At 30.5% G+C, this 119925-nt stretch overlaps 10 protein-coding genes and 2 pseudogenes across 13 annotated transcripts; 5 read left to right on the top strand and 7 right to left on the bottom strand.

Moving 5' to 3' along the window:
* The first annotated feature begins 9349 nt into the window (after positions 1-9349).
* On the top strand, positions 9350-11174 carry LOC111309818 (3-ketoacyl-CoA synthase 19 pseudogene; annotated as a pseudogene). Its single transcript, XR_016330505.1, has one exon. The product of XR_016330505.1 is annotated as a 3-ketoacyl-CoA synthase 19 pseudogene (transcript).
* Positions 11175-14194: 3020 nt separating this feature from the next.
* On the top strand, positions 14195-16350 carry LOC111309817 (large ribosomal subunit protein uL23y). Its single transcript, XM_089748341.1, has 4 exons — positions 14195-14251; positions 14356-14395; positions 15177-15536; positions 16019-16350. Exons 3-4 carry the CDS (start codon positions 15409-15411, stop codon positions 16101-16103), a joined length of 213 nt encoding a protein of 70 aa, XP_089604467.1. The 5' UTR covers positions 14195-14251; positions 14356-14395; positions 15177-15408; the 3' UTR covers positions 16104-16350.
* Positions 16351-22833: 6483 nt separating this feature from the next.
* LOC111309515 (ankyrin repeat-containing protein BDA1-like) lies at positions 22834-23835 on the bottom strand. The gene has a single exon (XM_089748340.1). The coding sequence runs from the start codon at positions 23712-23714 to the stop codon at positions 22944-22946; it is 771 nt and encodes a 256-aa protein (XP_089604466.1). The 5' UTR covers positions 23715-23835; the 3' UTR covers positions 22834-22943.
* Positions 23836-25716: 1881 nt separating this feature from the next.
* On the bottom strand, positions 25717-27526 carry LOC149513323 (ankyrin repeat-containing protein BDA1-like). Its single transcript, XM_089748637.1, has 2 exons — positions 26924-27526; positions 25717-26430 (listed from the first exon to the last, which is right to left on the bottom strand). The coding sequence occupies exons 1-2, from the start codon at positions 27524-27526 to the stop codon at positions 25717-25719; spliced, it is 1317 nt and encodes a 438-aa protein (XP_089604763.1).
* Positions 27527-42047: 14521 nt separating this feature from the next.
* Positions 42048-49308, bottom strand: LOC111309514 (uncharacterized). Its single transcript, XM_022908550.2, has 5 exons — positions 48600-49308; positions 47487-48108; positions 45344-45419; positions 42992-43601; positions 42048-42907 (listed from the first exon to the last, which is right to left on the bottom strand). The coding sequence occupies exons 1-5, from the start codon at positions 49200-49202 to the stop codon at positions 42170-42172; spliced, it is 2649 nt and encodes an 882-aa protein (XP_022764285.2). The 5' UTR covers positions 49203-49308; the 3' UTR covers positions 42048-42169.
* A 9899-nt stretch (positions 49309-59207) lies between these two features.
* On the bottom strand, positions 59208-60918 carry LOC111309513 (ankyrin repeat-containing protein BDA1-like). The gene is made up of 2 exons (XM_022908549.2): positions 60322-60918; positions 59208-60237 (listed from the first exon to the last, which is right to left on the bottom strand). The coding sequence occupies exons 1-2, from the start codon at positions 60916-60918 to the stop codon at positions 59398-59400; spliced, it is 1437 nt and encodes a 478-aa protein (XP_022764284.1). The 3' UTR covers positions 59208-59397.
* A 13980-nt stretch (positions 60919-74898) lies between these two features.
* On the bottom strand, positions 74899-78795 carry LOC111309815 (psbP-like protein 1, chloroplastic). Its single transcript, XM_022908816.2, has 8 exons — positions 78555-78795; positions 78318-78438; positions 77639-77719; positions 77241-77323; positions 76985-77107; positions 76832-76903; positions 76010-76106; positions 74899-75277 (listed from the first exon to the last, which is right to left on the bottom strand). The coding sequence occupies exons 1-8, from the start codon at positions 78618-78620 to the stop codon at positions 75174-75176; spliced, it is 747 nt and encodes a 248-aa protein (XP_022764551.1). The 5' UTR covers positions 78621-78795; the 3' UTR covers positions 74899-75173.
* Positions 78796-83481: 4686 nt separating this feature from the next.
* LOC111310238 (ABC transporter B family member 6) lies at positions 83482-94623 on the top strand. Of its 2 annotated transcripts, none has more exons than XM_022909486.2 (11): positions 83482-84235; positions 85283-85337; positions 85438-85613; positions 85737-85937; positions 89801-90060; positions 90138-90448; positions 90572-90792; positions 90904-91244; positions 91401-92188; positions 92279-92520; positions 92747-94623. In XM_022909486.2, the coding sequence occupies exons 1-11, from the start codon at positions 83831-83833 to the stop codon at positions 93974-93976; spliced, it is 4230 nt and encodes a 1409-aa protein (XP_022765221.1). In that variant the 5' UTR covers positions 83482-83830; the 3' UTR covers positions 93977-94623. The 2 variants fall into 2 exon arrangements, with proteins under 2 accessions (XP_022765221.1, XP_089604465.1); XM_089748339.1 differs by having other exon boundaries at positions 89785-90060.
* Positions 94624-94753: 130 nt separating this feature from the next.
* On the bottom strand, positions 94754-97164 carry LOC111310239 (photosynthetic NDH subunit of lumenal location 1, chloroplastic-like). The gene is made up of 8 exons (XM_022909487.2): positions 97007-97164; positions 96785-96887; positions 96563-96646; positions 96389-96462; positions 96179-96301; positions 96020-96091; positions 95637-95733; positions 94754-95095 (listed from the first exon to the last, which is right to left on the bottom strand). The coding sequence occupies exons 1-8, from the start codon at positions 97082-97084 to the stop codon at positions 94992-94994; spliced, it is 735 nt and encodes a 244-aa protein (XP_022765222.1). The 5' UTR covers positions 97085-97164; the 3' UTR covers positions 94754-94991.
* A 1277-nt stretch (positions 97165-98441) lies between these two features.
* On the top strand, positions 98442-101512 carry LOC111309814 (receptor-like protein kinase THESEUS 1 pseudogene; annotated as a pseudogene). The gene has a single exon (XR_016330319.1). The product of XR_016330319.1 is annotated as a receptor-like protein kinase THESEUS 1 pseudogene (transcript).
* A 3515-nt stretch (positions 101513-105027) lies between these two features.
* On the top strand, positions 105028-106802 carry LOC111309812 (aquaporin TIP1-2). Its single transcript, XM_022908814.2, has 3 exons — positions 105028-105307; positions 105743-105993; positions 106143-106802. The coding sequence occupies exons 1-3, from the start codon at positions 105175-105177 to the stop codon at positions 106515-106517; spliced, it is 759 nt and encodes a 252-aa protein (XP_022764549.1). The 5' UTR covers positions 105028-105174; the 3' UTR covers positions 106518-106802.
* Positions 106803-107939: 1137 nt separating this feature from the next.
* Positions 107940-110222, bottom strand: LOC111309811 (F-box protein At2g39490-like). Its single transcript, XM_022908813.2, has 3 exons — positions 109319-110222; positions 108939-109100; positions 107940-108478 (listed from the first exon to the last, which is right to left on the bottom strand). Exons 1-3 carry the CDS (start codon positions 110117-110119, stop codon positions 108110-108112), a joined length of 1332 nt encoding a protein of 443 aa, XP_022764548.2. The 5' UTR covers positions 110120-110222; the 3' UTR covers positions 107940-108109.
* Between the last annotated feature and the right edge of the window lie 9703 nt (positions 110223-119925).

Here is a 119925-nt window from a genome sequence, read left to right as displayed (position 1 = left end):
AATTTAGAGTTTCACATCTAAATTCAAATGTTTTCTTATAATGCAAATGCAAGAGTCTAGATTCTCACAATAATGCAGATGTCATATCTTAAACCATGATTCAAATATTTACTGCATGATGCAAATGTATGGTTTAATCAAAGTTTTAAATATTTATCAAATTATATACATGTATTGTTCAAACAATAATGCAAACGTAATGCATATAATGCAAATGTCATTAACATTAATGTCATGAAATTCTAATTAATTATGGTAATACGGTTTTCAAGACTCCACCATCTCATATTTTTTTTTTTAGCTTCTCAGCACAAATTTCGTCTATTGATCCACATTATTTTCATCATTTGATATAGGTTATGTCGATCAATCTATCACCATATTCATCTATTGGTCACCTTAGTGTTCTTTCAAATCATATTTTCATTTTTTTTATCCCTATCATCCTAGATTTCTTTTTAAAGGAATATAAGAATCTTTTATGAACATTATCATTCATTCATTATCATTTCAATTCTTAAAAAATATAATGCAATCATAAATTTGCTCAATTTATTCTAGGGATGCAAAAATAAGAGAGTACAAGGTGAATTGAGAGAAAGTTAATCAATATAAGAATGAGTTTGGCATGAAAACAAATAAGCAAATGAGTAACTTCAAATTATGTCATTGTGATAAGTATATGAATGGTACAACAATGTCTAAACAATGAATATTCATATAATTTTTAACATTAATCTAAAATTCTTTTTCAAAAATTCATCTCATTGACCCATTGAATTTTACCTTAGCTGTGAAAAATTTTCAGATGTCTTTGATCTTTTATATATTTAACTACCTATCCAACTCTTAACTTAAATGTTTTTCTACCCAAATTACCCTTTGGGGTTTTCAATTTAAGTCTTCATTTTCTCTCGTTTCACATTTTTCTCATTGTTTTCATTTTTTTTTCACATTTATCATTTTTTCATGTTTTCACTTCTTTCATTTTTTTTCTTTTTTTTTTATTTTTTCACTTTTTCAATTTTTTAATTTCATCCATTATTGATATCTCCCCCACATCAATCTTTAAAACATGAGAATATAGCACGATTCTATTACTCAATTACTCCATTACAAGCATGCCTTAGCTCAATATATGATCATTCAATTTGAGTATTCATATTTAATCAAAATGAACTTTTAAGGGTTGTAATGTAGGCTATGATGAAGGGTCATTAAAGAAAATAGATAAAATAAGCTCAAAACTTGTTTAAAGGGTTCAAATCAGAGGATCATTTCTCATTATGTAATGCAACTTGGCACTTTACCTCATTCCACATCATTTCACTACTTTTCTTTTTCTGTTTTCATTTATCTTTTTTCTCACAAAAAGATTCTCTATACTTTACCCCAAATCATTCGTGGCATTCATTTCTTTCTCTTTTTTTGTTTACTCTCTATCTTTGAGATCTTTTGTGATCTTTTACCTTTTTTTTTTCAAGTAGGTTCTTCCTAAAATATGAAGAGTGATCTTTGGTTGGGGTTTTTTTTTTTTTTTTTTAAATTATAACAGGCATAAAAATGATACTAATGGATTGTTTTATGAATGATAAAATAAAGATGATCATTTTTCATTTCAAATATGAATGCTTTCTTTGAAAACCATTTATTGAACAAAGATAAACTCATGGATCATTATAAAAGACTGCATATCTTTAAGACATTTATTTCATATCTGTTCATAAATTGTTTCTTTTGCTCAAATAGTTTTCACAGATCAATATGAATGAGTTTTCAAAATTAAATCATAAAATTATTGTTGTCATTATCTAAACACTCATCATTTAGAATTTGAGAATGAAAAATAAAAAAAGATATTAAAAAATAGAAAAACATGGAATAATGGTTTGGATGAAAAAAAAATGAAATGAAATGTATCAACTTGTCTTTTATTAAAATGATAAAAAAATGAAATCCTATAAAAAAATCATAACATTACTCTAAAAGAAATCTCAAAATGACAAATAACTTTTAGCCAACCTAAACATCTTTGTCTTTCCTAAAATTATACCTCTATGTGATTAGGCGAATGGTTTTTATTAACATCTGGGCACCTTGATTCATCGAAGCTCACCAAGCTTTTTCGAATCAAACTTTGCACCTTGTATTTGAAATTAGGGCAAGTTTTTATAGAATGATCTATGTTCTCATTATGGTAATCGTATGTGGCATTAGCATCATATTATTTTAGATAGGATGGTTTCAATAGTTCTAGAATAACTAGAGATACCAAGTTATTCTTAACTAGTTTTGAAAATAACTTAGAGTAAGTCATAGGAATAGGATCAATGCATGCATTTTTTTAGTTATTTCAAGATTTTCTTAAACCACTTGCTTGGTTGTTAGGTCTAAAAGCTGATATAGTGATATGACTAGACCCATATGTAAGTATTTGAAAGGCTAGTTAGTCGGTTGATGGGTAAGTTGATTGTGGATATGATTGGTTGAGGGCCTACACAATATCATTAACTGTGGGGTAATAAGCAGGATGAATAGGTGACAAATATAAAACATAGCTTTTAAATTGTTATCCATCGAAATTCATAGCTTAGGCTTTAATTTTTTTTTAGGCAACCCTCATTTCTTGGTGATTTTTTCTTCTTGAAGCTTGTCACTCTTGATAGCATTTTCAATAATTTCTCTCAATATCACCATATCGGTAAGGTTCTTTGGTGCATTCTCTATCATCTTTTCATAGTAAGGAATTTTAAAGGTACTGACAAATAGGACAGTGATTTTCTTCTTAGTAAGAGATGGTTGAACTTGGATAGCCATATCTCTCTACCTTTGGGAATATTTTTTGAAAGATTCAGTCATTTTCTTCTCCATACATTACAAAAAAAGGAGGTTTGGAGTTAAGTCTATGATGTGTCGATACTAAGTGATGAATGCCTTTATCAATTCTTTCTATGAAATAATGTGAGTTTATCTAATTGAACGTACCATCTAGTAGTAGAATCAATAAGATTATCTTAGAACATATGCATCAATAGTTTTTTATCACTTGTGTAAGTACTCATTTTCTGACAATACATGATAACATGAGTCATTGGATACTTTGTACCATTAAATTTCTTAAACTTTAAAACCTTGAATTTTGGAGGGATCACTACATCTAGATCTAAGAAAATGATGATTGCATCCATTGAGCCATAAAAATTCATCCCTTCAATTGCTTGTAATCTTTTCTCTAATAAGTTCATCTTTTGTTCAGCTTTCAAGCCCTCTAAAGTCTCAACTACCTTAGGCTTCACTTCTATTTCTTTTTCGAAACATTCAAATTAGGTATATGGATTGGCTCTACTACCTTTTCAGTAAAGATATGGTTTACAAAACTCTAAAAATGTCTTTATTTTGATGTATAAGGCATTTTTGAGTTAGTATATCCTATAGGGCATAAGAATTGCTATGGGCCATGCCTTGGGTAGACTAGACCTAATATGGGCCATAATTAAGAGCATAAAGAGGATCCACAACATTCTATGACAAATGGTTTTGTGGGCTTGCATCTTCTTCTATGGCATTTTTATGGCATTTTCTTTGTTTAATTTATTTAAGACTTCTAGAATTTTACTCAACTCTCTTTTAAGCTTCTCTTGGGCTTTCTCTATCTTCTCAAGATGATTAACATTATCGTATTCTATTTATCTAGCTTTGGCTCTGGTATTATACTGATGGTGAATGGGTTGAATTGGATTCTTAGTCGATGGGACTATCTTTGAACCTTGTATACTATGATTATTATGTTATTAATCTAACCTTTTCTAAGAATCTTATATGCATGAATGAATGAATGCATAAACAATGTATGAATGCAAGTATTGATGTTTGTCACATTATGATGCTTGAATGAATACATATGTTAGTGATGTTGGAATAAAAATACAACATACAACATACAACAACTTAATCAATAATGATCAAATAACCTTTGTCATGAAGGTGATATGAATGAAACTCAAAAGGTCCACTTATATGTCCTAACTAGGGTTACATTCTAATGATGGGTATATATGGCTCTAGCCTATGGTTGGCTTCTTCTATTTTATTACATGTGGTTTGGGTTAAATCTAAAGGTTCCTAAATTGTTCTCACATCATTGTCCATCACAAACTAGTAAGACACTTCAATTTTTACCAATCATAGGCTATAAATGGAAAGAATTCAATTTGAGTAAGAGTATTTCATTAGCCATTATAGAGATTATCATCTCACAAGAGCATTGGTACTTTACTCCCTCTTAAGGAAGACAGAGCTCGAGTATAGAGCTCATGTGATACATATGCATGTGATGTGTGTGTGAAAAAATATATATCTTTATTCGTAATTTTCACAAGCCAAGTCAAATAATAAAAGAATGAAAATAAATACAAACAGAAAAGATCAATAATTCAAGACCAAACCAAAAAATTAAGATAATTTAAAATGAATTAATGGCCTGACTCTCAGTGTCTCCAGTGAAGTCGTCAAACTATCATAATATATAGATTTGAAAATCTATAATTAGACACAACCTAAGAAATCATCACCAATATTTTATTAAGGTGTGATTAGTCACCTAGTGAATTTATCCTTTTAAAGAGCTCCTAAGTTTGACTAAGGGTTTATAAAGAATATGTTATGACCTTCTGAGCAAAACTAGGTTTGGGAGTTCGATTATGTGTGGAGAAGATTATAGCACTCTGATAACGCCCATCCTAATATGGTACCATTTAATTTTAAATTATCTTAACAATTATCTTGGTTTTAATTGTCTTTATTTTAATGTTTAATTATTGGAAATGACTTCTAAGATTTTTTCATCAATATGGTAGAATTTTTAAAAATACTTTATTACCTTAAGAGTATTCAAGAATCCCATTTATTTTCTTGAAGAGGCTTCGTCATCGAAAAAAAGATTTAGTCATTTTTTATTTTTGTTTTTATTGAAAATATATATAATTCTTCCACCATTTGGGCTAAAATTAGAATTATCTTCTCACCTAGAAATTTCTTAGATAATCATCAATATTTGACTACTAAGATTTCATCATCGAAATTTATTTTTTATTTTACAAGTTTTATTTCTAAATTTTTCACAATTTGGGCCACATTTAGAAAAAAAAAAAAAAGCCTAAAGATTTTTTAAAAAATTTATCATTTGAAATTTTTAAGAATCTTATCATTAGATAATTGTTAATTTAATTCCAAAATTTATTAATTTATATTTTTATTTTTTAAATTGAAAATAAATATTAACTATTGTTATTGAAACTTTATCTAAATTTTTCTTTCATTTGGGTCAAACTTAGAAAAAAAAAATCTCACTTAGAAATTTTTAGAAATTAACCATTTGTAATCTCCAAAAATTTCATTATTGGATAATTATTGCTTATTATCAAAATCTTATCAAATTTTTATTTTTAATTATTTCTTCTAACTTTTCCTAAAATCCAATCATGCAAGCTATTTCAAAAATAAAAGCAAATAAATAAATAAATTAATTAATTAAAATAATAATAAATAAATAAAAATGAAAAGAAAATAAAAAAAAAATCGACTTGGCTGGTATCACAACTTGATTATAGGCACAAGAATTGGTTGAAGTGGCTTAAGAGGCAACTTAGCTCAGTTGTTGGTCCAGCTCAAAACTGGCAACTTGGACAGGTCACAAGTTTGGGTCGCGTGCGGGTCGGGTCTACCAAATGGAAACACACAGATCTTTAAAACTTTTGCAAACTTAAAATGATGTTATTTTGAAAGACTATAAAAGTCCAAAATTTTTGTTATTCTCTTCAGATTTCCATTCGCTTTCTCTCTACATTTTTTTCTCTCCCTCTCTTTACTTTATGTGAACTCTAGGATATTTTCTGAAAATCCTTGCTGGCTTCTGAAAATCATTACAATTTCTAGAAATACGATCGAAAAGGTACCAAGAACTTCAAAGCCCACTGAAAAATTCAAAGTTTGGTCAAAAAATTCAAAATATTTTCCAAAAATTTGCATAAATTTTCAGAATCACTGATTTGTATTTTTGGAACTTCCTGAATCCTTTTACAACCCCAATTTCTCACAAATCACACGTTTTAAAGGACAAAATCCTTTCAAACCTCACTGCCAGAAAGAGTTTTTTTCTTTGTTATTCACAAACCTCCTTGATTTTGTTCTCTATCGTTGTATCCCCCTCCGTTGATTCATTGATTAATTTATAAGAACACTTAGAAGAGTTTTTAATTGATTATGATTTCATCTTTGATCAAATTTTTGTATTATCATGAAACTAGAATTTATCCTCTACAGATTAAATTAAACTCTAATTCTAATAATACCCATTTTTCTCACAATTAAATATTTTTTTATTAAACTGAAAAGATAAATAAACTATAAATAAAATAAAACTAAATTTTAAACCCTAGACAAAATATGATATTTATCATAGGTTGATGTTTTGTACTTAATTTGTTATATAAAAAAGTTAAAAAAATTATAAATTATTAAAATAAAAAATAGAAGTATTAATTTTTTAAAAAATTGAAATATTTTGGGAAATTAAGAAAAGAAAAAAAATTATATAATTTGGGGGTAACATAGCAAAAACAAGTAATATTTTTCCATATAAAAAGAAAAAGAGAAAATGACAAAAAAATCTTTAAACATAAAGAAAGAAAATGACTGTACGACATATTACATGTGGACTGACGTAATTGAAGTTGTTGAGTAGTCATTGTTATAACAGTTGACAAATTAATGATATTTTTATATTTAAAATTTTCTGGATTAAAATTTTAATTATTAACATTAAGAGTTAAACATTTTACTAATTCACGTGATTGTTGACAAATTAATGCTGCCTTCGACAAACAATAAAAGAAAGAAAGTGATTGCATGATATACAATGGGGGCTTAACATGATTTAGTTAAAAGTCATTAAAATAACTATAAAGAGAACCCTTTTTTTTTTTTTTGAAGTTCTCATTAGTTTTAGGTTGAAATTAAACTTTATTGGACCAAATTACATGGATGGGACTATTGACCATAATTATGCATGGGATAATGAACGAATAAGAAATTTTGACTTAGGATTGTCAAAGTAGATGAGTTAGCTGAGTTTCAAATCAAACGATGACAAAATTAGTTTTTATTAAATTGTGATTGGTATGAAAATGATACTTCTCCTTCCCATTTAATTTGTAAGTTCATGCATGTTTGAGTTTAGCATGGAAATTAAGAGAAAAAAGTATTAAAATTCTGAAAATTTTTATGATATTGATGTTCAATAATTTTTAATGTAAAAGTTAAAAAATATAAATAAATATATAAAGTAAATAAGAAAGAATATATATATATTTGTACTTTTGAAGAAATTAAGTAATGGAATAATCGTAATTTACCGATCAATCTCTTTGCAAACAATCAAAATTTGAGGGTTAGAAATATCTTTTTCTTGAAGAAGATGACAATTCAATGATGTAGAAAGGAGAGTTGAAGTGATCTTTGATACTATTAGCCACTTGGCAGAAGGGAGAATTGGGAGTATGGGAATTAAGCCAAAGCACTGATTGAGGAGATTTTTGGCCCAAGAAACTATGGAAAGATGACTTTGGTAAACTAAATTGAATTTAGACCATGGTAATTTTAAGAGTTCGTTTTTTACTTGTTACCAATAAATTTTTTTTAATTTTATAAACGAATTAAAATATTGACACATATTTTTTTAATTATTTTTTATTTAATTTAATATAATCTAAAGAGTGCGTGTCTCTCTCCTTAGTTTCTAATCTTATTTGTGGAGACTAAAAAGCTTCATTGGTTGTGAAAGAAAATTTCTTTTAATTTTAATGGATTAAATTCAAATAAGCTTTTTTTCTTTTTCAATAAATCATTTATGTACAAGCTGTCATAAAAAATTGTTTCTGATATCTACAATCACACAAGAGTTTAATGAAAGAGAAATTAATTAAGTAGTGGCTTGTATAAAAAGATAACTATCCCAAGAGTACATCAGCAAATAAAGCAATTTCTGCTCTAGTTTGACATTTTTCGATCCCCTTAGACGTTTTAAATTAGACTAATTGAAAAACCCTCGATGGATTTTTTCTTTTACAGTATATGATATAATTTTGAAGCTTACAATCAACCTAATTAACTATACAAAATGCATGGAAACCTGGCTAAATGTTTGTGTCTACATAATTATTCATTTCTACTATGCGCTGATTTTTTGACAAATTTTTCATAACGAAATCTAGACTTACAAGGAGGGATAATTACACCTGTTGAGATTAGCTTATCAATTAAGGTTTTTTTTCTTTGCGTATATTTTTCGTCATCCTTTGCGAAATGATGATTTAATTTAATTGATTTGTCTTTATTGTATCTCTTCAGTTGTAAAAGTAGTCTAAATTAATATCACTAATAAATTAACGAAAATGGATAGATATAGCTTCAGCCAACCCCTTCTATCTCTAGCCTTTGAAATTGAAGTTTTGAAAGCTTAACATCTAACTACATTTTTAAAATTGAAGACATAGTTATCCTATTATATATGAAGATGAACCATATATCTTTGACATTTCCTCCCTTATCTACTATATAATTGCACAAACGATCCTTTCAGGATGGCGGACTTTTGGCTAAAAATGGAGTGGACTAGGCTGAATTTTTTTAAATCCCGATGGTAACAGGAGTTGTTTTCTGAGGCGTTGGAGTCTGTGTTCGCTATTAGGGGCCTTGTAATTAGGGGTGTGATGTGTTAGCTGTGTATGGTGTCTTATCTGATATCTTTGACTCTTTATTAAATAAAAAATTCCTGATTTAGCAAAAAAAACAAACAAACGAACGAACGATCCTTTCAGCACACGAAACACCTTGACGTGAATAAAGTTGCATATAAAAAATCCAGATTTGAAACTAAAATTCAATACAATTGATTTATATATACAATTATCTTTAAAAAAAATGATATTTAATAATTTTATATTTAAATTTTAACACTTATAATTTTTTTTTATTTTCATATTACAGTTTTCTTCATACCAAATTATATTCTCAATTTCTGGTTTTCTTTATACAAAAAACTTATAATCCTTTTCTTTATTTTTAGGCAACGATTTCTTTTGCATAAAAAAAAGTCACGAACATTTAAAAAATGTCCCTTTCTTTCCCCCTGTAGGAATAACAATATTATGAGGTGCAATTTATGTATGAACATGTTGGGCTATCATTATTTTGAAGTTTGTAATATTTTTAACTTCTAACTGTAATCTAGGTATGAAGATGCAATATTGATTAAACCAAGGGGACTATAAATAAACATGTATTCAACCCATATAGAGCATGCCAACTAGTATTACTCTCAATTTCTCTAAAGAAAAGCAGAGAAAAACAGTTCCACAGATCTTCACTTTATAGTTAAACTCACCACCCCCAACACCACTCTCTAGTCTCTCAATGGAGTTTTTAATGAAAATATGTCTCCTATTTCTTTGTAGCCTCATTTCCTACTTCTGTAATATGGTTTTTCAGAAGAGAAACCAATATTGCTATATGTTGGGGTATGAGTGTTACAAGGCTGCTGATGACAGAAAGCTCGACACTGAAGCCTGTGTAAAAGTTGTGATGAGGAACAAGAGTCTTGGTCTAGAACAATACAGGTTTCTTTTAAAGACCATTGTCAGTTCAGGCCTTGGTGAAGAAACTTACGGTCCTAGAAATGTCATTGAAGGTAGAGAAGAGTTTCCTTCTGAAAAAGATGAATATTCGGAGATGGATGAGGTTATGTTTGATACTCTTGACACACTCTTTGCTAAAACAGGAGTGTCTCCGTCTGAAATCGACATACTCGTCGTTGATGTATCGTTGTTTTCTCCTGCACCATCGTTAACAGCTCGGATTATTAACAGATACAAGATGAGGGATAACATCAAGTCCTTCAACCTCTCTGGAATGGGATGTAGTGCGAGTATGGTAGCCATTGACCTTGTGCAGCGCTTGTTCAAGACTTACAAGAATCAATTTGCAATTGTTGTGAGCACAGAATCGATAAGTTCGCATTGGTATTGTGGAAAAGAAAAGTCCATGATGTTATCTAATTGCCTATTTCGCTCTGGAGGGTCTTCCATTCTCTTGACAAACAAAAGAGCTTTGAAAGAACGAGCCATCTTCAAGTTGAACTGTGCAGTACGAACCAATATTGGCTATGATGATGAAGCATATGGATGTTGCATACAACTTGAAGATGAACAAGGGTACCAGGGTTTTCTGCTTACTAAAAGCTTGACAAAAGCCGCTGCTAAAGCTTTTACCGGCAATCTCAAAATCCTATTGCCCAAAATACTACCAATGACAGAACTACTTCGATATGCAATATCAACTCTTGGAAGAAGAATGATCAAGAGAAAAACTCCTGATGCAGCCAGATCTTTGAGTTTCAGTTTCAATCTCAAGTCTGGGATTGCTCACTTCTGTCTCCATCCTGGTGGAAGGGCAGTCATTGATGGACTTGGTAAGAGTTTGGCGCTTAGTGAATATGATCTCGAGCCTACTAGAATGGCACTTTATCGATTCGGAAATACATCAGCTGGTGGCCTATGGTATGTTTTGAGTTACATGGAAGCTAAGAAGAGGCTCAAGAAAGGTGACAAGATTCTGATGATTAGCCTTGGAGCAGGTTTCATGTGCAACAATTGTGTGTGGGAGGTAATGAAGGATGATTTGAAGGATACAAGAGTGTGGGAAGATTGCATAGATCATTACCCCAGAAAAAACCTGGTCAATCCATTCGCAGAGAAGTATAGCTGGATCAATGATGAGTGTCTAAACTTTGTCAGGCTTGATAATTAAATGTATTTTCTATATCCCCATTTAGCCATATATAAGCTGCATGAAGCATTTCATCTTTTCTTTCAGGAATTAAGAAGAAGTTACTGTTAATTGTTGTTAGGACATTTCACCAGGAAAGTCATGAAAGATGTGCTGGTGCTAATAAATTCATGTTAGATTTTTTACCTTAGTACTATTCTATGGTAGATCTATTATTATACCAAATCCTACTAGAACATTTATACTTGTATTCCCCAAAAATGAAATGTTTGTACTCATGATAATTTTTAAATAAAAAATAATATTGAGATAGATAAAAAGAGTGAAAGTGAACACAGAAATTGTGTTCTTTGTCTTTTATCCCTAGCTAAGTTATGAGGAAGATGTATGGGAAACAATAGCAGAATGAGATATAAAAAAATCTTGATTCGTACTATAAAGTGGAGTGCATGAACCTAAAGCTTATCTCAATTAATTCATGCAATCGTTCTTAAAAGATAATATTTAAAAAATTCAGATTTTCATTTCTAGTATTTACAATCTCTTCTCCTATTTTCATATTATGATTTTTTTTTTATTAAAAAAAAAAGTGAAGAGCATTTATCATGACAGTAACACCTTGAATCCATAATAAATGTTCTCTAATTTAATTTCCTCTAGACAAAGCAACTCGAAACCAGCTTTCCAATATTGATTGTTCAACTTGAACCAAACTTAATTTAACTAGCTGTGTACCTAAGCTAAAGGTTATAAGTGGTTAAAGTTGTTATGTTGTATTTTATTAATTTGGTTGCCAATCTTGGACACTATGGCCTGTATTCATGCCATTTCAACTAGCTTTCTTTTTTTGTGAAGTTTCAAGAATTAAGGCTACTTTTTCATTTTATAACACCAAACATTTATATATATATATATATATATATATATATATGGTCTATTGATTTTTCATGATTTCTTTAATAAATTTTTACATGAAAAAGTCATTAAAAATCAAGATTAAAAGAAAGTTAAAATTGTAATCTAACAACAATGAAGTCAAATTTGAAAAAGTAAAAAAAAAGGAAAGAAGTTAGAATCATTCTTTTGCAAACACATTTTAAACATATTTAATAAGACTTGATATTCAACATCCTGTTAATGTATAGACTCTATACATTATCAGTAGATCAGATGATATCATTTTATTAATGAGTAAATATCAACTTTTAAAATAAATATACAATAATTAATATTTAAAAAATTACTTATTAATGAGATGTTTTCATTCAATTTATTAACAGTGTATAAAATTTATATACTGACAATGCATCAAATATAAATTCATTTAATAATCTATCCCACATAAATTGACTACATAAATCTCAAACACTCAATATTAGCCTCAACAAGAGAATTTAAAATTAAGTTCCCATCCTTTTCAGTTTTTTCTCATGAATTTCCTCATGAAAAAAAAAAAATTACATGAATTTCCTTAGTGAAAGAATTTTAAACTCTTAATTTCAATATTCCAATTCAATCTTTTACAATATCAATTGTTCAAAATGGGAAAAAAATTTCTAGCAAAGATGAGCATATTGTTTTTGAGTAATATTAAGTATATGCTAAAAGAACTCCTGCATATATTGCATATTTTGCACTTTGGGTAGATGAACTTATCAACGTGGAGAAACAAAATGTGACCCACTTAGCTAGGCATCCTGCCTTTCACTTCTCTCCTGTCTTGTCACCATCCTAGTATAACAAGAAACCGTTTTACTGTTTAAGCATTCAATAATTTATCAACCATGCCGTAATGCACAATCATAATGGTCAACATATTGAGCATCCTAATTGCTAAGTAGTTGAACTTGATCTTTCTATCCACCACCATTGATTACAAAAGAAATGGTATCAAACAGATATTTCAAGTCGATAAATATTTTAATTTCATTACTAAAGAAATGGTAAAGAGCAGTCAATTCGAATTTAGATTTTATAAGTTTAAATGATATTTTATTTAAAAAAATAGATTTTTGTAAAATTGGATTTCAATTACTATGACATTTTATAAAAAATAAAATTGTTTAGTTTTTTGTTTCAATTATTACTAGGAGTTAAAGTAGTGATGACACCGTATCGTACAAAACATGAAGTCAAAAAAGCCATGAAGTATTGTCGGCATGCAATCTCAACAACCAAGTTTGAAAAAGAAAATATAAAAGTTAGAAAACTTTACCTCAACTGATAAGTGAATGATACTTACGCTTAATTATTGACAATTCAACCTAGCTAGGTGATAAAATCTCACTGACAAAAAAAAAAAAAAATCTCACTGCCAATAAAAGAATTATCAACAAAGTGATCATGGATTATTAGTTTCCGTTGTCAGAATTTAAGTTTCAAATTAAAAAAAAAAAAAAAAGACAATTCAACCTATAATTAGCTAGCTATCTAGATTTTATGATTTTCCGCTTACTGTTTATTGAAAAAACGTGCTCAATTTAATTAGACCAACCTCAGTCATTTTCAAGGATACGATTATGACAAGCCGACTAGCCACCCGAGTAACATGATCATCATTGAAGAAAGAAAAATGAAAATTGAAGCAAACATAGTGGGTTTTTTTTTTTTTTATATAGTTTAACCATGATGACCAACCTAGGTAAACATGATTAAAGAAGTTACATATAACACTTGTTTATAAACATTTTTCTATAATTCTTACTACTATAATTAATATTATAATAAAGTAACATCTGAATTAATCTATTTATTATTGTCATGTAGGTCAAATTTTATGTTAATTTGATATCGATATCACATTAAAGATGGGGAACATTATTTTTTTAATTATAAATTTAATAATTTAAATTTTTATTAATATTAAAAATAGTAAGATATTTTTTAGTTGAATTAAAAGTTTATCATGAATGATTTATGTGTATATATAGTATGGAATTCAATAATTAGATTAATAAAATATGAAAATATATGAAATTTAAGTATTTTAACACGATATAAGTGTAAAAGAATCCCACCTCAGACCTATCACCTGACCTTATCCCTCCAAAACCCTACTTGCTTTCTCTAATATAAAATAAAACCAATATTGAAATGTTAATTTTAATGATTAGAATTCAATCTCTCACTTAACAGAAAATATATATATATATATATATATATCCTATGTCATTACTCATTAATGGGCCCAAATAATCCCAACATAGCCCAATATTTGCTTTAAACAGTCAGAGATTTATCACTTTTATGGGCTTACTAATCGGCCCATATCCAATCCTATTTTCTAAGCCCATAAAAAATCAATGTCAAATCGGTAATTTTCACTTAATCTACAAGACTACAAAACCACCCCATCTTCTTCTACTCCACTTGGGAAAGGTAACCCTCAACTCTGCAGCTGCTGAAAAGGGTATGTAATTTGTTTAAATTTAGAAAATTGATTGTCTTTTAATTCATTGATTTGGGTACCTAAAATTTTTCTGAAATCTTTTGCATTTTAAATTTTCTTCCCAGGTTATTGAAGTAAGAATTTTAGCAATGTCTCCAGCAAAAGGTAAGGGTTTTTTTTTTTGTGTTAAAGGATGGTGATTTTTGTTTATATGATGGCAAAGTTTGTTTCTTTGGCTGAAATTAAATATAGAAACGCAAAAAGCAATTTCCTTTAGACATTTTACTTTTTAATATAGATTTTTTGTGAGGAAATTAGGTAAGTTGGGTTGGCAATGCTGTGTATAAATGCTTTTGAAGGTGGTAAATAAAGAAAAAGGGTTGTTTTGAAATCTGTTGTGGATGCAAAACTTTCTTTCCTTTGTGTGTTTTTGGTTGGTAATTTGGGGTCAGTTGGGATATGGCATAGGATTGAGAATGTTGATTCAAGGTGATGTTTAGTATTGGGAGGTGGCTGTTTCCGTTGGATGAAAGTGCAATTCTTGTATTGAATTGAGTGTTCATGTTCTCTTTGCTGCTTGAAGTTATGAATCAGATGATGAAAGTCTGTAGCTTGTTCTTCTTCTTATCTCGTTCTGATTGTTTAATTTGCTAAAAAGTGTCAGCATAGTAGACGGGAACCTGCATTTGGAATTGTTAGCCTATTTTGTCTTCTTACATTCATTAGCTTGGGAAGAATATGTTAAGATTATTGTGGGTTAAACTGTATCCAATCTGTCTCATGTAATTAGATGGCCACTGATTTGTAGGCTAAGTTCTTGTAATATAACTTGTATATAAATGTCAATTGTAGTTAGAGAGTTTGATTGTTCAAACAATTGTTTTGGATTACACTGTCATTATTGTGGTACTTTCTAGATTTAAAAGTTTTTATTCACCTTTTGCAGTTGACAGCAAGAAAAAAGCTGATCCAAAGGTTCAAGCAGTGAAGGCTGCTAAGGCTGTGAAATCTGGAGCTAAATATAAGAAGGCTAAGAAGATCAGGACAAAAGTTACATTTCATCGGCCAAAAACTTTAAAGAAAGAACAGAACCCTAAATATCCTCGCATTAGTGCGCCACAAGAAATAAGTTGGATCAGTATCAAATCCTTAAGTATCCACTAACTACGGAGTCTGCAATGAAGAAAATTGATGACAACAACACTTTGGTTTTCATTGTTGACATCCGTGCTGACAAGAAGAAAATTAAGGATGCAGTGAAGAAGATGTATGACATTCAGACAAAGAAAGTGAATACATTGATCAGGTAAATTCCATTATGTTAGACATGTGAGTTTGCTGGTTTACCTATAAAATTATTAATTGGGATATAATTACAAAGAGAAGCGCATTCTTAATTGTTGTTCATATTGGGTGGTCACCTATAAAATTTTCAATTCTAAGTTCTAAATATATGGTTTGAGGAAGAGCACATTCTTAATTGTGTTTCAGATTAGAGTAGAAGTATAATATTCTTATAGTATTCATTAAATAGAAGAATTGAGGAGTATTGCAATCTCGTGACACATTTAAAACTTTTCAACTTAGAACCTGGATCGAAATCTGATGCATCAAGTTTAACATACACCTTGGATTTAGTCATTAAATGGTCCCTTCTAGCTTCTTAGCTTCGTGTGCATGGTTGTCATATCTACATGGTGGTTCAAACTCATATGTCCATTGTTCTGCAAAGCTGAACATTTACATAATTGTTAGGAATCCTGAATTAACTCATATATTCTTATGCAGGCCTGATGGAACTAAGAAGGCATATGTTAGGTTGACCCCAGATTATGATGCCTTGGATGTGGCAAACAAGATTGGAATTATCTAAGATATATAGTGTGTCAAACCATGTGTTTCATACTTTCAACAGTTTTGCTAGGAGTGATTCATTATGTTATGACTTTGTTCTCATTTTGGCATCATATGTATCAGGAATTATGTTTCCTAATTAAATTATGGTTGGTCGTACAAGCAGTATCGGCATGCTTAGGGATATATAAACTTGTAACCATATAATTCTATCCGTCTATTTTTCCTGATGGTTTCATCCATGAATCACAAATATTAAAATATTATCTTACCTTGCACAAGTACATTTTTTAGTCTATTGAGCCCATGTTTCTCTTCGCTGAAAGAGTTGGATTTAAATGCTCATCCTGAATGAGGTTGAGAGACTAAATTAAATCTAGACATCCATTTTACTTTTTTTTTTTGAAAAGAAATAAACAGATACAATATATTAAGAGAACAATGATGGAACCAACACCAATAGCAACAGTAGCACTAATAACGGACGGTGCTATGGTTACCATTGCAGCCCCATGGCAAAACTACATCAACAAATAGAGTGGGAACAGAAAGGACGTGATACTTTTAGCAACAACTCCAAAAAGGGCCATTGTTATGATCCAACCCATGAGAAAAGCTATCCCATTTGGAATATAGAACCAAAGAAAATTAAATGGGTTGATCAGTGATTTCCCCTCATGATCTTTATCCGAACCAACTGCATCATCACCCTGTGAAACACCGCCTGGAGGGCTGAGAATGGCTTGGTATGTCATTGTTAGGACCAGTGCAAATACCACTCGCAATGCGTTTGTCGTTTCAGGTGTCATCTCCCTAATATTATCTGTCAATTTTGTTTCCAAGGTTGAGAGCTTCGTAAACCTCGAAGGAGCATGGTTCAAAATCTTTTATATCAGTAGAAGAATATTTACTGTTGTATCAAAACTTTTAAGATTGTCATATTAGATAATATTTATTCAAAAAAATTGAAATTTCATCAAATTAATTATAATTTTACATCTAAAATAAAAATTACCATAAATTATAATTTAACTAAATTTAAAAATAATTTTATGGTATTCATTGACAAAATTCAATCGATAAATCTTTATATAATTATGTATTTAGTATTTTAATCATTTTGAATTTTAACTTTTTATAATTTTGAGTTTGATTTTAGATTTAAGATTAGAAACCAATTAAATTAAATCAAGTTTTATTATCTACTTCTATTCATAATGTATTCAATTACTTATTTATTCACTTGAGCGAATTTGATTTAATAATTTATGTATATTTCTCTTTGTTTAAAAAGCTACATTCTAATCGTCCAAAATTTCAATAAAAAAGAAGTATACTCAATTACTTATAATTGTAATTTCATTTTAAAAATACTTTTAAAATTCATTAACTAATTCAACTACAAAGATAATAAAAATAAAATTTAAAGATTAAGGGAAAAAGGTTTAAATAAAAAACTTTTAAATTATTAAGGAAGATAAATAACTAATATTGAAATTTAATTGGATTATTAGTTATATTCATTCATCTTGGGTTTTAAATAACTACTAGGTAGTTAACTTTTTAAAATCAATTGCAATCGAGTCAAATTAAATCATTTTATGATTATGTGTATTATATTATTTTTAATTAAATTAAAATTTAAAATAAGTAAAAAATTTATTTATGCTCAATTTGAGTTTTGAATTGTTTTAAATTTGAATTGATTAATCCATGTTATTTTAGCTATATTTTTATGACATTGATAATAAATTTCAAAATAGAATGAGAATACAACAAAATGAAATTTTAAGTGCAAAAGTGATGTAGATGCTAATAATAATTTTAAAAGAAAATCCTTATACCCAAGTTTTGCAAAAATTAAGAGATATTTCTTTTTTGAGTATTTTGAAATTCGTATTATATAAATGTTAATCTAAATTAATGAGTTTATAATCGTTCATTTATTAATTAAATTACTACTATATAGGTTGAGAGAAATAATTCAAATATTTTATTTGAAAGAGATTATATCATAATTCAAACATGTTCATGAAGATAATATAAAGTTAAACATTATTTGAATTGTTATGACCTTTCATAATACTTTTTACTTTTTACAAATGAAGAAGTTGATTGCCATCAAAATATAAAAAAAAAAAAAAATTAGTAATGGTAATAAGAATGAAGCAACAATTAAAAATATATTATCTTTTTGTTTAATTGAAGTTTTTTTTTATGGAGAAAGCGAATGTGATTATTGTGAATTTAATATTTTTTAGAATTGTTATTTGTTTAATTTTTTATAAATTTTATTTAGTAAATTTATTCTCATTACTTTTTATTATATTTATATTAAAAAATTTTAACCAAAATTGTATACTTAAAATTATAAATATAAAGCAAATTTTGTTTCTTCTATTAGTGACAAAACACTTCAAAATTTTCAATTGTATTACGCTAAGAGATATGAAAATATATACACTTATATTTCAATCAAATTATCAATAAAATTTATCTTAATATGTACTATTTTATCATGAACTTAAAAAATTGTAGCATATCTTTAAAATATTGACTTAATATATTGTATGTATTTATTGAATTTAGTTTTAGTATTTGCATTAGTATAAAAAGTTATGATTTTAACTTAATATTACATGTTAAACTATGGATAGTAAATAGAGCATTTGCTCGTGCATTTCAAGACATTTAAACTTGAATTTTTTTCTTATTTCTTTTTTCACCTTACAAATTACATCATCTAGCATACATTATGGTTTTTTTTTTTTTTTTTGGATATACATAAATCAATAACAATATATTAATAGATAATTGATAACTTAGTAATTAATCGTTGAAAATTTAAACGTAATTAGTACAATTTAATAGTAATTATAGATAACTTATTAGTAAATTAATAATAACTAAATAGTAAATGAATAATAATTTAGTAATAAATAATTGATAATCTTTTTATAAATCAATAATAAAATAATAATATATGCATAATACCTAAATGGTAAATCAATTATAATATAGTTGTTAATGCATAATGATATAATATTAAATCAGAAATAACTTAACCAAAAATAAGTAATAACTTAGTAGTTAATTATTGATAACGTAGTATATAAATTAATAATAACTTAATAATAAATTAGTAATAATTTAATAGTAAATCAGTTTCAGTTTAATAGTAATTAATTGATAGTTAGTAATTCATAAATAATTTAACAATAAATCAATGATAAATTGTAGTAAATAATTGATAATATAATAGTTAATCAGTGATAATTTGATAATAAATTATGCATAATTTAATATAAATATGTAATAACTTAAGTAAATAAAAAATAATCTAGTAGTAAATCGATGATAATTTTGTAGTAAATAATTAAAAATTAAGTAGTAAATTAATGATAGCACAATAGTAAATAAATAAAAAATATAATAGTAAATAATTAATAATTTAATAGTAAATTAATAACTTAACAGTAAATTACTAATAATATAATAGTAAATTACTAATAACTTAGTTATTAATTAGTATAATTTAGTAGTAAATTAGATAATGATTAATAAATATTTAATGAATCCTTAATAAATTAGTAGTAAATCAATTATAACTTTATAATGATTATCAGTAACTTAGTGATAAATCACCAATAATTTAATAGAAATTATTTATAACTTAATGATAAATCATTCATAACTTAATGGTAAATTATTTTTAAATTAAAAGTAAATAATTCATTATCTAATAGTAACTCATTAATAACTTCATAGTAAATAATTGTAACTTAATTATCAATTATTGATAACTTTTTATACTTGAAGTTTTCAAGGATTAAACTTTGAATACTAGTAGAAATGAAGTCAATACTTTCATTTTCAGGACTATGATAAACTTATAAGTTTACCATAGACCTATTTAATAAAAAAATTAGTGAAAAAATTCAAAATTTAAATAAAATAATAACGTTATAATATAAAAATAAAATTATGTCATATATTATTAATGAACTTTTTAAATTCCAAGTTTCATAGTTGTTAATGTATAACAATATATTAGTAAATCAATGATAGGTTAATAAAAAAATAAGCAATAACTTAGTAGTTAATAATTGATAACTTAATAATAAATCAATGATAACTTAATGATAAATTAGTTTCAGTTTAGTAGTAATTAGTTGATAAATTTAGTACTAATTTATAAATAATTTAGTAATAAATCAATAATAATTTAATAGTTAATTATTGAAAACTTAAAATTAAATCAATATAACTTAATAATAGTTAATCATCAATAACTTAATAGTTAAATAACTTAATAATAAATTATGGATAATTTAATATATATTAGTGATAACTTGATAATGAATTATGATTAATTTAGTATAAATCTATAATAATTTTGTAATAAATAATCGAAAACTTAGATGTATCAAATCAGTAATAATATAATAGTAAATGCATAATAATATAATATTAAATCATTGATGATTTAAATGTAAATTTTTATAGCTTAATTGTAAATTACTAATAATTTAGTTGTAAATTAGTGATAATTTAGTAGTAAATTAGTTAATCATTAATAATTTTATAGTAAATCATCGATAAATTTATAATAAATTAGTTATAATTTTATAACAAATCATCAGTAACTTAGTAGTAACTCATCAATAATTTAGTTATAAATAATTTATAACTTAGTAGTAAATCATTCATAAATTAGTAATAAATCAATACTAATTTAGTAGTAAATCGTTGATAATTTAGAAGTATATCATTGATAATTTAGTGGTAAATCGTTAATAACATAATAATAAATTAATGATAACTTAATTGTTAATGATAACTTAATTATCAATCATTGATATATTTTTTTTATACTTAAAGTTGTTAAGAATTGAACCTTGATTATTAGTAGAATCGAAACTAAAAATTTTATCCTGAGATATTAGGATAAATCTATCACAAATCTATTTAATAAAAAAATTTGGTGAAAAAATTCTAAATTTGAATGAAACTATAGTATTATTATATAAAAATAAAATTATCTTATACTAGAATTAAACTTCTTCTTTCTTATGGGAACTTATTGTTAAATAATGATGACACAAATTTTATCAATGATTACTAAAAGTATATTATAAGTTACCAGAAGGTTAATTATTAAAATTATATCAAAAGGTTAACAAAATTTTATCAATGATTTTCAAAATCATATCATAAATTACCAAACTAATATTAAAAGTTTTCAAAATTGTATAAAAAATTATCAAGATTAAAATTATATAAAGAGTTATCAAATCTTACTTATATTATAGCAAAATCAAAATTAAATTATTAGTATTTATTATTATTATCATAGTATAAAAATTTATTTATCAAAATAAATTTTTAGAGTTAAAGAATTACACTTGCATCACACACGTGTCAAATAAATAAATATATATAGCTTTATATGAAGTTGAGAGACTAAATTAAATCTAGACATATCCATTTTACATTAATTTTTTGAAAATAAATACACAATTAAAATATCAACAATGATGGAAGCAGCACCAATAGCAACAATACCAGTAGTAATGGACGATGCTATGATTACTATTGCGGCCCTCAGCAAAAACACATCAACAAGTAGAGTGGGGACAGAAAGGACATGATACTATTAGCAACAACTCCAAAAAGGATCATTGTTATGATCCAAGCCATAAGAAAAGCTATCCCATTTGGAATATAGAACCAAAGAAAATTAAATGGGTTGATCACTGATTTCCCCTCATGATCTTTATCCGAACCAGCTGCATCACCTAGCGAAACACCATCCGGAGGGCTGAGAATAGCTCGGTATGTCATTGTTAGAACCAGTACAAATACCACTAGCAACGCATTGGTCGTTTCAGGTGTCATCTCCCTAATATTATCTGTCAATTTTCTTTCCATGGTTGAGGGCTTTGAAAACCTCGAAGGAGCACAGTTCAGAATCTTCAGACTCTCCCTGTTGTCAACTAGAGTTTGTCCTTGTAATGAGGCTCCCAAAGCTGTCAAACCTCTCTGATTAATCTTGTTACTATTAACTTCCTTCCATTTTATCAACAGTTTGATCATCTGCTTAATATAAAAAATCCACAATTTATTGACAAAATATAATACAATGCTTCATTTAATGAAGGATGAGATAAATAACCTGAATGATTTATGTAGTTACCTTTAAAAATGTATTTGGTATGCGTGATCAGCGTAAAAAGTCACAATAATTTAAATTCAGCAACTACTATCATTTTGTTTAGTAGCAATTTAAAAATCTTATGTGACAATAATTTTAAATCATTGAAATAATATTGTATTATGAGTGATCAAGGATGGAAAAGCTTTATTATTGTGAAAAAGTAATTTTCAATATTATTTTTGATTAATTTATCCTAATGAAAAATTTAGTAACATTGTCATGAGAAACAAGTCATTAAAAATTTTCAAAAAATGACTTTTCTGATCACTTATTTAAAAAAAAAAAAAAGAGTTTTTTGGTATAATTGAATAAATGTTTATTGATTAAAAATATATAATGAATTTATTAAATAATTTTTTAGAAATTATTTTAATCAAAATTGATTTATATTTTTTAGTTTTCTATAAAATAATATTTAACTATCTTATAAATTGTTGAGTCAATAAATATTTAATTTTTGCTTTTTTTACAAGGTTATTTTGAATATTTTATGCTCTGATTTATTTTTTTTTCTATAATATCAAATACAATGATTTAAGAATAATAATGATTTATAATATTACACCAAAAATGGTAATATAAGATAATTGATAATCAAATTACCTTAATGATCTTATCATTGATTAGATCACCATGGTGATCTTAAAATTGATACCAAACACTACATAAGAGGAGGCTTCCAACAGGTTTAGAATTCGAGTTCCAGTACCTATAGCCTTTTCTTTTATCTGCATAATGTGGCCTCCTATGAAAAATAAAAAATAAAAAAAGTAAGAATGTGATAAATGGTGCCTGGGGTTGGTTGTCTGATGCAGCTATGTGCAGTATAGTGTTTCCATCCTTGTCCTGTAAGTTCAGGATTCTTCTTCTCTGAAACTGAATGTCTTCGTGGGTCCTCTGAATCCATTGCAGTATGGCTTCGAAGGCTTCTAATCTATTGTTTTTTGCAGCAATACGCAGAGCAGTCTCGTTTCGAATAGTCAAATCTATGATACAATAGGGGCAATGATCCAGAAATTGAGACAGAAGAGGAACATTTCCTTCCCTGGCTACATAATGAAGAGCAGTGTAACCCTCCTTCACTTCGACACGAACAAGATCTTTACCAATCGATTGGAGATCAACCACCATCTCAATTTGCTCATTTTGCAAGGCAAGGTGAATGGGGCTAAACCCCCTTCCATTCAACTTCCCAGCGAATGATGGCTTCAAGTTCATCATCTCCATTGCAAAATCAGTGTGACCTGCAGCGGCAGCTACATATAATGGAGTATCAACAAACTCCATCTGATCTATATGCTTCAAAACATCAGCGTTATCCTGAATTAATGTATACGAGGCATCAATATTTCCCGATTGAGCTACCATCCTCAACCCTTCATCCATAGTAAAGATCCAATAATATATAATCATATAGACAAATAATGGAAAGAGTTTAGTCTACTTATCTCAGTTATGGAGTAGACAGACAAAACGAAGTAAATATGGAGTTTGGTTTCATTTACACATAATTTCTGTGGTTGAGGGAGAACAATATTACATCCACTCAATCAGAGTTGCCTTATCTGTCGTGTATGCCCACAGTAAGCAGCCATTTTCAAAGTTGTTTTGCGCTTTGACTCATTCCATTTATTGGGTTTATTACACTACCAAAAATCATCCGTTTTTATGCTTCCGGAGCCTTGGAGAATGTCCTGATCTCATTTGATCCCGCAAGAAGTGAGGTCAGTCTGGTTTATTATTCGAGTCAAGACATAATTAAGGTTTTTTAAATTAATTTGTAACATCAAATCTTCTATCTTACAATTGAAAATTAACTACAGAAACTCTTGCGGCTGCAGCCTGATTGGCATACGAATGGACTAGGATTTAAAAATTTTAAGTGGATTTGAATCATGAAAAGCAACCAATAAAAGCAAAATATATTGAATTTTCCGATTAAGTAAAATTAATTTGGAGACAAAAGTTAGAGTTGAAAATGATGGATGCATTGAAATTTCCTCCACTTGCTTTGATTAAATCACTGAATGACTTGTATATAAAGAATTAAGGTAAAAGAGGAGGAAAATTCTTTTTTTTATTTATTTATTTATTATTAAGATTTGAACTTTGGTAATTGAAATTAAATGTTCAGTATTTTATCGAAAGGCAGACAGTCATTATGTCTTAAAAGGTCTTAACCTCCCAAAGTTTTGATAACCCTATATATATATATATATATATATATATATAAATTTGTCCCTTCTAAATTAAAGTTGAAAAATTATTAATTTTATTTATTTGTTGGTTTTATAATTTACTTTTATTCATTGTAATTTAAGAGGATTAATAAAATCATATTGCCATTTTTTAATTTATTATACACACCAATTATTACTTATAAATCTTTAAAATCAACATATTTGTTGCAAATTATAAATCACAAGTATGTGAATTTAAGAAAAATCAAATTACTTTTTTTATTTTCTTAACAAGACTTCAAATTTTCAATTATCAAATGCATTTTTTCTTTCTTTTTTTAATAATTTACTACAATATCTTAACTCCATATAATTTTTCATTCTTAATTTTACTCTAGATCTTTTTTCATGTTATACTCCAATATTTTTTCAAAAACAAAAAAGGTTTAAACCATTTTGTAGTAGATTTGATTAAACTCTGAATTTCAAAATTTTAACTTCGTTCTTTTAAAAATTCTATTTATTTTTTTATTTCTATAAAAAGATATTATTTAACGATTGATTTATTAATATTTTTTATTTTAATTTTTTATAAAAAAATAAGTGTGTATATATATATATATATACTTATATCACAAAACCAAATGCTTGCTATTTTTTTCATACTTTCTTAGGAAATTTTTTATATTTTTAAAGTTTTGCTGAAGGGAAATTCTACAAGTTCTCATTCCAGTTTACCTTAACTTTTCATTTTTTTCTTTCTTCAGATTTCCTATCTGTCAAAATTTTTCAAAAATGACTCAAAATTATGTCATTTTTTGAGCAATTAATATTTTATTATTTCTTTTATATTTGGTATTAATATTTTTTTTTTACTTTTTGATATTAAAAGTTAGGTGGAGAATAAATTCTTTAATACTAAAGTAACTAACCATAAGAGAGATTTATGTCATTAACTTTATAATAATACACATATGGTTATTTGAAAAAAAAAAAAAAAAACCTCCTCAATCGAAAACAAAAATAACAAAAAGAACAGCAAGAATTGGGTGGGGAATTTTTTTTTTTTTTCCTTTTTGAAAGCACCAAATAAACCCAAAGTTGCGCTCAAAAGAACCCACTCCTACAACATCCAAGCCCACAATTAAAATCCAAACAAAATCACAGAAAATAAAAACGAAAGGAGACAGAGGGATGGAGATCAACATTGTCCTGATTCATTTTTAACATTGCCTTCATTCTAGCACTGATTTGTTGATTTCTCCAGAACTTCTGTTAACTTTCCTTATTTTTAGCAGCCAATAGAGATGAGCCCCAAATAACCAACATCCAGAGGCAGCAGCAATCGCCAAAGTGAGCCAAATGAAATAAGTAAACTTGGGAGTTGGGGTAATGACGAGAGTCGACATGACATAGCAAATGACTATTGGCACCAGGGGAAAAAGAACCACTTCACCATTTGGACCAATTATAAGGAATAGAACCGTCAGGAAAAGTGTGGTGAGAAATGCTGCAGTGTTTGGAATATAAAACCAAAGAAAACTATTTGTATCCATGATTGATCTCCCTGCTTCACTCGGAACCTCAGTGGAACCTGCCTCAGCTTGTCGAACACCACCTGGCGGGTTGAAAATGGCTTGGTAGGTTGCTGTTATTACTAAACCGGCTAGGACCAGGAAAGCATTGCGTGTGTCACTTGGTATATTGAGTCTGGCCCGGGTTACAGTTATCATTAATCTTTCAGAAAATTCAACCTTTGATCTCAAGAGCTCAGCCAAGGGTCTAGATTTGGAAATTGAGTAAGCATTTAAACCTCCAGCCTGGGATAGAATGTCCTCGGCCTCCCTGTTACCAAAATGCCTTCGGCGTTGTAAAATATCCAAAGCCGTCAAGCCACTCAAATTGATTATGTTCTTTCGAACCCCACATTCCAACAATAGTCTTATCATCTACTCAACATATTCATATAGGAAACAGAAAAAAAAAAAAATTGCCTCCATTAATTGACAAATAAATTAAACCTAATGCAAGAAAATTCTATAATTAGTTGGTATACGTATAGCAGTAAATTTTATCATCAGAATGTGACTTGTCACATAGTTTTAAGTTCATTCACGACTTAAGAAATTGATTTCTTTCATCTAAAACATTTTGAATTTGTTTCAAGTTCATCCGTCAATTTACCATTAAGATTTGGACAAAATTTGTCATGTGTATGTCCGGTAGAGCGCCACATGGCAAATTTCGTTTATATTCTATTCAAATTCTGACATAACATTAATGGATGGAAAGATTGGAACAAATTCAAAAGGTTGAAAATGAAAATATTAAGTTTTTTAGATCATAGATGAAAATGAAACATTATGAACGATCAAGGACTATATATAATGATGCAATTTACTGGTTAATATAGTTAATTAGAGAAGATATTTGAGATCATGCCTCAACTTGATTTTCGGTGTTGGATGCAACTACGTGCAATACTGTGTTGCCTTCCTTGTCTTTCCAGTTCATGACTTCTAGTTCCCAGAAGCCACCATCTTTGTTATGAGTCCTTCGTAGCCAACGAGCCAAGAGTTCAAGAGCTTCAAGCTTGGTTTTTTCTGCTGCAATATGCAAAGCAGTCTGACCTCCAACAGTTACATCAATGATGCATTGAGGGCAAGCCGCAAGGAACTTAGCCAAAAGATCGGCGTCTCCTTGTTCAGCTGCGTAATGCAGAAGGGTTACACCTTTTTTCCCCTTGACTCGAATCAGCTCTTTGTTGATTTTCAGAAGCTCAAAAAGCAACTGATTTCGGTCATTCTGCAAAGCAAGGTGCATTGGAGTAAAACCATCAGGATTCAGCTTTGTGGCAAATGATGGCTTTAAGTTCATCATTTCCACTGCAAAATCAACTTGCCCTGCAGCTGCAGCTGTGTGCAGAGGAGTATCAAAGAAAGGAACCTCATCGATGCGCTCCAAAAGGTGTGGATCTTCCCGAAACAGCTCGTACAGATTGTCGATATTTCCTGATTGCGCAGCTTCCCTCAATTTCCCATCCATGGCAGGAAAAATCTGCTGGAGCAGCGTTTTCCATGCATTGATAAATAAACTACTAATAGTGTTTGTCTTCTTCACTTTTTTGGGCAACAAGCTTGGAATCTAGACATTCTCAGCCACGGTCTTTTAGCCCCACAAAATTGATATCAAGGATAAACTTTTGAATGATTGGTTCCTTTAAAATATTTCTTTTTAGCTTTTAGATTCATTTCCTGCTTTTTCTTTTTCATTTTAAAAAATCGAGAAAGGGTTAAAATTGCTGGAATTTTAATTTCAGACTTATTAATATCGCATCTAGCTGCATGAACCACTAATATATATAAGCTACAGATGCAAACATTTTCTTTTGATAAAAATAGAAAGATTTTGTATAATAATGAATATATACCACAAAATAAATTTTCATTAATGCAATTTTCACCATTATATTTTCAATTCAATGATATTTGGCCTATTCATGTTTCATTGATGCAGACCAAGATGCTAAGCGTATGTGCAAAGAAAAAACAGAGCATGTAGGGACATGTCTGTTTAACATTCTTTATTGGAGAGATTCTAAAGCATGGCTAAAGAAAAAGATTGTACAATCTGCATAAATTCTTTGTTTACCATAACTTTTGCACTTTTATTTTATTGTGTTTTGTACTTCATTCCATTGAACCAGATAGATCTTATCAATACAAATCATAACTAAATATAGAAACCCAACATAAAGTAGTTTGAGTTCAACAAGAAAGTAGTTCATAAATATTCCTCGATACTGAACCCTGTTGATTAACAAATGCACGTATGCTAAATGAGAAAAAGTTCCGGTTCCGATTACTGCTGGCCCTTTATTGTGTAATGCTTGTTCAATTGATCTTTCTTCATTAGTGGCATTAATAGTTTTGGTTGGGTTCAAGCTAACATTTGAGGTAGAGGAACTAGTGTTATCCCCTTGCCAAACACCTCCAGGTGGACTCAATGAATCTTGGTAGATGCCTGTTATAATTAGTATGTAGATTTGTCGATTTTAAAAACGACACGGTAAATAACTTCAAAACGACACAAAAGTAAGACTATTTAAAATTTTAATAAAAATAAAAAATAAATATATTTTTTATTTAACGTAACGATACAAATTATGATATAATAATTTTTTATTTTATATATATTAAATATAAAATAAATAAATATAAATATATAAATTATCAGATCTAATGTTACGTTGTGGATTGGCATACTCTTCCTTATATCGAGCTAAATATATAGTTAATTTTATAAACAATGACTTCTTTGATCTATAATACTCGCGTTAGATGAAAAGCAAAAACATAATCTCTGTTGTTAATAAAAGAAAATTTATTTTGTCCAATAAAATTTTTAAACTTCATAAATGAGATTATAAGTAAAATATTACTATATAATTTAGTATTATGAAATTACACTAATAATATATTAAATATTAATTCTTAAAAAAATATCACTATGGTTAATAATTTACTTATATGTTAATAAAAAATTACTATATTTTATAAATTGCTGTGTTTAAATAATATTAAAATTATTAAATTTTGTAACTATTATTATATGTTATTTTGGAGCTTCAACAAAAGAATATTTAATTTTTATTAATAATATATATAATAATTTTTAATTTTAAAAAATAAATAATTATTAATTAAAAAAATAATTTTAAATTACGAATAATAGTATAACCACAATAATAATATGATCATCTTTATATTAAGTCAAAATACTCCGACATAATAATACTACTCAAAACCCATAAACAATGTTAGATGCTTCCTCTCGTGGGCTAAAATATACAAACAAACTAAAGCATTATTGGTGATAAAGATCACACATACAAAACAAATCAAGCCAAAAGTATACATAGTCAAAAGTCATCTAAAACATTGTCGGTGTGTTTGATATATACAATTATAATAAGATAAAATAAAATAATATTATAAATTAAATTAAATTAAAAAAACTAAATCATTTTACATCAAAAAATAATTAATTTATTTTATAATTATATTTTTTATATAAATTAAATATAATATAAAATAATTAATATTTTATTTTACTTATCATCTTATACACTACTCATGATCTATATATATTAGAGATGAACCAGCAATTTAAAGCTAGTGCTTCGTATTAATGTGGTTGTGCTTGCGAATGCGTACTCTGTCACCAAATTCTTTCATGCACTCCCTGTACACCTTCTTACTCCTAACTTTACTCTTGACAATGAAAATCCCAATAATTATTGTGATTACTACGAAGCAGCAAAATACACCAAATGAAAGCGACAACCCCATCGATGCCACGAAGAAGATAAACACAAGCAACAGTAAAACATTAAGCAGCTGACCGTATGGAACCCAAGGGAGGATAAACAGTGTCACTGAAAGTGTTACCAAGAAATTGACAGCATTGAAGATGGAGAAAGTGTTAGATAAAATAAATAAGAGAAGAAAAATAATAAAAAATTTTTTTGATTTTGAGGTATAAAATTCTTTTTTTAAAGATAATTATATTTTTAGAATATAATAAAATCTCAAAAATTTTAACCAATAGTAATGAAAATAATTATATTAAAAGATTTATTTATAATGAATAAATATATATATATATATATAAACTTTTAATTAGATGATGATGACTTTTTGTATAATAATAACTTTTATAAATAATAATCTATTTATATTCAAAGAGTTATTGTCATAACGTCTAGATTCGGGGATCTATCGCTAGACATTGATTTTAAGGAGTCGGTACCAATCTTTTTTATCTAGTTGCAATTGGCTACCTAAAAAATCTGTCCTTTCAGGGAACACTTAAGTTTAAGGGTCCCTAAAAGAATAGGTTCTGGTCTACTTACCAGAATAGGGTTCGGGAGTTCGGTTACGTGTGAGGAAGGTTATAGCACCCTCATAGTACCCATCAAAAGATGGTATCAGCATAATTTTGTGTTATCCAATAAGCCTTAAAATTTTACCAAGTAATTAACTATCGGGAATTATTCTCAATTGACTCTAATACTTTTAGCAGAAAATTGAGAAAGTTCCCTCACCTCAAGAGTATGCAAGAAAACTATTGTTTCACTTACAGAGACTCCGTCGTCGGATTATTTAAAGAAAAAATAAGAATGAAAATCAAAATAAAAAGAAAGAAAAGAATGATTGTTTTTGTGTAGGAAAAATTGATACTTTCAACTTTTCCTCAAAAATATCTTTTGAAAATTTATTTTTAAGGAAAATTGATATTTTCAACTTTTCCCAAAAAATATTTTTTTTGAAAACTTTGATTTTCAAGGAAAATTGATACTTTCAACTTTTCCTCAAAAATATTTTTTTTGAAATTTTATTTTTAAGAAAAATTGATACTTTCAACTTTTCCTCAAAAATCTTTTTTTTTTATTTTAGGGAAAATTGATACTTTCAACTTTTCCCCAAAAATATTTTTTTGAAAATTTATTTTTTTTAGATTTTTTTTAAAAGGAAATAAAATTATAAAGTAAAAGAAGAAAAAATAAAAAAAAGTAAAACCAAAAATAAAAATAAAATAAAGATAAAAGAACATTAAATAATACTAATTTAATAAATAAAAATAAATAAATAAATAAATAAATAAATAAAAAAAGCTGGGGCGGCTCGGGAAAGCGGCTCGGCTCGGCTATCGGCTCGGAGGGGGAAAACACGCGCGGGTCAGGAAGCGGGTCGACGCTCGGGTCAGGTCGGATCGGATCTCGACAAAACGCGCAGATCCTCTAGGTCACTTAAGGTAAAAACGGTATCATTTTGGAAGGGTATATAAGGCTCTTCCCTCTGTTTTTTGGCAGAAACCTTCTCCCTTCTCTCTCTTCCTTCTTTTTCTCTCGCTTCTCTCTAAAACGGCCGAAGAACTTCGGTTGAATTTTCATCGGATTCTGAAAAATTTCATCGAAATCTGGGTTTTTCGTCGGAAGTTCACCGGAAGTTGGTCGGTTTCTGGGATCCTTCATCGGAAACTGGACAGCTCGCCGGAAACTTCAAAGTTAGCCAGAATTTTCATCGAAAAATACAAATTTCGTCGAAAAATTCAACCGAAATCTGGAATTTTTCAGAAATTCCCAGAAAAAAATTCGCCAAAAAGCTTCAAAAATTTCTGCTAATTCCCAGAACACCTTTAAACCTTTTTTTAGCCTTCTATATGCCCATTTTCTCTCAATCAGTAGCTTTTGCTTCCTGTTTTTCTCTGTTCCTGTTCTGTTCCAGAGGATTCTTTTTATAGGGATTGATCAAGAGTTTCTGATCAATCTCAATTCCTCTTTGGACGGGGATTCAATCTTTGAATCCAATCTGGACTCTTCTTATTGAATCCCAATCCAATCTCCAGCCAAGTAAATAAAAAAAAAAAATAAAAAAAATACAAAAAATGCAAAAAATCAAAAGAAAATAAATAAGATAAATCAAAAAAATTAACAGATAATTAAAATTAAATAACAGATAATACATAATCTGATATACATAAATATTAACAAGAAAAAAAGAAAAAAATAATAATAAAGATATCTATATATTAATAAATACATAAATACCTAAAAAATATATATATAATAATAAAAATAAAATAAAATAAAAATAGAAATATAAATAAAATAAAAATGTAAAATACAATAAAAATAAAAATAAAAATAAGAATAAAATAAAAAAGAAAAGAAAAAAAAAGGATTTACCCATTTTGACCAGGCCCAATTGATCCGGGCCTGGACCAAATTGGGTGTCTACAGCTACCCCTCTTTGCACATTTTCTGTGAAACAGAAATTACGCAAAGACGTAAACACCCAATCAAGACTCAACTCAACCTTTTTATTTTTCATTTTTTTTTATTTTTTTGTTGTTGTTATTTTTTTTTTATCAAAGCTCCTTTAAACAGAGGCTCAACGACTTTGAAAAGTAAATGGCTCCTCTAATCAGAGGCTCAACGACTTTGAAAAAATAAATTGCTCCTTTAAATAGAGGCACCACGACTTTTGGAAAATAAATTGCTCCTCTAAACAGAGGCACCATGACTTTGAAAAATAAATTGCTCCTTTAAACAGAGGCACCCCGACTTTTGGAAAGTAAATTGCTCCTCTAAATAGAGGCACCACAACTTTTGGAAAGTAAATTGCTCCTCTAAACAGAGGCACCACGACTTTGAAAAATAAATTGCTCCTCTAAACAGAGGCACCCCGACTTTTGAAAAGTAAATTGCTCCTCTAAACAGAGGTACCACGACTTTGAAAAATAAATTGCTCCTCTAAACAGAGGCATCACGACTTTTGGAAAGTAAATTGCTCCTCTAAACAGAGGCACCACGACTTTGGAAAGTAAATTGCTCCTCTAAATAGAGGCATCACGACTTTTGAAAAGTAAATTGCTCCTCTAAACAGAGGCACCACGACTTTGGAAAGTAAATTGCTCCTTGACAATCATGTCCAAAGGAGTTGAAAATTGTGTTTGAAGAAATTTCAAGAGATTATGCCCAAAGGTCTTATAAATCAACCCTGATACCAAAAGAACATCCTATTTCAAGGATTAGGAACTTACCTGACAAGTTTCTTCTCAAATTTGCAAAATATCTTCATATCTGTCTTCTCTATGTGGGATGTTGGAACACCCTGCTTCTTGAATTTATACACTATACTTTCTTGAAAGTAGTGTATGCTATGCAAAATGCCTATGAATTTCAATGCATGCTATGCAAATGTTGGCCAATTAATTTCTGTTCAATATATGGTACTCAAGTTTCTCAAGCTTTTTCTTGGACATCAAGCCTTTTGATTCTTTAGAGATCCAATTACACTGCTCTTCTAAGATCAAACCAGTATAGCTCTTAATTGTCTCTTCCACTCACATTCTTCCTATAAAAAAAATCTCTTCCTAGATTCAATGTCCTAATCAGGAGCTGAACATCTCGATTCTGCCTTTTTCACTTTTGACTTATTCAATGTAATGTAAAAATCTTTCATGTTGTTATTCATTCATCTATCATTATTTCAAACTCAAAAAGTAAGAATGCATTTGCACATTTCTTCAATGTGGGGTATTAAGAAGAAAAGAATCTGAATGTTGAAAAACAGTCATAAGAAAAAGACACAAAGAATGCAATAGAATGTCTCTTATTAGCAAAATGTTGGCAAACTTTGGCCAAGAAAGAATTACAAGGATAGGTATGGGGATAAAACCCAAAATGAACAATCAAATAATCATGATAACACATCTCAAAGTTTTTCTGAAAACTCAACCCTCTGATGTATTTAACAACTTGAAACTCTTTCGAATTTGCTAGCCTCCATATCAGCAGACTTTCAAATTCAATGTTGAATTCTCCTTATCTAAGCTGCTTTTTCAGGTTTTCAACTTAGACAAACCCCCTATGACTCAAACCGCCCTTTTAGAGTTTTCCCCTTGAGTCCTCCTTTTTCACTTTTTCATTTTTTCATTTTTTTCATTTTTTTCATTTTTTTCATTTTTTTAAGCATAGTATTTCTTCACAGCATCAGAATTTATAGGATGGGGTAAATCATTTCTATCCATCTCAGTCAGTATCTGTGCTCTATCCGAAAAAACCTGTTTCACCACATACGGTCATTTTCAATTCTGAGTCCATTTTCCTCTACTATCATGTTGGATTGGAAGAATTCTTTTCAAGACCAACTCTCTTTTTCGAAAGCAACGGGGCTAAATTTTCTTATCATGAGCCCTCATCATTCTTCTTTGATACAGCTGACCATGACACAGTGCAGTCAATCTCTTTTTTTCTATGAAATTTAACTGCTCATAACGTTCTCGAATCCATTCGACTTCTTCTAACTCAATTTCTTTTAAAACTCTCAAAGAGGGGATCTCTACTTCTATTGGTAGTACAGCTTCCATATCATAAACCAAAAAAAATGGGTTGCCCTAGTAGAGGTACGAACTGACGTTCGATATGCATGTAATGCAAATGGCAACTTCTCATGCCAATCTTTATAAGTCTCAGTCATTTTCTCTAAAATCCTCTTTATGTTCTTATTAGCTGTCTCAACTACTCCATTCATCTTCGGACGGTATGGTGCCGAGTTATGATGCTTGATATTGTATTGAGCACATATTTTTTCCATCATCTTACTATTTAGATTCTTGGCATTGTCTGAAATAATTCTCTCCGGAAGTCTATATCTATAGATGATCTCTTTTTTTATGAACTTACAAACCACAGAACGTGTCACACTTGCATATGATGCTGCCTCTACCCATTTTGTGAAGTAATCTATCATCACAAAAATGAATCTGTGCCCGTTAGAAGCTTTCGGGGTGATTGGACCAATGACATCCATACCCCACATTGAGAATGGTCATGGTGGTGCCATAACATGTAAAGCAGATGGCGGAGCATGGATTTTATCAACATATATCTGGCATTTATGGCATTTACGAGCATAATCAATGCAATCACTCTCCATCGTCAACCAGTAATATCTCGCTCACATGATCTATCTTACCATCATATGTCTACTAGTATGTGCCCCACATATTCCATCATGTATCTCTTTAATGATTTTTTTCGCTTCAGTTTCATTTACGCACCTCAATAATACTTGATCCTTGCTTCTTTTGTACAGAACATCTCCATCCAGAAAAAAACTCATAGCCAATCTTCAGATGACCCTTTTATCATTTTCTGTTGCTTGAACTGTGTATTGTTGATCCTTAATATACTGTAGGATGTCATAATACTAGGGCTTTCCATCTTTTTCTCCCTCTATATTGGAGCAATAAGCTGGTATATCGTTAACATCTAACTTGATAGATTGAATGTCGGTATTATCATTAATTCGAATCATTACAGCCAGAGTAGCCAACGTGTCAGCAATCAAATTCTCTTCTCGGGGTAAGTGATCAAACTGGATATCTTCAAACTGTTTCATTAACTCTAGAATATACTTATGATACGAAATGAATTTTGAATCTCTCGTCTCCCATTCTCTTTTCAACTGATATATGACTAGAGCTGAGTCTCCAAACACTTTCAGTACTTTCACTCTTTTATCTATAGCAGCTTGCAAACCTATGACACATGCTTCATATTCAGTGATGTTATTTATGCAATTGAAATTTAACCTCGCTGTTACAGGACAGTATTGTTCTTCTGAAGAAATCAGAATTACCCTAATTTCATGCCTCAAGGCATTAACAGCTCCATCAAAGTACATTCTCTAACATTTTCCTACATGTTCCCCTTCTTTTGGTTGTGAAATAATCATTAAGTCTTCGTCAGAGAATTCCAGCTTCATCGGCTCATACTTTTCAATAGCACGATTTGTAAGGAATTCTGTTATAACGTTCCCTTTTATTACTTTTTATCTCACGTATATAATATCGTATTTCAAAAACATTACTTGCCATCTAGCGATTTTCCCAAACAAAGAAGGCTTTTCGAAGATATACTTAATGGGATCTAGTTTCGCTATGAGCCACGTAGTGTGATAGAGCATATACTATCTGAGTCTTTTGGCAGTCCATGCTAATGCACAACATATTTTCTCCAATGAAGAATACTTGGATTCATATTCAGTGAACTTTTTACTTAGATAGTAAATAGCTCTCTCCTTTCGGCTGGCCTCATCTTGCTGCCCCAGCACACATCCCATTGAATTTTCACATACAGTTAAGTATAAGATTAAAGATTTCCCTAGAACAGGTGGCACCAATACTGGAGGGTTCAATAAATATTGCTTAATTTTATCAAACGTCTCTTGACATTCTTCATTTCATTTTTCAAGATTATCTTTACGGAGAAGCTTAAATATGGGATCACATTTGTAAGTAAGCTGAGAGATAAATCGAGAAATATAGTTCAATCTCTCCAGAAAACCTCAAACTTCCTTTGGTGTGCTGGGAGGTGACAAATTTTGGATAGTCCGTATCTTATCTGGATCGACTTCGATTCCTCTTTCACTGACCACAAAACCTAGCAACTTTCCTGACTTTACCCCAAAGGTGCACTTGGCTGGGTTTAATTTGAGCTGAAATTTTCTCAACCTCTCAAATAACTTTCTGAAGCTAGTGACATGATCTTTATCCTCACAAGACTTTGCAATCATATCGTCTACATACACCTCAATCTCTTTGTGCATCATGTCATGGAAGAGCGTTACCATGGCCCTTTGATATGTTGCCCTAACATTCTTTAACCCAAAAGGCATGACTTTGTAACTGAAGGTTCCTCACATGGTCATAAAAGTAGTCTTTTTCATATCATTTACAGCCATTTTTATCTTATTATACCCCGAGAAACCATCCATAAAAGAAAAAATCGAATGTTTAGCCGTGTTGTCTACCAGCGTGTCAATATGAGGCAAAGAAAAGTTATCCTTTGGGCTAGCCTTATTCAAGTCCCGATAGTCTACACACATTCATACTTTTCCATCTTTTTTAGGAATTGAGACTATATTGGCTACCCATTCTGGATACTTAGCCACTTGTAGAAAACCTGTATCAAATTGTTTCTTCACCTCCTCTTTAATCTTTAGTAGCATTTTGGGCTTCATCCGTCTCAGTTTCTGTTGAATTGGCTTACATTGTAGCTTTAAAGGTAACCTATGCTCCACTATTTCTGTGCTCAGCTTTGACATATCCTGGTAAGACCAAACAAATATATCTACAAATTTTCGAAGTAGGTTTGCTAATCGTTGCCTATCTCCAAATGAAAGTGAAGTGCCCATTCTAACCTCTTTTCTTATTTTTTTCATCTCTTAGATTCACTAAGTCCACTACCTCCTGATGCGGCTCAATTGGCTTATTCTCTTGTTCAATCATCCTCATTAGGTCCGGAGGTATAACATATTCTTTAAAATTTTTTTCATTGTCAAGTTCATCAGTGTTAATTGAATTCTCAAAGCTAACCTCTTGATTGTTGTCATGATTATCTTCATGTTCATTTAAAGACCTGCAATTGAATGAAATGGGATATGTTGGCAAGAAGCACTTGGAAAAATGGAAATAATGAAGACACAAGAAGAAATGAATGAAAATGCATCCTTCTTAATTTTTATTAAAAATAATAAATGATGAATGGCCCAAACAAAAAGATCACCCCAATGCCTTGGGCAATAGCTATTGAGATGTTACAATTGCATTGCATCAAAATCAAAAGTCGAAGGCATCTCGATGGCACTCTAATTATTGAGCTCAAAATCTGGTGGACAAAGATGAACCCACTCCTCTTGATTAATCCCTACTTCATTTTCAACAACATTAATGGTTAACTGGGCAAAATCATCTTCCACACTTTTTCTTGTATATGGGTAAATGGATCCTCCAAGTCTAAAGGTTTCATACAAGTGTGGGATAAACATCAATCTTGCTGTCTTTCTTGATGGCCTTCTTTTGACTTTCCACTCTGTCATCTCATAGCCTAGGCTTACCCTGTCACTATTGTCTATTATTGTCGGAGGTTCTTTAATTCCTTGCAAATTTTTACCTAGCCCAAGTCCTGGATACCAGCCCTTATTGATGACTTAGCTCACCACTATCTTTGAAAAAGGTTGATTTTGAAATCTTTCTCCTACAGAATTGACCAATTCAAAATATCGATAAGAGCATTCTAATGCTTCTACGACAGCCTCTACATATGGAGTGTTCAATGGTTGGGTTACTAGCATATTTTTTTCCCCAACTACCACTACTAATTGACCTTTCATATTGAACTTGATCTTTTGATGTAAAGTAGAGGGCACAGCTCCTGCCATATGAATCCATGATCTTCTTAACAGACAGTTGTAGGATGAAGAGATATCCATCACATAAAATTTTATATTAAAGGTGCATGGCCCAATTTGTAAAGGCATCTCAATATCTCTTAGGACTTCTCTTTTAGTTCCATCAAAGGCTCTCACAATCATTTGACTGTCTTTCATATGAGAGTAATCAATGGGTAGCCTTGCCAAAGTTGACATAGGCATGACATTGATGGCAGAGCCATTATCGATAAGAACTTTGGCTATAATATGGCTCTTGTACTTGACTGTGATATGCAGAGCCTTGGTATTTCTTTTTCCTTCTGAAAGAATCTCATCATCGTTGAATGAAATGTGATTTGGTATGACTAGGTTTCCAGCCAGGTGGTTCACATATTCAACAGATACGTTATGTGCCACGTATGCCTGATTCAACACTTTCAATAAAACATTTCGATGTGGCTCTGAGTTCAGCAGCAATGATAATAATGAGATTCGAGCTGGCATTTTATTCAACTTTTCCACAACAGAATACTCACTATGTTTTACTAACTTAAAAAATTCACAAATCTCTCTTTCTGATACTGGCTTCAGCTGATCTTTTTCAGGTTCTATCTCAATATTATTTCATCTTTCTCTTTCTTTAGCTTTCTCCTTTCTAGCCTTCTCTAACATTTTTGGAGTGTAACATCTCTCACTTCGAGTAATGCCTCTTACACCAGTTATATTGGAAGCATCGACTTTGGGGACCTTTTCTTTCTGCCCCTGAACTACAGTGTCACAGCCATATCTCCAGGGTACAGTTTTATCATCTTTGTATGAAAAAAGAGTTAGGACTTTTAAAAGTTACCGACCTGGGGAAGAGTTTATCTATGACTGACTTTGGTTTGTTCCCACACTGAATTGTCACTGGTTTTAGAAACAACTTTACAAGTCTATCAGTCATGTACACTTCAACATTCTTCAAGTCTTCTCTTTCTTCATAAATCTTCATTTGATGTGAATCCAAGAGTTTTTGCACCTCTTGGTGAAACTGCTCACAGGTCTCAATGGAATGGCCCATTGCCCCACTATGATACTTACAACTGATGTCAGCAATATATGCTCCATGATAGCTGTGTGGACTTACCAATTGTATCATGTCTGCTCTTCATAAAATATCGAACAGTTGGTCGAGGGGTGTCTTAATATCTGCCACTTCTTTCTTCACATGATATTTTTATTCTTCACCTATAGCATTCACATTATGATTCGGTAAAGGATTGCCACTAACATTCAACGTAGTCATCCCTTAAGTATCAAAGTAAATCATCCTATCTTTGATCAACCGTTACACTTTATGTTTCAGGGTAGTGCAATTTTCGGTAGAGTGACCAGCAATCTCATAATGGTAGTCACAGTGGGCGGTGGGATCATACCACTTGGGGTAAGGTGGCTTGAGGGGTTCCAATTTACTTGGAGCAATCAAATGATTGTTATAGAGCTCCTTATATAATTTCGAATAGGTCATTAGAATTGGGTCAAAAACAAGTTTCTCACGAGTGGTTCGTTGCTCTCGTGAGCCACCAATAGGGTTAGTTGGGCGATTTTAAGGTCTTGGAGTAGGTTGAATGTTAGGACTATACATGGTATATGTTTGGGGTTTGATATGTTTGGGGATATGGTGGTTGTGTAAATAGTTGGTATGGGTGAAAGGATGTGTTATTTACAGTGGGGTGATATGGTAGATATTCTGGTGGTGGGTATAGTGAATAACCTCTAAGTTGTTGTCTATCAAAACTCACAGCCTGAGCTTTAGTTTCTTTTTTCTTCGGGACTCTTTTACTAGATGCTTCATTTCCTTCTAGCTTACCATTCTTGATGACACTCTCAATAATTTCTCCCGAGATTACCATATCAGCAGAATTTTTCGTTGCATTCCCTATCATCTTTTCATAACAATGAGGTTTTAAAGTGCTAACAAACAGCATTGTAGTTTCTTTCTCTGTTAGAGGAGGTTGTACTTGAGAAGCAACATCCCTCCACCTCTGGGCATACTCTTTAAAAGACTTGTTTAACTTTTTCTCCAGATTCTGTAAAGATAAATGATCAGGGGCCAAATCGATGATATGTCGATATTGACCGATAAAGTCATGTGCCATATCGCTCCAAGAGCGAATGTGAGTTCTGTCCAGCTGAACATACCATCTGACCGCAGAGCCAGTAAGACTGTCCTGAAATACATGCATCAAAAGTTTTTCATCATGTGCATGAGCTGCAATCTTCCTGTAATACATGGTGATGTGGGTTTTAGGGCACTTTGTACTGCCATATTTTTCAAATTTTGATACTTTAAACTTATGGGGAATAACCACATCAGGAACTAGGCAGAACCCAGCAGCATTGACTGACCCATAAAAGCTAAATCCTTCCACAGCCCATAGCCTTTGCTCTAGCATGCTAATCTTGGAGCTTTCATGAACTTCCACTCTTATCTTTTCTTTCTCCTTCTCTTTTAAATCATCTAAATCAGGAATTAGTTCTACTGCATTTTCAATGAAGACAGGATTTACATAGCTATTATACTGCCCTAGGTTAGAAGCTGATAGCATTCCAAGATATGTTGGATATGCGAAGTGTTGTGGCGGGACCTCTTGAGTAGACTGGGCTTGAGGTGGGCTAAAACCTGAAGGGTACAATGGGTCGGCCACTTCTTGTAATGGGGGAACTTGCTGGCTTGTATTTTCTTCAACTCATTTTCCTTTATTCATGTTATTAAGAGCCTCTAGAATCTTACTTAGTTCATTTTCAATCTTCTATTGTGCTTTTTCTATCTTTTCAAATCTATGGGATTTTTTCTGCTCCATTTGCCTTGCTCTGGATCTTGTGTTGTATCGATGGGCAGGATTTTCGCTAGATGGAGCTATCCTGAAACCTTGAGTACCATATCTTAGAATTAGTAAATTTGCATGATTATCACATGGTTACTTTGTTAAGTATAATGAATGAAAATACAATGAATGAAAAATGCATGTATGCAAAGAACATTTACCTTAAAACGGTATTCAACTAAAAATTTTCATTTATTCTAAAAAACTTTGATCTACATTGAGTTTATCATCCTAGAATTATAGCCATAAAATTGTTTGATCTGTTCATACTAGGCCTTGGCTTCTTTTATGAAGTTCAACAGACGTTGTCCATGTTCTCCTACTGGGGTCACCATTTGCTCACTGCCTCTGCCTCTTCCACCATCTCTCTTGCCTTACATACCCCTTTATGGATTTAGGTTGTTAAGTGCTCAATGTATTTTTGCCTTCCTAAGTTCTCTCTTTTACCATACCAGACTTGGTATGATAATTCTCTATGTTCTCTAACCAATGCAGCGATGTGGTCTCCTTGTTCATCCAACTTTTGACTTAGCCTGCTCAAATAACTGTTTAGCATGTTAATTTTTGCCTGTGCTTCGGTGCTTTCTTCTTTCAATTCGGCGTACTCTTACTTCAATATTGTATTTTCCTCAGTCAGCTCGACAATAGTTATCTCTTTGGCTCTTTCTCTCACACATAGCCTCTTATGCTCCTAGTGTAACTTTGCTAGATCTTCAGTAGCTGTATCACGTTCTCTAGCAATCTTGTGAACTTTAACTTCATAATTTTCGGCTCTACCTTTCCACTGGGCTTTTTCTTCTTGAAGTTCCTGAATTTCTTTCTTTAACTTGATCTTCTCAAACTCAAATTCTTTTGTTGCCAGCTCTAACTCTAATGGTGTCTCTTCAAGTTTTTCTTCTGTTGGTGGTTGAGAGATTTCATAAGTGAATACCATTTCTTATCTTCTCTTTGTTCTTCAAACCAAGTAACCTGGGGTGACTTTTTCAGTGAATGGTCCAGGACTCACTCTTTAGGGATTCTTCCATGCTTTAATCATCTCATTCATCCTTTGAAATGCTTTGAAAAACATAATGGGCAATCCGGTAGGCCACTAGGACAGAAATTAACGACGAGAAGCAGTAACTCAAAATGCGGAAAACATAGTACCAAATCTCCGACCGTTTAGTAGTTTCGCCAGCATGGAGCAGTTGGGAGAATACGGAAGCCGATAAAAGCGTATAGCAGGAGCCAAAAAGAGAAAGTGTCATGAGAAGAAGCAAACAGATTGTACGACTTGGGAGGAGATATGCTGTTAAACCAATGGCAGCCCAAAAGATTACAGTGTTGTACAGCCAAGCCATCAGATCAACAGTTCTTCCACTTAAAAGTTCATAAAAAACAACCGTCTTAATTGATAAGGATTCAGATCCATGTGAATTATCTTTCTTACTTGGAGGATTTAAAGAGGCATCGAAAGTGGCAGTTATAATTAGCACAGTAACTACTAAAAATGTGTTGCGCATTTCAATTGGGATATCCTTTTTTCCTCGAGAAGCAGCTGTTGCGAGTTTTTGTAAACATGACATCTTTGATTTGAACGAAGCAATTGAAGAGTTGGGATCTTCGGGAAGAAAGGAACCACGCAAACCTCCAGCATTACTTAGCATGTTAAAAATCTCTGAATCGGCTTGCCTTTGATCCCCTTCTAAGAACAAGATATCTACAGGAGTTAAGCCGTCCAAATTTTTGGCATTGATATAGTCATGATGAAAATTTTCCACCACTATTTTTGCCACCTGGTAAATACGTTAATTAGCCATGATATACATAAGTCAATTGGAATGGATATATGGGAATAATGGGATAGCTAGCATATATACCTGGGGTCTATTTCTGATAACTGCAATGTGCATAACAGTGTTGCCTTTAGTGTCCCCCCAACTCAGTAGTTCCTCTTCCCAACGTTGGGAAGCTGCATGGCGGCTCCTCAGAAGCCACCCCACCAAGACTTCAAAAGCTTCAAACATGTCGTTTTTAACCATAAGATGGAGAGCAGTTTCATCTCGAACAGTCACATCTTCAATAGCCTCGGGACAGACATCAAGAAACTTTATCAAAAGATCAAGGTTTCCAGTTCGAGCTAAATGATGCAAAGGAGTCAGTCCCTCCCTCCCTTTGACACGAACGAGGCCTTTATCAACCTTCAGGAGTTGAAGCACTACTTGTATTTTTTCATTTTGCAAAGCTAAGTGCATGGGGGTAAACCCACCTTTGTTAAGCTTTCTTGCAAATGATGGCTTTAAGTTCATCATCTCCATCACAAAATCAACTTGCCCAGCACAGGCTGCTACATGCAATGGGGTATCAACAAAAGGAACCTGATCAATATGCTCTAAAACGTATGGATCTTCCTGAATTAGTTCATACATAACGTTAATATTTCCTGTTTGTGCAGCCTCTATCATCCTTGAATCCATAACAATGGGGATAATAAATTATGCAGCAAATTTCAGGCTACCGAAAACTAAAAAAAATTTGCTAGAAAAGACCTCAGCAGTTGAAAGAATAATAAGGAAACGTAGGATAATATAAAAATGGAAATACGAAGCTACATATATAGAGATCTTGTCTCTTTTCTCCTTTTTTTTTTTTTTCTTTTTGAAGTTAGCAAACTACAGCAATCTACTCACAATTTTTGGCATTCATATAGTCATGATGAAAATTTTCAAGCAATATTTTTCCAAATAACACCTTGCTTTTTTCTTTGTTTGTCTTTTGCTTGTTCAACTAACAGTCTCACATTATATATTTCAGCATGCATGCTGGCAATAATTGAGAGATGGACTTTTGACATACAACTAACAGTCCTACAAATATTGTGCTTTGATAATTTAGTTTATTTTTGACATACGATAAACATCCAATTACTAAACGCTGAGACTTTTGTTTTTCTGAAGGTAGTAAAGGCTGAGACTTAATAAAAGCTACATGGTAAGTCAATGGTGGCATTTTGGTTAGATAGTTTTTGCTGTTTCACATTGTCTTCCTTCCATGTTAAAATTGGAATTCTAGATATCAAATATGGAAACTCAAATTCTAACCGCATAGACATTCATATTTTACTTGTTCTATTACTATTATTTCTTAATCTTTTTCTCATTGATAAAGTTATGTATGGCTTTTTTTTTTTAAGTTGAAAAAAAGAATTTGCAGGTTGCTTTTTTAGTAAGAAAATATGCATCAATTGAACCAAATACTCAGTCCATATAAAGCTAATGTTTTAGTTGGGATATGTCCCAAAAACCTCTAAATTATTACAAATTTTTTAATATAATACTTAAAATAAAAAATATGTAATCAAGTACTTAATTTTTTTTTTTTTTTTGTCTAGCTATTTAGCACACGATCCCGTTGAAAAACTTTTCCGTCCAACATTTTGTTCAATTAGTAACTCACAAATGTTCAAGAAATTTCACGTCATTGGTGACATGGATTGACGTGTGGCCGTTCACATGACTTTTATTACCCAAAATAAAAGTAAATAAATAAAAAGGCATGTGAACAGCCATATGTTAATCCATGCCACCAATGATGTGGAATTTTTTGAATATTTGTCGGCTTTAATTAGCCAAATGCTAGATGGACAATTTTTTTTAAAGGAATTGAGTCGTGGGCTTAATAGTTAGACCAAATTGAAGTTCATCATGCTTGATTAAAAAAATTACAATAGTTTAATTATTTTTTCTTTTACATTATCCCTAATTTAGTTACATGTAATTAAAGAAATCCTAATCTTTTCTTAACATGATGAAAAAATCTAAATCTTTGTCTTAATATGATCGTTCGCAATGGTGAATTTAGATGAAAATTTTAAAAATTTTAAAATAAATTTTAAATTAAGAAATTTTTAAAATGCGTCAATTTAAAATTAATAAAATTTACTAGAAAAGACCAGAGGATAATATAAAAAAGGAAATAAAAACCTATATATATATATATATATATAGAGAGAGAGAGAGAGAGAGAGAGATCTTTTCTCTATTTTTTTTCTTTATATCATAGGTAAACAATTTTATTAATTAGAAAACTACAGCACTCTATTCACTTGTCGTTGATTCAACTTCCTAGTGAATGATGGCTTGAAGTTCATCATCTCCACTGCAAAATCAGTGTGAACTGCAGCTGCAGCTACGTGTAATGGAGTATCAACAAACTCCATCTAATCTATATGCCTCAAAACATCAGCGTTATCCCGAATTAATGTATACAAGGCATCAATATTTCCCGATTGAGCTGCCATCCTCAACCCTTCATCCATAGTAAAGATCCAATAACTATCATATAGACAAATAATGGAAAGAGTTTAGTCTACTTATATCAGTTATGGAGTAGACAGACAAAACGAAGTAAATATGGAGTTTGGTTTCATTTTCACATAGTTTCTGTGGTTGAGGGAGAACAATGGTACATCCACTCAATCAGAGTGGCCTTATCTATCGTGCATGCCCACAGAAAGCAGCCATTTTCAAAGTTGTTTTGCACTTTGACTCATTCCATTTATTGGGTTTATTCCACTACCAAAAATCATCCGTCTTTATGCTTCCGGGGGCCTTGTAGAATGTCCTGTTCCCATTTGATCCCTTAAGAAGTGAGGTCAGTCTGGTTTATTGTTCGAGTCAAGACATAATTAAGGTTTTTTAGATTAATTTGCAACATCAAATCTTCTATCTTATAATTGAAAATTAACCAGGGATCTGAATCATGAAAAGCAACCAATAAAAGCAAAATATATTGAATTTTCCGAAGAAGTAAAATTAATTTGGAGACAAAAGTTAGAGTTGAAAATGATGGATGCATTGAAATTTCCTCCACTTGCTTTGATTAAATCACTCAATGACTTGTATATAAAGTATTAAGGTAAAAGAGGAGGAAATTGCCTTTTTTTTTTTTCTTTTATTTGTTATCAAGATTTGAACTTTGGTAATTGAAATTAAATGTTCAGTATTTTATCGAAAGGCAGACAGTCATTATGTCTTAAAAGGTCTTAACCTCCCAAAGTTTTGATAACCCTATACATATATATATATATATATAAATTAGTCCCTTCTAAATTAAAGTTATTAATTTTATTTATTTGTTGGTTTTATAATTTACTTTTATTCATTGTAATTTAAGAGGATTAATAAAATCATATTGCCATTTTTTAATTTATTATACACACCAATTATTACTTATAAATCTTTAAAATCAACATATTTGTTGTAAATTATCAATCACAATTATGTGAATTTAAGAAAAATCAAATTACCTTTTTTATTTTCTTAACAAGACTTCAAATTTTCAATTAAGTATCAAATGTATTTTTTCTTTTTTTTTTTAATAGTTTACTACAATATCTTAACTCCATATAATTTTTCACTTTTAATTTTTACTCTAGATCTTTTTTCATGTTATACTCCAATATTTTTTTCAAAAAAAAAAAAGGTTTAAACCATTTTGTAGTAGATTTGATTAAACTCTGAATTTCAAAATTTTAACTTCGTTCTTTTAAAAATTTTATTTATTTTTTTATTTCTATAAAAAGATATTATTTAACGATTGATTTATTAATATTTTTTATTTTAATTTTTGATAAAAAAATATGTGTGTGTATATATATATATATATATATATAATTATATCACAAAACCAAATGCTTGCTATTTTTTTCATTCTTTCTTAGGAAATTTTTTATATTTTTAAAGTTTTGCTGAAGGGAAATTCTACAATTTCTCATTCCTGTTTACCTTAACTTTTCATTTTTTTCTTTCTTTAGATTTCCTACTCTCTGTCAGTTTTTTTCAAAAATGACTCAAAATTTTGTCATTTTTTGAGCAATTAATATTTTATTATTTCTTTTATATTTGGTATTAATATTTTTTTTTTACTTTTTGATATTAAAAGTTAGGTGGAGAATAAATTCTTTAATACTAAAGTAACTAACCATAAGAGAGATTTATGTCATTAACTTTACAATACTACACATATGGTTATTTGGGGAAAAAAAAAACCTCCTCAATCGAAAACAAAAATAACAAAAAGAACAGCAAGAATTGGGTGGGGAATTTTATTTTTTTTTTCCTTTTTGAAAGCACCAAATAAACCCAAAGTTGCGCTCAAAAGAACCCACTCCTACAACATCCAAGCCCACAATTAAAATCCAAACAAAATCACAGAAAATAAAAACGAAAGGAGACAGAGGGATGGAGATCAACATTGTCCTGATTCATTTTTAACATTGCCTTCATTCTAGCACTGATTTGTTGATTTCTCCAGAACTTCTGTTAACTTTCTTTATTTTTAGCAGCCAATAGAGATGAGCCCCAAATAACCAACATCCAGAGGCAGCAGCAATCGCCAAAGTGAGCCAAATGAAATAAGTAAACTTGGGAGTTGGGGTAATGACGAGAGTCGACATGACATAGCAAATGACTATTGGCACCAGGGGAAAAAGAACCACTTCACCATTTGGACCAATTATAAGGAATAGAACCGTCAGGAAAAGTGTGGTGAGAAATGCTGCAGTGTTTGGAATATAAAACCAAAGAAAACTATTTGTATCCATGATTGATCTCCCTGCTCCACTCGGAACCTCAGTAGAACCTGCCTCAGCTTGTCGAACACCACCTGGCGGGTTGAAAATGGCTTGGTAGGTTGCTGTTATTACTAAACCGGCTAGGACCAGGAAAGCATTGCGTGTGTCACTTGGTATATTGAGTCTGGCCCGGGTTACAGTTATCATTAATCTTTCAGAAAATTCAACCTTTGATCTCAAGAGCTCAGCCAAGGGTCTAGATTTGGAAATTGAGTAAGCATTTAAACCTCCAGCCTGGGATAGAATGTCCTCGGCCTCCCTGTTGCCAACATGCCTTCGGCGTTGTAAAATATCCAAAGCCGTCGAGCCACTCAAATTGATTATGTTCTTTCGAACCCCACATTCCAACAATAGTCTTATCATCTACTCAACATATTCATATAGGAAACAGAAAAAAAAAAATTGCCTCCATTAATTGACAAATAAATTAAACCTAATGCAAGAAAATTCTATAATTAGTTGGTATACGTATAGCAGTAAATTTTATCATCAGAATGTGACTTGTCACATAGTTTTAAGTTCATTCACGACTTAAGAAATTGATTTCTTTCGTCCAAAACATTTTGAATTTGTTTCAAGTTCATCCGTCAATTTACCATTAAGATTTGGACAAAATTTGTCATGTGTATGTCCAGTAGAGCGCCACATGGCAAATTTCGTTTATATTCTATTTAAATTCTGACATAACATTAATGGATGGAACGATTGGAACAAATTCAAAAGGTTGAAAATGAAAATATTAAGTTTTTTAGATCATAGATGAAAATGAAACATTATGAACGATCAAGGACTATATATAATGATGCAATTTACCGGTTAATATAGTTAATTAGAGAAGATATTTGAGATCATGCCTCAACTTGATTTTCGGTGTTGGATGCAACTACGTGCAATACTGTGTTGCCTTCCTTGTCTTTCCAGTTCATGACTTCTAGTTCCCAGAAGCCACCATCTTTGTTATGAGTCCTTCGTAGCCAACGAGCCAAGAGTTCAAGAGCTTCAAGCTTGGTTTTTTCTGCTGCAATATGCAAAGCAGTCTGACCTCCAACAGTTACATCAATGATGCATTGAGGGCAAGCCGCAAGGAACTTAGCCAAAAGATCGGCGTCTCCTTGTTCAGCTGCGTAATGCAGAAGGGTTACACCTTTTTTCCCCTTGACTCGAATCAGCTCTTTGTTGATTTTCAGAAGCTCAAAAAGCAACTGATTTCGGTCATTCTGCAAAGCAAGGTGCATTGGAGTAAAACCATCAGGATTCAGCTTTGTGGCAAATGATGGCTTTAAGTTCATCATTTCCACTGCAAAATCAACTTGCCCTGCAGCTGCAGCTGTGTGCAGAGGAGTATCAAAGAAAGGAACCTCATCGATGCGCTCCAAAAGGTGTGGATCTTCCCGAAACAGCTCGTACAGATTGTCGATATTTCCTGATTGCGCAGCTTCCCTCAATTTCCCATCCATGGCAGGAAAAATCTGCTGGAGCAGCGTTTTCCATGCATTGATAAATAAACTACTAATAGTGTTTGTCTTCTTCACTTTTTTGGGCAACAAGCTTGGAATCTAGACATTCTCAGCCACGGTCTTTTAGCCCCACAAAATTGATATCAAGGATAAACTTTTGAATGATTGGTTCCTTTAAAATATTTCTTTTTAGCTTTTAGATTCATTTCCTGCTTTTTCTTTTTCATTTTAAAAAATCGAGAAAGGGTTAAAATTGCTGGAATTTTAATTTCAGACTTATTAATATCGCATCTAGCTGCATGAACCACTAATATATATAAGCTACAGATGCAAACATTTTCTTTTGATAAAAATAAAAAGATTATGTATAACAATGAATATATACCACAAAATAAATTTTCATTAATGCAATTTTCACCATTATATTTTCAATTCTATGATATTTGGCCTATTCATATTTCATTGATGCAGACCAAGATGCTAAGCGTATGTGCAAAGAAAAAACAGAGCATGTAGGGATATGTCTGTTTAACATTCTTTATTGGAGAGATTCTAAAGCATGGCTAAAGAAAAAGATTGTACAATCTGCATAAATTCTTTGTTTACCATAACTTTTGCACTTTTATTTTATTGTGTTTTGTACTTCATTCCATTGAACCAGATAGATCTTATCAATACAAATCATAACTAAATATAGAAACCCAACATAAAGTAGTTTGAGTTCAACAAGAAAGTAGTTCATAAATATTCCCCGATATTGAACCCTGTTGATTAACAAATGCACGTATGCTAAATGAGAAAAAGTTCCGGTTCCGATTACTGCTGGCCCTTTTATGTGTAATGCTTGTGAAATTGATCTTCCTTCATTAGTGGCATTAATAGTTTTGGTTGAGTTCAAGCTAACATTTGAGGTAGAGGAACTAGTGTTATCCCCTTGCCAAACACCTCCAGGTGGACTCAATGAATCTTGGTAGGTGCCTGTTATAATTAGTATGTAGATTTGTCAATTTTAAAACCGACATGGTAAATAATCTGAAAACGGCACGAAAATAAGATTGCTTAAAATTTAATAAAAATTTTATATGTAATTAATAAAAATAAAAATATATATTTTATATTTGATGTATTAACATAAATTATGATATAATAATTTGTTTCTTTTATATATATTAAATATAAAATAAATAAATATAGATATATAAATTATCAGATCTAATGTTGCGTCGTGGATTGACTTTCTTTTCCTTATATCAAGCTAAATATATAACTAATTTGTAAACAATGACTTCTTTGATCTATAGTGCTCGCTGTTAGATGAAAAGCAAAAACATAATCTCTGCTATTAATAAAAGAAAATTTATTTTGTCAAATAAAATTTTTAAACTTCATAAATGAGATTATAAGTAAAATATTACTATATAATTTAGTATTATGAAATTACACTAATAATATATTAAATATTAATTCTTAAAAAAAATCACTATGGTTAATAATTTACTTATATGTTAATAAAAAATTACTATATTTTATAAATTGCTGTGTTTAAACAATATTAAAATTATTAAATTTTGTAACTATTATTATATGTTATTTTGGAGCTTCAACAAAAGAATATTTAATTTTTATTAATAATATATATAATAATTTTTTATTTTAAAAAATAAATAATTATTAATTAAAAAAATAATTTTAAATTACGAATAATAGTATAACCATAATAATAATATGATCATATTTATATTAAGTCAAAATACTCAACATAATAATACTACTCAAAACCCATAAACAATGTTAGATGCATCCTCTCGTGGGCTAAAATATACAAACAAACTAAAGCATTATTGGTGATAAAGATCAGTGATAAAGATTACACATACAAAACAAATCAAGCCAAAAGTATACATAGTCAAAAGTCATCTAAAACATTATCGGTGTGTTTGATATATACAATTATAATAAGATAAAATAAAATAATATTATAAATTAAATTAAATTAAAAAAATTAAATTATTTTACATCAAAAAATAATTAATTTATTTTATAATTATATTTTTTATATAAATTAAATATGATATAAAATAATTAATATTTTATTTTACTTATCATCTTATACACTACTCATGACCTATATATATTAAAGATGAACCAGCAATTTAAAGCTAGTACTTCGTATTAATGTGGTCGTGCTTGCGAATGCGTACTCTGTCACCAAATTCTTCGCTGTACACCTTCTTACTCCTAACTTTACTCTTGACAATGAAAATCCCAATAATTATTGTGATTACAGCAAAATACACCAACCCCAATATTCGAAGTCGTCAATGAAAGCGACAATCCCATCGATGCCACAAAGAAGATAAACACAAGCAACAGTAAAACATTAAGCAGCTGACCGTATGGAACCCCAGGGAGGATAAACAGTGTCACTGAAAATGTTACCAAGAAATTGACAGCATTGAAGATGGAGAAAATATTAGATAAAATAAATAAGAGAAGAAAAATAATAAAAAAAAATTGATTTTGAGGTATAAAATTTTTTTTTAAAGATAATTATATCTTTAGAATATAATAAAATTTCAAAATTTTCAATCAGTAATAATGAAAATAATTATATTAAAAAATTTATTTATAATGAATAAATATATATAAACTTTTAGTTAGATGGTGATGACTTTATGTATAATAATAACTTTTATATATAATAATTTATTTATATTCAAATAATTATGACTGTTTGTTATATAATAATTATTTATATTCAAACATAATTATTTAGAATATAAATAAAATTAATACGAAAAGTTAACTTTACTCATTAATAACTAAATCTTTCTATCTAATGTAGGATGTACCACATTCTAAACTACCAACAATCCTCCACTAGTTTGAAATATTAATGCTTAATCTTTAACTTTTCATACAAATAAATATTATGAATACAGAAGATATCTCTCGATTTAAACTTTCAATTAGTGTATATATCTTAAAATTCTAACAAAGTTGATGGTATTCACAGAATAAACCTTAACTCCTAATATTAGAATTGAAGACATAACACACATAATACTTATTTATTCTTTGGTCAGAGGTTTATAATCATTTTTAGCACTATTATGGTCATGTGTTTATCATATTTATAAATATTTACAAGAGAAACTCCAATTTTTAATATTGAAGCAACATCACTTTTATGTTTATATAAGTAGAGTTTTCATTATGTCTCAATTGCTTTAGACATTTATAACTCCATTAAGAGTATAAAAACTTATCCTCATCATGCAATGAATTACACTAGTTTTTAAAATTTAAATGAATTTTATATTAGTACTTTATAGACATATAACAATAACTTGTTTTTACCCATTAAACTTTGTAATTAGAGGTTACTAATTCAAAGTTGGTTCCCGTTATTGGTATCTAATAGTAAGGGTTCAAATTCATTCTACTTGTAGTACTACTATCTAAATATCTTGGAATTCAGTTTTCTTTTATGGTAATTACTTCACTTGAAATTGAATCTCTAATATAATCACTTCAGACTAATATGTCCAAATTTTTAATTTTGTATATCATTTATATACTCTAGACATTATTGCTCTAGACATTGTTGCCTCATTCTTATCATTTTAAGAAATAGTTGATTTTGGTTGTGGTTACAACTTTATACTCATAAATTTCAACCATTCTATTTTCATACTTTTATACATCTTTAATAAAATTATACTTCTAGTACAATTGGATAAACTAAATGAATAAATCAAACCATTTTAGTCCCTTTAAGATTTTTAAAGACTTTTTATTATTTTAATTTAATAAGTGTCTAAACTTATTAGCTTGTATAATTTGGTTGTAAAATTATACTAAAATCTCACAATAATATGGTAGTAATTTTTTATTTCTTTTGATTTTTATCACCCCCACTATGTGCAAATATGCATTCTTTTATTAAAGAATGTCTCATTCAATTGTCAAGATATCATATATACTTAATCAAGTTGCCATTTCATTTATCTTTTCACTATTTACTTTTTTTTTTTTAAATATGAGGCCTCTAAATCCACCTTTAGTGAAAGATAACTAGCAAATATCTTAACATTTCTATAAAAGTTTCAAAACTTTTATATTTTAACTCAATATAAAAATTTACATTAATAAGTAGATTTCAAATATAATTATGCTTTTATAATCTCCTTTTAAGACTTTTTATGTCAATTCATAAATACTTATATGAATATATTTCATCATGGACACTATTAATAATTTTTATAACCATGAACATAACCATTTCTATCATACAAATAGATCAAATAGCTTTCTTTTTGCTATTATAAAAGTTTTCATATTCACAAAATCTTTGAATCACTCATGGCTTCCAAAATGAATATATTTTAAAAATTTCACTATATAAAACCATATATAATAAATCATTTGTACAATCCATGAATTAAACCATATACATAACAAAAAGTTACCACAACATGATCAAGATTATGGTATCAATTTTGGCTTATGGCTATAAGCCAACCATAATAATCCATATCATACCTACAAAATCATGTAAATTTAGCTATTGGATTTATCTCATTTATAGTGATAGCTTTTAGTGAAAATCAACAATCTCAAATTTCCAATGCATATATTAATTGCCCAATGACTAATTCTAAGTTCATGACTATTGAAACCTCTAAATTTAATTTTAAAATTTTATGATAATATTATTTTTCCATCATTGTGCAGCCTATATATCTTTGTTATTTATCACTTTTAATTGGTCATAACATTTTTGGATATATAATAAATTAAAGCTTTACTTATAGGACCAATGTACCTATGAACAATAAGAGTGTATGGTATATTTAAATCCAATTTCAAATACTTTCACAATCATTTTGTGATCAATATGTTCATATCTAGATCACCATATCAACTTAAGTCATGAAATATAAATCCAAAGAATCATTTTCATAAAATAGTGTAAACAATAATTATAATATGAGTTATACTCTTATTTTATGCAAAAACTCAATGATGAATTTGTATTGGTTAAATCATTAATTAGTTAACTCGAAGGCTTACGGGTTTCACAAACCAATATTATTATCTAAGCCAATATGTTAATATGGTGTATAATCAACTAAATCATTGCCATTGTCATGAAACTCTTGAAAACCTCGAAAACTTATTCACTTTTTATTTTAACAACCTACAAAAAGCCATTTTTCTAAGTATAAGAAGCAAAAATATCTTCATTGTTTTTAACCAATAATATATTAATTGGATGAGGGCATTCTATCTCCATAGTCCTATCTTTCTTATATGTATAAGAAAGAAAATTTTACCACATTCAGTTCATTGTCGTAATATATGGCAAACTGTAGCAATATTTTCCATGCCATCACAAAATGAAATTAAACACCTGCATCTATTAGTGCCTTCGAAACATTGAATTTGCATGGTCTTTTCTAATTAATAAACATGGCTAATTTAGGCATTAATGAGCATCTTTCAAAATGCTAGTAACCAACAAATGCTTCAATATTTTTTATTGACATGCCTTTTCTTTTAATCAATCATCTAATTAGTCTAAATCGTTGGCTAAATTTTAGTTAGTGATACTAACATAAAATTTGCAAAATATAGAGATGCCATAAATATACATACTTAATGTATTTTACATTACCACCAGCCACAATTCTTTATGAAATTATATATTCATTACATATAATAAACTTGCATTAACTTATAATATTATAAATTCAAACAATTTATAAATTCTATCATTAACGAGAATAATATTTTAAAACCCAGACTTTTATAAACCTTAGAGTTATAATAGTTTGATATTTTCTTTTTAAACAAGCATCTCTTTAATCTCCTACCTTTTGTAAGCCAATTTCATCAATCATTGTTATACAACAGGAACATTTATATTCCAAATTCTTAAGTTTATTTGTCTTGCTTTAACCATCAAACACAAATTGAATTATACCTTAAAAATCTTTTTTTTATGATTGTTCACAATAAAATTTTATTTTGTAAAATTACTTTTAATGTAATACACCTAGCAGATAAAATACATGTTACACTGCCCATGTTTCTGATAATAATAATTATTTGATCTATTATCCACCAATTAATCGATGCAGCACCATATTTTCGTGAAAATCAAACACTAAACAAAATTTGAACCAATAATAAATTTAAAACAATATATATCAACCTTTTGATTTATAAACAACCAACAAAATTAGAACTACACAAATAGGTTGACTCAACTTATTATCTCAATTTTGTGCCATGATTTAAAAATAAAACTAATATTGCAGTCAAATCTTATTTTCTGCATATATTCTCCACTTATATATAATTTTTCATGGTAAATTCCATTACCTATTTCTGATTGTTTTCATAGAAACCATGGGACAATTTGCCTATTCTCTATATGATCAAGACATGACAACTAAATATCGACCATTCCATTAGAACTTAATTTAATTGGTTATTTGATAATAAGTGATAATTCTTTTGGTTGTAAATCAATTCATGTCTTTCTTTTTTTTTTATGTTTTCAGGCTATTTCCCATCCTAGTTTTTATAGGCATTGATTTTCAAATATACATAATATAATTTATTAAACCCAATTGTGGAGCTAATTTCAGTATATGCATAAAGTTATGAAATATATTTAATATTTTGTATATTGTGTTTTAACTTTACACACTAATGAAATTATATGCATAAACTTATGTAATGTAATCAATATTTTGCATATTGTGTTTTGACTTACACACTAATAAAATTAATTATTAACCTCATTCAGTCAATTTTCTTACCAACAATTATGTAAAAAATAAAATACAAACTTCTAATGAAGATCTTCATGAAAATTAACTGTTTGGTCCATGAAAATATTAAGTCTTTAACACTTTAAGCCTCCTCTAATATTAATCTCCAAAGCATAACAATTTCTTTTCTTTTTATCTTCCTCGGGCGAAATATAAATTTTTCATAATTATCTTTAAATTGTTTATAAAAAGATAAATAAGATAAGAGAAATAATATAAAATATTTTGGCTTTGAGATGTGAAAAACAGTTTTTTAAAAGCAATTATGTCTTTAGGATATAACAAAGCCTCAAACTTTTCAATTAGAAATAGTAAAAATGATTATACTGAAAGATTTATTTATAATGAATGAACAAACATAAACTTCTGGTTAGATGGTTATAACTTTTTATATAATCATGACGTTTATAAATAATAATCTATTTATATTCAAATAATTATGATCATTTATCATATAATAATTATTTCTATTCAAACATAATTATTTAAAATATAAATAAAATTAATACAAAAAATTAACTTTACTCGTTAATAATTAAATCTTTTTATCAAATATGGAATTGATCATATTCTAAACTACCAACAAAAAGTCTTTTTCAAATCTTGACAAAGTTGGCAACATTTTCGGTTTAACTTAGAGTAAGTCTTTTTCTTCCAAAATTTGAGTAAGAAAATTTGTAACATATGGAGACTTTTTGTGCATAAGTAGCTGGCCTTTTCCTTTCTTTTTTTTTTTTTTTCAAGTGCATTTGCTTGGAAAAGCTTACTAATTACATCAAAGACTTTGGAACCCATATACACACTGCTAGCATTGGTTTTCTTAGTTGCAACCGGTATTGACTTTGAGCTGTTATGCTAGCTGTGTTTCCCTCTTTTTGCAGCTCATATGATGACATCTCAAGTAGACCTATGATAATTCTATAAAAAATAAAATTATCAAATATCAGTGGCAAATTGATGATGCTTGCTTAACTTTGTGAATGGTAATACTGACTAGTCTGATGCTTTTAGATTTCAAATATTAAGAGATCTAATACCAAATTAAAAAAGAGATATATCCGGCTTCATTCCTTTTTGAGAAATGAAAAATATCATACCATATTATTTATTTAGCTATTTACTTTTTGAGAAAATTTTGCTCTAAAAATTTCTTGATTGGTACAATATTCTTGTGCAGGTGATAGAGTATGTCCAATAATTACAAAAGAGGGTTTAAACGGGATGGAGTTCCTAGCCCACAAAATTAAAGCCATGGGTATGTTTTTATATAGACCTGGCAATCTAAAACACGACATGATGACACAACACGAATACAATACGAAAATAGAACACGAAGGTGACATGGCTTAAAATTGTAATAATAACTATATATGGATTGAACAAAACAAAAAAAAATTATATTTTATATTTTCTTGTCGACATGAATTATGACATGTAATTTTCATGTAAAACATAATACAAATACACAATTTTAGTATTTTACACGATACAAATACACGAGTCATCAGGTCTATTTTTATATTAAATGCTTTCTATCTTTGAAGTTTCGATAATATGTTTTTTTTTAGATTGAGCAATTAATTTACTGTTTAACAGGCATGCTTATAATGATTTGTGTATATCCTCTTCATTAAGCTATTAGATATTCTATGATTTTTTTTTTTCATATGGAAAATTCAGTTTCATTAGGCTTATTAAGTATAAAATTGTTTAAAATTTTTTATCGGCATAAAATGTTTGGAGGTAGAGAAAATTGCTCAAGCAATGTTTTTCCATACGTTTGTGGAATTTCTTGCACTAGTTTCCTGGCTATCGCTGTTCATTATTCAATCTATAAGAAAAAACGTGTGGATTAACAAACCATTTGCTATGATATTTACCTCAAAAGTTTTAGTTCCTATTGATTGACAATTACTTTTTACGTGTTTTGCTCACTCCTTAAAATTGTCTCTTATTGTAGAATGGCAAGCCAACCGACCATGAACTACGCAAAGATTTTGATAGTACAGATCCAAGGACAACTTGTTGGTTAAAAAAGTGGTTGTTGTTTTTCTTAAAAATTCATCGATGTATTAGGGAGCTCTCTTTCTTTTGCAATTGCCTCTTGTGGCTTGTAAGATCACATGTAACTCTTTAATGGCAAATTTATTTGTTCTAGTTCATTTCTACAAACTTGTTTATGTGAAACGCTAGTACAATATATGATTGTTGATTTAATAATAATGTTTCTGCTTTCTCATGCCAAGTATTCTTTAAGTTTTTTTTAATTGGTATTTGTATTTAGGTATTTAAATATTTATAATATCTAGTTTATAAATTTAAATTCATTTTTATTTCTTTCAATTTTTATTTAATTATAGTAGTAAATATTAAAAGAAATAAAAAAAATTTTTAATTTAGCAGCATTTGTAGTTAAAAACGCCGTTAAATTACAAAATTAGCGATGTTTGTGTCCAAAAATATCACTAAATTTAGTGATATTTTCTGACACAAACATTATTAATTAATAAATTTAACAGCGTTTGTGCGTAAAAAATCACTAAATTTAATGGTTTTTTATGCACAAATACCATTTAAGTTAGCAGTGTTTTTTTTTTTTAAACGTTGTTAAACATTAAAAAAAAAAGTCACTAAAAATCTATTTTCCTTATGAACTAGGCTATCATTTAACCAATGATTTTCTATTCAATTATGTAAATGAATATTCAAAATGTTTATTGCTGAAAACATTTTTTCGATAATGACAATTAATAAAATCAATAATAGTTTCAATAACAAATAAATAAATTGAATCAGCTTTTTGAACTTTATTTAAAACATATACAATTTCAATATATTTTTGTCTCAGTGGGAGCTTGAGCCCCACTAGACCTCATGAGTCTCCGCCCTTGAATATGTAATGACTAAAAATTTTAAGTTTTAAATTTTATAACATTGTAATAATTAATTAATGAATATTATCTTTACATTAAACAATTGTTTACTATTGAAAAATTAATTGATGAATATTATCTTTACAGTAAACAATTATTTACTATTGAAAAAGTAAAATTTTAATTATCTTAACAAAATTTCATTTCAAATAAATATTATTAATCTATAGTATTATCATTACCGTGATGCATGCACGTGTAAAATGACTAGTTGCAAGAAAAGGGTCAAACACCATTATACTATCATTAACCAGATTTCAGCTTACAGTACCTCAAATACAAAAGCAATAAAATGTAGCTAACTTCAATGACGACTCCCTTAGGTTAAGATCAGATCAAAAGGAGATGAGAAGGAATCATCCAGCTTTACCAAATAAGCATTTTTTTCGAAATTTCTGCCCACTTCCCAAGTGACTACTAATATACATACTTAAATACAACTTCGATGAAAATTACAGTCGGAGTAAGAGTAAAAGCAGCAATACACACAAGGGAAAGAACATGTACGAGGTAGAAAATCTTTCTTCTAGGAATAAACCTATGGAAAACATAATGGGCAATCCGGTAGGCCACTAGGACAGAAATTAACGACGAGAAACAGTAACTCAAAATGCGGAAAACATGGTACCAAATCTCCGACGGTTTAGTACTTTCGCCAGAACGGAGCAGTTGGTAGAATACGGAAGCCGATAAAAGCGTATAGCAGGAGCCAAAAAGAGAAAGTGTCATGAGAAGAAGCATACAGATTGTACGACTTGGGAGGAGATATGCTGTTAAACCAATGGCAGCCCAAAAGATTACAGTGTTGTACAGCCAAGCCATCAGATCAACAGTTCTTCCACTTACAAGTTCATAAAAAACAACCGTCATAATTGATAAGGATTCAGATCCATGTGAATTATCTTTCTTACTTGGAGGATTTAAAGAGGCATCGAAAGTGGCAGTTATAATTAACACAGTAACTACTAAAAATGCGTTGCGCATTTCAATTGGGATATCCTCTTTTCCTCGAGAAGCAGCTGTTGCGAGTTTTTGTAAACATGACATCTTTGATTTGAACGAAGCAATTGAAGAGTTGGGATCTTGGGGAAGAAAGGAACCACGCAAACCTCCAGCATTACTTAGCATGTTAAAAATCTCTGAATCGGCTTGCCTTTGATCCCCTTCTAAGAACAAGATATCTACAGGAGTTAAGCCCTCCAAATTTTTGGCATTGATATAGTCATGATGAAAATTTTCCACCAATGTTTTTGCCACCTGGTAAATACGTTAATTAGCCATGATATACATAAGTCAATTGGAATGGATATATGGGAATAATGGGATAGCTAGCATATATACCTGGGGTCTATTTCTGATAACTGCAATGTGCATAACAGTGTTGCCTTCAGTGTCCCCCCAACTCAGTAGTTCCTCTTCCCAACGTTGGGAAGCTGCATGGCGGCTCCTAAGAAGCCACCCCACCAAGACTTCAAAAGCTTCAAACATGTCGTTTTTAACCATAAGATGGAGAGCAGTTTCATCTCGAACAGTCACATCTTCAATAGCCTCGGGACAGACATCAAGAAACTTTATCAAAAGATCAAGGTTTCCAGTTCGAGCTAAATGATGCAAAGGAGTCAGTCCCTCCCTCCCTTTGACACGAACGAGGCCTTTATCAACCTTCAGGAGTTGAAGCACTACTTGTATTTTTTCATTTTGCAAAGCTAAGTGCATGGGGGTAAACCCACCTTTGTTAAGCTTTCTTGCAAATGATGGCTTTAAGTTCATCATCTCCATCACAAAATCAACTTGCCCAGCACAGGCTGCTACATGCAATGGGGTATCAACAAAAGGAACCTGATCAATATGCTCTAAAACATATGGATCTTCCTGAATTAATTCATACATAGCGTTAATATTTCCTGTTTGTGCAGCCTCTATCATCCTCCAATCCATAACAATGGGGACAATAAATTATGCAGAAAATTTCAGGCCACTGAAAACTAATAAAATTTGCTAGAAAAGACTAGAGCAGTTGAAATAATAATAAAGAAACATAGGATGATCTAAAAAAGGAAATGCGAACCTATATATAGAAATCTTCGCTTTTCTTTTCTTTTTTTATGGGTTTATATTTGATGCATTTTCAATGTAGACAAAACTTATATAAAGTTTTTTAAGTAAAGCTTATGAAGTTTTTATTGAGCTTGAAGTGACAAACACAATAATGTAGAAGTAATATATCGCAATAAACTCATAACAATAGATAATAATCAATAATCCAAAATACAAAAAAAATAAAACACACTAAGATTTACGTAAAAAAACCCTTCAGTGTAAAGGAAAAAAATCACAGACCACTAAGAAAATCTCCACTATCAAATAATAAATATACAAATTTTTCTCTAGCTAAAACCAGAGCTAACCAACAATTAAAGAGATAATTGAAGAAATCTCACCAAATATGTTACTCAACAAATGCACCATGAATTTGTTCCTAAATAGCTTTAAACATGATCTTCACCATTCAAAATGTACAACGCTAAATCCTAAACTTGTTGACAAAATTTCAATTTAATAGGACTACAGATCAAATTCTATTCAACCAACTCTCCCTTTTCTCTTTTCTGTCTATCTTTTCTAGTTTCTTTTCTTTCTTTTTCTCTCAGGTTTACATGCCACACAATTCTTACAAAAGAAAAAGAAAACACAACCTATATTTTTATTTGTAGGGCTTTATTTCATGGTTAAAGCCAAAAGGATTTGGGACTTTTAATTGGCTAACAATGGGCTAAATCCCACATTCCTATCAATCTTCCCCTTCAACCCCATTAGGAGGAGATTTGTCACCATAGCAATCTCATTTTGAACTTACCTTAGCTAGGAAACACATTTTGACCAAGTTATTACAGGCTTAAGTTTTTTCCTAGAAAGTGTTTTAGTCAACATATCTACTGCATTCTCATCAGTATAGACTTTCTTTAACTGCATCTACTGTTCCTTAATCAACGAATGTAGCTAGTGATATCTAACATCAATGTACTTTGTTCTAATATAGTACATGACATTCTTATTCAAATCTAATGCACTCAGACTATCATAAAATACACTATACTCTTTTTAATTCAACCTTAATTCAAGAAGAAAATGTTTTATCCAAAACATTTCTTTACCTGCTTCGATTGCTGCAACATACTCAGTTTCTATAGTTGACAAGATAACACACTTCTTCAACTGAAACTGCCATGATACAGCTCCTCCTGCAAAAGTGAACAAATATCCTAAAATAGATTTCTTATCATCAAGATCACCTACTACAATAAATCTAGCAATTTGTGACATTTTTTCTAAGTGACGCATTATATTTTGTCACGCAAAGTATGTAATAGGTGATGAAAAATATATTTCGTCACCCTTTTATATTGTTTTGATATTTCATATGACGAGATATAAAATTGTCACATGATAATGTCACCAAAATCTTACCGCCAAATTTATTTGGTGGGAAATATTTTTGTGACATTTTTATTTTAGGTGACATTATAATTTTGTCACCAATTTAAAATTTTATCTGTGATGAAATTTTTCTAATAGATTTTAGGTGACATTATTAATTTTTGTCATAAATTGAACACTTTATTTAACAATTAACGATATTACAATTTCATTAAGTCAATATATAGTGGTGTATGACGATAATATAAATGTCACAAATTTTTACTGCTAAATTTAATTGAAGGGAAATTTTTTTATGACGTTTTTTTATTTTATGTGACATTTAAATTTTGTCACTAATTTAAAAATTTATCTGTGATGAATTTTCCTAATAGATTTCAAGTGATGTTATTCGATAAACGGCTTTGTGATTTGTTTAGTGATCCTGAATACTAGGTTATTTTCTTATTCACTTTTATGTTTAATTGATATATGGTAATCTTTTTTTATTATTTTCTTAAGTTTTCATGCTTAACATCAATATATAACAATTATTCAAACGAAGCAAAAACCAAATGAAAGCTTGCTTTTTCTTATTATTTTCTTAACTTTTCATGCTTTGATATTAGATTAGCAATTATGTTTAACTATTTAAGGCAATTAATAACAATTATTAATTCTTCTCAAATATTAAACATCAATATATTGATATTTTTTCGTTCTTTTTGAAATGAAGAAGAGGTGTGAAACAAGTGCAAGAGTTAGAAAAAATGTCAAGTTAACCCATAACCAAGGATCGAGGGCCTTTGTGACTAGTCGTTATTCCATGGTAAGTTTTTAAGTTAAAAAATATTGTTCAACACCATTTTTTTCTATTTAAATACTTTTTTTGTCATAAACACTTTTATTGTATATACAATTTTGTAGCGCAAGGATGATGAAGAACCTAATAGGATGAAATTTTTTAAGACAACTCATTACTCAGAAAATAAAAGATGGTCAACACCTAAAGCTCAAGCAGCCTATGTAAGAAATTTCAAATTAAGAGTTATAATTTTATTATTGTAGTATAGTTCTTTGAGTTAACCAAGATTCCAATTAAATGCTAGGAAAAAATGGTGGAGTTACAATCAGTTTTTACTGAAGAATGAACAAAACTTAAAACTGTTAATGCTATAGTGGATGAAATGCTTGGTACTAGGTCGAGATACATTAAAGGACTTGGATACGGGCCTAAACCTAATGCTAAAACCTTATCTTTGAGTGCTGCAGACTTAGAAGAAAGTCTTAAAAGACATAGGAAGAACTTCAGCAATATAAGTCAACTTTTGGATTTTTTCAAGTTCAAATTGAAGCTATGACAAATGCTTTAGCAGCTGCTGGAATCTAAGTGCCCATCCCCCAATTTCTAGGTATATACTTGATTTTGTTGTGGTTGTGATGTTGCAAGCATTATATATCCAGTTGGTGGTACTTTTTGGTACATTGATTTTGTTGTGGTTGTGATGTTGCAAGCATTATATATCTAGGCTTTCTTTGATACCTAATTCAAAAGTGAGAATTGGTACTTTTTTATCACTCAGTTTTTAAAAATCATTTGATTTTTCTTTTTTGGCTAAGTCTTGATAAAGTTTACTTGTCAATTTCAAAGTTACAAAAACTCTTATAGTCCTACTACAAATTTCACCTTCTAACAAGTTACAACTATATCTATAAAGGGGAAGCTTCATCTCCAAATTCTCTAACAAAGGGCCCTTGCTCGATTATTGTGATTCTTGATTTGATATGGCTGCCTATGCTATATCTTTGTGTTTCTGCTTTATTTGTTTGCATGTTTATATCTTAGTTTAAGTTATTATTACAACTTTTTCCTTTTTGTCTTGATTTGGATGAGAAAACGTCATTCCTGTGATGAAAGATATATCAAAGTATGATAATAACATAGGCTCCTTAAAAGCAGGTACAATTGTAATTTTCCTATGATTTACCCAAATTAATTCAAAAATAGGCTTTAGGTAATAGTGATTACTTGTTTAAACATGAACCACCCATCTTTGGTTTATTTCCTATGATTAGTATCAACATTGCAGATTGAGAAGTTTACTTGTCAATTTTTTGACAAGTTCTATTCTTTAATAAATGGTAAGGCCTTATTTAAAAATTTCATATGTATAAAATGGATTAGCTTCTTTTTTATATTAGTTTTGATCTTATTGTGTGTATTATGGTTTGTTTTTATATTTGTTATTATTTATTTATTACAGCTTCAAGTAATACAAACTCACCAGCAATACAATCACCCTCGACATAAGATTTAGATTAAGAGCTTGAAGACAAGATTTTGATGACTACGTATTTCATAGTTATGACTCTTTGTTTTTTATATAATATTATTTCTATATGATTTTAAGGTAGACTTTAAAGAATATAATACATTTAAAAACCAATTTAAATATTTGGTGGATTTGCAAGAACACTACATTATATTATTCCACAAAAATGCTTTTATATATAGGATTTAATAACATTAATTATGTTACAAATACTCTGATGATTTATCTTTTGTCACTAATATATCATATTTAATTATTTATTTTGTGACGATTATAGCCTTTAATGACATTTTTTCATAAATAGCTAACGAAAACTAACATCACCTAAAAAAGGTATAATGTGATGTTTGATTTTATTGTCACATTTGACGTTATCTTACAACTATTTGTGACGATAATTATGTTACCAATACTATGACGATTTTGTGATGATTATAACTTTCACTGACGTTCTTCTTTATAAATAGCTAATGAAAATTAACGTCATATAAAAAAAAAAAGCATAAGGTGACATTTGATTTTATTGCCACGTTTGATATTATCTTATAATTATTTGTGATGATAATTGTGTCACCAATATTGTGACGATTTACCTTTTGTCACTAATATATAAGATTTTATCATTTATTTAGTGACGATTATAGCCTTTAATGACGTTTTAGTCTATAAATAGTTAACGAAAACTAACGTCACAAAAATTAACACATAAAGTGACGTTTGATTTTATTGTCATAGTAGACATTATCTTATAATCATTGATGATGATAATTTTGTCACTAATACTACAACAATTTACTTTTCGTCACTAATATATCTGATATTTTCTCTTTTTTGTGACGAATATAGCTTCGATGACTTTTTCTTCATAAATAGTTGACGAAAACTAACGTCATAAAAAAAAGCATAGAGTGACGTTTTATTTTATTGTCACTATAGATTCACCATAGGTGACAATATTTTACTATCGTCATATTAGACTTTCAGTGACGGTGCAAACGTGATGAATGTCATGACGTTTAATTTTTTGTCATGGAATATATAGGGTGATGAAAAGTAAATATTTAGACACATTTTTTAATGCACCACTAATGACCTAATTTATTGTAGTGACCTGTTATGTCAGCATCAGTAAACCTTTCTAAAATTGGTTATGAAATTCTATAACTAAAGTATATGTTTTAAGTGCTCCTTTAATATCTAAAAATCTATTTCACTATTTCTTAGTGAATCTTTTTCGGATTAAAAAAAAATTTACTCACTACACCAACCACATGAGCAATGTTAGGCCATGTACAAACTATAAGATATTATCAAAAAATCAACTACAAAAGAATAAGAAATACTAGACATAGCTAGTTACTCTTTTTTAGTCATCAGACAAGATTTCTTACTCAGATGAAAATTATTTACAAGTGGACTACTAACTGATTTAGCATGTTGCATATTGAACTATTAATTACTCGTTCAACATATTTTTTCTGTGACAACTATAGGTTTTCACCTTTATTATCTCAAAAAATATTCATACCGAAAATCTGCTTTACTGGACCTAAATCCTTCATGTCAAAAAACTTAGACAGTTGTTCTTTCAACCTACGAATCATACCAACATATTGTCCCACAATTAACATATCATCAACATATAATAAGAGAATAATGAAGTTACCATAAAAAATTTTCTAACATACACAAAAGAATCTGCTGCTATTTTTTTATAGTTGTAGATCATCATGAAATAATCAAACTTTTTGTACCATTGTCTTGGAGCTTGTTTCAAGCCATATAAGCTTTTTTTTAGTTTACAAACTAAGTATTCTTTCCTTTTTTACTTCAAAACCCGCAGGTTGATCCATATAAATATTTTTCTGTAAATCACCATACAAGAATGCAGTCTTAACATCAGGTTATTCAAGCTCAAGATTCAAACTAGTTGCTAATCTCAGTACCACTCGAATTGAACTCCTCTTCACATCTAGAGAAATTATTTTATCAAAATTGATGCTGGATTTTTGAGAAAAACTTTTCACCATTAATCGAGCTTTGTACTTGACTAATTTGTCACCATTTTTTTCCAGCTTGAACACCCATTTATTCTTCAATTACTTTCTTTTTTTCAAAAGTTTAACAAGATCATTTGTACAATTTTTCACAATAACTCAATTTTTTCTTTCATTGCTTTTAACCAGTGTTCTCTATTTAAAGTAGTTTACGCATCTTGAAAGTTCTTTGGTTTCTTTTCATTAATAACTAAAATAAAATTTGAACTTGGATACCTTATGGATGCCAATGCTTTCTGGTATATCTTTTATACTGATACTCTACACTATCTAATGTTGAAAGTAGCTTTTCTTACTCAATATTTTTTGGTAGAGAAGATTGCTCCCTCTATTCAAAATTGATTGCATCTAGCTTATCACTAATTGTGGCTAGCTCATTTGTATCTTAAAGTTCTGTCTCTTGCTCATTTTCACCATTTATGGCTTTTTTCAATAGTACCCCTGTCAATGTTAAAACAACACATTTAATAGTAATCCATGTAATCTTCTTCTTTTCTTAAGGTTTGCTATAGTTTTTTTTTCATAGAAGACCACATCTTTGCTTCTAACTATTTTTCTCTTCACTAGATACTATACCATGTAACCAAATTTTTCATCACCATATCCTATAAATACACACTGTGTGGCTTTAATGTCAAGCTTTGATCTCTACTCTTTCGACACATGCATGAATGCTTTACACTTGAAAATTTTCAAATAAGAGTATGAAGCATCTTTTTCTATCCATACTTTTTTTGGAACATCAAAGTTCGAAGAAATAAATAGTGATCTTTTAAACAAATAACAAGATGTGTTGATTGTTTCACCATAGAATGGCTTTAGTAATTTTGTCATCCTCAATATACATCTGAATTTTTTTATAATGTATGGTTCATCCTTTTAGTTATACCATTATGTTGCAGTGTTTCAAGTTCTGTCATCTCATGCCCGATCCCATGCTTTAAGCAATATTTTTTAAAGTTTTTGGATATGTATTCTCTATTTTTATCAGTATGAATACACTTCAAGGGCAATCTTATTATTCTTTCTACCATTGCATGAAATTTTTTAAAATACTATAATACCTAATTTTTTTTCCACATATATACTTAAATCTTACATTAAGTATCATCAATAAAGTTAACAAAATACCTGTTACCACCCAATAACTTAACCTCAATGGGACCACATGTATCAGAATGAATTAATTCCAATATGTTTTCTTTTTTTTGAGAACTTTTATGAAAAGAAACTCTATGATGCTTGTTATGTAATCAATGATCACATGAATCGAGAGATATACCTTTAGTCAAAGAAATGAGAGATCTCTTATCAAAACCTATAACCCCTTCTTACTCATGTGTATCAGCCTTTTGTGCCACTTATTTACTGAAGCATCATCCTCAAAGGTATTTATTTGGTTGTTGTTCAATTATATCCATTATGCAACATAGTTTTTCTCTTACAAATACCATAGATCCTTTAAGAAGCTTCCACTACACATTTTTTTATCGACTCTTATATCCTTCCTAAGGACATTAATAGCAAGCAAGTTCATTTTTATATCCGAAATATGACACAATATCAGCTCGTACTAGTTTATACAATAATATCATCAATCCCAATAATTTGTGACGTATTTTTATTTCTCATCTTGGTGCAACTAAAGTCTCTTACTTTGTAAGTTGTAAACAACTCCCTCTTAGGAACATAATGATATGTCACTCATGTGTTAACTAACCACTCAATACTGAAATCACTAACATAATTACAATCACCATATGTACAAATTAAAATACCTGAATCACTATCTAAATTCACTACTGTAATATTGCCATCATCTGAACTCTTACCTTTTTCATCTTTTTGCTCTTGCTTCAAGATCTTGCAATATCACTTTATATGACCCGGTTTACCACAATGAAAGCATTTACTTTATCTCTAAACTTGAACCTATGTTTAAACTTACTATTGCCTTTTAAATTTTGACCTTTGTTGATGTTTCTACTCTTATTCTCTACGACAAAAGCTTGATTCTGAGGGTCTAAATCTTTTCATCTTACTTTTTCATTAAGCATATTATCCTTTACTATTTTCAATATTATATTGTAATCATGAGCTGAATTAAGAACAGTCACAAACTAGAGTATTCTAGCTATCTGGCAATAAATCCAAAAGAAATAACACCTTCATTTCATCATTTATCTTAAGCTTCATAGTAGTTATCCAATTAAATATATCTTGAAAATTATTCAAGTGTTTTGTAATCAATCGTCCACCCCTATACTATAAAGTTGCAAGTTTTTTAACAAGCATAACTTTATTCATGCCTATTTTCCTTTCATACAATGTTACCAATTTTTTTTTAAACGATTTGTGCATTTGTCTCTTACGCTACATGATGAAACATGTTAGTATCAACCCATTTTTTTATTATGGTCAGTGTATTTCTACCTAGCTTCTTTCAGCTTTCTTTCTTTGTATCTGTTGGTTTAGCTGAATCACCCAATACTAGCTCATACAAATCTTTGTAGTATAAATGATCCTCCATCATAAGCTTTCAAATTGAATAATTTGATGCTGTCAATTTTATCATGAAACCTGTATCACTCTTCATGATCTCAAATAAAATTTACTTCTATTCTGAGTTGCTTCTGTATTGATGTCTCAAAATAACCAATGCTTTAATACCACTTGTTCAGCTTGAAGTGACAAACACAAAAACACAGAAGCAATATATCATAATAAACCCACAGCAATAGGTAACAATCAATAATCTAAAACCCAAAAAAAAAAAATAAAGCACACTAAGATTTACATGAAAAACCTTCTAGTGTAGAGGAAAATAATCATGGATCACTAAAAAAATCTTCACTATCAAATAATGGATATACAAAGTTCTCTTATAGCTAAACTAGAACTATCTAACAACTAGAAAGACAATTGAAGAAATCTCACAAAATAGGTAACTCAACAAATACACCTTGAATTTGTTCTTGGAAAGTTTCAAATCTGATTTCTATCATTCATAATATAGAACACTGAATTGTAAACTTGCTGATAAAATTTTAGCTCAATCAGACCACAGATTGACTTCTGTTCGACTAACTCTCCTTTCTCTCTTGTCTTTTTATCTTTTCTGGCTTATTTTCTTTCTCTTTCTCTCAATTTTTGGCGCCACACAATTCTCGCCAAAAAAAAAAAAAAAAAAAACACAGCCTCCACTTTTATTTGTAGGGCTTTGTTTTGTGGTCAAAGGCAAAAGGCTTTAGGCTTTTTAATTGGCTAAACAATGGAACTGGACCTCACATTCCTAACAGTTCTTTCTTAAAAATTATTTAATAAAAATTTTAATAAAAAATCAAAATCGATAAATTGATAGAGTTCGATGTAAATATAAAAAATATGTAAAAAAAATTATTAAAAATATTGTTTATAATTCAAATTTGATCGATATCTATTTAACAGTAAAAATTATGTCAACATTTTTACTGAAATATATATCAAATTTTTTTCAAACTTTGTACACTTGATCTATGTAATGATATCTTTCAATCTATCGATTTTGATTTTTTATCTTAGTTTTCATTTAATCATTTCTAATAGAGAACTTCATGAACTTCACCTAAAAAACTTTATCTAAGTCTTTCCCCTTTCAATGTATAGATTATATACATTGTTAGTGAATTAAATGATATCACTTCATTAATAAAGTGAATCGGATAATGCTATTTTCATTAATAAATAAATTTTTTAAAAATATTAATTTTTGTATATTTATTTTAAAGGTTGATATTTACTCATTGATGTCATCATCTGATTCACTAATAATGTATAAAATTTATAAACTGATAATGCATCAAATATAAGGGTTTTTTTTTTTATTAGTTAGCAAACTAAAGCAATCTGCTCACAATTATGTACATGACTTAAACAAACTAATTTTTTGAGAATTTAGGTCTACCTCTCTCATATATGAACTTAAAAAAAGGTTAAATTAATTATGGATTAAATAACTTACTATGTAAGAAGTTGATATTCCGTTGAAGGAGTTGCCTGCAATGATATAGTAAAGCACTTAGAGAAACAATTAAGTTGATGCAAATTAATTTCATTATTAAATTACCTTTGCCACTGCTTTATAGAATTTGATATATAATATTTTATAAAAAATAATCAAAAATTAAATGATTAAATGAGTTAGATAAATATAATTTTATTAAAATAAAAATTAAATAATTTATATTTTAAAATAAAAAATATTTATTCCCTTGGAGCACACTAGTTTACATTATTTTTGACATACTATTTACATTTTACATCCAAGTACAAAAGGTTATATAGGCTACAAGGTAAGTCAATGGTGGTATTTTGGTTAGATAGTTTTTGTTAGATCAAATAATTTGAAATACGATATAATGACACGATATAAAAATAATATAAATATAAGACATAAAGATAACATGATTTAAAATTTAAAAAAATTATAAATAAATTTAATAAAATCAAAAAATTATATTTTATATTTTCATATCGACGCAAATTATGAGATGAAATTTTCATATAAAATACGATACAAATAAAATATTTTACATGATATGATGACACAAATTATCAAATTTAATTTTTTTTCATCCAAATTAAAATGGGAATTCTAGATGTCAAAGATGGAAACTCAAATTCTAACCGCAGAGAAATTCATATTTTACACATTCTATTACTGTTATTTGCTATTTTTTTTTTCTCGTTGTTAAAGTTATATATGGCTTTTTTTTATTTAAAAAAAAAATCGAACGTTACATTTTTAGTAAGAAAATATGCACCAATTGAACCAAACAATCAGCGCATGTAAAGCTAATATTTTAGTTGGGATAATGTCCCAAAAGCCCCTAAATTATTATAAATTTTTTAATGTGATACTTAAACAAAAAAAAAATGTAATTAAGTACTTAAACTTCTATTTTGTCTATCTTGTAGCCTAAGATACGAGAAAAGGTTAGACTGGTTTAAATTTTAATTTTAGATTTATTAGATGTTACATATTAAGAATTGTTGTATGAATCAAGAGATATAAATTATGGATTCAAACATTTTCTTTTGATAAAAATAGAAACATTATGTAGAATAATGCATATATACCTCAAAATAAATTTTCATTAATGCAATTTTCACCATTATATTTCCAATTCTATGATATTTGGCCTGTTCATATTTCACTGATAAACACCAAGATGCAAAGCGCATGTGCAAAGAAAAAACAGAACATGTAAGTTCATGTCTGTTTAATATTCTTTACCGGAGAGATTCTAAAGCATGACTAAAGAAAAAGATTGTACAATCGACATATATTCTTTGTTTACCATAACTTTTGCACTTTTTATTTTATTGTGTTTTCTCCTTCATTCCTTTGAACCAGATAGACTTTATCAGTACAGATTATTACTAGATATGAAGCCCAACATAAAGTAGTTTCTGTTCAACAAGAAAGTAGTTCATAAATATTCCCCAATGCACATGAGAAAAAGTTCGGGTTCCCATTACGGTTGGCCCTTTATTGTGTAATGCTTGTGAAATTGACCTTCCTTCGTTAGTGGCATTACTTGTTTTGGTTGGTTTCAAGCTAACTTTTGAGGTAGATGAACTATTGTTATCTCCTCGCCAAACACCCCTGGGTGAACTCGTAAAAAAACATGTTTTGTATTTGATGTATTAATACGAATTCTGATATAATAATTTTTTTATATATGTTAAATATGAAATAAATAAATACAGATATACGAATTACTAGATCTAAAGTGTTACGGTGTGGATTGGTAATTGGTTTAGCTTTCTTGCAAATGATGGCTTTAAGTTCATCATCTCCATCACAAAATCAACTTGCCTAGCACAGGCTGCTACATGCAATGGGGTATCAACAAAAGGAACCTGATCAATATGCTCTAAAACATATGGATCTTCCTGGATTAATTCATACAAAACGTTAATATTTCCTGTTCGTGCAGCCTCTATCATCCTCCAATCCATAACAATGGGGATAATAAATTATGCAGCAAAATTTCAGGCTACTGAAAACTAAAAATATTTGCTAGAAAAGACCAGAGCAGTTGAAAGAATAATAAAGAAACATAGGATAATATAAAAAAAGGAAATGTGAACCTATATATAATTAGAGATCTTTTTTCTTCGCTTTTTTTTTTTTTTATTAGTTAGCAAACCACAGCAATCCACTCACAATTTTGTACATAACTCAAGCAATCTAATTGTTAGAGAATTTAGGTCTAACTCTTTCATAGATGTACTTAAAAAAAAGGTTAAATTAATTATGGATTAAAGCACTTACTATGTAAGAAGTTGAAAATATGCACCAATTGAACCAAATAATCAGCGCATATAAAGCTAATATTTTAGTTGGGATAATGTCCCAAAAGCCCCTAAATTATTATAAACTTTTTAATGTGATACTTAAATTAAAAAAAATTATAATTAACTATTTAAACTTTTATTTTGTCTATCACATAGCGTAAGATACGAAAAAAGGTTAAAATTGTTAAAATTTTAATTTTAAATTTATTAGATGTTATCTATTGAGAATTATTGCATGAACCAACAAATATAGGTTACTGATTCAAACATTTTCTTTTGATAAAAATAAAAGCATTATGTAGAATAAAGCCTATATACCACAAAATAAATTTTCATTAATGCAATTTTCACCATTATATTTTCAATTGTATGATATTTGGCCTATTCATGTTTCATTGATGCAGACCAAGATGCTAAGCGTATGTGCAAAGAAAAAATAAATCATGTAGGGACATGTCTGTTTAACATTATTCTTTACTGGAAAGCTTCTAAAGCCTGGCTAAAGAAAAAGATTATTTGTTTACCATAGCTTTTGCACTTTTATTTTATTGTCTTTTGCACTTCATTGCATTGAACCAGATAGACTTTATCAATACAAATCATACCTAAATATGAAGCCCAACATAAAGCAGTTTGAGTTCAACAAGACAGTAGTTCATAAATATTCCCCAATATTGAACCCTTTTTGTTAACAAATGGACATATGCTACATGAGAAAAAGTTCCGGTTCCCATTACTGTTGGCCCTTTATCGTGTAATGCTTGTGAAATTGACCTTCCTTCATTAGTGACATTAATAGTTTTGGTTGGCTTCAAGCTAGCATTTGAGGTAGATGAACTAGTGTAATCTCCTTGCCAGACACCTCCAGGAGGACTCAATGAATCTTGGTAAGTGGCTGATATGATTAGCATGTCAATTTTAAAAACGACAACATAATACAATCTAAAATAATAAGAAAACAAAATTATTTAAAATTTTAATAAAAATTGTTTATAAATTTAATAAAAATAATATTTGATATATTAATACGAATTGTAATATAATAAAATTTTATATATATATTAATATAAAATAAATAAATATGAAAATACGACTCGTTAAATTTAAAGTGTTGTGGTGTGGATTGGCATACTCTTCCATGCATCGAGCTAAACATGTTGCTAATTTTGTGAACAATGACTTCTTCGATCTATAGTACTCGCTGTTGGATGAAAAGTAAAAACATATTTACTTGCCTTTGGTTTACATATAGTAAGATATCCGAGATTGTGAAACCTTTGTAATTCAATGTTAGAGAACAAAATGTTACTATATTTTATAATTAAAAAAAAAAGAAATTATTTCATCTTTTATTAGTGAAATTTTTAAATTTCATAAGCGAGATTAATAAAATATTATTATATGATTTGGAGATATAAAATTATAATGACAGTGAATTAAATATTAACCCTTAATAAAATATCATTTTATGATTAATAATTTAGTTAGATGTTAACAAAATATTATTATATTTTACAAATTTTTATGATTAAACAACATTAAAATTATTAAGTTTTGTAACTATTACTCCGATATGATTATTAATTTTAGCACTTGAATAAAATAATATTTGATTTTTATTAATAATAAATATATTAATTTTTAATTTTAAAAATTAATAATTATTAATCAAATAAGATGATTACTATAATAATAAGATCATCTTTATATTATAATAATGAGAAACTGACTTTGATGCATCACAAGAGCGATGAGAAATTGAAGAAAGATTTGACAATTCATCTCAAAGAGATTTCAATTTGCTGGCAATATCGCGGTTCAATTCAAAAATTATAGGAGCATTCCGCCGTTTGAAACGTTCCTTAAGATCCTTCCATATTTCATAGGCTGAACATCCATGAAGAATGCTACTAGCAATATCGGCCAAAGAAAAGATTGGAAGATGTGGCCGGCGGCGGCCAGATCTGGCAGTAGCCGATGCTCACAATCAAGAAGTAAGTTTTTTTTTTTCCCAATTTGATGATGAAAGTTTGAACTACTGATTTCAAACATTGAATATCTTAAAGGAGTCTATGACAGTGAGCAATCTGTCTTTCATCTTGCTCCACCTTCTCTCATTCGCCCCAGTTGTCAAAGTGTAGAATTTACCTGATGAGACAACACAACATGACATCACAATGTTATATATGCAACTGATTGATTATTTTGAGATTAAAAAATAATAATAATAATAAGAAAAATATGTTCTAGGAAAATGATGGAATGAACAAATGCATGAACAGGTGCACAAAGATTAACACCCAATTCACTCTGCTGGGTTCCAATTTATAGATCATCAGCTCGGGTATCTGACGATCTCAGGATACAAATTCCAGTAGGGTTCTAGACCACTAAGCATCGAAGACTTATCATGGTAGGAGAGGCTCTGATATCATGTTAAACTTTCAAAGTAAAATCAATTAGCAATAAACGGAGAGATTCAATTTGAACAAAAGATCATATGCAACTTAAGACTTAATAGACGTGAGATAACACCACTTAACAATGTCTATGCTTTTTTGTCTTCCTCGCTCATCATGTTTTCGGTAAAAGAAACAATAAGAACTTAACTGAAAACCTTTTTGTTGACACTATGCATAAACAACATAGAACAATTGAAAATACTAGTGCAATTAATCTCACTGAATATTTAAAGCAATTTGCTGCACAACCGAACAAATTACTTTGAAACAGTAGGTAAAATGCTTAAGCTATTCATATATAGCATTATGAATTACTTTCATTCTGTTGCCAATTAAAACGTAAGACACCATACTGATGCAATAAAAAAAGTGTATTACCATGCACAACATATGCATATGTTAGGAATTAGTTTCATACCATTTCCAATAGAAACAGCAGTAAGAGCATGTCGAGTGTAGTTTGGAGCCAGGGTAAGAAACTCAAATGTATAATAAACTTTTCCATCTACATCATGCTGCAAGATAAATAAAAAAGACAACAAATCAGTCAATAATGTTTTGGACAAGTTTATAATACGGTCCATGACATTACCCTATACATAGTAGCTTCAGGGCCAGGTAAATGGACTGTATTTCGTCATAGAATAATCTGAAGGATTATTTTCTACTTCAGGCTATATTCAGATAACAAGACTTGACAAAATTCTTATTACATCAATGGCAGTGATCAGTTCTAATTGAACTTTTAAGTGAATTAGGAGGAGTTTCTTTTTGTTCCAAATGCTCTTTTGAAGTAGTAGAGAATGCTAAGGTGGAGAGGAAACATAGAGGTACTGGGGATCCTGAAACCATTTGGGTCAGAATGGAATTTACAATACTTCCGTCCACGAGAATATCATGCAAGGAAGTACAGAAGAAGAGCAGATCCATGAGATTGTCATATCGATTTTATGCAGTTCTGAGTGACAGCTTCACAGGAAAGCCAAAAATTATTGACTCAGCTTGGCACACTAGTGAACATAGAAGACAGCCTTAACAAGTGAAAACCCCATAATAGAACATTGCCACTTGTATGCCAACATATGACAATGATAGAGGAAATGCAACTATAAAAGGTAAAGGTAATGAAACCAAACCAGGTTGCATAGGAAAGGAACTATATATGAAAAGCAAGATTAGCCAAATATTTGCAGGGTAAGAAATCCAGCTTTGCAGCAAACAAGCAATGTTAAAAACACACCTCTGCTGCCTCGATTAGCTTTGTTTTCTGAGTTGGAGGAGCCAAAACTTTCTTGATTAGAGTTTCAGCTACCTGTGTGAAGTTATAATGAGAACCATACCCTGCTTATAAATATGATGGTAATATAATGGTAATAGAGAATTCATGGCAAACCTCTTGTGGAGAACCGAAGTCTCGAATGTCTTGTTTGTTGGTTGGTATCATATTCACGCTGACACTTTCTAATGGCTCAATAACATCTTTGAATACCTTGTCTTGACCTTCAATAACTACTTCCTGCCAACTTGCAAGGGTGACTAATCATTGTCAATTCTGGTTTCCAACAAATTAAATATAAGAAAATTACGTGCACAAGATTTAAACAAGGATTAGGGAATAAAACGCTAAAGCAGCAGCAACAATACAGTACCTGCCAGCCAAATGGATAAAGAAATGAGTACCCATCTTTCTTGTCTGTGACTGGGAGAAATCCCTTTTTAGTTTCTGCAGCAACTGAACCATATCAAAGGTGTCCTCTTAGGATATCAGAAAATATTATTCAATGAAGCAATGCATAGCATAATAGCAGATGGAATTGATTATAATGCTTAAAGAGAAGAAGGAAACAACAAGATATGGACAATGAGCTATACATATGAAAAAAAGAATGTAACTTTTTTTGGTACATAGAGGCCGCAGCCCGGGGATAGTGAAAAGTATCGCAGGTGTTGGGATTCGAATCCCAAACCTACTCGATTCCACCTCTTAAAGGTAGCTGCATTAACCAATTGGGTTAAGCCCTCGGTTCAAAAAAATGAAAATACTTACATGTAATAGAAGTTCGGTCAACAATTGAAACCAAAGGAGCAGTGATGCCAGCAGCAATCATTTGGCGTCTCCCACAACTATCTGCAAAATGAAGAATAAAAGAACTTTACAATATAGGCTACTTCCAATCTTCTTATATATCTTGCTGCTGGCTATTTAATCAAAATAATTTGATTAATGTTGGTGTGAACCAGGACAATTATTTATTGGTCAGACTCTAAAGAATCGAAAACTATTCGAACTAGTACATGAACAAATGACTAGAAAATTAGTCTGTATTCCAACAACTAAGGCATTTAAATGGTTGCACTAAGCACCAATGCCCAACATTCTAATACAGAATGACATAGTCATCACTCTGACATTCAGCATAAAATAAATTTCTCAAGAACAGAATCTTCCACAATTTCTGAATGAAATACTTTCAAAGATTGAACAGAATGCCATCAGTCCTTAGCTCAATTGACCATTCTGACAGTGGCATTTGCCAGCTGATATTAGTAAATTCTTCCATTTCTCATCACCAAAATTTTCCTAGAAAATGTCAAAATTTTCCCGATTTCTTAATCACTTGCACCTGTCAAGCTACATTCAAATGGTATATCCCCTAAATAGTTTCAGCTTCTTGCATTAACAGTGAATTATTAAACCAACAAAATTCAAAACAAACAAAACTCACCTTGAAAGTGAGAAGAGCTGGAAGAAGCAGCAGCTGATGATGACTGCTCAGCCTTTACACGAACAGAAACACCTCTTTTGCAGCAAAGAAATGCAGTATGATGATGCTTCTGCAATCCTTTCTATATAACCAAAAAAAAAAAAGCCTCACCATTCTCTTCATATCCAATTAAAAAACAAAGAAAAAAAAAGACCCAATGCAGAAAACAAACATATTAATATGTTAATGAAAAGAAACCTGAGGAAAAGCATTAAGGAACAATGTATGATGAAGAGAAGGCAGTGAATTCTGCAAAGCTGCCATTGTTTAATTTTGTGTTTCAGTTCATGAACTACTAAAAGGGAAAAACAAAAACAAAAAAAGCTGAAAAAGAGAAAACAAGAAGCAAAAAATGAGTAGAATTATTGTTTGGTGCTTTTGTGGTTAAGAGCTCATCCATGAAATTATCAGTTTATCCATTGAGACACTGTGCAAGTGGATTTGCAAGCATTTCAGACAACGTCACACGTTTAAAGGCTTTTATGTGGTAGGCTTGTCGTGGGTTTGGACCCACCTTTTTCTTAGGTTGTGTTTCTTTATTAGGGGAAGAAAATAAAGAAAATAAAATAAAGTTTAGTTTACTCGAGATTAGAGCAGTTTAAAAATCGAGTTAACCATCTAAATTTGAAGACTCCTCCAAAATTTAAAAAAATTTAAATAAAAAATTAAAATTAATTTAAAATTTTAAAATATAATTTTTAAGTACATTTAAATTTTAAGTTGAACCTAAAATAAAAAATTTAAAATTTAAATTCAATCCAACTTAAATTTATACAATATCTATGAATTTTTTATTTTATATATATATAAATTATATATAAATTAATTTACATATATATAAATTAAAAATATATATTATATTAAATTAAATTTTTATTTTTATTTTATGTATAATATATATTTTGAATTTTTATGTATGAATTAAATATAATATTTTTAAACTTAATTTATCATTTTTTATTTTTTATGATATAAATTAAATTTCATGAGTAGTTTAGAATTTATTTTTTAAATTTAAGTTGAGTTTGAAAAATTTTTAAGATTCTAAATTTTTGATCAAATCAAATTTAAATAAATATATAAATTATTAATATCAAATATGAATTTGACTCTAATTTAATCTGATCCTATTTATGAACATCTGATCTGGAGACTCTATTTGAAACAAATTTCAGTACTACAAATTATAAAATTGTCATTCACCACAAGTTTTGGAATCAAAATTTACCCTTTTTTTTTTTTTTTCCAAAAGTAATGTTTTGTTTTCATTTAGATGAATTCATTCAAGTTTGACCAACTTTGGTAATGGGTTTTGAAGTCAACCAAGCAAATTTGTTGGAATTAGTTGATCCATTTTATCTAACCACTCTTTGTATAATAATACAAATTCAATGGAGGTTATTGCTTTCTAGATTTTCCTTGTTATCATACACACCAGACGATTGTCTTTTTTTCAACGTTTGAAATCAGCACTCTCTCTCTCTCTCTCTCTCTCTCTCTCTCTCTCTCTCTCTCTCTCTCTCTCTCTCTCTCTCTCTCCCTTTGAATTTACGCTATGATAATGAATGTTTTGATCAAAATCTACCTTCTAAACGATTTCATTTTGATTTTTCATCCATGTTCTAATGGAATAATTCAAAGATTAGATACCTAGATGAAATTTTCCTGTGATATAATGGGTTAAAAAAAAAATTACAGATACTCCTAGATAAATTTCCTACTGTCATTTTGTAGGATTTAAATTTTCAATTTTGAGCCTATAATTAATGCAAAAAGCCACCAAACTTGAAGGTCCTATCTTTATATTTCTCTTGTTTTGAATGAACTTCAACTTCAAATCTTGTCATGAATGTTAAATTATGAGTGTAAGTAATATATTAGTGTTCATAAATTATTTAGGTTCAAAAAAATTTCAAATTTTATTTTATCATTGTTAAATTGAATTCAAGTTTGAATATCTCAATTTATCAAACGCATCAAATTCGAATATTTTAAATTTTGACTCAAACATCTCAAAATCTAATTAGATGTTAATATTTTAATATATATTTTATTATTTTAATTAAAAATTATTATTTTACTCGTATATACATATATATATATTAATTCGAGTTCAAATCTAAATAATCAAGCTTGAAATTAATTATGATAATCAAGCTCAATTTTTATTCAATAAATAAAATTAATCGAAAGAGTTCAAATAATTAATTTTTATCTCAAGTAAAGCTTGGATTTAAAAATTAAAATTTAATTAAATTCAAATGAATTTCGATTAATGAATTTTGAGTCAAGTTCAAATTTCTCATTATATTGTATCAATTCAATCAAATTGGATTACACACTTATGCTTAACTACTTCACCATATTTGAGTACAATAATTCAAGAAAGTCTACAACCATCTAAAAGGAAACATCTCTGTCTTGCATTTCTCAAACATGGAATTATATCTACATAATTAATGGAGACATAAAAAAAAATTATATTTCTCTGTCTTGCATTTCTCATACATGGATCTCAATGTTTTCAATAGATTATAGATTTTGACACATTCATAAATTCTGTTTAGATATATTTTACCTATGAAAAGCTTTGTGTATGTATAATTTTGATCAATCTTAATCAAAATAATTAGTTTTAAGTTCTTAAAGATACACATTGATAATTAGAAATAAAGATTTTATTATGAAAATTCAATGTTCAAATTCAAAAATGCCATATGAGGTGTAAATGAATAGATTTTTTTATAAATATTTTGTCAATATATTTATTTTATATTCATTTATTGAGTTTAATAAACGATTATAAACAACATTTTAAAAATTGTTAATTAAATAAACAGATCATGAATATAACAAAATTCGTTCATATTTGATTTATTTTATATTTAAGACTGTAAACAAAAAAACTATTTCAATAAACATTTTATGAATAGTTTTAATTTTTGTTTGTTTATGTTCATTTATTAAGTTTAAAAAAAATCATGAATAAAATCTTAAAATTCATTAATTAAATAAAAATAATAATAAAATTTATTCACATTCGATTTATTTACATTCTTATTACTATATATAAAATAAGATTGAATTAGTACTTATTTGGAAGGATGATTATTGCAACAAGTTTTCTATTTCAAAACAAGCATTTAGGATATCTTTTGTTGTATGTCTTAATTTTTTTTAATACAATGTGTCTTTAGATTTTGTTTAAATTTGATCTCTGCGATCTTAATGTTTTACTTCCCCTTATTAATTGGATGCATTCGTAATGGTTTTTTTTTTTTTTTTGAACTTATTATTAAATTTTTTTATAATAAAAAGGAATAATATCTAAAAGATCAAAATATGCCATGAGTCTTTATATTTTTCGACTTTTAAGAATTTAATATTTATAATATTATTTAAAAAAATTTAATTTTTATAGTATTACTTTTTAAGAATTTTAATTTAATCATTAACAATACCTTAAAACTAAATTTTAAAAAAATATTACGGGAACTAAATTTTTAAAAAATAATATTATAAAGACTAAATTTTTTAAATAATATTAATAGAATTAAATTCTTTAAAATTAAAGAGTACAAAAACTTATAACACATTTTAACTAATCTAAAAAAATCAATTACAAAAACCTAATTTGGCATAACCAATTATTATTAAAATCTTTTTAAAATGAATAATGTGAGAGGAAATAAAAAAAAAAAAAAAAAAGCCCAAAAAGGCAAAAAAAGTGAGAAACAAAAAGGGAAAATAAAAAGGAACAAAAAAAGCAATGGAACAGAGCAAATGGAGTGGCAGAGGGAAAAAGCTCATTCACCCTCCTCTCACAATTATGTCTGCTCCTCACAGTCTTCTCATGGTTCTAAAAAAAAATTATTTTTTTTATTTTTTTATAATTCTCTCCGATGAGCCATGCTAAACTTACCTGACATTTCACAGACCCACACGTGTCACCAATTAAATAAACAATTTCAAGCGAAGATCCAGCTGTTCACACATTACAACACAGATTTTTCCTTACTACTTTCCAAAAATACCCCCACAAATTAAAAAAATAGATTATATGACATTTATCGTGTTTTTTATATGATTAATTTATCCTTAAACCCTTATTTCTTATATTTATAAGATTGAAGAAAATATTAAATGCATAACTTTTTTTGAATATGTAATTTTTAAACGTTTGATCCAATAATATATGATTGATTTAAAAGTTAAATTGATTATTTAAAAAAAAATTTAAAATTTTTTAATAAAATACATAAAAAAATAAATTACAAATATCACATTTAAATTTTAAATATGTTAAATATTATTTTTTTAAAATAATTATATATATTAATTATACAAAATTTTGAATTAAAAAAATACAACTTAATTTGGTTTATTATTTTTTTGATATATTTATATCATAATTTACTTTTTAGACAACAAGCTTGAATTTAAAAGACATTGAAGTTACACATTACTTTTCTTCTAAGTGACAAAATATCAATTATTAAAGATCTTTTATTGTGACATTAAATTCTTCTAACTCCTTTTGATCCCTAAAATTGATATTTTGGCTTTTAATATTTCAAAACTCTTGATTATTAAATGTTAGAATTTGTAATTTTTTAATGAAAATTGCAAATGTGAAATTCTTTTATGATACAATTTATTTATAATTTTTTTGAAAAGGTAAATTATATGAACTTACTTGTAAATTATTAATGTTTTTCACATAAATGAACAAACACCTTAAACAAGTATTTTAAATTTTAATGCAAAATAAGCAAAATCTAAAAAAATATATATTAGTTTAAGAGAAATTATCACCTTCATTAATAATAGAGTTTTAAAATATAATAAAAATAACAAAAAATAATTAAAATAAAAGTAAAATAAGTGAAAAGCGTCTTAACTCTAATGATAAAATTAAAAAATTTCTTCTATCAAAATATAAAAATAAACTAATTAATTAATTTCATATTATACCAAAGAATGTCAAAATTTAAAAAAATTTTTATATTTGAGAAACTTGAAAAGTATGAGGGTGTAAGTGTAATTCAACGGAAAAACATTAAAAAAATGAAGAAAAAGAAAAATCGAAATCTCTTATTAAGCAAAATAAAAATTTCTCTTTCTTGCCGGCACTTGACCGTTAAACAAAAACAAAAAATGGAATCATCAAAAACCCCAATAAGAAAATCAAAAAAATTTTTTTTTGTTCTTTTTGCTTCATGTAACTACGGGTGACTCCATTTTCTCTTTCTATTTCTTCCTTCTACTCCGCCTTGTTTGACCTGGTTTTCATTTTCACTAAAAAAAAAAAAACCAAAAATTAAATAAAAATCCCAAACCTTTAACAAATTAGAAAAAGGAAAAATCTGATTTATTAAAGAATTTTCGTCTCTGAATTTAGCAGATCCGGTTAAAATTTCTGCTAAATTTAGATAAAAGGAGAGTTAGGGTTTGGGTTTGGGTTTTCATTAAGGATGATGATATCAAGGGGTTTATTCGGATGGTCACCACCACACATACAACCGTTGACACCCGTCTCTGAGGTTTCGGAGCCGCCGGAATCGCCGTCTCCGTACTTGGATACAACAGCGGAAGCAGCTGCTGCTGCGGCGGCGGCACAGGTTGAGGCGGAGGAAGAGATGGAGGAGGCGGAAGAGATCGAGCCGCCTCCTGCCGCTGTTCCGTTCTCAGGACTCTTCGCCTGTGCTGACCGGCTTGATTGGGCTCTCATGATTGTTGGATCGCTTGCTGCTGCAGCTCATGGGACCGCTCTCGTTGTTTACTTGCATTACTTTGCGAAGATTGTTGAGGTTCTTGGACATCGTTCGGAAGCACCGGAGCCGGAGAGATTGGATGAGCAGTTTGAGAGGTTTAGAGAGGTTAGTGTTTTTTAATTAAGGAAGTAAAAACCTTAATTTTTTGGATTTTATAGGTTTAGTTTAGTGTTTTAGTTGATAATTTTGATAATTGAAGTAAAGTACTAGGTTATGATTTTTGTCATTTTTATAATAAAATATTTGGATTTTATAGTTTTTTAGGAGTTCAAAATTTTGGGAATTTAGTTAACTGATGATGTTTTAATTTTAGAGAGTTGGAAGATTTTAGTTTTAGAGATGGAACCTTTGATTCTGAATTGAAGCAATTCCCTTCATTTTCTTTTTGTATGTTGGATAGTAGTTTGATTCTTGAGAGAGCTTTTTGGAAATGGCAAGGTACATAAAGTTTGGGGTTTTAGGTTTCTGGTGTTTGCAGCTGGCAAAAGCAATTTTTTTGTTTTTGGGGGGGGGGGGTCTTACGATTTCAGTAGCAAAAGATGAGAGTTAAGTTATAGCATTGACCTTTGCTCTGAGAGAATTTAGGTGGCAAGACAATGAAGTGAGCTGCTTTATTAGTTTTATCTTTGTGGCTTGGTCTATTTAGTTATGGAATGGTATTGTTAGGAGCTAGATTTGAGTGCCATTTCCCAATTTAACACCTTACTGAGGTCGGTAGTTTCACATCAAGCATTAGGAGTTGATGGCTGTGTTTTAGCTTTGAAGTGGATTGTCAGGAAAAGTTTGTGGTGTAAAAGAGCATGATATTTTGGAAATCTTTGTTATTTGAGATTAATGGTTATTGCATGCAAACTGAGTATATTTAAGTATTCTCTGCTTAGTCAATATTATTTTGTTTTTAATCATCACTGTGAAGATACAGAAAATTTCTATCTTCTGGGTTAACACCGTTATTCTTGGAGTTGTTAATTAGTAATATAATGTGCAAATCACTTGGGGAAAACCAAAACCATATTTTGAGGCTTGAGTTTCTGTCTAACATTATTTATCTCCTTTTTGCTTGCTATAAGCAACTATCATTTGCAGTTCCCTTGAGACATTCTATTGCTATGTATTTGAATGTATCACCAACTGCTAATTCTTGTTCTGCAGCTTTCTTTAACTATTGTTCATATTGCTGTGGCCGTTTTTGCTGCTGGCTGGATTGGTAAGTTGATTTATATCAAAGTCCGCTATTGATTTATTTCTGTTTTCTTCTGATTGATGCATCTTTCTGCCATTTGTCGCTGACTTCTTCTGTGCAATAGAGGTTTCATGCTGGATTCTGACCGGAGAGCGGCAGACTGCTGTCATCAGGTCAAGATATGTTCAAGTATTATTGAACCAAGATATGAGCTTTTTTGATACTTATGGGAATAATGGAGACATAGTGAGCCAAGTATTGAGTGATGTACTGCTCATCCAATCTGCTCTTAGTGAAAAAGTATGTTCAGTCACATGTTGCTTTACATGTGGGCTTCCCTGCTTTTTTAATATGTAATTTATTCTTTGGTGGGATTTCCTTACGGATATCTGCTCTAATCCTAATATTCCTTTAATGATACAGGTTGGGAATTACATTCATAACATGGCTACATTTTTCAGTGGTCTAATTATTGGTTTTGTCAACTGTTGGGAAATTGCCCTCATAACTCTAGCCACTGGTCCATTTATTGTTGCTGCTGGAGGCATATCCAATATATTTCTTCATAGGCTTGCTGAGAACATTCAAGATGCTTATGCTGAGGCAGCTAGTATCGCTGAACAGGTTTTTCTCTTCTCTCCTGTCTCCACCCTTTTCAACCAGAATTATTTGTGTTAATATCAATCTCAAGTGAATGTAAATTGGCTACTTGCTTAATGTTCAAATGTGACTTGTCCAAATGGTATATGTTGGTTTCAGAATGCAATTATATTGACATTCATTATAATGAGTTTGAACTGGCTGTTAATATAAGGACCTAGGGTTACGTTCTTTGGAAATATGAGATCACTTTAGGAGTTGAGTACAAAACTAAAATTTGCTAGTTATTTCTATTAGAAACAGAAATGATGGCCAAGTTGCCTCTGCATAATATAATACTTATAGGGAGCTTTAGATGCTTATTTTTAGTGGCCTGTTGGGCCAGGCTGGAGTTGTGGGAAAAAGATCTACTGGCTTTCCGGAACTGTTTTGGAATTGAAATAATTTTAATTAACCAGGAATATCTTTTGTTTATTTGAAGTTTCTATTAAACTTGTCAATCAGCTTTTCCATAGAGGTTCTTGTTGGAAGATCCAACTTTGGGCTTTGGCTTTTATCCTTAAAAGGTCATTTGCAATTTCTATAGAATCTAAAGCTGTTTTATTAAAACTCTGTTTGAACCCAGCATCTGCTTTCTGGAGTAGAGAAGCTGCCCCAAAAACTAGGCGAAACTTGTACTATATATTTTCTTAATCATCCATGCATGGTACATATTATTCCTTTCCAGGTTCAATAGTGAAGAAATTCATGAGAATTTTATTTATGAATTCTTAAGGAACTTTCTAGAGTACAAAAGGATATATATATATATATATATATATATAGCTAAAACATCAAATCTGGCAAATCCCATGATATCCTAGAGCTAATAACAAATCACCTAAAAATCCTCTAACTATAAATAGAAACTACCAAGTGGGAATTTGGCCAATGAACTAAATCCCTTTTATTTAGAAAACAGCCAAAATACTAAATGAATGATAGCTAATCAAATTTGGTTAGGAATTGGTTTTCCACACTTCCTCTCAAGTTGGGTGGTAGATATCAATCTTACCTAACTTGGACTTCAAATTCTCGAAATTGCTACGATGAAGAGCCTTGGTGGGGACGTCGGCTGTTTGATGTTCTATTGGAGTGTAGACCAGTTTGACTGCGCCTTCTTTAATCTTCTCTTTGATGAAGTGGCGATCAGTCTCTACATATTTCATTTGATCATGATGAATAGGGTTCTTGGCAATGTTAATAGTTGCTTTATTATCACAAAACAGTTTCATGGAATTCCTAGTTGACTTCTTCAGTTCCTGTAGCATTCTCTCAAGCCAAATTCCTTCACAAATCCTGTGAGACATAGCCCTAAATTCAGCTTTAGCACTACTTCGAGCTTCCACTGCTTGTTTCTTGCTCCTCCAGGTGACCAAGTTGCCCCACTCATATGTACAATACCCTGTAGTTGAACTTTGGTCTGACACAGAACCAGCCCAATCTGCCTCTGAGAAAATCTCCACATCTCTATTTAGTGTTTTTGTGAAGTGCAGCCCTTTGCCCGAATTTTTTTTCAAGTATTGAAGGATCCGGTATATTGCATCCATGTGTGTCTTTGTAGGATTGTTCATAAGTCTACTCACCATACTTACAAATAAGCCAATGTCATGTCTAGTGTGCGCCAAATAAATTAATTTTCCCACAAGTCTCTGGTATCTGTTTTGGTCTGCAAGAGGACTTCCATCTCCGGTTCCCATCTTGACATTTAGGTCCATTGGAGTATCCTTTGGTTTACATCCGAGCATCCATGTCTATTTGAGAAGATCAAGTACATATTTTTGTTGTGAAATAGGAATACCATTTCTTGATCGAGCTACATCCATGCCAAGAAAATATCGAAGCTATCCCAAGTCCTTTATTTCAAACTCTTTAGCTAAAAGAGTCTTTAATCCAACTATTTCCTCTTCATAATCTCCTGTGAGGACAATTTCGTCAACATAAACAATCATAATAGCAATCTTTGTTATTTGGTGAATGTTTGACAAACATAGTGTGGTCGGACTGGCATTGTAAGAACCCATTCTTTTTAACAGCCTTGGTCAAACGATCAAACCAAGTGCAAGGAGATTTTTTAAGGCCATATAAGGATTTTTGAAGCTTACACACCTTGCCGATGTTGTCCTGGTTGGCAAACCCTGGAAGAATCTTCATGTAGACCTCTTTTACTAGATAACCATTCAAAAATGCATTTTTGATATCAAGTTGGTGAAGAGGCCAATCTAGGTTTGCAGCAAGTGATGGTAACACACAGACAGAATTGAATTTTGCTATAGGAGCAAACATCTCCTCATAATCAATCCCATTAGACTAAGTGAACCCCTTAGTCACAAGATGAGCTTTGAATCTGTTCACACTTCCGTCTGTATTGTGTTTGATAGTAAAAATCCACTTACATCCCACTAGGCTCATTCATCTAGGAAGATCAATAATGTTCCATTTGTCATTCGTTTCTAGTGCTTGCATTTCTTCCATTATCGTAGCCTTCCACTTTGGTTGTTCGAACGCTTCTTGGATGGTATTCGGTATATGAACATCAGTTAATGATGTAACCAGTGCTCGGTAAGTAGGAAACAACCCTTCATAGGAAACAAAGTTACTAACAGGGTGCTGAGTACATGATCTGACACCTTTTATTATAGCAATGGGTTGATGAAGATCACTAGAAAAATCATCAGAGATAGGTTCTGTAATTGTGTTACATGTATGAATTTCAAAAGTCCTTGGATTTGGTTTAGAATCTTGGTTGTGTTGGAGATGTATAGGTCCCTATCCCCTTTTAAGATTTCAGTCTCCTTAAGCATACAATCATTTCTTTAGCTTTTGTCTCTTACGCGGTTTCAGGAGATTTTAGAGACTCAGGATGACTAGTTGACTCGGAAGAAGAAGAAGAATTATTTGAAATGGGAATTTGAATTGGTAGAGAAGTAGAGGAAGGATCATATGATGGCTTAATCTCCCAAAGTTGATATTCCTTAGAACTCTCCCCCTGAATATTGGCTTTGGGATAGAATGGCTGATTCTCAAAGAAGGTGACATCCATAGAAGTGTAAAACTTTCTGGTAGTTGGTGAATAACATCTGTAGCCTTTTTTTTTAGGTGAGTAGCCAAGAAATATACACTTTAGTTATCTGGGGTCTAGTTTACTGCATTGTTGTTGGTGTATATAAACAAAGGTAATACATCCGAACACTTTGACTGGTATGGAGGAAATGATTTGGACATGAGGGTAGGTTTTGAGAAGTGTTTGACAAGGGGTTTGGAATTTTAGTACTTGAGAAGACATCCTAATGATAAGAAAGGCTGTTGTCAGGATTGCCTCTCCCCAGAAATGTTTCGGGACATGAGAGGCTTGCATAATAGATCTTGCAACTTCCATCAGGTGTCTGTTTTTCTGCTTGGCAACTCCGTTTTGTTAAGGAGTTTCAGTACATGAGCTCTGATACCATGAAGAAATTCATGAGAATTTTATTTATGAATTCTTAAGAAACTTTCTAGAGTACAAGAGGATATATATAGATAAAACATCAAATCTGGCAAATCCCATGATATCCTGGAGATAATAACAAATCACCTAAAAATCCTCTTAACAATAAATGGAGACTACCAAGTAGGAATTTGGTCAATTAACCAAATCCCTTTTATTTAGGAAACAACCAAAATACTAAATGAATGACAGCTAATCAACTCTGGTAAGGAATCGATTTTCCACAAATAGTGTAGAATTTGTTGAAATGGTGATGCGAATTCTTAGTTGAACTGCACTTTCTGCATGTTGTCAGCCTTCTGTATGGGGAAACACAGTGTGGAAGTGATGCTAATATACATATAGTTCTCATTTTTTGCAGGCAGTCTCTTACATTAGGACCTTGTACGCATTTACAAATGAAACTTTGGCCAAATATTCTTATGCGACCTCATTACAAGCAACTTTGAGATATGGTATATTGATTAGTCTTGTGCAAGGGCTTGGGCTTGGATTTACATATGGGCTTGCAATATGTTCTTGTGCCTTACAACTTTGGGTTGGAAGGTTCCTGGTCACAAATGGCAAAGCTCATGGTGGTGAAATCATAACAGCACTTTTTGCAGTAATTTTAAGTGGCCTGTAAGCATCACTTTCTCCCTTTTTTACCTGCTCCATCTAATCTCTCCTGTCTTACCAATCCTTTCTTTATTGTGCAGTGGGCTGAACCAAGCAGCAACAAATTTCTATTCCTTTGACCAAGGACGAATTGCTGCTTATAGACTTTTTGAGATGATTAGCCGGTCATCCTCTGGTTCTAGTCAGGAGGGGAACATCATACCCTCCGTTCAAGGAAATATTGAGTTCAGGAATGTATATTTTAGTTATCTATCTCGACCTGAAATCCCTATATTGAGTGGATTTTACCTCACTGTACCTGCTAAAAAGGCTGTGGCACTTGTTGGCAGAAACGGCTCTGGGAAAAGCAGTATTATCCCACTCATGGAACGGTTTTATGATCCTACATTAGGTATTATTGTCATATGACTTTATATATCACACTGCACTGGCATGCCATTTAAGGTTTTGAAAACATAGTTTGGTGGTCAGTCAACCTTCATGATTTAAACAGTTTTCATTTTTTGTGATGCAGGGGAAGTTCTTCTAGATGGAGAGAATATTAAAAATCTAAAGCTGGAGTGGCTGAGAAGCCAAATAGGACTTGTTACTCAGGAACCTGCCTTACTTAGTTTGAGCGTAAAAGATAATATTGCTTATGGGCGAGATGCTACATTTGATCAAATTGAAGAAGCTGCAAAAATAGCACATGCACATACATTTATTAGCTCGCTTGAGAGAGGATATGAGACACAGGTGAAATATGGAAAAATGAGATATATTAGTTTTGCCTATCTGACTGATGATCATGTTGATTATTTCTCATTTGTGGCATATTTTGTTGAAATCATTTACTGTGAATTTCAGGTGGGGAGGGCTGGCTTAGCATTGACAGAAGAACAGAAAATCAAACTTTCTATTGCTAGAGCAGTGCTGTTGAACCCAACAATCCTTCTTCTTGATGAGGTTACTGGTGGACTTGATTTTGAAGCTGAAAGAATTGTTCAGGAAGCTCTAGATCTCCTCATGTTGGGACGTTCAACTATAATAATAGCTCGACGGCTTAGTCTCATAAGAAATGCTGATTATATAGCTGTGATGGAGGAGGGTCAGCTGGTTGAAATGGGTACACATGATGAATTACTAGCCCTTGATGGGTTGTATGCGGAGCTCCTCAGATGTGAAGAGGCCACAAAACTTCCAAAGAGGTAATTGTAGCTATAGATGTTTTTACTAAAGAAGGCTGGGATACCATGTTTGAAAACCTATTTCTTAATGATTTTTCTTCCTTTAGATTGAAAAAAATGCTCCTTTGTTCTATATTCTAAATTCTGGTTTATGGTTGTTTATTATTTTTTTTTCAGGATGCCAGTTAGGAACCACAATGAGGTGTCAGCTTTCCAAATTGAAAAGGATTCTTCATCGGTTCACAGCTTCCAAGAATCATCATCTCCAAAGTTTATCAAATCACCATCTCTCCAAAGAGTTCCTGGTGTATTTCGGCCCCAAGATGGCGCTTTTAACTTACAAGAATCACCAAAAGCTTATAGTCCACCACCAGAGAAAATGCTGGAAAATGGCTTGCCTGTGGATGCTGGTGATAAGGAACCATCAATTAGGAGGCAGGATAGTTTCGAAATGAGACTACCTGAGTTGCCCAAACTTGATGTTCAGTCTACCCAGCGGCAGAAATCAAACGGTTCAGATCCAGAATCTCCTGTGTCACCACTTCTGACTTCTGATCCTAAAAATGAGCGTTCCCACTCTCAAACTTTTAGTCGGCCTCACAGTCACTCCGATGACATCCCAGTGAAAGTTAAGGAAGCAAAGGATGCGCATCATAGTGAAGCTCCATCTTTTTGGAGGTTGGCACAGCTTAGTTTTGCGGAGTGGCTCTATGCTGTGTTGGGAAGCATTGGTGCAGCAATCTTTGGCTCTTTCAATCCACTTCTTGCTTATGTTATTGCTCTGATAGTAACAGCATATTATAGGCCTGGGGAACATCATCACATACGAGATGAAGTAGACAGGTGGTGTTTGATAATTGCCTGTATGGGTATAATAACTGTTGTTGCCAACTTTTTGCAACACTTCTACTTTGGCATTATGGGGGAAAAGATGACTGAACGGGTTCGTAGAATGATGTTCTCAGGTATCTGAATCTTCAAATTACTATTGGAAATTTACTGGAATGCTGAATTCCGTGCATATTGTTTACTTTGTTTTGCCCATCATGTCACAGCAATGTTGCGCAATGAAGTTGGATGGTTTGATGAAGAAGATAACAGTGCTGACACCTTGTCCATGCGATTGGCAAATGATGCTACATTTGTACGAGCTGCTTTTAGCAACCGACTTTCAATATTTATACAGGACAGTGCTGCTGTTATTGTTGCTATAGTAATTGGGATGTTGCTACATTGGCGGTTGGCACTTGTGGCATTTGCAACCCTGCCAGTTCTAACTGTCTCTGCTATTGCTCAGGTTTGCATATCCCTACTTTTTATTATTTATATTTGGTTTCACTTCATTATTGAAAAAACATGGAGTTTCTGGAGAGTTGTGTTTCTTAGTTAATTATTCTCAATTCCATGTATTGTCTTTGCTTCTTTTGCTCCTCTATAACTTTGCCCTTTCCTTTCTTACTGAATTTGGATGGAAGATTGTCCTCGTCCAAATTTCTGAATAGCTGCCTACTTAAATGTTGCAGAAACTATGGCTTGCTGGATTTTCCAAGGGAATCCAGGAGATGCATAGGAAGGCATCATTGGTCCTTGAGGATGCAGTGAGAAACATTTACACTGTTGTAGCATTTTGTGCTGGTAATAAGGTAATGGAGCTCTATGGACTGCAGCTGAAGAAAATATTGAAACAGAGTTTCTTTCATGGAATGGCAATAGGGTTTGCATTTGGCTTTTCACAGTTTCTTCTTTTTGCCTGCAATGCTCTTCTCCTTTGGTACACCGCACTCTCTGTTAAAAGAGGCTATATGGATCTGCCTACAGCTCTCAAGGAGTACATCGTTTTCTCTTTTGCAACTTTTGCACTGGTGGAGCCATTTGGACTGGCACCATACATACTGAAGAGGCGGGAATCTCTCACTTCAGTGTTTGAAATTATTGATCGAGTCCCTAAAATTGAGCCAGATGATAACTCAGCATTGAAGCCACCTAATGTCTATGGAAGCATTGAGTTGAAAAATGTTGATTTTTGTTATCCTACACGTCCAGAAATGTTGGTATTGAGCAATTTCAGTCTTAAAGTTAATGGGGGACAAACTGTTGCTGTTGTTGGAGTTTCAGGATCTGGGAAGAGTACCATAATATCTCTGATAGAGAGATTCTATGATCCTGTTGCAGGTCAGATTCTACTTGATGGGCGGGATTTGAAACTCTACAATTTGAGGTGGTTGAGGAACCACTTAGGTCTTGTTCAACAGGAACCCATTATTTTCTCAACTACTATCAGGGAAAACATTATATATGCAAGGCACAATGCTAGTGAAGCTGAGATGAAAGAGGCTGCAAGAATAGCTAATGCTCACCAATTTATCAGCAGCTTGCCTCACGGTTATGACACACACGTGGGTATGAGGGGTGTGGATTTGACCCCAGGACAGAAACAAAGAATTGCTATTTCTCGAGTGGTGCTGAAGAATGCTCCTATCTTGTTATTAGATGAAGCTAGCTCGTCCATTGAATCTGAGTCAAGCCGAGTGGTGCATGAGGCACTTGACACTCTTATAATGGGGAACAAAACTACCATTTTGATAGCCCATAGAGCTGCAATGATGAGGCATGTTGACAACATTGTAGTACTTAATGGTGGTCGAATTGTGGAGGAAGGGACACATGATTCTTTGGTAGCAAAAAATGGCTTGTATGTTCGTTTAATGCAACCTCATTTTGGCAAGGGTCTGCGTCAGCATCGGCTGGTTTAGGTTGGCTTGCGATTGATGGTTACTTACATTGGTTCTTCTGTACAGTACTCGTTTCGCTTATTTGAATTGCTGGAACTACCACGACATGCAGACTTCACAGAATCGCTTGGTTGAAAAATCCAGAATCAGAAAGGACAAATGGAGATGATGCAGCTTGTAATGATGTTCTCTATGGATTAGTGAACCAAAGAGCATGTGAGACCAATAGAGGGTTATAACAATGTTTATTCCGGCGAGTAGGCACAGCGGCGGCTGTAGTTACATTGTTTAAAGGTAGGGCTTAGAATTTAGGGGTTTGGGAGTTTGGGTGGCTGTTGAGGGATAGATCCATATTCTTTACAGACAGGCAGCATTAGATTGGGACTGTGCTTTGTCTCCATGGTATATTAATTTTGTTTGTTGATCAGAAAAGGGTTGAGAATTTTAGTCCTATTGAGGTGTGTTTCTGGGATTTTCCTGTTTCAGGTTTTGCCCCCTGATTTCTATGAATTTCTGCAACTCCTCTCTCACCAAAGCTTGAATGATGTATGTGTTTGGCTGTAAAGTTTTCAACTTTTGATTACTGAGAAAGTTTAGAAGAGGAAAAAAAAGTGTTGTAATCTCTGTAAATAAGTAGGCGGATAATTTACAAATTTTTTTCTTTGCCATTATTTCTGCTACTTAAGTAATGTTCAGGTACTAGTCTTTAATATTTTATATTGCAGCATAGAGATAAAAGAGAATAGATTATAAGTGTTAAATTTTAAATTTTAAATTTATTGAATCTTTTAAAAATGGTTGCATGAATTAATTTTGCCTATAAAAAATTCTATTTGTTTAACACTTAAGGACGCCTCATTCACAAAATTCAAGAAATGAATGGTAGCAATACAGGAAGAAGAAAAGTGATAATTCAGGTTGGACCTGTTTTTGATGCTCAACTAAGCGAGGATCTTTGTTGTTTCTGGCTATATTTACAACGAAAAGGGTTGATTTTAACAGGTTTGAGGGTTGCCCTGCTCTGTATAACTGCATTTCAGATGTCAAGCACCTTGAAGGAGTCGGCCACCACTTTCAGCTTGTCGCGGACCCTTCTCCACCGTCTTTCAAGTGCTCCAACAACCAGTGTGTAATATCTCCCTGCAAAGAAATGCAAGTCAACAGCTTAAAGAACATGAGAAAATCTTTCTCCTTACAGTTCACATCTTCAACATCTAAGTAAAGATGTGCTCTGGATCAAATGAAGGAACCTTGTCAACTGATTTTGTCTATATCTACGGCTAAGCCGTTGTTCAAGGATTGGCATTCCAACAAGAAGCCATCAAACATTTAATAATAAGATTTTCCTCCTTGCCTCGCTCTTGTCTTCATTCTCAAACACTAGGGAGAGAGGCCGAATGGGGCAATTGGCATATCTATATTTGTTTATTCGGATTTAACAGGTATAAAATATAAAAATTATTGCATTATAATTTGTGTGAACACATTAAATATAAAATACTTATTTTTGTCAAATACATATATAATTTTTGCTAAAATTTTACTTTTCTTTTTTCTCGTATCTTAATTTAAATTACTAAATCTACTTTCATCTCAAGTAAACCAACTACAGATAAGGGTGGTTATCAGTAAACTAATATGAAAGGAAAAAGCAACAATTTTGAGATGATAGATACTTTACCATTTCCAATGGCTAGTGTTGCGAAGGAAGCACTAGCATAGTTAGAAGAAGTGAGTTCGTATTCAAAGGTGTAATAGTTTTTCCCATCAGTTGTTCTCTGCATTTAGAAGATGGCCATGAAAGCAATTGACCGACTATCAATTGAAAAAAGCTAGACTATATTGTTTAAGAAATTATCAAAATACAGTAATTGTAGAGTTTTTTAATTTTATAAGCGAAATTAATATAATAAATACTTTATTAAAAAATTAATTAAAAAAAAGCAGATATGTATCTGTTTTTTAATTCCGTTCGCAGAATTAAAGAACTTCGCATAAAATAATTTCTCATATTGTTTTTCTGATTAATTAAACTGAAAGAAAGTTGCATTATTTTGGACAAACCTCTTTCATGTCAAGTATATTGGCCATTTGATTTGGTGCGGCATAAACATGATTTACCAAATTGTAAACAACCTGCAAACAAAGAAAAACTTATGAAACTCCATTTCTTTCTTCACAGAAAACTCACGGAAAGAAAGCAAAAGAGTTTCCATTCTTCACCTCTTCTATTGGCCCCAAATCATGGATGTCTTTTTTCTCAGTTGGTAGGAATCTCACCCTTACATTTTGCAGTTGAAGAAATCTGTCCTTGAATGCAGAATCATGTCCCCTAAACTCAAATTCCTAACAAAAAGCAACAACAGAAATCATACCGGGGATTTGCAGCCAAAACTAAAGGCTTCAACTTGTTAGTAATTTGAAACAAATTACCCTCCAATCTGATGGGTAGAAATAAGAATACCCATCAGGAATGTCAACAAATGCCTTATAGTTTTGTGGTATCTCTGTCCAACGACCAAAACAAGAAAAGCTGAACATTAAATTCCACTTCACAAGGCAGACATTAATATAATTTTACATAAATTAAGCAAGGTCATAAAATACCTTCAGCAAGAAGGGAAGTTGCAGGGAGTAAACCTGCTGTGACAGTTCCAACTCCTAACAGCAGCAGTCTTCTCTTGCAAGTGTCTGATATTCAGTCAAAAGTAAGAACATGACACAAAAACATCGAGTTTTTGCTTGCATGAATACATAATACTCATTTTCTCTTAGAATTCAATGGAAGTTGGAGTTTGTCATGAAATACATCAGATGGGATCATCTTACTTTCTTCATTGGAAGTGGTCTCTTTGGGGCATGTGACAGAGTTACGCAAAGAAAATGTAGCTGCTCGAGCTAGCTCATTGGACTGTGGCCATGGCAAATTTGACTGGAAAGTAGAAACAGTAATAGAACAACTGAATTAGCTCTGACTCTAAGAGAAATGAAACATAGTAAGCAAGCAATAAGCAGAAAGCGAAGCCAGCTAACAGCTGATGAGAGATTAACCTTCTTTGTAAAGGTAGCTGGTGGAACCCAGTTCAATGAAACTGAAGACGTTGCCATGTTTTGAGTTTTGATCACCATGTGAAGCAGCAGCAGCCTCTCATAAAACTACTGGATATATTTGGTTCCTATTGGATGGAGAGTGTGAAGCATGAATGAACGAATCATGGCCTATGAGGATCCACTGTAACTAGCCATCTACTCAAGCCTTATTTATTTGGGCCTATAGATAGTACTATAAATCATGGATTTACAGCTAAGAGGTTGAGCCAGCCTTTGTCCACAAAGCAACAATCTATTCTGGAACGTAAGTGCTTCTAGCTTGTGGCCCAAATTTCTTATTCTTTTCTTTGTAAAGCTAGTGGCCCAAATTTAAAATGTGCACAATTCCAACTGTGATTTAAGATTTAATTATTATTTTACATGCTATTAGTAAAATTTTTAAACTTCACAAATTATTAATGTTTTAATTTCATTGATAGGGTTTAAAACTTTCATCAAAATGAGTAACAATTTTATGAAGAATTCTTTGATTTCAAATTCATATCTTTTTCAACTACTAGTCAAATAGAAACCGAGACAAAAAAAAAGAAAAAGAGAGGGGTTATTGATCTAAAAAGAAGAGCTAACCATGAATATTTTGTCATTGCTTTAGACCTTTTTCTCAAATTGTGTATATCAAGCTTTCTTATATACTTTATTTTTGCTTTATGCTCTGCATTCTCTAACCTTTATGTTTAATCTCTTATTACATGTAACTTCCAAGTGTCAAATTTACAGTCAAATCTCCAGCTGTTTAATTTATTTTTATATATTTTTTCCCATTGATTATCACAATATTTTAAGGTTAAATTCTATATATTTTCTAGTTTTCTGTGTTAATTTGAGATCCACCACCTACCCTTCACTTGTTAGCTTCATGGGATTTACATTTCATTCTCAATCTTACCTGTCAATATTTTGTCTGCTTAACTGTATCGAAATCAAACTATTACATCTTGATTCTTTTCAAAGCTCAAAGGGCTTAAAGTTCATGAGCATGCTGCTGTATTGGTAATATAAAATGGAAATGTTGTTCATTCTCCTAGGTTCTAATGCTATTACTAGGAGAAGATCTAGGTGCTAGAAATCTTTCAATTTTTTTAATGACAACAGCATATTTTGCGGTCCAATCTCCAGTGATAACTTCCGAGCAATCAATGTATTCATTAAGAAAAAAATGAAAATTTTTAAATCTAAGGCAAGTTGATGGAAAATGGTTTTGGATCAAGAATGTGAACATGTGCAAAAGCATTGCTTATACTTCTCAAAATCGAAAAATTTAAGCTTAAGTAATGAAGGATTTAGGTTTCTAAGCTCTGAAGAATTTCTGGTAAAAAAGGGTAGTTGGTCAACCCATCATCTCTGGTCGTTGCTTTAGTCAGGGTCCCCCAATGGCCTGCAAATTTTTTAATACCAGACCCTCATGTTCCTCACCTTAAATGCCGCAAAATATTAAAAGAAAGAAGAAAATGTCATAAAGTTTCAGTTAAGTCGGTTTCCCCATAGTTCCCAAACCTTTTCCCTTTTTTTTATTTATTTTCATTTTTTAATATTTAATGCTATCTGTGAGGTATTTACACAATGTCAGAGCCCATGTTTTGGAAATAGTAGAATTAACCACCATCATAACTCTCATCCCCCACACCCCAAACTCACCTCTATCTTCTCTTTCCAGGTATGCTACAACTCCAACTATATTCTCATTAAGACATGAAAGATAAGTGGCAGAATCAGAATTACAATTGGTATGTCATGTTACATTGTCTAGTTCAACTTTTCTAGACTTTTAAAGTCAATGGAAAGTGAAGAAATGAAAGTATCATTTAAGTTATTGTTAATCTTTTTTCCATTTGTTTTTTTTGTTCACCCTATAATCTGTTCTACTTATAGTCCTGTTGATGTTTTCTTGATTAATTGTGGGGGAAGTAACCCAATAGAAGTTGATGATTCTCGGGTTTTTCAGCCTGATAGTAGTATTCCTCTTGTGAAAATGTCCCCTTCTTCAGAAATTGTTGTTTCTGAGGATGAAATGAGCAGTTCGGGTAACTCAGCTCTGTACAATTTTGCTAGAGTTTTTGAAAAAACTTCAGCATATGCTATTAGAACTAAGCAGATTGGCCGCCATTGGCTAAGGCTACATTTTTTCCCAGTTCAAGATACAAAGTATGATTTGAAGTCTGCAGTTTTTTCAGTTACAGCCAATGGAATCACACTGCTTCACCAGTTTTCTTTTTTGAAAATGGGCCAAAACTCTCCTCTAGTGAAGGAATATGTGATTGAGATAGGAAGTTCGAGTTCAAAAAAATTGGAACTGACATTTTCTCCCAGAAATGGCTCGCTTGCATTTATCAATGGGATTGAGGTTGTGGCTGTACCCAACAAGAATTTCCGTTCCAGTCTTGTGCCAATTCCATTAGGACCTGAAGTTGAGATCTCGAAACATGTAGCTTTCGAGACAGCTTACAGGATAAACATGGGGGGTCCTCTTTTAACTCCCAAGAATGATTCAATGTGGAGGATATGGGAGCCAGATCAACCATATTTAGTAAATGCTGCTTCTGCCCGAAATGTTATGGTCAATCCTAATTTGATCATGTACCCTGATGGAATATCAGCGGAAATTGCTCCGAATTGGGTTTATGCCACTGCTCAAGAAATGGCTGAAGCAAATGTTACCGATCAGAAGTTTAACATTTCATGGACATTTGAAGTTGAAGAAGGTTTTACTTATCTTATTAGGTTGCATTTTTGTGACATTGTTAGTGTAGCTCTTAGCAGCTTAGTTTTCAATGTCTACATCAACAAGCAATCTGCTTTGACCTCTTTTGATATTTCCAGTAGGACAAAGGCATTATCAGCTGCTTACTACGTAGATTTCCTGGTGAATGTTTCGATGGGATCAACTCAGATTTTGATTCAAATAGGTCCTCCTGATTTAAGAAATCTTCCAAGCAATGCAATTTTGAATGGTTTAGAGATCTTGAAAATGAGCAATCCTTGTGATAGCCTTGATGGAAATGTTTGTGAAATTAATAAGAACTCAAAGATCCCAAGCAGAAAATTGATTGTCCTAGCAATCTGTTCAGCAGCAGTTTTCACAGTTGTAACGGTCATTTTAGCAATTTTTTTCCTGCACTTGCGTCAGCCAAAGAAGCCAAAACGTTGCTCCTCAACCTGGTTTCCACTGCCGAAAAATGTGGGAAATTCAGATTCCAAAGTTTCAATTTGCAGTCTTGCTTCAACAGCACAATCTCATGGTTTAGGCCGCATTCTATCTTTCTCAGAGATTCGTGAAGCAACCAAGAACTTTGATGAGAGTTTGGTCATTGGTGTAGGTGGATTTGGAAAGGTTTATAAAGGTATGCTAGAGAATGGGTTCATGGTTGCAGTAAAGCGCGGAAATCCAGGATCCCGGCAAGGACTAACTGAGTTCAGGACAGAAATTCTGATGCTCTCCAAGTTGAGGCATCGGCACCTGGTTTCTCTCATAGGTTACTGTGAAGAACAAAATGAGATGATCCTCGTTTATGAGTTCATGGCAGGTGGTCCTTTGCGGAGGCACTTGTATGGCTCCAATCTTTCCCCACTTAGCTGGAAACAAAGACTGGAAATCTGTATTGGAGCTGCAAAAGGCCTACACTACCTCCACACAGGAGCAGCAGAAACTATCATCCACCGCGATGTGAAAACAACCAACATACTTCTTGATGAGAATTTCACAGCAAAAGTTGCAGATTTTGGGTTGTCAAAGCTAGGTCCCACTGTGGATCAAACTCATGTCAGCACTGCCGTGAAAGGAAGCTTTGGTTATCTTGATCCTGAGTACTTTCGTCGACAGCAACTCACAGAGAAATCTGATGTGTATTCTTTTGGAGTAGTTCTCATGGAAATTTTATGTGCTCGGCCTGCTATAAACCCTGCTCTTCCTAGGGAACAGGTTAATATAGCAGAATGGGCTATGCATTGGCAAAAGAAAGGCCTGTTAGAAAGGATTATAGATCCTCATCTTGTAGGATTTATCAATCTTGAATCCCTGAGAAAATTCAGTGAAACAGCTGAGAAATGCCTGGCAGAACATGGAGCTGAGAGACCTACAATGGGAGACGTGTTATGGAATTTGGAGTATGCTCTTGAACTACAAGAGGCTTCCATACAACATACTGCTTCATCTGAGAATAGTGCAAACCATATTCCAGATATTCCTGGATGGATCCCCCAAGTTGAATCTATCAATGCTAATCACTTTGATTGTATCAGTGATCAAGCTACTGATACAACAACTACCACAAGTGACGTGTTCTCAGAGCTTATGGATCCAAAAGGCAGATAGTCTTGTTGTTGCCTACATTCTAGGATTCAAATTTTGATAATCTCGATTTGGATCTGAATTAATAAAATTTTTCTTGATTTATAATGTTTGTTCATTTGTTTCTGTAGTTTATTCTATGGAGTGAAGTTATTGCAAAATATGAGATTCAGCCCTGGTCAATTATCATTGTACTACCATGAAACTGGAGAGGAAAACATCATCTTTTTCTACAGTGTTCCCTATCAGAGAAGCAGCCCAATAATTGAAATCCCACTCAAACCAAAATATTGGGATTCACCTGTAGTTTTCATTTGAGCTATGTTAATGTTGTAACTGCTTATGAACAACAAAATTAGAGAAGAGAGAAGAATGTAGGCAACAACAAGACTTACTAAAATTAAAAGTTCAACATTTTATTAATCGATCATGCAATAGTTAGTAATTCAAATCCGATTTCAAAGTCCATGTAGCTCACATATTAATTTTGGCCAACAAATTATTTTCCAATCTATATAATTTGGTTTCGTGACTCTAGAAAAAAAAAAAAAAAAAAGAGACTCGAGCATATTACGAATGTTAAGTAAATGAAAAGAACCAAACCCGAAATAATTTACGACAACAAAATCTCGTCTTCTATATAAGTTGATATAACCTTTCTTAGAATTTTCTCACAAGGTAACCCAACAAGAAATCTCAATCTCCAATTAATTCTAACTAAAGGACAACGATCACTGGATGCTCAGTCAAGAAAATACAATTATTAAGGGGGACAAGTTCAATTTTATTACAAATGATGAAAGTTGATTGTAAGAGAAGCTCCTTATATGGGAAATGGTCGGTCTAATATTTTAGTTTGGATGATTTTGTTCTATTCAATATATATATATATATATATATATATATATATATATATTGTTAGAAATAATAACTCAAATCTTAAAAGAAATTTGTTTCGAATTAGTTAAATATTACTGATGGACAAGAAGATTTGTAGAAAAAAAATTTTAAAAGAAAAAATATTTTTAATAGATAAGTTTATATGATTATAAATAGGTAAAGCCTCTATAAAATTATATATAAGAAAAAGATATAAGAGAATTATAAAATTTTATAAGACAAACACCTCATAAGATTACAGGAGATTTATGTCTTATGTGTGTATATATTTGTATGGTGTATGAGAGTGGACTAAAGAAAACTGAGATGATCTACATAAATATGATAGATAGGTACATACGTGTATGTGATTGTTTGTGTTAAAAAAGGTGCACATGAGATGCGTTTGTTTGAGTTGAGAATACTTTATAAGATTAAAGAAGATTAAGAGGGTCTATGGGTATTAGTTATGAATGTTTGATTTGATTTGATATTTATTTGTAATTTTTTACAATTAATGAATCTTATTTCTCATCTGTTAACGTAGGTCGATTGGATTGAACTATATTAAATTATTATTTTTTTTGTGTGTTTGATTGATTGTTTGATTATATTTTCACTGACTTAATTGAATTGGAGCTTTTTAACATAATATATATATATATTTAAGATTATTAAGAATTAAATTTTAATATTTTATTAATAGCTTACGTGCCTATGGGCAAAAATATATAAAAGTATGAAAGTTATGATTTTTAGACAAATTAGGATAGATCATGAATTGTAAGTAAACAATAATACCATTATTTAATTCTTCAAACCATTGTGATAAAATAAAGATTTATAAATGAATATTATTATTATTATTTTAATAATATATTAAAAAAATTAAAAATTACAATCACAATCAAATAATTAGTATAATGAATAAAATAAAATGGATGAATAAATCAGATCGGCTACTAAATTTCAAATTGAATTTTTTAAAGTGAATTTTCTTCCATTTTTATTTTACTTTTTTTTTCCTAAATGTTTGGGGATTGTCTATATATTCTCATGTTTTAATTTTGAAAAGCACCATATTTCATATCTTTTCTTTTTCCAATTGCTACTAATTTTATATCTTTCAATGCTTTTTATTTGTAATACTGAGAAAAGGTTGTGGACCAAATGATTAAACATTGGTTGTCATAATATTTGGTTTCTTTGAATAATTAATGCCATACCTACTCCCACCTCATGCTAGACCTAATCACCCCAAAGATTAATTCATGCTTAAGGATAATGTTTTTTTAAGACTCCATCTAATTTGATTAACTCCATCTAATTTGATTAATTTATGCTTAAGGATAATGTTTTTTTTAGATTTCACCTAATTTGACTTATCAAGTTTGTGCATTAAAACTTGGATTAAAATAACAATTAGAAGCTTACTAATTTAAATGCATTTCATTGGTATATGTTTTTCCTAAATTTAATAATATCACATTTTAACATATCCATTAAGTCCTATGGTGAAGTCATCATATAACTAGTCAATAATTTTGCTTTCATCATAAATATAGCTTTAATTGCTCCTCTACAATTTTTTTTTATAATAAAAGTAAAAATTTAAGATAAAAAATATTATAGGTGTTAAATTATGCTTTAAACTTATTAAATGATATTTTTTAAAAATAATTATATAAATCAACTACCCTTCACATTACATTTATGATCTATCAAGAAAGTCTAGAAAGATCTATGTTTGATAGCAATCAAAGTAAGCAAAAAAAAAAAAAAAAAAGGTTGGTGTGTGTTATTGCATCCTTTACACCAATAATAATTCATCATCTTACCTTTTTCCTCTTATCACGGATTGGATTATTAGCAAAGTTCTAGGACAAACATTACTATTCATATTTTATTAGAATTCAACACTTTCAATTATGCGCGCAATTACGTACATACATACACACACAATAAAAATAATAATATGTGTATATATATATATATTGTTTAAATGATAGTACTTTAGTAAATTATTATTCAATTTTAATATTTTTTAATGGATGATCAATTTTAATCTTATTAGTAACATAATTCTATACATATGCATCCATATGTGTCATGTATGATTTTAGTTTTTTTTTTCCAATTCTATCACATACCATATTCAAAGTGGAAAAAAAAAATAAAACAATAAACATTGGTAAGAGAATAATTTGAAATTCGAGTTTTTAATACTATAATTCATAAATTAAAATGATCACCATCATCAAGTAACAATAGTGAGTCAATGAAAATAAAATATTATCCCAATAAGAAATTTTTTTTGAAAAAAAGTTCTTTTGTATTTTCTATTTAATAAAACCAAAATTTTGTATTTTTTAATTTTTTAAAGATTATATCAAGTACCAAAATTGATGAAATTAAAAGAAGTGGTTGGATCCTAGTGGGCCCATTTACAACAACCTCAAAGGCTTAAAAATCCTATTTCCGTCGGCCCACGACAGTCACACACAAATCACACGTTTGATTTTTAATATTCAAATGATCGGTTTTCCAGCCGCCCATCTCGCTCGCCTACAAGACTTTCAATGGACTACACACCACACAATCATCATCAGGGCCCCACCGCATCATTTGGTCGGCGATGCACATTTCTTCCTCGCCTCATTCGCCGTAGCTACAAGTAATCACAACCACACACGCCCATTTACTAGCTGTAAAGTCACCGACATGTGGCTTTGAAAATGTGGCCCCTACTCTTCCACTGGTTACCTGCACCATCGGTTACTTAGCCCGTTATTTTATTAGGCATATATAAAAGTCAAAAGTTCTTACTGAACACTAACACAAAATTGAGAGCTATATTCTTAGCAAGCAAAGCAGCAAGAAATAGCTCTTGATGCTTCTTTTGATAGGGAGAATTTAGGTTGAAGAAAAATTATTTTTGGAGAAAATGCCAATTAATAGAATTGCAATCGGGACGTCGGGGGAGGCAAGCCATCCGGATGCGATTAAGGCAGCTTTAGCAGAATTTTTTTCAATGCTTATTTTTGTATTTGCCGGAGAAGGATCCGGCATGGCTTTCAGTATGATCTCAAATTCGATTTTTTCTTTCTGTGTATAGACAAAAATAAAACATTTATTTCATGCAATTATGTGTTTAGAAAATATTTAATAACAAATTTTCAAAATAAAAATTTATTATTTTAAAATATATTAAGAGTCTTGAATTTCAATTATATTAAAAGTGAGGGTAAAAATTATTATAAATAAGATTGAAAAAGATTTTATATTAGACCTTAAAGTTTCAGTAAAAAAATTTGTGCTCTTTTTACCAAACACATCTCACTGAATTTTCATTTGATTTTCATTGAAAATTTTTGAAATTTAACTGCACTAAGATACAGTTGCAACCAAGTTCAGCCTAAGTCATAGTTACTAACCAAATGATTAAAGAAAACCATTAAATTAGTTGAAACAATGATTATTAAAGGGCGGTTTTTTTTTTTTTTTGTTGACAGACAAGCTAACCAATAATGGGTCAAGCACACCAGCCGGTCTTGTTGCTGCATCATTGGCTCATGCATTTGCCCTATTTGTGGCGGTTTCGGTAGGTGCAAACATTTCAGGTGGTCATGTCAACCCCGCCGTGACATTTGGTGCATTCATTGGTGGCAAAATTACTTTGCTGAGAGGCATTTTGTACTGGATTGCACAGTTGCTAGGCTCAGTCGTCGCTTGCTTGCTTCTTAAGTTTGCCACTGGCGGATTGGTAAGAAACTCGTGAAAATTTTGGTCATCTAATTGGTCGAGACTTAAGAGTACATGCATGCACCTGAGTATTTAACTCAATTGATTGATATAAATTTGACCGTTTGTTTATTTTATTTTGTAAAACAATTATAATTGGTGTCATTGTAGGAAACATCAGCATTCTCTCTATCCTCGGATGTATCAGCCTGGAATGCACTTGTCTTTGAGATTGTGATGACTTTTGGCCTTGTCTACACGGTATATGCCACAGCATTGGATCCCAAGAAAGGAGATTTGGGGATTATTGCTCCTATTGCCATTGGCTTCATAGTAGGTGCCAACATCTTGGCTGGTGGTGCTTTTGATGGTGCTTCAATGAACCCAGCAGTCTCATTTGGTCCTGCTGTGGTTAGCTGGACCTGGACTAACCACTGGGTCTATTGGCTTGGCCCATTGGTTGGGGCTGCCATTGCTGCCATTGTTTATGACAACATCTTCGTTGGTGATGCCTCCCATGAGCCTCTCTCTACCAGTGATTTTTAACAACTTCTTTCCTGTCAAGGCTCAAGTTTCTCTCTGAAATTTTTATGTCATGGAGAGAACAAAAAATGGGACAAGAATTGAAGTTGATTGTTTCTCAGGATGAAATTTGGGTTGAATTTGAATTGCTTGTATTTTTGTCTTGTGTAGTAGATGTAGTTGTTTTGTTCTAAATTTGTGTTATAGGAGCGAATAAGAGCTTCTTGGCTCTCTTTGTTATATCAGTTAATTTATCATGGTCATCTGAAATTCTTAAGAAATTTTACGTAAGTTATGCTGATATATCGATTATCCAACGAAAATTATCATCTAAATTGATAATAAAATATTATAAAGTTCATACGATTTTATCTTATAAAATACTTCTCATAATATGAATTCATTTTTTTTATATATATCATAATATATTTTTAAAATATGTTAATGTGAAATTGAAGCCTTAGATCAATAGCTACAATGCAATGGTAAAAAAAAAAAAAAACTATAAAGTGATTTTTCTTTTTTGTCAGAAGTTATAAAATAAATAATTTAACTAGCTTGATTTATTTTGATCAGTCTTAGATATCAAGATATGAAAATTGATTGTTTTATCAAATTAAAATCTAAATATCAGCCTAAATGTGACAAAAAAAATAGATTAGATATTTGATTTTGGCATATGAAAGTCCATTCTATTTTGTACTATACAAAGTACTTCATTCTCCTTTCTAAAGTTCACGTATGACTTTTGAATAAAAAAAAAATCAACTTGTAATCTTTGAGATATATAAATCTCCTTAATAGAGACATTTAAATAAAAAATTATTGGCTATCAAATTGAAGTATTATCTTCTTTGAAAGTCTTGATTGATAATTCATGTTTGTCCGATTCAATTCTTCCTGCTAGTTAATTCAAGTATTCAACCTCTCTAATCAAGAAAATAAATTAGAAAAATTTTCATGGATGCGACTTCCCCTATTCTTTAATGTTATTATATGATTTTCAGCTTTAATATCATATCATAGTCAAAAGTGTGCCATAATCAATCCAACCAATAAAAATCAGAAAAGATCAAGGATTATGGTGGCTGCAAAGATCAGCTTCACGTTATTGATTTCATATTCATGAGCTTAAGAAACAAGAAATGACTCATTGACTTAATCTATGGTTCAAGATTTAGTGATTATAAAATCAAACATTAGGAGAAGATTTAAAGAAATTTTATAACCCTTTCTTGTTAACTTGATTTTGAATCTGTCTTGTAATCTGACGCACAATTTCCTTGTTTATGGCCGAATATAAAGGACATGAAATTAAATAAATATTCTTAACACTGCTGGTGTTTTGAAGTAGTCTGACAAATAATATTGAAATTTAACCTGGATTCGGTCGTTGGAAAACATGCATAAGGATAATGTGGGAGAGTGTATCTTTAAGATCATTTCAGGAAGGGCAGGGTCTTAACTTTACAAAATTTCAACAAAAAAAGGGAAAAATTATGCATATTTCACATAATCTTAATTACTAAACTGCTTATGTATATGGATTGGAGTATCCACGTAACAAAAAAGTGCATCATAAAATTGGGTTGGGAATGAAAACCTTATTGGAGAAACTAGTGATTTTTCTGGCAGTACAAACTGATCATGTGAGCATGTTTGGGACAAAACTCATTGATGTTTTGCACTTGAACAAACATGTAAGAATACCTTTCTTGTGAAATTGGTGAAGGAGACTCCTCTGGCTCGTGAGATTCACGTGAAGAAATCTTAGTCAAATTTCTGAAACACATACCATCCGCTGTTGTTAGGATTAATGGTTCCACAGCCACAACATCTTGTAGACGCTCGGCGAATGAACTCTCATCATCTTGATTGGCAAATCCCTCCAATTTAACCAGTTTGAGATGCTGCAACTTTTTGTATCTACATACTTGCTTGGAACATGTGGCTGCACTTGGCATGACATAGCTGTTATGATCAATCTGCACATTCAATAATCAGTACATCAATTCCTCTAACAAGGATCAACATTTCAGCATATTTAAGTAGATTTGCAGGATTAATTCTAAGGTTGCTTTCAAATTCATGATTAAACGAAGTGTCAAATATTTAAATTACAGAAATCTGTTATCTAATTTATGAAATATTATTTGTTGTTTCACAAAAAATATTTCACTAATATGATTTTACGTCGTTATATATATATGTATATATTACGGAAATCCACATCAAACCTGTAAAATTTGATTCAAAAGTCACGTAATTTTATTCTATAAAAGGTAACTTATATGAATTCAAACATATATAAACTATAGTGGATCTTTATAATATCCGAGATTGTTGTGTTACACAAATACTAGCAATGTGATTCACAAGATATGTACCAAAAGTCAAGAAATTCAAGTTATCTGTCTCCCAAAGTCAAGGGAAAATTAAACTTACAGTCACGAAGAGTCTCTCTAAGGAAGGACAGAGTTTCAAGAAGGTGATTAGAGCATCATTATTGGCTACTCCCTTTGAATGATTATCGATCCACCAAAGCTCTTTTAGCCTATAAAATTGGAAATCAGCTTGAAAAGATGATAGTGATGGACAGATTAATGCCTGCATTTGCAAAAAAAAAAAAAAAAAATCTGATTATTTTAGTCATTATGACTGCGCTAGAAGCAGCCTAGTTTGAAACTAAAATTAGAAAAATACGCTAACAGTGGCTGGGTCTATTGCTCATAGAGTGCAAGGTTCTTAATTTCAGTAACTCGAATCCAAATTTTGTCAGCCTCCCAAAGTATAAAAAAAAAATTAGAAAAATAAAAATAGCGTACCTGAAAAGTCCATTTGCATAAAGTAAGAATTTCAGAATTCTTTATTGTCAGCAGGACTCTATCAAAATCACAAGTTTGGAAGGTACTGTAGCCAGGGCCTTTCCTAGAATCAAGCATGGCATTTGCCAAGTTGAAATGAAACTCAGGCCAAAACCAAGGAAATTGCCCTCTATACAAAAAAGTTGTAAGTTTATAAGATCTGATATGGAGAGATTTCAAGTGTGGACAATCAAATATGGTTAAGTTTAAAAGCTTTCTCTCAGAATCAATGCTCAAGGATTCCAATCCATTGCATCCAATGATTTTCAGGTTTTCAAGAAGCTGAAGATTTGAGACCATAGATGAAACTGCTTCACTGCTGAGGTGGTTTACTGATATCAAGTAAAGGGTCTTAACAAAGAAAGTAGAAGGAGTTGGCTGAAGACTAAGATTTTGAGGGTTCAACTCTATTTGCCAGCCAAACTGCCTAGGATGTTCCTGGTTGTCTGCTGAGAAATCCAGGTGAAGTTTATTGTTAGGTGCAATAATGGCTGATAAGACACCATCTGCGCCAAAATGGAACCGAAGCCTTCTGGTATTCCTTGTTGGATTGTGCTCATCAAAATTTGTCAGGAAACCTGAAACTGCAGTGGGAACATCTTCCTTGCTTCCATGTTGAACCAAAGCCAGGTTCCATAAAAATCTCCATCGGGTCGATAGGAATATAGTTTGGATAGCAGATTCAAAGGGAAGTAAAGAGATTATGTGGAAAAGTATCTCATCTGGTAAACTACTGATAAAATCTCCAGCTTTTACTTCCATGGAAAATCTCCTGTTCCAAGTTCAAATTCACAAGAATGCATGAACATTAACAGAGAGAAAAAAGAAATAATAAAACAATAAAAACCTCACCCTGGCATTTGCCGTGAATCAAATTGGAGCTGGTGGAAACTCCTCTTATAGGATTGATTTTCTTGGGAGGTTTTGCCAAAATGGTGATTAAAAAATCAATTTCACCTGCTTATTGTCGGATTGTGTCTTTTTTTTTCACAAATTTAGCAATGGATTAGCCCAGTTGTAATTATAGTCAAATTCCAAAATTACAAGCAACTGACTTTAATTAATGTTATAAAATGGCTGTAGGACTTTTGTTAAATTGTTCTAATTATGCTAAAATATGCAAGGAAATGATATTTGAAATTGTCAATAAAAAGAAAATTAGTTGCTTTTAAGTTAACTGGCACTTGCTCGTCTTTTTTTTTTTTTTTTTGCAAAGATGCAACAAAAATATCCCATAACTTAATTTAATTAGTTCATGCAATTATTTTTAAGAAATTGCATCTAACAGATTTGGGGTTTAAATATGGATACTTAGATTTTTTTTTTTTTTTCAAGACTTCATTTATAAAAAAAATTATAGTTCCCATTTGGCCAAAAAGAGAAAAAGAAAAAGGTCTCCACTGAAATGGAATTGGGCAATTAAGTAGCTTTAAGTTACTTCTATAATTGTCACTCAATTAGTATCTCTTTGTATAAAAGTACAAATTTAAAGCTTGTTAAAATTGAACAAAGTTTTAAAATTAAAATTTTCATTATCTTTAAATTAAATATTTCTTATTATTAGAATATTTTAATTTAAAATTATGAAAAATTATTTCATTCACCGTAGAATTTTTAGACCTCACAAATACGATTAGAAGAGTAACAATGATATATTAAAAAATAAAAAATAATTTTAAAAAAACATATGTTAAGCTCTTACCCTCATTTATGAAGTTAAAAATTTTTAGTGTATAAAAAATAAATTCATTTATAAAAAATTATATGGCAATGAAATTTTTAAATTCTATTATCAGAATTAACATGATGATATATATCTTTTATGATATAATAAAAAATAAAAAATAATGAAAAAAAAAATTGAGACATGAACTCAAAATTTAGTTGTGTCAAACAAACAAAATTAATTAAAAAAGAATTTATGGAATGCGAGGCAGCAAGAGGGGTTAATCATCTTGCATTGCTAAGTCAAAGAGTACAAATATTTTGGATATTATGTTTTTGGTCCTCAAGGTTATATAGTAAATTAAACTCTCAATACTTTATGTTACTATTTTAAGTTGATTAGGGTCAAGATACATTTGGTATAATTGATAGTTTTCTATAAGAAATAGTAAGACATGCCATTTTCTTATTAGTGTCTAAAATCTAAAATTTTAGGATTTTCTTGATATAATTTATTAGTTGGATCACAAATTTAATCTTCATTAAAATCATTTTATTTCCATACATTCTTGTCCCTGTTAGACTATATTAATTTAAATCAACATTTTTATTCTACCTTATAATTCTTATTTTAAGTAGTTTTAACAATTTGTGTATTCATGTTGTATCTATTTTATGTCAAATACGTATTGTAATACTAGTAAAAAAAAACTGTTTTAAGTATTTTTATAAGTTGAGAAACTCTTTAATAAAGAACAAGAAATGCATAGGACCTATTGATAAATAATCCAACTTTTAATAGGGTTAGCATTTATCATTTGTGTGGCCAACAATTGATCGAGAAAAAAAAAAGGTTTATTTCTCCTTTCTTTTGTATATAGAAAAGACAAATCGAAAGATTTCAAGTGAAGGATAAGAAACAAAATCTACAAAAAGAATTGTTTTTCAAAGGTGAGTAAATAATTTTCTTCAATTTTAGAAAAATAATATTGATTGTTAAGTCTTGAGATTTAACTTATAATTGAGAAATCCTAAAATTTTAGGAAATCCATTGTCCCTCTTCAAGATTAGTTTAGGCAAATTATTTTGACTTTAATTAGGGTCTAATAAAGTATTGAGAAAGTTTAGTAATGTGATTTTATTATTGTAAAAATAGGAAATAGAAATTTAATGGGATTAGAAAGGAAAATTTTTATTTCGTATGAACCCTAGTATTTGTAGTGACATATTAAGATAATATTTTATATTAAGGGATTAAATACTGCTATGATTATTATATATTATTCGAAAGCTTGTTGAATTTAATTTTCAATGAAATAAACAGAAGTCAATTTTGAGTTTTTTATGAAGAGTAATTTAATTTTTACTTAATGATGTGCAGGCTGCTTAGTAGTGGCAACACGGAGGAATTATGAAATTTTTCTTAATTTTTATATAAGGAATTATGTATTGAGCATATATGTTTGAAAAGGCCACTAAGTTTACTTTCCAACAAAACATACAGAACTGAATTCCAAGTCTCCTATGAATAAATACATAATTTTTATTAAAAGGTATACATGCTATTGGGAGCAACATATGACATGCATTGTAAAAATTATTATAATTAATCTATAAGGAATCACAAGATAGGTAATATATGGTTAGAAAGCTTATCGAGTCTAGTTTTTAACGCATTAAAAATATCTTAATTCTGTTTGATATTTTGAGATATGGCTATTTTAGTGAAAGTAGCTTAGGTTGTCAATATTAATTAGTTGAGTTAACATTTGTTTAACCTAATTGTTTTTTATATAATTAGTCTCAAAATGGGTTAATTAATTACTATTATGTTGAAATTATCTTGAATAAGTCGTTAATTATTTGAAAGGAAAAACTAAGTGGTGGAATTGAAATGAGGTAAAGTAGAATCTCATACACTTTACTTGTTTTCAAACATATATATATATATGTATATTTCAGAATGAATAAATATTTTATTTCATTATTTTCGATATATGAAAATAGGATTAAACATATGATTATTTTGGTGTTTGCTAAGTAAATGATAAATCATGCTGAAAATGATTTATGTTTAAGAAACGATTTTATGATAGCTACATTTTTACATTCCTAGGAAGTGGGATCATCAACATCAGAACTAGTTCTATGGTCATGGCTAATGGGTTATAGTAGTTAGTATATATATGATCATATGACTTTCACTAACAGGTTATAGTAGTTAGCATTAAGCCCTGGTTAATGAGTTATAGTAATTAGCATAGATATGATCATATAGTCTTGTTAACGGGTTATAATAATTAGCCTTAGGCATTGGCTAGCAGGTTATAATAATTAGTAATAATTATGATGATGAAATTATCGATACGATCAATGTCACGAGTTATAGTAGTGACTATAGCTAACAATATATGAAATATAATGATGATTTATGATAATTTTTACAAATTGATCCAGAATTTGGTGACATGTTTTGATATTGATTTACGATCTATGAAATATTTGACAGAATGCTGATCTTTGAATTATTTCTGACATTATGATTTGATGAATATTTTTGGAATGATCTATATAGTACATATGAAAGCTATGTTTGATCCGATAAAGTATATGAATCTATACTTGCTGAATTGTGGTTTGTTCAATCCCCATTTTCTTTTCTTTTATAGATAAAATGAATGATAACTATGATTAATCTTGTGAAAAGTTAGAAGAATCTAAGCATTGGAGAACTATTTAGAGAATAAAATTGTATGAAGTATTGTCCCTTTTAGTTGCAATACTCGACATTGATGATTTAAAAACTTGTTATTTAGTTATTTTACAGATATTAAAACTTATTAAGAACCTTATTTTATTTGAGAAGTTTTCAATGGTTATAGATTAGGCTTCGTGTTGCTTTGAGATTTTACTTCAAAGTAATATAAACGTGTTATATCTTGATCTCGATGTGTGACATAAAGTGGTATTAAAGCCAAGGTTTAAGATCCAAAAAAGGCAAAAACCAAATTATAGTGTGTGTAGAACTTAAATATTCTTAACATTTATGCTAATAAGATTCATTTGTTTCATTTTGCTCACTTACGAACTATTTTCGTTGATACTAATTTAAGTGAGAATGAGTGATAAAAATGAGGCATTAGCAGACCTTACTGGTCAAAAGAAAAGAACTGATAAGAGAAAGGATGAATCTGAAACCATCAATGTTTTAAATTAGCAAATTAATATTGAAAATGCTCTTAATGCTCCTATTATGCAAGATGATTTAATTAGAGTGCGTTAGGTGGTGTCTAATTTGATACAACAATAGCAGACATAAGAAAATCTATAACAATGTGAGATAACTTATGAGCGATTTCAAAGGGTTAACCTATCTTCAGTTTGAAGATGGCCATAGTCTTTTGACTATAGAAGTTTGGGTTAAAAAGTTGAAAAAACTTTTTAAGGCGATACGAATTTTTTAGGATTTAAAGTTAAGTTTGGCTATCATTCAACTAAAGGGAAATACTAAGTACTAGTGGGATTTTATAAATCTCACATTTGAAGATTTAAGCGAGCCTTTAACTTGGGAAAAGTTTAAAAAAAAAATTATTAATATTTTCCAGAGTTAGTGAAAGTAAAGAAGGAGAATGAGTTTTTGTAGTTATAACAAAAGCATAATATGTTTGTGCTAGAGTATGCCAACAAGTTTAACAAGTTAGAATGTTTTTGCACTCACATCATTGACTCAGATAAGAATAAGACGATACAATTCGAGCATGGGTTAAAGCAAGTATTCAGTCTTATTTGTCTTCTCACATAATTGATAGTTACAAAGATATGTTACAGCAAGCATTGAAGATTGAGTCAGATATAAAAATATATTAGTAAGAGAGGGGTGATAAGAAATGCTTGAGGTTTGAAAGAGATCAAAGTAATCGCCAAAAGAATGTAAAAGGAAATGTAGGTAAGAAATGATGGATGAAATTTGGTAGTAAGCTTGATAAATGTAATTTTTACGATTGGTTTCATTCTAGACCATGTCTTAGGAAAGTAAGAGTTTCCTTCAAATGTGGGAAATATAGGCATATTGCTCGAGACTATCCAAACAAGAAGAATGATGTTGTTAAAGCTAAACCAGCAAAATAACTACAGAAGGGAAATGCTCGAGTTTTCGTTTTTACTCGTCAAGATGCTAACACAAGTGACAATGTGGTGATGGTACTATTCCCATTAATCATGTCAATGCCAATGTTCTATTTGATTCCAGTGCCTCTTATAGCTTTGTATTTGTCAAGTTTGCTGCATCCTTGAGCATTCAACCTAAGAAGTTGAATGAACCTTTATATGTTGCTACTTTTGTAAAAAAAATTATGTGTTAATATTATTTATAAGAATTGTGTTATACATATAGGGGGTTATGAACTACTAGCAAACTTAGTACAATTAAAGATGCTAGAGTTTGATGTGATCATAAGAATGAATTGGTTATCTGTACATCATGCATTTATTAATTGCTATGGAAAGAGAGTAGTGTTTCAGTGTCCAGGATAACCAAAACTTGTATATGAAAATGATCAGTTGAGCCTTTCGTGTCAGGTTGTATCGATTTTAAGTGCCATACAATCTTTAAAGAAAGGGTGTCAAGGCTACCTCGCCTATATGAAAGACAATCAAATGAATGTAGGCTCACGATTAGAAGATATTCTAGTTGTTAGGGATTTTCTTGATGTCTTTCCTAATGACTTACCTGACTTACTTCCTAATTGAGAAATTGAATTTGAAATTGATCTTATCCTTAGAACTAGACCAATATCTAAGTCTCTTTATCATATGGCTCTATTTGTGTTACGTGAACTAAAGGTACAACTTCAAGAACTATTAGAAAAAAAGTTTATTCATCCTAATGTGTCACCTTGAAGAGCTTCTATATTGTTTGTTAAAAAGAATGGTGGGAGTTTGCACTTATACATTAATTATATGAAGTTAAATAAAAGTGACTGTGAAGAACAAATATCCTTTTTTCTCGAATCAATGACTTGTTTGATTAGTTACAAAGTACAAAAGTTTTTTCAAAGATTTATTTACAGTTTGGATATCATTAGTTAAAGATTAAGATAGATGACATATCAAATATTACTTTCAAGATTAGGTATGGCCATTATAAATTTTTTTTTATGCCTTTTGGATTAACAAATATGCCTGCTATATTTATAGACTTGATGAACAAAATCTTTAAGTAGTATCTAGATTAGTTTGTTGTTATTTTCATTGATGACATTCTGGTTTATTCTAAGAGTGATAAGAAAAATGAGAAACATTTAAAGATTGTACTATAAACCTTGCAAGATAAATAACTCTTTACAAAGTTTAGCAAATGTGAATTTTGGTTAGCAAGTGTTACTTTCTTTAGCCATGTTATTCTAAAGATGGGATTTTAGTTGATCCAAAAAAGATTGAGGTAGTGGTGAATTGGCCTCATCTAATAAATGTGACAGAAGTGAGAAGTTTTATAGGCTTAACAAGTTATTATAGCTGATTTATTGAGGGGTTCTCTCAAATTACTATGCTATTGACTCATTTAAATTAAAAACAAGTGAAATTTGAATGGTTTAAATATGAACAGAGTTTTCAAGAGTTAAAACAATGATTGGTGTTAGCACCTATCCTTACCCTACCTTCTAATTTTAGTAGTTTTACCATTTATAGTGATACTTCCAAGAAGGGGTTGGGTTATGTGTTAATGCAAAATGATAGGATAATTGCTTATGCTTCTAAGCAAATAAAACCCTACAAATAGAATTATCCAACTCATGACTTAGAGTTTGTTGTCATTATGTTTACTTTCAAAATTTAAAGACATTATTTGTATGAGAAGTCTTGTGCAATTTATTCAAATCATAAGAGTTTAAAGTATCTATTCATGCAAAAAGAATTGAACATGAGACAGATGAGATGGTTTAAACTAATCAAAGATTATGATTTGACTATTAATTATCATCATAGCAAAGCCAATGTAGTCACTGATGCTCTTAGTAGAAAGCCTATTGAAAGTATGGCTGCTTTGATTACTTCATAACCAAAATTGTTGGAAGAACTTAATGCGCAGCAAATCAAGGTTACTATACACAAAAAGAGTGTTGTTATGGCTAATTTGTTGGTTCAACCAACTTTGATAAAAAAAAAAAAAAGATAAAATTTGCATAAAAAAAAAGATAGTGAGTTGTATAGAATCAAAAACAATGTGTAAAATGGTTTACGGCTAGAGTTTAAGCTTTATGAGGATGGCACATTACACTTTGGAAACAGATTATGTGTACCAAATGATTTTGAGCTAAAACAAGATATCTTAGAGGAAGCACATAAGTCTCAATTCACTATACATCATGGAGGCACTAAGATGTATTAGGATTTGAAAGAAAGTTTTTGGTGTAATAACATGAAATGTGAAATAACTCAATTTGTATCCCAATGTCTTATGTGTTAGCAAGTTAAGGCTGAACACCAAAAACCATCAAAGTTGTTAAACCTTTGGAGATATCAGAATGAAAGTGGGAGCACATCTCTATGGATTTCATAGTGGGATTGCCTAGGTCATCAAAAGAGAATATTTAATGTGGGTAGTTGTTGATAGACTCACTAATCAGTTCATTTTCTACCTATCAAGTCGACTACTCCACTTGATAAACTAGCATAATTGTACATGGATGAAATTTTTTGATTGTATAGAGTTCTAGTGAATATTGTATCAGATAGAGATTCAGATTTGTTTCTAAATTTTGGGTAAGCTTACAGTGGGCTATGGAGATAAATTTGAAATTGAGTACAGCTTTTCACCCCCAGACAGATAGGCAAAAAAAGAAAATGAATCAGACTTTAAAAGATATTATTCGAGCATGTGTGATTGATCTAAAAGGTAGTTAGGATGATTACTTACTTTTAGTAGAGTTTGCTTTAATAACAATTATCAATCCAGTATTGAAATAGCTCCTTTGAAGCCTTTGTCATAAAGTCTAAATCCGGAGATCTATCACTAGACATTGACTTTATGAGTCACCACTAATCTTTTTTATCTAGGTGCGATTGGCCACCTAAAGAATCTATCCTTTCAGAGAACACCTAAGTTTAAGGATCCTTAAAAAATAGGTTCGGGTCTACTAACTAGAACAGGGTTCGAGAGTTTAGTTACGTGTGAAGAAGGTTATAGCACCCTCACAATGCCCATCAAAAGATGGTATCAGCTTAATTTTGTGTTATCCAATAAGCCTTAAAATTTTATCAAGTAATTAGTTGTTGGAAATTATTCTCAATTGACTCTAATATTTTTAGCAAAAAATTAAGAAAATCCCCTTACCTCAAGAGTATGCAAAAAAACTACTGTTTCACTTGCAGAAGCTCCATCGTCGAATTATTTAACATTAAAAAAAATCTAAAGAAATAAAAAAGAAAAAATGATTGTTTTTATGCAGGAAAAACTGATACTTTCATCTTTTCTCCAAAAATATTCTTTTGAAACTTTAATTTCAAGGAAAATTGATACTTTTAACTTTTACTCAAAATCTTTTTTTTTTGAAAATTTATTTTTAAGAAAAATTGAATAAACAATGCTCATTTAATCAGAGGCTCAACGACTTTGAAAATGAATAAAGCTTCTCTAATCAGAGGCTCAACGACTTTGAAAAATAAATATGGCTCATTTAATCAAAGGCTCAATGACTTTGAAAATGAATAAAGCTCCTCTAATCAGAAGCTTAACGACTTTAAAAAATAAATAAGGCTCCTCTAATCAGAGGCTCAACGACTTTTAAAAAATAAATAAGACCCCTCTAATCAGAGGCTCGATAACTTTTAAAAAATAAATGGTTCCTCTAATCAGAGGCTCAACGACTTTGAAAAGTAAATGGCTAATTGACATTCATGTTCAAAGGAGTGAAAAATCGTATTTGAAAGAATTTCAGGGGATTATGCCCAAAGGTCTTATAAATCAATCTTGATACCAAAAGACATCCTATTTCAAGGATTAGGAACTTACCTGACAAGCTTTTTCTCAAATTTAAAAATGTCTTCACATTTATCTTCTCTATGAGGGATTTTAGAATACTCCTGCTTCTTGAATTTATGTAGTATATGCTATGCAATGTATATGAAGTTCAATGCATGTTATGCAAATGTTGGCTAATTAACTCCTATTCAATTATGGTACTCAAGTTTCTCAAGCTCTTTTCTTGGGCATCAAACCCTTTGATTCTTCAAAAACCAGATTACGCTGCTCTTCTAAGATCGAGCCAATGTAACTCTTAATTGTCTCTTTCACTCACATTCTTCTTGTAAGAAATTTCTTTCCAAATTTAATGTCCTTATCAGGAACTGAACATCTTGATTTTGCCTTTATCACTCTTGACTTATTGAATGTAATGTAAAAATCTTTCATGCCATTACTCATTCATAATCATTATTTCAAACTCAAAAAGTAAGAATGCATTTGCACATTTCTTCCATTGTAGGGTATTAAGAGGAAAAGAATAAGAATGGTTGAAAAACAGTCACAAAAAAAGACACAAAAAGTGAAATAAAATATCTTTTATTAGCAAAATGTTGGCAAACTTTGGCCAGAAAAGAATTACAAGGATAAGTGAGGGGACAAAACCCAAAAATGAACAATCGGATAATCATGATAACATATCTCAAGGTTTTTTTGAAAACCCAACCCTCTAATGTATTTAACAACTTGGAGCTCCTTCAAATTTGCTAGCCTCCATGCCAACGAATTTGTTGTATTCTCCTTATCTAAGCTACCTTTTCAGGTTTTTAACTTAGACAAACCCCCTATGACTCAAACCACCCTTTTAGGGTTTTCGCCTTGAGTCCTCATTTTTCATTCATTTTTTTTTATTTTTATTTTTTTTTTATTTTTCATTTTTCAT

Source organism: Durio zibethinus, chromosome 19, assembly GCF_047325235.1.
Source record: "Durio zibethinus cultivar Kanyao isolate XHJ-2024 chromosome 19, ASM4732523v1, whole genome shotgun sequence".
NCBI classification, from domain to species: domain Eukaryota; kingdom Viridiplantae; phylum Streptophyta; class Magnoliopsida; order Malvales; family Malvaceae; genus Durio; species Durio zibethinus.
Note: the sequence above shows the minus strand (reverse complement) of the source record. Positions and strands in the feature narration are given on the sequence as shown.

Coding starts and splice junctions, on each gene's coding strand:
- LOC111309817 (XM_089748341.1), top strand. CDS start 15,409: ATGAAGAAAATTGATGACAACAACACTTTGGTTTTCATTGTTGACATC. Junction 15,537..16,018: donor AAAGTGAATACATTGATCAG/GTAAATTCCATT, acceptor ATTCTTATGCAG/GCCTGATGGAACTAAGAAGG.
- LOC111309515 (XM_089748340.1), bottom strand. CDS start 23,714: ATGATTATATATTATTGGATCTTTACTATGGATGAAGGGTTGAGGATG.
- LOC149513323 (XM_089748637.1), bottom strand. CDS start 27,526: ATGGATGGGAAATTGAGGGAAGCTGCGCAATCAGGAAATATCGACAAT. Junction 26,431..26,923: donor ACACCGAAAATCAAGTTGAG/GCATGATCTCAA, acceptor TATGTTGAGTAG/ATGATAAGACTATTGTTGGA.
- LOC111309514 (XM_022908550.2), bottom strand. CDS start 49,202: ATGGATGGGAAATTGAGGGAAGCTGCGCAATCAGGAAATATCGACAAT. Junction 48,109..48,599: donor ACACCGAAAATCAAGTTGAG/GCATGATCTCAA, acceptor TATGTTGAGTAG/ATGATAAGACTATTGTTGGA. Junction 42,908..42,991: donor TTATCAGAAATAGACCCCAG/GTATATATGCTA, acceptor CGTATTTACCAG/GTGGCAAAAATAGTGGTGGA.
- LOC111309513 (XM_022908549.2), bottom strand. CDS start 60,918: ATGGATTGGAGGATGATAGAGGCTGCACAAACAGGAAATATTAACGCT. Junction 60,238..60,321: donor TTATCAGAAATAGACCCCAG/GTATATATGCTA, acceptor CGTATTTACCAG/GTGGCAAAAACATTGGTGGA.
- LOC111309815 (XM_022908816.2), bottom strand. CDS start 78,620: ATGGCAGCTTTGCAGAATTCACTGCCTTCTCTTCATCATACATTGTTC. Junction 77,324..77,638: donor TGACCGAACTTCTATTACAT/GTAAGTATTTTC, acceptor GATATGGTTCAG/TTGCTGCAGAAACTAAAAAG. Junction 75,278..76,009: donor TGCTGTTTCTATTGGAAATG/GTATGAAACTAA, acceptor TTGTCTCATCAG/GTAAATTCTACACTTTGACA.
- LOC111310238 (XM_022909486.2), top strand. CDS start 83,831: ATGATGATATCAAGGGGTTTATTCGGATGGTCACCACCACACATACAA. Junction 85,614..85,736: donor AATCTGCTCTTAGTGAAAAA/GTATGTTCAGTC, acceptor TTAATGATACAG/GTTGGGAATTACATTCATAA. Junction 92,189..92,278: donor TCGTAGAATGATGTTCTCAG/GTATCTGAATCT, acceptor ATCATGTCACAG/CAATGTTGCGCAATGAAGTT.
- LOC111310239 (XM_022909487.2), bottom strand. CDS start 97,084: ATGGTGATCAAAACTCAAAACATGGCAACGTCTTCAGTTTCATTGAAC. Junction 96,888..97,006: donor CAGCTACCTTTACAAAGAAG/GTTAATCTCTCA, acceptor TCTACTTTCCAG/TCAAATTTGCCATGGCCACA. Junction 96,463..96,562: donor AACTTCCCTTCTTGCTGAAG/GTATTTTATGAC, acceptor GTCGTTGGACAG/AGATACCACAAAACTATAAG.
- LOC111309812 (XM_022908814.2), top strand. CDS start 105,175: ATGCCAATTAATAGAATTGCAATCGGGACGTCGGGGGAGGCAAGCCAT. Junction 105,308..105,742: donor AGGATCCGGCATGGCTTTCA/GTATGATCTCAA, acceptor TTTTGTTGACAG/ACAAGCTAACCAATAATGGG. Junction 105,994..106,142: donor AGTTTGCCACTGGCGGATTG/GTAAGAAACTCG, acceptor GTGTCATTGTAG/GAAACATCAGCATTCTCTCT.
- LOC111309811 (XM_022908813.2), bottom strand. CDS start 110,119: ATGGAAGTAAAAGCTGGAGATTTTATCAGTAGTTTACCAGATGAGATA. Junction 109,101..109,318: donor TATGCAAATGGACTTTTCAG/GTACGCTATTTT, acceptor TTGCAAATGCAG/GCATTAATCTGTCCATCACT. Junction 108,479..108,938: donor TAGAGAGACTCTTCGTGACT/GTAAGTTTAATT, acceptor TTGAATGTGCAG/ATTGATCATAACAGCTATGT.